Below are 116231 nucleotides of genomic sequence, written 5' to 3'. Positions count from 1 at the left end.
GCGTCGCCGCACCACTTTTTGGGCAAGCTCCATACCAGAAACCGGAGACTTTTTGTGGGGGGGGGGGGCCTTAAGGGAAAAGCCCAATTTTGAATTTACATCACCTGACATTAAAAAGTGAAGATGCTATTTATACGTACACTTAAACATTCATAATAACTTCCATATTTTTTGAAGTTCTATTCACGTCATAATTAACAAGTATCCTCTCTGAATAAGTACCGGTACGTTGCACATTGCTACTGCGGTGACGTCATCAAACCGGAAATAAGGTAATCATGTAAATAAAATGTATACTGAAATTTATCCAAACCCCAAAAGGTGCATTGTATTTCCAAATTCAAAGAATGATTCAACTGCAAAGGCTGAATATCATATAGTTCTCTTTCTGTTCTGACATTAAAATAAAATAAAATAAAACTTAACTGGACAACCTCACATGAATAATTGAGAACACGATCACCCTGTGTTTGTAATTCAACAAACGCGAATGTCTAGTTTTTTTTTTTTTATTCACCCTAAGGTTTCTTATTTTATAATTTGCTTCAAAGAATAGAAGTTCTTGCTCTGTTTTCTAATAGTTAAACAACATTGACTTTTAGGACAAGGTTTTACATTTTTTATCATCCCATTTTTTTTTATTACAAATAAACCTGTACTTCTTGCATAAAAGCGAAATACTGTTGAAAATTTGTCGTATAAAAATACTGCCGAGGCCAAATTCAGAAAACAAATTGACATGAGTTAGGATTAAATAAGTAGTACTTTCTAGCTTCATTATCCCCCCCCCCCCCAAAAAAATGAAAGGAGTCACCGCCACCTGGAGATAAATTTTGTCCATAATTGTGTTTCATCATGTAATTCTAATTTCAAATGTTTTATCTGCTACAAAAAAAGTTTTGATAACTGACTCTTCTTGACCATTTAAGTAAGTCAACCGACTAAACTGATAATACTATTAGGAGGCTCCTGTACAGCGCGTGCCAGTACGCTTGCTTGCGCTAACTGATTTGGCCGATGTGGACAAAATAAGGGTACGGAATACTAAAATGTTGGAGCAACCCAGAAGTTGACCGTCCGCGAGATAAACTTGATGACAAGTCGTTACATAGTCGTATTTACAAGTTGTCCGTGAACTTCAGTCGAACTCCATCGGGGCGGCTGGTATAAGACTTGTACGTAATCGGCCGGGTTGCGACTATCTAAACGACTTGACGATTACGTTCTCGCACCGTATGCAGTGCATTTTTTCGTTGCATTCAGTCGCGCACCGCTATGCAAATGAGGACTCATTCATTCCGTTACATGGGGAGATCTTCTCAAAACGTCAGGGACATGTTTGCAGTTCTGGCGACGTATTTAACGACCAATAGTCTCAGATTGGTCAACTGTCTATAGAAATAAAATGCATCATTGTGATTTAAGGCCCTAAGTTGATTCATTTGAGTCGTGTATGACCCATAATGAAATTTGTAATGTTACAACACAAAGTACAAACCCTTGAAGTAATGAGAATGATCTCGCATGGCGGCCAAGAATGCACTATGGAATCTGAACCAATCAGAGTGCTGGCATAGAATTCGCTAGCGATTCAAAATACTCCCATATGCTGTGTGCAAAATTGAAAACGCAAGTCGCTAATTGAACTTCAATGGTTAGCATCATTTGGTCTGGGAACTAGACTACGCCCATATTGCAGCGATATTTTGCGTGCGTGTGGAGCCAGCAACCGGTAGGTACCGTGCGCAAAACAATTACCGACTTTTCACCAAGTCTACGACATTCAAGTTGACAGGGATATTTTAGGGGAAGTACCAGGGGCTTTGAGGTAGTTGTTGTGCTGTCGCATAGCAATAGTCCCGGTGGGAGGCCTAATTAAAATAACCATATAGCCCATTATGTTTGCGGCAGTCGTGAAAGCTGGTTCATTGTGGGCAGTGAAAAACTCTCTAGCTTTTGAAAATTTAAAAGAAACGAAGTTTGTGAAAAGGATAGGTCACACAACTATCAGCCAAATACATTTCTGAACCCGGTGTTAGTAACTTTCTTTTTGGACTTGCGCCATTTTAAGTTGCTGCCTCTTTTCATTAAGGCCGGTTCTGACTATAACAGGATTTTTTTTTAGTCTTTGGATCAGCTGCACCATGTCCGAAACCGAATCACTCGGAGAGGCCATCTGCCGCTGTTTGAAGAGTAAGCCACTCATAGGGAGCTTCTGCTGTCTGGAGGACACGCAGAGCGAAGCTCGTGCTGCAGCTGTGTTCACTATGGTGAGTCAAAAAATGTGCTTGGGAGTTGCAAAATAAGTCCGAAATGGAATTTATAATAACCATTTAGACAATATTTTTGTTGTGTCGATTTCAACTAGTCTTTTGCATTGATTTCAAGCACACCGTCAACAACCATGGTTCAATATCATTCAGCTATATTACAAAAAGAGTGCTAAGCACCAAAAGTACGTTTAATATCAGGCCATATAATGTTTATTGTGACTGGTTCAGTCGCAGTTAGCACTGAGCACTTTGAATACCGCTACATAGACACAAGGGCGGATCCAGGGGGGGGGGGGGGGGGGGGCCAAAGGGGGCCATGCCCCCCCCCCAAAAAAACGAAACCAATTTTTTTTTTTATGTGACACCGCAATAAAGGTAGGCAATGAGTACACCACCATCTTTTTCTCAAAAAAACATTGGTTAAAGTGGTCAGAAATTGCCTCAGATCCCACCACAGAGCATCTAGAATCCAAAAAAAAATTTCGGGGCCCTTAAGCGGGCCCCGAACCCCACGCCGTAATTTTGTTGACCCACTTTTTGGGGGGACCAAACATTTTTTTGACCCCACCCAAAATTGTGTTCTGGATCCGCCCTTGCATAGACAGAAGGTTCGATGGCAACCTCGTCCCCAGGGTGTCGAGCAGTACCGCCCACCACTACCTGCTCTCTCACCCTTGTTGTGTTGGATCATTTGCATATGTGCAAGATTTTTGAGCACGTATGTAAATGAGGAGTAGTCTGGTGCCTGCATGGGCGTTACATTAGCGTTTGTTTTTGTATGCGGTGTCTGGGGTAAAAACAGCATCAATTCGTCGTGCCGTGAGTTATGAAAGCACGATTTTGTTTTAAGTTGAAATGTTACAATCTGGCCCGCCAATATGCAGTATCACATTTCATATTAATATGAGCAAACCGGAAAGGAAAGGAGTATTTTTGAGAAGGTGTGGACGTTATAATTACCATGATCGTGAAAACACGTAATGCACGTTGGAAATAACAACACCAACTACACCATGTAAATCCATTACTAGAAAATTGCGGTATCGAATCCTGAGGATACAGGACGAAAGTTTCCTATCCAGGGCTTACTTTTGGAAACGAGGTTGGAAATAAAGTAAGCACTGGGGACGAGGTTGGTTCGATGGTGATTGTCCCAATAACCCTCTGTACTAATTGCGTCACGCAATGTTTACCTCACGCAATGTCAACTCGGTCCCAGGTCAAGTCGGTCCCAAATTAACTTGATCGGGAGAAAATGCTCTAGCAAGGCATTATATTGGCAAAAATCAAATTGTGCCATGTTATGGGGCCGTGCCATGTTAGGGTACATCAACAATACGTGTTAAGTGTTACGTCATACACCGCTGATATCACGCCTTGCTGAGGTCACGCGTTCCACATTTCGTCATTTCGTGGGCACCGCTACATAATAAAGCAAGGTTTGTGTGGAATGCGTAACCTCGGCAAGGCGTGGCCTCAACGGTGTATGACGTAACACTTTAACGCGTTTTGTTGATTTACCTATATGGAGCTATAACATGGCACGGCCCTATAAGGCCCAAAAAAAAATATTCGGTCTCTGGTCAAACCAAAGTTCCAGAATTGACGCGGCCACGCGGCTTTTTTTTTTTTTTCTTTTGCCTTTTTTTTTTCTTCAAGCTTGGATTGTACAGACAAGGTGGGGTACTATTTTGCTTTTTTGGTGTCCTCATGTACATTGGTGTCCTCCATAATTTGCCTTGGTGCTTTCGATCATTTGCCTTGGTGCAATTTCCCATTCCTTGGTGCTCTTTGGTAAAAAAAATTGAGGAGGTGCGGAAATAGAGGGCGCAGTTGGAGCTACCGCGGAACATTTTGGAAAAAAAAAAGATCGACGCGCATGATTAAAATCGACGCGCGCGCTGACCAGAGACCGACTTATTGGTTTTTTTGGGGCCTAACATGACGCAGTTTGATTTTCGCTCCAGGGCCTTGCTAGAGCATTATTCCCAAGCAAGTTGATGTGGGACCGAGTTGACTTGGGACCGAGTAGACCTGAGACCGAGTTAATTAATCTGGTACCGAGTTGACTTATTAATGATTGACTCGAACTGACTTGGATTGGGACCAAGTTGACTCGAAACTAACTCAGTCGGGGTCAACTCGCGTTGCGGCAACCCCCACTCAATCCCACAATGCACTGCGGTAAACATTGCGTGACGTAATTAGTACCGTGAGTCTGAGGGTTATATTTGATAGTCCGAATGTTCGATATACACCAAAGGTTAAATAGTCTGTCCCGTACTTACAACAGCTACTTGTGGGGTACATTCACACAAAGGAAAATTGATGGAACAATGCTACCCCACTATTCACCCTTAGAAAAACGACATCCCAGAATTGGGATAAAAAGCAAAAGGCCTTTTCACACTATCTCCGTTTCGAACCGTGTTGAAACCTACCCGGATCCAACCCGGTTCAGCCCGAGTATTTTTCGACACGGATCGGAGAGACGCGACGTTCACACTGTCCTTTACGGGAACGGCCGCTACGTGAACCGTGTAACGTTCAATCCGGCTACGGCCCCTGTGAATTCACACTACAAATTCTCGACACGGATCGCATTCGGCACAGGGCGCTGCGATGATTTTCTCAATCCCATAATGCATTGCGACGCACGCGGCTGCTGCGCGCACAAGGCTTACGGACAGGCCGGTGTTCAGCGTGAATTTACTTCTCTGTGAAATACGGACTCATTGGTAGTATTGCGCATGCCTATTAGGAGAAGGACCTGTCACGTGAAAGGGTTTGGCCAATAATAAGAGAGTAAAGGAATCCGATTTGGGAGTCCGATTTTTGTACGACACCAGCGCAGCTGTGTGCAATATTTCCAAAATGGCTCCGGTCATTTCGTTAGACGATTCGTTCTATTTAACATTAGAATTTTAGAAATGTACTTTTTTGGGGGTACATTTTGCAGACCTAATACAAGCCCAGACTCGGTAAAGGATGCTCCATACACCGATACATTATTGGATGATAATTAGGGAGCAATTGTTTCGTGATCGGTGTTGTGACGGCGATAGTGGTGGAGGGAAATTTTATGCACGGCGTGTCGGATTTTCGGTAAAATGTCGGCCTCAACTCAACACGGATCGGCCGTGAGTGACTCAACCCGGGCGGTTCACACTATCATTTTCGACACGGTTCAGGCCGAAAAATTTCGATCCGGGTTGAGATTTTCAACCCTGGTCCCTCCCAGGGGTACAAAACGTTGACTTGAACCCATACCGCGAGGGATATGCCGAGGATCCCTCGCGGTACATGACTTTACCTATTGAGCTAACGAACTGCTAAAAAAATCCTAAAAATTCATGGTATATTAATATTCCTACGTACGTATCTTAAAGGTATATTGCAGAGGGCGCTCAACATCCACCACGTAATGCAGATGTTGTTGGGAGAAAAAAAAGTCGCGGCACCGGCAACTTATGAAGGGGCACTAAGGGCGGACCCAACAAAATTTTCAGGCCACCACAAGGGCTGAAAAATCAGAAGGGGGTGGCCTTGGCTACGCCACTGCTTATGAACCCCGGGTATAAATGTGTGTGTTCGGGCTATCGAACTTTGCTATCGAGATGACTAGATTCAGGCACTTGTACTTGTGGTCAGCATTTCCGAGAAAATTGGCCCGGCTAATTTTAGTTGTTGATACCAAAAATTTGCAGAAGCGACTTCAAAAGAGTCTTGCGTGTTGATTTTTTTTTATTTATATACATCAACAGATTTACACTGTGATGTCCCATGTGATGATGTTCAGTTTGGTCAGCCCAATTGACAGTAAGTACAAAAATACAAGATTCCTTTCAATATACTTTTAAGCGTTAATTTATTTATTTCGCCAGCAAGGACGCACTTCACGTCATTTATTTTTTAGAGATGTGTGATGGAAACGCAAGACCGATTTTTTTATGATAGAAACACACATTGCAAATATACTTTTTGAATTATGAAAATTTGTGTAAAAAAGGAGAAAGACTGCAAACTGCAAAGACTAAACAATTAATGAATTGGAGAAGTGCTGGCTATATGCGCTAATACATGTATTTTGATGGTCCTTCTGAGGGAAAATTATTTAATATACCAAGTGTTGCAGTTTGCTCCGAGTGCTGCACTTTTCTCTATATCGATTGTGATTAAAAGTATTCACACGTGTTCGTTTTAAGTGTGTTTTCTGTTGTTTTAATATAAAATAATAATTATGTTACAGTTGTGTCAGTCAAACTTGATATTATTGCCGAAATCAATGTAAATAAAATTGTCTCTTTAATTAGGCCTATATCTCGGGACAAGGCTTTCCATTGAATTTGTGTTTTCGTGATTTTCATTGTAATTGCAGGGAGTCAAAAAGGGAAGTCAGTTGCATTTTCTCCTTTTTTTTTGGGGGGGGGGATGAAGTTTATAGTTAACATGTAAATTCAGTATTAAGTGTTTGGTCATCCGGGGTACATCCGTATCGAAGATTGGGGGTGATATGACCCCAAATCCTCCACTTGTGGAAATTCGGGGGCGAAAGGGGGGAGACTGGACACACCAGATGACGTTAGGGGACTCTGTTCATGGTATATATAGATTTTCCCAGCCAATTTCCTAAAATGTTCATTCACTTCCGAAAATCGGTCATTCATTTTCGTCTGAATTTGAGAATCGCTCTGAACACGCGATTTTCAAATTTTCGCTATCAGAGCATTCGATTTCATTTCCATTCAATCAATTAAGTGATTGAGCAGCACATTTCGTTTATGCTCATTCAGATTCGTTTACAAGACTTCCTTTTCGCTTTTAGAGGGCGATTTCAAAAATTAGTCATTTTATTTCACTTTTAGTTTAACGTTATGTGATGCAATCTGCTCAGTTTGAATGAGAAAAACGTACTTTATATTGCACATTCACGAAATTGTATTCCAGAACTCTGCGCGAAAAGGTATGCTCGCGTAAATGAATGCACAGGTAACATAATTGGCCGTCTGTTTCTCAAAACCGAATGCACGGACAATGAAAACGATTAAACTTTCGTTGAATTGAAATGGGATTAAAGACGTGCATTCAAATTCAGACGAAAATGAATGACCGATCGATTTTCAGAAGTGAATGAACATTTTAGGAAATTGGCCGGGAAACCTATTATGGAGGATTACAAATTTTCCTTTCCTTTTATTTAGTGTTTGCTATTTTGTTTCACAGGTGTTCCTGCCAATGATGTGTTCATCTTACAGATTATTGACTATTGGGTCATGTTCTTGTCTTCAATTTTTGTTCTTGCCGCAACTGATCATAAGGTAACGTAACTATAGCAACATATTGATAAGATTTCTTTTTGACCGTCGACTGAGGGTAAACTAGTTTATTATGTAATAGTGGCGAACGCAATGGTTTATTACGCGTGAACATATTTGCTGATTGATAAGGCAAGACCCCGCCTCTTGACCTCTATAGATTTTGCTCAATCCCTGACAGTCAGTTGCCGTGTCACGCGTAGCTGCTCTATTTTCTCGTCCATGCACACAATAGACAGCAACGCGAGGCCAGCGTACGATGGCCGTAAAAGGGCTTCATAAAATTCGCAATTTTCATGACAAATTTAACCACAACCGATCCAAGCAAGTAAAGTTGGTTTAGGTAGTTAAAGTACTACTTCATACATCCATCATGGCCGCTTTTTCTCAACAAAAAAGAAGAAAAGGATTTTGAAAAGATGCATTTTGACGATATTATTTTACGGACAAATCGACTAAAAATTAGGTCATGAAATTTCCAGGTTTTTGTTTCGAGAACCACGAAAGTCTCCCAAATGTTGCGGTAATCAAAGGAAAGAGTGAACCTTCATCTACAAAAAATCTCGTGAACGTTATGTCGTTAATATTTTAAGAATTCCATGTACACCTTATGTTTCAAACACTCCATTTTTCAAAACGCGAAAAGATTGTCGCCATTGTAAAGCATATAGCGACTAGGAACCCAAACACGGTGTGACCTTGTGACCCATACGCCCACTGATTGGTCGAGCTCGAGTATGGCCTGCTTAATATTCATAAGTCATTCATTGCACGTTAGCGCGTGCTATACAAATGTTTTCAGGCCAACGTAGGCCTAGTACGTCGGCGTACTTAAGTTCGTTTACACGCGTACATGTGATTGCAAGTCATGAAATCTCACAAAAGTCTTCATTTTTCAACCGGCGATTTGGACCAAACATTAAGAGTCTCCTGCACGTATTTCACATGAAAATGAAGCGTATACTTTCCTCTAGCTACTGAGCCTTGCCTTTTCTTTTGGCCATCTTGGCCAAACAGTTCATGTGTTCAGGCACTTTTCGTGTTTTCTCTATAGTCTCGAATAAATCTCGTAAAATCTCGCGTGCGCTTTTGGGCCATGCGTGCTTGACTTCGGGACAAGAATCTGAGGTCAAACAGGGCTGTGTGCGTGACACCATACACGACCAATGACTAACGGGAACTTTCTGCATCAGATCTTCGGTCATTCACCCGTTGCGCGTCATAGACATCGATACAAAAAAACGGTGTCACGGCGCTTTGTATCATGTTTCGCGAATGCGCGCCTGGCTGTTGTTATATTACAAGAAACTGCATTGGAATTGACCAATCACAGTTTTAGTCCTGATTTGGGAATGAAATGACGTCACGATTTAGTAAAGTCGACTTCGATTGGCTGGCGCGCGGTTTACATAAATTTGCATGTCTGGAGATATCAGACTTTATGTAGGATTTGCCTCCGTGGATAACGGGTGATACTCAGACTAGGGCTTAATTGGGCGGTACGACTGAATGCACTTAATAAAAATTGCTATACTGTTGAACGTTAACAGACAACTGTACATACAATATTCAATTGTATCCCTTTCCAGTGTAAATACCAGGGTTTTAGACTTGCACTTGTATAACGCTGATAAATAGTCGTATGTTGGAGATAATGTTGGAATCTGTCTTATAACCACATTTAAAAGACATTTAAAATGTCATGTCAGGTGCTCAATCGTTAACACTGTGTTTTTCACATTTAATAACAATGAATGCACCAAACAGTTTTCCCATGCCGCAGTATCCAAGCGATACTAAACAATTGCCTCATAATTCCATTGCCAGCCAGATTGTCAAGCGCTTTAAAAAAAAAAAACACCCACTTTTTCTGCCATTTTTTTAAAAAGGAAAATCGATCAACACATTTGTAAATTAGGAGGGGGATAAGGAACGGCGAGAGTGCTAAAGTTTTTTTCACTGCGCGGCAGCCCATAATATTATGTTTTGGGTATAAAAAGATGCACAAGACTCAAGGATAAAAAAAGTCAGGAAAGCTCAGGTTGAGTAAAATTTAGTTTTAAAGGCTATCGGGGAAAAATGGGGGGGGGGGGGGATTCCACCCCGGCCCTTTTAAGGTTAAAACATTGACCTAAGAGTACAGATTTAGAGCATGAAGCTGAAACGGGAGACAACACAATTTTGGGAGGGAAAGACAATAGAGCAATGGAGCAAGTTTTAGTCTGGTGCCTCATCAATACAAACCTGGGGACAGTTTATTGTACACCAGATGTTCCGGCCGGTACATCATATTGTGGAACAACTTGATGGCCCGATAGATGTCGGTGACTTGGTCCGCTGGAACGCGCATCATGTGGGGCGCCCTCATAGGATTGTTGTAGTTGATCTTTCGCACCTCGCCATTTTTGTTACACCTATATGAAACAAGACAAGGCAAGGCTATAGTGAAGCTGGTCTCTGCAACTAGAACACACACAATTTTAGTCAATTGATTCAGAATGGCTATTCAATGGAAGTCTCTTCATGTAAAGTTGAGTCTCGTTAAAACTCGTTCGGACCTGGCCAAATTGTTTGTTATATCAGAATTTTGTATTAAGAGGAACATCAGTCCCATTCATTGTGCACATATTAAATGCACAGTCGGGACTAATATTTAGGGCTTTATGTTTGTTATAACCAGAATTTTGTATTAACAGAGTTTGTACTAACGAGATTCGACTGTACATGTACATCTGGTCTACACCATGGGTCACATGCCGCCCATCCATTTGCAGGAAAGAATGTAGTATCCAGACGCCACTTCGTGGTTGTTGTGTATAAAGTCTATTGAGAGTCAAGAATATTTTCAAAGAGTTTTATAACAAAATTGGAAACGCTTCTCAGTCCCAGACTCCTGTCTTTTCAACATTTTTGCAATGAATGACCTTCAATGAGAGAACATATAAAAAGTGGCATCAGCTATAGGATGCAACACTCTTTCCCATTTGCGTTATGGGTAATCATATACGACAGCACTGCCTGGCCACATGTGACAGTCAGATTATGCCAGGCTTGCCCTCTTAGACCACCAAAAACCGGTCAGGTACGTGACCATAGTTCGGTCAAGGGTGGGCGGGACTTAATATTGTGTAAAAAGAAGTGGTTTTCTAAATGAGAAAATAGCAAGGAAGAACCGGTTTTGTGTAAGCAAACTTCAGGGAATAATCCATTGAAGTTAATATCTTGTTGGAAAATTCCAAAATCATTCAAAGAAAGTAATTACCGCCGTGAATCAGAGTTTATGAAGGGACGGAAAGTGGGATTTGCTATCAACAATGCCATTCGTCATTCTTTACTTTATGGGATGTGAATCAAATTGGAGGACGAGAGACTCTGGGAGCTGATGTACTTTTTTAGAAAGAGAAAAAAAACTTAACAAATACGCTCGGCAGTTCAATCATGTACATACACCGGTATCCATACCGATGAATTAAGTCTTAAATAAACGGAAATCTTCCCTGCAAGCTGGTGGCAAAAAAGAAATGTTTTTCTAAAAAATACATCAGCCCGCAGAGCCTCTCGTCCTCCAATTTGATTCACATCTCATAAAAGGTAAAGAATGATGAACGGCCCTGTTGATGCTGATAGCAAATCCCACCGTTCCGTCCCTTCATAAACTCTGATTCACGGCGGCAACTTTCTTGAATTGATTTTGGAATTTTCCAACAAGATATTAGCATCAACGGATTATTCCCTGAATTTTGCTTGCACAAAACCGGTTCTTCTTGCTATTTTCTCAGCTAGAAAACCACTTCTTTTTAAGAAAACACGAGTACAAGTCTGAGGAAAACTAAAATTCATGGTTAAATTCCATTTAACTTAACATGTAGTGCATGGCGACATGTATGATTACGCCCTCAAGTTCCCTATAAACACAATCATGGATCAAGCTAAAGAGCACAAATCTAGAAAGAGAGTCAAGCTACAGTTTTGATGTGATGCTTGTGGTGTAATTTATCAACTTTGATGACCCACCCACGAAAACATGAATGCATTTCATTCAAAAAGACAGGAGAAAGTGGCCAGGAAATGCCTCAGATGCACTACAGAGCATCTAGATCCAAATAAGTTTTGCGATAAGCAAACGTCCAAAACTTTTCACTACGATAGGACGGAACATTTTCCTCAAGGCAGTGAGTTCCTTTTAACTCACTGACCCATACCTACGGATTCTTTTGAATCCAGCGGCTGATGAGTCCCAGAAGGGACGAATATGCATTCTGCTATTGCCCTCAGGTAAAACCTAACCCACCCCACTGCCTGGGTAAACTTGGCTACGGTCAAAACTTCCATTGATTTCTCCTTCTTATTTCTACCCAATTTTTGAGACCCCTTTCATGTGTCTCAATATTGAAGAACATAAACCACACAATATGTCACACCATCGAATAACTCAATGTGTTGTTCTTACGCATATTGTTTATTCACAAGCCAAGAGGAGAGGCGTCTCTGAATGGGATAGAGCCATCATTTCTCTCATCTGTGTCTCGAGCACCTCATCAGAGAGTTTGTATTTTTCCTAAGTTTCTAGAATTGGGAGCATTTATTATCTGGGGTCTTTGGCAGTTTATTTGGTCTGCACCCCTAGCCTTCACCTTTTTCATACTACATGGGGCGAAGTGGGGATGGGACGAAGTGGGGATGGGGCGAAGCGGGGATGGGGCGAAGTGGGATGGGGCGAAGCGGAGATGGGGCGATGTGGGGATGGGGCGAAGTGGGGATGGGGCGCAGTGGTTAGGGGCGAAGTGACATGGGGCGACGTGGAAATGGGGCGAAGCGCCGACACCCTCAATAATGATAGGCCCATCTAATTCCGCTGTTCCTTGGCCCTCAGACACAGCCTGTAATTTCCCTGGTTCTGTGGCCGGTTAATTTGTTGTCCGTGTCAACTTCTCGTGTCTCTGTCCCTTGATTCTCTTTGGTCTCTTCTGACCCCAACTGTGGACAGTTTTCCACCAAAACCACAACAGGTTACCCGAACTCCTTCGACGGTAGCACTTAATTCCGAGTTGCTTGAGATCTGAGGACCGCCGTTCATTCTCGCGGCTTTGTAGAGCCTGGAGTTCCAAAGCCGCTGCAACGGCTTAATCGTAGTTGTGCGCATTTGGATAATCCTTGTCCATATAAGGTTTCCGTCACGGAGAGTATTCAAAAAGTCGGGTATTATCACAATTGACCTTGTCTACAGCTGCCGAACCTCCTCGGCCAATTCCACAGGGTTTTCCGATGGTTCCTGCCGACGATTCCTTATTTGGGCTCGATGAAGTTCCTTCCTCCCGAGAGGGTATATCGAACCGGGACTCTATAAGACTTGACCAGTCGCTTATAATCTTTTGCCTCGATCGGCCACCAAACTACTCATACCGAGCACCCACACCACGGCTCCATACAATTTATGTCACGGCCACCGTGCATGGGGTGGGATGGGGCCCGGGGTAATTAATGCACCATGAAGACTATATATAATTCTTTGTATTCATTTTCATGGACATTCACACCCTTTATGCTGTGTTCTGCAACTTCCTGCCATAAACTGAGTATTAGTGAATCAATTATAGCTAGAAAGTAACCTGGCGGTTCCTGTCGGCACAGCATGCACCACAGGCACAGCACAAACTGTTGAACTAAACTCGCGCCAGCCTGCGACAGTCACAGTGCCTTTTTGCCTAGAAATATGACGTCATAAGAGGGGAATGTAGTTGACGACTGTTTTATAAAGATTATAAGTCGAAACAAAAGAAGATTTTCTGCATACTTTCTAGTTGTTAGTTACTCTACGATTTATATATGGAAGATACTTTAAAGGGAAGTAAAATTATGTAATAAGATGGTAAGAAGGTTTATTTGAGAGCATCTTTTGAAGAACGTTTCAAATTCAATGTATTTTGTGGCTGCGTCAAATCGTATACGCAACATGTAACAGCCACTGACATATTTGGCGATCGTGCATAGAGGGGAAGACTGTCCGCTGAAAAAAAATGAAACAAGAAGTACTTGCACAGAGCATACAGAGGTCACAATGGGAAGGGCGCCTCGCACGATAGGTAGGTAAAAAGCAGATTTGCTCCATTCACGCAACGTGCCTACTTGTGCAAAGCCAATACATTATTATTTTTATGTATTTTTCTTTTAGTGTACAGCGTTTTTAATGTAATGTAAAGTGTGGGTTTTTAACAAAATAAAATGATTGTTAAACTGGCCAAAAAATTGAAGGGAATCAATCATATAAGCATTCTATTCATGTTATGAGCAGTGGTTATACAATAGAAAATTATTTATTTATAATACATACAAAGAATCAAATGCTGACTTTTTTTTCAAGGTAAAAAAAATGATACTGGTTTCCATGTTTGAACTCTACATTTAATAGGAAAGTTGTAGTCTTTTGAGTAATCGCCGCTAACTTGTATTCTCTGATACATGTATATAAAAATAAATTAATGATAAGCATTGCTAATTAATACTAGACATGCTACTTTTTTCACTGACAGGTCTAGTTTTATCCCCCTTTTATTGATTTATTCGTTCGTTTATTTATTCCTTTACTTTTTAATTCATTTCTTAGAGTATTCGCCTTTTTAAGTTTTTTTTTTCTTCCACAAAGAAAATCCCACTCGCATTTTGCCTTATACAATAATGCACAATGTAGCAGCGGGCGCGTTTACCTTCCAACCGTAAGCGGCGCCCTTCTCCAAAGTCCAATTTGATGACGTCGTCGTGTTTCACAGGTCACCGTACAAATAGGTACCCAGTGTCCTATCTTCCCTTCTATTGATATCGAATGAATGGTGACCGTTTTAGCCAAATTTCGGCTAAGTTTGGCAGAATTTTTTGTACAAAAACAAGTTTAACAGAAATTTGACAGAATGGATTTTTTGGGCAGATTTCTGACAGAATCTTCAAAAATGGTTATTTTCACAGAAATACATAGCAAAATTTTTGTAAAAAAATGGTACATTTGTTTAAAAAAACTTCAATCTTTTCAAACAAACACTTGCATAATGGGACAGGTTGGCTGGTCTATAGTACCGGTAGCTCTTAGAACTGGGACTAATTCGTCGTGACACAATTAACCGCGTTTTATTCAATTTCATGACATATTTATGTGACTATAAATTGTTTATAGTGTAATTTGAACCCTTAATTAAGACAAAACTACGACATCTGCATGTGATTTTAAGTGTCTATAGTGTATTTCGAGTGATTCTGGGGAATTTGGCCAATTTTTGATAAATCTGACAGATTTTTGAAGCGCATTTAGCAGAATTTGGGCATGACCTTAGGGTCACCGTGATCGAATGACAAAATCTAAAATGGCCGAAACTGGTCATTGAATAGGGAAAATAATCGCTATGTTTCCCCGACGAAGTACACCAACTTCGTGTGGTGTTTGTCAACGTTAAACTAATAGAAACCTTCGTAAAAACATTGGTTGTTTAGATCCATGGATGTGTTGGACGAAAATGAAGCACTTAAAAGATTTTTTGGTGAGTATGTTTTGTGTGTTGGAATATTTTTTTTTTTTTTTTAGCGCCAGGAACATAGCCTACACCGTTTGGCAATCGTGTAGTGTAGCTAGGGCCCCTTGTTTGTTTTGATCAAATTAGAGTCAAAAATGTTATTTATTGCTCATAAATCACCTTTACAATCAACAGCAGACTTTTCTTAATTCTAAGGGTCATCCTTGCCTTTAGGACCCCGTTCCTATAATAAGGTTAAAGACTGGCGATCGTGAAGTCATGAATGATGAAGACTAAGTGTAGGGCCCCCTGTCATGCCTGTCATGCCTGTTTTGTTTTGATCAAATTAGACTTAGTTTTAGAGTCAAAAATATTTTTTATTGCTCAAAAATCACCTTAACAATCAAAAGCAGACTTTTCTCAATTCTAATGACATCCGTTTTGCAATTTTGAACAGATTCTTGGGGTAGAAATCATGATTTTCCTGCGCGGTTTGTGCCTTGTGATTCAGCGCGCCGTGCGTGCTCACGGTATAGTCGGATTCCCTATTATCGCGACATCCCTATTATCGCGGCATAGGAAATTTCTCTTTTTGCGTTGCCAAAACTCCTTCAAGTGGCGATTTTTATCCAGTTCACCAGTCATCGAGGATTTTTTGCCAAGATGTATAAAAAGGACGATTAAAAAATGTTGTGTCTTTCGGGACTTTTAGCGATTTTTAATAAATATTAACGTTTTCCAAAACTTGCAAATTTTCCCTCACCGTGTCTGCTAAAAGGTACCGTTTATATTTTAACATTAATCTTTAATTGTACTCTGTCCATGAAAGTTCCATTGTCTGGCTTCCATTCTTCAGCTGCAAATGTAAAATGAAGTCGAACGACGATATTTGCAGCGCGAAATCGTAACAACTTTTACGGGATCCAAATAAGCACCGCGCGTTTGCAAAAATAAAACAGCACACCGTGTAAAGTGAATGGCGCCCTCAATCGCCTATCAGTAGACTTGCCTCAGGAATTTGCTTTCTCCTTTCGGGGGAAGGGCAGGGTCTTAAGAAATCATCCTGCAGAAATATAGTCTGTAATCAACTTGAACGTTACAGGGAAAATATCAGACTTTATTCAGGGGATGTTTTGGTCAAACATTAAATATGAATAAAAAAGTTCGGATCATTATAAAACCCACTTCCTTTACTTTACTTTATTCCACCTCATGGTACAATGCAAAAATATAAAAAGGATTCTTCAAAATAAATTAGGTATGTCAAAACAAATAAGATAAGAAATAATGTACTAGTAATTAATACCAAGAGGTGCAGGGGACCCACAAAAAGCAAGCTTGTCGAGTGCGAGTCCCCTGACCGCAAGAGTCCCGTATACCACAAGAAACTGTTCAAAATTGCAAAACAGTATTAGAATTGAGAAAAGTACAACTGCTACATAAAGTCGCGGGCAAAGATCGATAGTCGCGGCGCAACCGCTAGTCGCGACATAATGACTAGTCGACTATTTAGAAATTGATAGTTGTGACAACCGATGCTTTTTAGCATTGTCGACTAGTGGGACTAGTCGTACACGCCTAGCGTGGCACTAGAGGAAAAAAATCAATTAGGGGCCACACCACATTAGGAGTCGTCACTCGTCAACAATAATTCATCGTCATTTTGTCATTTTCCCATTTTCCCACAGCCATTGAGTCTCCCGAGGAGCTCAACTTCGAGCAGCTAGAGCAGTTCATTACAGAAGACGAGCAGGACTTGTAAGTAGATGGGCAAATAAGTGGGGGGGGGGGGGGGGGGGGGTGTGAGCAACGTTACACCTCAACTAGACTAGTGGTGGGTATTTATGGATAGTTAAAACACGGGTATCTAGATACCCGTAAAAGACAGTCTTATCAAAACTGAAGGTGTCTGAAGGTCTTTATAAATTGCAACTTTCGTGAGCGTCATCTGTCGCGCATTAAAATGCACGGAAAAATGTCCATATACGAAGTTCACTCAACACCCTGTGTACAAACCCTATGAGATTGGACTGAAAAATTCTAAGTGTTTTCTAAGAAAATGCTTGTATTTTCTCACTGCTCAAATTGACTTTGATGACATGAATTTGCTATCTGGGGGATTGTTAGTCAATACAGAGGAAAATTAGTGAACTTCGTATATATATGGAAATCTTTCCAAATGCACATCAACATGAAGTCTGTTTTTGGATTTCCATGTACATGTAGACTGGTTGTCATTTTGAAAATCCCCACAAATGGCAATGTTCCAAACTTTTTATGATCCCATAATCTGGAACCCTTTCCTGACATCAGCGGTCGGATACTCGGGTACCCGGTGCCGATGCACAGCTCTAAACTACATGTAGTCCATTTGTCCAAACTTACATGTAAGTTGGGGAGGTCCCTTTAAATTGTGTTAAAGTTTTAATTTTTAAATTAAATTTTTTTTGGGGGGGGGGGTGGGGGTGTTGGTACATAATGTACAATGTACGTGTATTTGTATTTGTGTCTTCTAGGAACACATTTTTTGTCCCCCCTCCCCACCCTTGGGGTTGGGATCATGATGCTTGCAGCATACAAATACAGCATGGTGGTTTGAGAGGTACATGTACATGTAGTGTACATGTGTATACATGTATGTAGTGCAAAATTCGCAGCTAGGGAGGTTCTCAAGACGTAACACTCTTAAAGGGAATGTACAACATTTGCTTTTGCTTCAATTTTCAGAAACAAATGGATTTGGAGGATTAGTATGTTATAGCAAATATTGTTAAAATGACTTGTTTCACGTTTTGGGCTTGTAGATGCTGGAAAACCAAGAAAATCATTCATTTTCTTGTACATGTAGTCTGGTTCCCTGACCCCACTTAAGATGAAACGGAGAATTTATAGACTTTGGGGGAATTGTAAGTTCAGAGAATCAGTCTAGCAGGCTTGTACCCCTTCACAGGTGTGTAATCAATTGCAAATAGTTTTTGCAGCAAAGAGTTTGCAAGCAGTTTTTGAAAAAAGCCAGTTTTCTCCAACGCTGGTCGGCCGACCAGCGTTGGAAAAATACCATTTTTCTTGAAAATGTTGGCACACCAGGAGCCACGATTTTACAGGATGCTTTTAGACTGTCATTCCCTAACAATCCAGTAAGGTATTTTGTGATAATTTGATCATTTCGTTTTGAGATGTTTGCAAATGTTGTACATGTATCTTCCCTTTAAAGCAACATAGCCTATCAAAACTGGCACACTTCATACCTATACATAGTATACATACATGTTCATATTATTTACCATGACGAAGAACATGTAAACAGTAAGAATGTGACTTTGCGTTTAATTGTGTAAACGTTTAGCAAATATTTTAAGAACTGTTTAAACGTTTAGCCATTCACAAAGGTTGATGCACGCTCATCATGTCTGCAGACAGGCGTCATGGACATGATAAATCAGCAGTGACAGTCATTGAAAAAGTAAAAACTTAACTCTATGTGCCCCGAATGTAATCAAAAGTACAGTATTAAAGTGCTTCAAAGGCTTTGTAATAAGGTTTGAAAATATCGTTATGTATTTGTGCTATGTACATGTAGCTCAGTCCTTCTGATTTGAGGCGTGCGATCACACCCCCACGCCATTGCACGCCTAAAAGCTTCCCGAGAAGTGTGAATAATTGCACGCCTGAATTTCCCTGGACCACAGAATCACACACCTAGAAAACCACACGCCTGGAAAAACCACACACCTAGAAAAATCCAGGTGTGCGTTTTTCCACACGCCTGTGATTTTCAAATCATCAGGACAGATGTAGGTTTAACTCAAAGAAAGACTGCATGAACATACATATACGTGTATACGATCTGTTTTTTATAATTCAGGTATCAGGTTTCATTTAAACATTTTTGGAAAATGTGTCAATGAATTTAAAGTTATTTTCTTTTAAACGTTTAAACATGTAGGCCTAAATGTCACATCCTCAGTAAACAGTACAAAAAATGTAATATGGACACGGCCCAAAACTCAAAAGTACAGTGAAATCTCGATAAGTCAAACTCTGATTAACTCAAAACAACTTTTAAGTCAAATAAAGAATTCATTCCCTTCAGTAGTATAGCAATGTACAACCTTGCTTAACTGAAAACTCTGCTGAAGTCAAATTTTGAACCTGCTCCCTTGAGGTTTGACTTGTCCAGATTTCACTGTACTGGTATGTACAATGTATGTTAATGTACATGAACATGCATTTCTGGCAACTTCGGACTGTAAACAAACCGGTATGGGTAGTTGGGCATACATGTACATGTACATGTGTGTATACTCAACAGTACTGTCGAAGTACATGTACAATGTACCGTACATGTACATGTACAGTCGACTCTCGTTAGTACAAACTCTGTTAATACAAAATTCTGGTTATAACAAACATAAAGCCTTGGTCCCAACTGTGCATTTATGTGCACAATGAATGGGACTGATGTTCCTCTTAATCCAAAATTCTGATATAACAAACAATTTGGCTAGGTCCGAACGAGTTTGTATTAACGAGACTCGACTGTAGCCTACTAATTGTAAGCATACATGTTCAAATGTTCATGTAATGTACATGTGCAGTGCTTTGCTATGGCACCGGTACAATGAGCATGGATTTGTACTTGTACATTTCCAATTGTATGGTAACAATGGCATTGCACAACAAGACGTACAATTGTGCGTTTAACTCAACCATTTTTACAAATAAAGGGGTTCAAACAACCAAGGGGTGGGACTCCATTGTGTGACATGTTTAGAGGGATGAAGGTCACAGAATTGAGTGAGGGTTTAGGTACGTCGTCATCGAGTGAGAAGTTTATTTTGTTGAGTATCTGTACACATGCACTTCGATCTCTGTAGTGTATGGTCAGTTTTGCCCGGAATTTTCCCATTGTTACATGTATACATGTACATTTTGTACTATTATGCACACATTACATGGCATGCATGTGTGGTACATTGTGTGAACATGTACCAGGTTGCGCCTGGTAGTACGAAATGTACATGTACATGTATACTGTACACTTTTACAGGGTCCTACATGTACATGTACATAAATACATGTAATGTACATGTACATGTACCGGTACATAAAGTCCTATACACAAGAAATGAAGAATGTTGCGTTTTTTTTGTAAATTGTGAGCGTATGTGTACCTGGTACATGTACATGTACGTGTGAGCACGTGTGGTTCATGTACATTTGTACAATGTAATGTACATACAGGTACATGTACAAATGTACATGTTCTGCATATTACTTGCACTGTGCTTCCACATACATACATGTATACACATGTACGTACCGGTACATGTACACATACTACTGTACATTTTCAGCCTCAGTGTTGTTACCAAGTTATTTTTCACAAGTCAAGTCATGTCACATGTCAGTTTTTCCCAAGTCAAGTCACAAGTCTCAAGTCAGAAGCTACATGTACTAGTCTAATGTATGTGTGCGTCGTGTCATGCATACTGTAGGGAGAATTTAAAAATAAAATTTGGAATTTTAAAATTTGCTCTCTCCAACACCTTAATTGCATTTAGAAATAAGTCTGAAAATGTGATTAAATATCTGCAGACTCAATTAAGTGTTAAATATTTTGAAGGATGTTTGCCAAGCATTTTGTGGAATAGGAAGAATTCCTGCTATGCTTCAATTCTATATCGCAGAATGACATATTAGAAGTTGTTTCCCAGTCGTTTTAAGATGATGTCGCTTCCTCAATGCTTCGATACACTGATCAGTAATGTGCAGCATGGCAATGTGGTGCCTTGTTACATAACTGTAATAGCACTGATCTAATTAGCCCTAACCCTGCTATATGCCACAGAATGCACCAGTTGTAAAAAGTTGTTTCTACAGTACACTGTAGTTGTTGCATTTAGCAGTGTCCTGAGCTGCATACATTCCATGCCTGCATTGCGTTGCATTTGGCAGGGTAGGTAAAAATGGTACCAAGGCTGGCACTGCATTCTGTTGCATTTGGCAGGGTGCCTAGAGAATACCCCATGGGGGTAAGGGTTAATTATAGCATTAAACAGGCATGCACACCCTGGTCTCATACCTCGACGATACATGTACAGTGTATACATGTACATGCAGGACGCCTAGCATTGTACTTTGCATTCTTTTCAACTTTTGAGTGCGCCTGAAACTTTGTGTTCATTTAATAAAAGTGTTAATGTCAGCAAGTCAAATTTATTCAAGTCGAGTCAGGTCACAAGTCATGTATGTTTCCAAGTCAAGTCACAAGTCATTTTTTTCCAATTCAAGTCAAGCCCCAAGTAAAAAAAACCCAGCAACTCGAGTAAGACTTGAGTCCGAGTCAGTGACTCAAGTCAATTAACAACACTGGACAGCCAATATTTGTACCTACTGTAGTGTAGTCATTAACATGTGCAAGCGTCTTTAGGCTTTAAATTATCAATAGCATCATTTTGCTTTGCTGCCTCTCTAGGCTAGTTCAGTCTGCATATTTACTAGCCCACATCTGCGTACCGGTACATGTAATTTGTAAACATGTGTGTACCTGTACATGTACATGTAGTTCTACCAAAAATGTAAATTAAAGTTTTTCATAAGAAATCACACTTCCATACATTGTACATGTACATACATGTGTGTATGTATGCATTCACAAGTTTCACAAGCCCATGAAGCAGTTACTGATTTTACAAAGTTCTACCGGTACAATGTACATGTACGTGTAGGTTGCTCAAAAATTGAGGTGCGTACAAATGTGTACATGTAATCGTATAAATGCGTTTAATGTATGTCACGCGTTGTACGATTCTTACTTGCAGTGCCCTGCAAGGGCACCAGGATGGTGTCCCAGCGGGGCAAGGCTTGGTTCCGGGCGTGACCCAGGGCGTGGCCCAGGCCCAGGCCCCGCCCGCCAACCAACCCCAGCCAGCCACCCTCAGCACTGCCAACCAACCCGTGACCGCTAGCCGGCCCATCGTGGCAAAGAGCGCCCACGCTCCCCTGACACATACCCAGATTATCTACGATGACCGACAGTACAGCGCACATCTCCCCCTTGGGTAAGTCTCCATTGACCTTGTTCTTGACTGATTGGGGGCGCTGTAATGACGGCCACTTTAGGAGTATAGTTTTACATTTTTGCTACCGGTTCTATTAAAAAAACATTTTACTTTAATTTTTAGATTTGTGCAGAGGTACTAATTAACCCTAACGATCCCCAATCAGCCAAACTCCAACGCCAGGGGTTGTTGGAATCTGTTAGGATGAGTACTGGACTAAACTGACTGCTTCATGTAGCATTAGGCATACCACAGATAAACAGAGTCTAAAAGATGGAATTTTTGCGTCGGGGTGATATAAATCACATTATAGGTTTTGCCCTTCACCGACGTTTAAACACTGTATACTCAGTGTGTTACCTCCCGAGTGAAGGTTGGAAAAAATCACTCGGGTGGGACTCGAACCCACGACCTCCTGCTCTCTAGTGCAGATGTCTTACCACTCGACCACCGAGCTAACAGGATTGGTTGGCTGGTTCGAATCTGATGTACATAGCAGCGGGTACGGCATAAACCAGTCCAACTGTTTATGTGCACAGTTTACCATATGGTGTTGGGATTTGCAAGGATGAGGAAGGTTCCTAGTACATCACCCTAGGGAGTGAGAGTTAATCGTGTCAAACAGCAGACCACGTCCACACATTTTGGAGATGAATTTTGTTTTGATTTTGTTGCAGCAGTTTGCCAGATTCACCACCTGATTCGGGTTCAGAGCCTTATTCCCCTCCCGAGGCTAAGCCCCAAGCTTTAATGGGTTCCCCAGGGGTTACCAGCCCGATTCTGAACCGGTCCCCAGTCCAGCCGTATCCCCAGCCCCAGCCCCAGCCCCAACAGGCCCAGGGAGTTCTCGGGGACTTGGGTCAAGCCGCCGTGGGCTTAGACCAGGTGGACCTCCAAGACCAAATGGCTCAACTCAGCGACTACCTCAACAGCAGCGCCGCCATGCTGGACCTGGGCAGCATCCCCTCCATGGAGGCGCAACAAGGGGTGACTCAAGGGGTCATACAAGGAGACAGCGACATCATCGGGATGCTGGCGGGCGAGGTACCCCAGGAGGGCCTGGTGGGCATGGGTGGGGCCGTAGAGGGGGGTCTGTTACCTGCCCCCGCGGTGCCCACCGACCATCAGGCCGGGATGCAAATGGGGAGCCTCCCGCAGACGGACTTGCAGAGGCGAGAAAGGTTAGCCGTAGCCGTGTCAAAATTACTGGCTACATCTTGCTATTACACATGAGACTATGCAAGTGGCTGAATCCACTTCCCATAGACACATGTGCTATTGCAAACCATAGGCGAGTAATTTGTTCACAGCCGTAGCTCTCTTTTCTTTAATCATGTTAAACCCTGGTGGTTTTTTGTAGAACATTGTCAGGAGTATACAGCTATACAAGCTTACTTCGGTTGGTCATGAACAAAAAACTGCTCTGAAACTTACATTGTTGTAGGGAAAACTTACTAAAACTGATATCAAATTAAAATGGGAGCCTGACATGCTTTTTTTCTCTAATAGTTACATGAAAATGAATAAGTAAATAAGGAAATGAAAAGTGTCCATCAGACTCACTTTGTGGGAATTAGCCACATATTTGTCCCTGCTACATTTTCCTGCATGTTAAAACTTTTATTATGATTGTTTTTTTTTCGTTGCAGTATACTGACACATCAGGCCAAGAAGCGGAAACACTCGCTAACTCCAGAGAACAGCATCAGGAGAAATTCAGAGTCGCCTTTAGAGATACAGATCAAACAGGAACCTGGTGAGTAGCAGTGGTGTGACATATCATGCCGAAGCCCTGTGAGTGCCAATGCCGTTAACATACGTGTATCTGAAATCTGGCCAATTCCTAATCGGACAAGTTCTCAATTGGGTACGTTTCCCAATCAGGCATTTTTTTCTTTACGACTACAAGTCGAGCAAGAGCCTGAAGTGTATCAATGGTGTAACGGATCTGAAATTGGGTTAATTCCTTATTGGGCTCGTTTCAAGTTGGTCATGTTCCCAGTTGGGCAGTACTGTCTACGATGGAGGATTTTTGAGGACTGAAGATTGGTAAACAATGGCTAATATTTAATTTTTATTACATTTCTTTTCATTAGGCACTGAGCCCTGTGACGTAGAACTAGGAGTGGATAATGGTATGTATTTGTGTTTTCATTTTCTTAATTAACCTTTAGTCTCTAGGCCTTTTTTGCTGGGACGTAGCCTTAATCCTGCAATATCCTCCAATTGACCTCATGAGAAAATATCACCTCAATCCTGCAAATTCCTCCATTATTTCTTCAATATGGTCTGTGAAGGGGTGACCACTGCCTGAATCCTGCAAAATCCTGCGGCAGTGACTGTCAATATGTTGAGGCTTGGCCAGTGACATCCTGGAGCAGTACGAAGGATTTCAAGCATAATACAGGCCTATTTATGCATGGCTGAGCAAAAACAACACATGGTCCGGCCCAAGGCCTTGACAAAGTGCATCCTACAAAATCAGTAACGCACTTTTGCCATGTAACCTCAATTCTCCACTTTGGCAAAGAGGATTTTGAAGGATTCAGGGCGGTTAGGGTTAATTAATTAATGTTCAATCATCAAACATTTTTATCAGGCTACTCTTCCACATAGTTCAACTTAGGAGCTGTGACCATAGTTATTTTCTTTCCAGAATATGGTATAATTTTTAGACCACAATATCAATCTCTGTGTTGTAATTTGCATATTATCGTTAAATAGTCGATAGTTTTCATTATTGTTCAAATGACTTGCCTTGTTAAAGTAACATGTAACATATGCATGTAATGTGCATTGCGATTTGAATATTGCTCATGTCATGAATATTCATTTTCTTCTATACAACCATTTTCATTGACCAAGTAGTAGTTGTATGCAGTAATAATACCAGGCATTGCAATTTAAATATTGCTCATGAATATTCATTTTCTGTTATGCAGCCATGTTCATTGACCAAGAGTATGAATATGCAGCAGGGGATGGCATGGCCTACACAGACACACCCTACCAATTCATCAAGTGGCTTCCCTATCAGAACAACAAGTGGCACCCCCTTGTGGATGCCGCTGGCCAAGAATTGTAAGTTTCTGTTTCGAGGGCCTCATTTTTATATACAAAGCTGCTCGATGGTTTATTATTTTATGCTTGGAGAAAATGTGTTTAGAACATTCTGCACACTGCATGCGCACGCACCTGATGGCGTTGAACACGCAGTTGTAATTGTCGTACGAAGATGGCGTCCTATGAGAGAGATCTACATGTACTTAACTGTGAGGCGCTTTGAGACATATATAAGCATTATGTTATTATTTTATTGCTCATCATGTGTTATAATTTTATTGCTCATCAGACCACTTGTCACATATCGCGTGGAGGCCGACAAAGGATTCAACTTCTCCGTCGTTGACGACGCTTTCGTGTGCCAGAAAAAGAACCATTTCCAGGTCAGTTTTCCAGCCCAAATACAGTCGTATTGCAGGCATGCAACGTCCGCTGATTTCCTTGTTTTTTTTACTTCTCATGAATGCCGTTACAAATTGAAAAGTACTGTACAAATTCTTGTATGGTTTGGAATTTCCTCGTTTTTTCTAAATTCCCAGTTGCATGCCTGGTATTGGTTCTGTAAGGTAATGTTTTTGTGCAGCAAACACCGCCCCCTGTAGTTCATGCATTGACAGGATACATGTGTAACCATTTGCTACCATTCACGAGAGCCCCAGTCAATTTCATTGGGTTAAACCCATAGAGCTATACGATATTGCTGTGAGAGATAACTCACCATACACAATGCAGCCTGCTGGGTGCATCCATGTTAGTGTGCTAACCTATGGCAAGTTCGTACGGCTTTTAAAAGACTATCTGCAAATCTGTGTTTGTACTTGAAACTGATGTCTAACTGAAGCTGATACGCCTAAAACTAAAACGCACAATGAGTGCATAAGCATACCATTTTGCTCTGGGCAAATAACGCACATGTGCACAAATGCGCTTCCAATGATTACATGTATGTCATCATACTTAAGAAACAGAGCTCACCGGTGAAATTTTATTCAGTCTGATTGCAATATGTTCTGCGATTATGCACATTCGTTCATAATATGTTTGAAAGTATTCTAGTTTTAATAACCCTAACCCCCTAGGCCCTTTTTGCTAGGTACCATCCTCAGTCCTCCAAAATCCTGCACTTTACTTCAAATGTGTTCAAATGAAAGATACCCACTGCCTCAATCCTTCAAAATCCTCCTCTTCTTCAAACACCATTCAGCCTCAATCCTTCAAAATCAACTGATAATGAATGTCCATGTGCCCCTAATCCTCCAAAATTGTATATTGCATTCAGCCTCAATCCTCCAAAATCCTCCAAAACCGCCTGGAGGACTTTGGAGGATTGAGGAGGGTGAGGGTTAAGGGAAAGAGGAGTAATGGGTTAACTTAGTTGGTTAAAAAGAACCTTGTCACTTCCCCCTTGTGGCTTATTCAGTGACCTTATATTTTGTTTTTGTTTTTTTCGCACTCCATAGGTAACCTGCCATGTCGGCATCAATGGCCCGGCTAAGTATGTCAAGACAGAGAATGGGCTGAAGGCAGTGGACAGCTACCAGATCCACCTGCACGGCATCAAGGTGGAAGCGCTCAACTCCTACATCCGAGTTGAGCAGTCCCAGGCCAACAGGAGCAAGAGACCCTTCCAACCGGTCAAGTGAGAAGCAAACAGATTTTGCTTTTAAGCTTCCTATCAATTTATAGCAGACATCGTTCCACTGACCTTGGCCCAATTTCACCGCGCTGCTAAGCACAAAAACTTGCTAAGCACAAGTCTGGCTTATAAAAGCAGGTTATCAGCCAAAACTCCATGTGATTTTCGTGCTCAGCAAACAACAGCCGAATACTAATCACGAGCAATATACATCACATGGAGTTTTGGCTGGTAACCTGTTTTATAAGCCAGACTTTTTGTACTAAAGCAAATGTTTACACTTAGCAGCGCCATGAAATTGGCCCCTGTTCAATGGTTTGTGTCCATTATGCTGTGAACCCCTACCCCCCCCCAAATCTCAAGTCAATTTCTGTGTTCAAGTTTAAAACAAGTTAAAAAATATAATTCTTTTTAATGGTCCCTTTTTTTTAGGATCGACGTCCGCTCAGACCAGATCACCAAAGTCACCATCGGCAGACTGCACTACAGCGAGACGACATCCAACAACATGCGCAAGAAGGGCAAGCCCAACCCAGACCAGCGCTTCTTCATGCTGGTGGTGGCCGTACACGCACACTGCGGGGACCAGAACTACACACTGGCAGCGCACGTCTCGGAGAGAATCATCGTCAGAGTGAGTTTGCTGGACTGAGTTTCTTCTAAGAGCTGCTATATCAGCTGGGAACCGGTCCGAATTCAATATGCATTGTATAACATTTTTTAGCTGGTAACCGGTTCAGTGTCCAATTTCGTAGATCACATTAGGGGGCTGTGGTCCAATGGTTACGGTGTTCGACTAGCGTGCCGCTGTACGCGGGTTCGAATTCTGACGGGGAACATGGTGCTTGTGCTCTTGAGCAAGGCACCTTACCATTATTGCTCCGTCCTTCAGGTGGGACGTAAAGCCGTAGGTCCCATGTGTTGTGTAATGCACGTTAAAGAACCCAGTAACACTTATTGCTAAGATTAAGGGGTTTGCCCCGGTGTTTCTGGCAGTGGCTGCAATATGTGCTATAGCACCTTGTATACCCTTTATAAAAGGTGCTACATCATGGGTCTCATATTTCTCTTAAACTTCATTTACCTGTCTTCCAAAAATAGACATATTTACCAGCGCCTTGAGTACCTAATTGTTGGTAGATATGTGGGCTATATAACATGTATAAGACTCCGGTATTATTATATTATTATTAAGCACATGCTCTCCGTGCTTTCATGATTATTTGCGAAAGGATAACTTTGACTCAAAGAGTTTTTGAATCTCTCCCCAGGCCTCCAATCCTGGTCAGTTTGAGAACGACGTGGACGTCATGTGGCAGAAAGGACAGACACAAGACTCAATATATCATGCGGTAAAACAATATTCCCCCACCTCTACTGTAATCCTTACCAGTCAATATATGAATATTGAATTTTTGGTCACTTAATAGTAAGTTTATGAAGGCATGCACTAATACACTCTTTCCAGTCAATATAAGAATATTAAATTCATTGGTTATTTCAAGGATGATTATATTTGTGTAGGCATGCACTAGTGCCCCCACAGCCAGGCAGTATATGAATATTGATTTTGGTGGTCATGAATAGTTAAGCTCATGAAGGCATGTAATAGTGCCCCCTTTGCCAGTCAATATATGAATATTGAATTTGTTGGTCACTTACTTGCAAGTTCATGTATGCATGTACTAGTGCCCCCATTGCCAGTCAATATATATGAATATTTAATTTGTTGGTCACTTGTACGTTCATGAATATATGTACTAGTGCCCCCATTTCCCAGTCAATATATATGAATATTGAATTTGTTGATCACTGTAAGTTCTTGAATACATGTACTAGTGCCCCCATTGCCAGTCGGTATGTGAATATTGAATTTGTTGGTAACTGAATTGTAAATTCATGAAAGAAAGTACTATTTCCACCATTTGTAGTCAATATTGTATTTGTTGGTCACTTAATTGTTAGTTAATTCACATAGGCTGCACTAGTGCCCCCTTTGCAGGCAGCATATGAATGCTTAGTAGTTTGCTTTAATAATATAGGCATGTAATATTTCCCCCAATGCAGGCAATATAAATATTGAATTTCTTTGGTAAACTACCAGTAATTCATATATGGATGTACTAGTGCCCTCATTGCCAGTCAATACATGACTATTAATTTTTCGACTTTTATATATGACCATTTCATTAATTTCAGTCAATTGTTCACCTCAAAAAACAAAAGTGCCCTCATTGCAGTCAATATGAGAATGTTTTTCATTTTGGTCACAAGTCTTTGCACCATTTCTTTTCTAATTGTCTCTTTCTCCTTTGCGCACTGTTTAGGGTCGCATTGGCATTAACACGGACAGACCAGACGAGGCTCTGGTTGTCCACGGCAACGTACGCATCACAGGTCACTTGATGCAACCCTCCGATGCCAGGGCCAAGGAGAACATTGAGGAGGTGAATAAGTCTGAAACTGAGCCATCGTTTTTTTCTTTTAAGGCTCTGGCTTTGACCATCGCCAATGACACACTACACCGTTTTTTCATAGCCGCACAGGAAATCACCTGTTCCTGATGTAGGCGTAGGCTTTGAAGTAGGTGTTCCATTGAAATTCAGGCGTGTATTTAAAGCAGGTTCTAATTTCATGGAACAGCTCAGCGGAAAATTTTGCTCAGAAAATATTCAAATGCTATTAACCCTAACCCTCCAGGGTATTTTGGTTAGAAACCTTGCCAAAGGCAGCAACATGCAAGTGACAAGCCTGCTCAGTGCAGCAAGATCCATCAGGTTAAAAGTCTCAAGGCCAAACTGCCTCAGAGTCTGTGGTGCCCTGAACGCAGCAGGATACAACTGCGGCATTGTTCAATGGGACTAGCTCTCATTGTCTCAGAAGTGGTCATCTATGCATTAACCCTAACCCACCTCACTCCTCCAAAATCATCCTGGCGTTTTTGGAGGATTCTAGAGGATTGAGGATGAATGGTGATTGAATCAAATGAGGATTCTGGAGGATTGAGGATGAAGGGTGATTGAAGCACATGAGGATTTTGGAGGATTGAGGATGAATGGTGAATGAAGCACAAGAGGATTTTGGAGGATTGAGGATGAATGCATTTTGAGGCAGGACTGTCTGATGATTTTGAAGGATTTGGCGTTGGTTATCCTTCATTTAAACACGAGTGCAAAGTTTTGGGATGAGGAGGATTTTGGAGGATTGAGGATGAATGCATTTTGAGGCAGGACTGTCTGACAATTTTGAAAAATGTAGGCGGAGTTGAAAAATTTTGGAGGATTTTGGAGGATTGAGGATGGTTGTAAGCAACAAGGGCCTAGGGGGTTAGGGTTAAAGTGCACCAGACTTATCCACCTGATGCACTGTGTTGCCTCTGGCTAGGTTTAAGCTAAATGTTAACATGTTGCGTGAAAGCCAGCTGAAAAACTTTATTCTTAGAAGTGGTCACAAAATGGATGCCTCCTGCGGTCTCTGAAATTGCATATGGTAACGCTGTTCCCCAAAAAAGGGACTCAAAATGGATACAGCTTCTAATTCTGGTCGCCGGATTCCACTACATGTACATGTGCTTAGCGAAGATCAGCTGAGTACCAGTCATGAACAGTGTAAATTGCATGACATTTTAGCTGGTAACTTGTCTTTGCTCAGCATATATTTTCTGTGCTGAGCAGATTTTTGAATTATTATCCTTTGATTTGCACTCTAGGTTGACCCTAAGGAGCAACTGAAGAACATTGGCAAAGTGCGCATCGTGCGATACAACTACATCCCGGAGTTTGCTGAGCAGGCGGGCCTACCAGAATGCGACCAGATTGAGACTGGCGTCATAGCCCAGGAAGTGCAGGACGTCATTCCTGATGCAGTCAACGAGACAGGTAACCTGACTTCAAAATTATGGACTCTGCACACAAGTAACCCCTCAATTATTAGTATTAAGAGACTCTTGATCACATTGCCGCCACGCCTGATGCTCATGCAGACGCTACGGGTTGGCGCACATGCACATTGTGTATTAAATGTATTCTTTGCGCTATACGTACGCACGCATGCAAACGTGTGTTCACCGTCGATCGTGGACGTCCTATTGTCCCTCTTTTGTTTGTACTCTAACTTTTTAGGAAGACTCCCATTGGTTTTGTACATGACCCCAATCGTGGACGTATGTTAGGAATCATGGAGGATATTGTTCTCTTTTGTTCTCTGGTATTTTTCATCCACGGTTTGAAAAGATGAACATGTACGATCCAGTTTGTTAATGCAGTGCGTCCCTCCTTCTGGAACTCTGGGGAGTGGTGACAAAGCATCATCTGCTGTTCATGCATGGAGTCCACAGAGCTGAAAACAAGGAAAATCAAAATCGTTTCAATATTTGACTCAGACATTTTATCAAGATTTTATCTTGTCCTACTTTCATGATTCGTTTGTATTTGTTCCTGTATTTAGGCGACGTCCAACTACCCAACGGCAGCAGCATCGACAACTTCTTGACAGTCAACAAGGACCGCATCTACATGGAGAACGTGGGCGCAGTCAAGGAGCTGTGCCGACTGACGGACAACCTGGAGACTCGCATCGATGAGTTGGAGAAGATGAACCGCAGGCTGGCCAAGCTGAAGCGGCTGGACAGCTTCAAGTCCACGTCGAGCAGTGGGACATTCAGGTAGGAGAGTTTGGATAAGGATCTGAGATCTCTTAAAGTCTTACAGGGAATCTAACAAGGCCTTGTCATACAGGGGTGGGCTGGGTAAGGCCGGACAGGTGTTTTGGGATCGGTGAATTTACCAGATTGACAGTAACTGCTGGCCAACGCCAATTTGGCATCTAGCTGGGGGACATTAAGGTACAAGTCGGAAACTTTGGATTAGGGTCTAGGATCTCCCAGAGTGTGGCAAGGAATCTAGCAAGGCCTTGTCATACAGGGTTGGGACGTTTTTTGGGGGATTGGGGAATTTACCAGACTGACGGTAACTGCTGACCAACGTCAAAGTGGCATCTAGCTGTGAGACATCTAGGTACAAGACTTTGGAGACTTTGGATTAGGGTCTACAATGTAGGGTCTCCCAGAGTGTGGCAAGGAATCTAACAAGGCCTCATCATGCAGGGGTGGGGTGGGTGTGGCGGGTCAGGTGTTTTGGGATTGGAGAATCTGCCAGATTGAAGGTAACTGCTGGCCAACATCAAAGTGGCATCTAGCTGTGAGACGTCTAGGTACAAGACTTTGGAGACTTTGGATTAGGGTCTACAATGTAGGGTCTCCCAGAGTGTGGCAAGGAATCTAACAAGGCCTCATCATGCAGGGGTGGGGTAGGTGTGGCGGGTCAGGTGTTTTGGGATTGGAGAATCTGCCAGATTGAAGGTAACTGCTGGCCAGTTTCAACGTGAAAACTGGCTTCGGGACATTCAGGTTCACGACTTTGGAAACTTTGGATTAGGCCCCCCAAAAAAGTCTCCGGTTTCTGGTATGCGCGCGCGTCGCCGTAGCCATGCGCGTCGGCAAAATGAAAAAGTTTTTTTTTCAATACAAGATGATGTTTCAAAACCGCCAAACTCACTGGTTTGACTGGAATTCTGCTGCTGCACAATTTTAACGTGTTTTTAGATGGGGTTATGATCGAGAATAAGATTTATGTGGCCTCTCTGGACTCCCATATATTTGCACTAAGTTTAGTCGGGCACCATTTGCAGTCATCAGCCGACATTTGAAGGAAAAAAAAAAAAAAAACAGGTAAAAAAAAAAAAAAAGCCGCGTCGCCGCACCACTTTTGGGGCAAGCTCCATACCAGAAACCGGAGACTTTTTTTTTTTGGCCTTAGGGTCCAACGGTTCAGGCCCTACAAGGGTTGCGTGGGTAAAGTCATGCTTTGCCATAAGAAGCAATGTAGAAACTTAACCCATAAATCGGCTTGGTTTAGATTTGAACCCAGGCCAGAAAATTGGAAGATGGGGGAAACGAACTTAGTACATGTACCCTGCCTGTTGCTCCTTATACTGTCCCCAACTGCCCCAGCATTCTATGGTATTATGTATCAAGAAGTAAATACAGTGTAATACAATGTAATACAAGTGCTGACGAGTCAATATTGTTGTTGTTTATTCTGCTCTTCCTAGTCGTTCTGGCAGCAATCGCTCGGGCGTGGGCTACAGTAAAGGCCACAGGAAGAACAGCGGAGGGGATAGCTGTAAGCGCAAAGCCCAGGAAGAGGACGCGTGTCTGACGCAGCGAGCCATGCGCATCATTATCATCATCCTAGTCTTCATTATGCTCTTCTGGTAAGAAAGAATAAAATTGTGTGTCAAATGAAGAGAGAAAAAAACTGCGCCCAATGGGACATTCCAAGTTTGGCCCAACATTGTAAGCGCCGCCCACTTTTGGTCTGTATACGTTTCTTGCAACGCTTGTGACCGAGTTTGACGGAGCTAGTGTGGTCACCTGACCAAAAGTCATGATCTAATTGGTCCATTTCATGCAGCTGCTAACTGTGGTATTCCACGTTTATGTCCACGAAATACTGAGCTAACCCTGTAGTTACAGAATCCTAGCTCGATGTATTAACTGACACTTTCATTATCATTTTGCTTACGCAGTATTGGATCAATGGTGGCACTGTATCTACTTCAGTTGAGGGAAACTGGCAGGTGAGTTGAACTGGTTTAGCTGATTTTAGTTGTGGTGGGTCTAGTATAGTCTAGTTTATGCTGGCCTAGTCTAGTCTACTCTATGTTGGTTATAATACGCTGCTTTATGTTGAGCCTGGTCTAGCCAAGTTTCATGCTGTAACCGGGTAGGTCCAGGTATGACTGGTTATGTTGGGTCTGGTCTAGTCTGCTCGGTGCTGGTTAGGTCTAACTAAGTTGATTTGAGATAAGTTAGGTTTGCTGTAGTCTGGTCTAGTTAAATAGTGTAACCTGGTTGTATTGGTTATGTCCACTTGTGGCTGGTGACACTGATTTTTAAGTGTGTTAGTCTGGTCTGACCTGGTCTGCAGTGGACTAGTTATAACGCCGGTTATAACTGGTTGGACTCAGCTTAGACTGGTTTATAACGAACTTGAGTTATACCTGCATGTATGTTTGGTGTGCCTAGTCAACATTTATTTGCTAGTTATAGCTGGTTATATCAAGCTATCAGCAATGTATACTGAGTTCAGTCAAGTTGTTGGTTTATGCATGTGGGTACGTGTTCTACATAACCCCTGAGGACAGACACACAAAGGGAGAACAACAGATCCTTTCAGTCATCGGGAGTTGGGTCTTTTGTTCAAAACGGTCCTCTGTAGTAGGTTTGTGTGCTTCAATGGAAGAGTGTTATATGGACAAGGGGAAACACAATGCATTGTCCTCGGGAGTATAGTAAAACAAGAGTGTGTGTATTTCAATGAGTGAGTTTGAATTTATTTTTCATACAGTGCGCAATCAACCAATCCGTCATTCTCAGAGGGGATTCCGGGTGGACAGAATGGAACAGCAGGGGGCAGCTTTTTCCCGGGAGACTCCACAACTTCAGATTCCTCAGAAACGGGCCGTAAGTACACCAGAGTCAAGTCTGGAAGTTAGTCAGCCCCAAGGCATGATGGGAACTGAGTCCATTCAACGATTCAATATTCCGATATTTGAATGTCCATTTGAGTGAATATTTGACGATATGGAAAGTAAATGATACAATATTCACCTGGGTCTGCTTGAAAGCCTGAATACTGTACAAAAAAATGCATATTTATGAGTTCAATGGTGAGAATATTTTCATGAGTTGAAAGATTGAACGTTCCATTCAACGAGGCGAAGCCGAGTTGAATGAAACATTCCATCTTTCAACTCAAGAAAATATTCTCACCATTGCACGAACGTAAAACGTTCATTATTTGTTTTACATAACGTCCAAGTAGATCTTTGTCATTCAATTGGAGGATAAAACTTTAAGAACAAACAAAACTCACAAAATTGTATCATATCAACTACTTTTTCTCAGGCTAACAATCAAGGTTTAAAAGTCAAATCATTGACAATAATGAAAATTAACATTGTTAGTTCTTAAAACAATGCAAAAAATCATGCTGTAACGCATGCTTTGGTCTAAATAGCGCAAAGATTGTGTAGCCCCAGGCCGCTTCTTGGCGTGCAATCAATCAAAAGTGATGGGACGAAAATGCAGGGTTATGACGTGGGTCATGCAATGGTTCGATTAATGAATGCCGCGTGACCTACAATCCTCCAATCAAATGACAAGGATTTACTTGGGTGTTATATAAATGTATATATTGCATGCAAGTGGTTCTTACCCAAAATGCTAATCTAACACGTTTGGTATTAAAGCAATTTTGTTCTGCCCAGCAGCTCCATGAAAAAGGGCCCAGTTAAAAAGTTTTTGTTTCCTGTAAAATAAGTTGATGAATTTGCTCTTTCTCTTGTTTTCTCCTCGGCAGGTGAAGACATGCCGTTTGAGTCAGTCACTATTGACGATGATTGCAGTGCCCCAGACTGCCACCCAATGTTTTGCTGTAATTTCCCCGGACCTCCTGATCCTGAATCAGTTAAGACGGATCGTTCATCTGAATACGGTGAGTGACGACCCCTCCCGAATCCGAATCGTGAAATTCAAACCAAATTTTAAAAAAAAATCTGAATTCGGGCGATTCACAATGCAGTGCGCCACCAAGAGTTTGCCGCGGAGAGTCAATTTTTAAGTTTACGGTCGACAAAACATGGCCCATTTAAATGAGTGTCAGTAGACAACTTGAGCTAATGTGTTATGGATGGGGCATAGCGTTCTGCCGCCTTACAAAAAACACCATATGATAAAATGAAAAGAAACGGGGCAAACAGATATTCGAATCATACGCTTACGAAACAATAATTTGACCGGAAAAACGAACAATTTCAAATGTCCCGTGCTGCGAATTTGTCGACCATCTCCCACAATGCACGGGGAAAAATGAACTCTGCGTGGCAAACTCTTGCTGGCGCACTGCATTGTGAATCGCCCGAATTGATATCCCACCACCAACCTCATGCCCCGTGGGTACGATCTTGCAGCGCCATGTTGTTTCCCATCATGCCTTGCGCGATCCTAACCCCTGCATTTGTGTAATTTAAATGTACCAAAATACGGTACATTATAATTAGGGTTGCAGTTTATCCGTTTTACGTGCCGACGCCATCTTTAAAATGTTAAAAGTTGTGATTTTGAAGAATCACTCCTTTCAAACACAACGTTTGGACGTTGTGTTAATTAGCAAAGATTTGTATTAAATGTACGTACCCCTTTCGTGCCTTTACAACCACAGATACAGGGTTTTTTTTAGCGAAAAACGCGGCTGACATAATCCATATCGTACAGGCATCGCGACTTTTGAATCATAACTTTTTTTTTCGTACGTGACGTTACGTGCAAAGCTAAACACGCGAGCGCATTATGGGCGCGCTCCGCGTGCAATCTTCGAATGCCCGCGCAGTACGCTGTGAATAGCCATTCAGCGTCATTTACGTCATCATCAAAGCCAGGGGTTAGTGTTAGGAACGAGCACGCGCCCCTGGAGTCGAGGCTGTCCCACCAGTAGACAATTCGGGTGATTCGCAGTGCAGTGTGCTACCAAGAGTCTGCCACTGAGAGTGCATTGTGGGAGATGGTTGACAAATTCGCAGCGCGGAACATTTGAAATTGTTCGTTTTTCCTGTCAGTAGTTTCGTATAAGCGTATGATTTGAGTATCTGTTTGCCCTTTTCTTTTTCTTCTTATGGTGTTATTTGTAAGGCGGCAGACCGCTGTGCCCCAATCTATAACAAATTAGCTCAAGTTGTCTACCGACACCCGTTCAAAAGGGCCATGTTTTGTCGACCGTACACTTGAAAAATGGACTCTCCACGGCAAACTTTGTAGCACACTACATTGTGAAACAACCCAAATTCCTCTCCATTTAAAAAAAAAAACAAGTTTTGCTGATTGTTTACCAAATTAAAGTTGGATATCCATACTTTAATCCCAGACCCATCCAGCAATACCGAGTCCTCCATTCAGGACGTGGGAGAGAGCAGCACTAGTGAGGAGACTACAGTCTCCGAGCGATCTGAATTGCTGGAGCACATGAAGAGACGGGATACCAGATACAAACGGGACAACCTCATGGCCAACCAAGTCACAAACAGTGAGTCATTTCAGAATTGTTTCTTAGCATGTTTAGCAAATTGCTAAGATTAGCTACAAAAAAAATGTAAATCACATGACTCTTAGTCTGTTGTTTTGGTACAAACTAGACTTTGGTACCGGAAACGAACCTACAGATTCAATGAGAAACATGAAAATCCTCTTTTAACAGAACACCCGAGATGGCTGGTTATATTCAGGTTTTTGATCAAGACTGAACCAGGCTTACTGATCTCTCTTATCTCAAGATTTAACTTATCGCAGTTTAACACTTGATGAATGCCTACCACCAGCAGGGAACAATTAGTACCGCTTGACTGAACGACTTGTTAGGCATGCCTGATTCATTCCTCAGAGTCCTAAACGCACATACATTTTTCATAAATTTAAAGGCTATCGAGAGTCGATTGCATTTTCAAAGTATTTTCTAACAAAATTGGAAATGTTTCTCAGTCCCAGCTTCATGTCTTTCCTACATTTTTGTAAAGACTGACCTTCATTGAGACAATATATGGTGAAAAAAGTGCCATCAGGATACAACATTTTTTCCACGAACACTATTATTTTGCAAAGCAACCTGGAGAGTGGTTCATGTGCTGAACATTCTTTAGCATTGCTTTAATGGTACTTTTGTAAAATAAACATCAGAATTATGTTTTTAAAAAATATTTGTAGCTGCGGGTAGCAGCTCAACAAATCATTGTGTCACTTTAGTCCGTTATAGTTAGTAACAAACATTGACATTGTCTATTTCTCCTACATAATTCGACTGATTTCAACCAAACTTTGTCAAAAGTATCAGTAGCCCAGCCCCAACATGTTACAAAACCAAACTGGGGTCAAAGGTCATTATGGGTCAATGGGGTCAAAAACCTGATTTTTTTTTTACACAAAAACACTACTTTTAGAAATTACATGGCACAATCATGTGACTCATGCATGAACATTGGCCCGCAGCTTCCGAGATCCAATGCTTTTTTGGGGGGGTACAGAAAGTATGTGACTCGCGAGTCATGAGTCATTAGTGTCAAGTTGGAGCCACAATGGTCAAGTCTGAGTCCGAGTCTTTTTGCGGATGTAACCCGAGTCGGAGTCTGAGTCACGAAGTTACGACTCCAGACGAGTTCTGGAGTCCGGTACGAGTCCTACAAGTATTGGCTATTGATTTTGTTTTGTTTTCCTACCCGTAGCCTTTCCTGTATCCAGTTTGATGGTGGACAAACTGAACATCATGAACACCACAGTTTGTGTTGAGCCATGTGGGTAAGTGCCTCATGAGAAATTGTCTCTCCTTGTTTGTACTTATACAATTAAGCTGTTGGAGACAGAGTTTTTATTGAGTCAATCACAAGTCAAATCACGAGTCAATCGCAAGTCAAATATTAGTCATCACAAGTCAATCACAAGTCAATCATTAGTCAATCACAAGTCAATCATTAGTCAATTACAAGTCAATCATTAGTCAATCATTAGTCAATTACAAGTTAATCATTAGTCAATCACAAGTTAATCATTAGTCAATCGCAAGTCAAATCACAAGTCAATCACAAGTCAGGTCACAAGTCAATCATTAGTCAAATCACAAGTCAATCATTAGTCAATCATTAGTCAATCACAAGTCGGTCATTAGTCAATCGCAAGTCAATCATTAGTAAATCACAAGTCAATCATTAGTCAAATCACAAGTCAATCATTAGTCAATCATTAGTCAATCACAAGTCAGTCGTTAGTCAGTCCCAAGTCAATCACAAGTCAGGTCACAAGTTATGAATTAAGACTTGTGATCACATCTCACTGCTGGTGATACTTCAAATTAACTTTTTCCTGAGTTTGTCTGTTATTTCCAAATGAAAAATAGAATAAAAAAAGTGAAGCAGTGGATGCCCAAAGTTTAACAGATGCCTTTCCAAACTGTTTCTGAATCAACACTCTCTTAATAATATTGAATTTTTTTTTCCCGTAGGCAAGACGGCAAATACAGCTATCACATATCAGTCCCAGCGTATGTTCCATTCCAGAGCTTCACACTTGAGATCAAGTAAGTCACATGTTGCAAGTAATACAAAATGTACCAGTGCTAAACCCTCCTGCTGTCTGAAAAGTCAGTCAAAATATCCATCCTCTTCCCCTGCCGTGCCTGCTAGTCATGAACAGTCAGATCATATTTCAAGCAAGCACTGTGACTAGTCAAATTCTGTCAACAGGCGAAAGCAAGTAACTGTAGGCACCGCTGGCTTATCAGTCTGGTGTGTGTGGTCTTTCAGCAAAACGAAAACAATTCGCATGCATCCCAATGAGAATTGTTTTTGTTTTGCTGAAAGAAGACTAACTTTTTTTGTGATCTGTGGACGGAACATTAAAACGGTGTTTGTGTTCAAAATTTTGTAACTTGAAAAGTACATGAGTGATTTGAATGTTCTTGTAATAAAAGAAAGCTTATGAATTCGGCTTTCATATCCTAGATTTTGAAAGTGCTGCATGTAGAACTTCACTAAAAACAATGGTCCCGACATTTGGGTTTTGTTTGTTTTTACTCACCCTGTACTGTTCTGTTCATTCACATAATATATCTGATCACATTGTTCTTTTTTAATCGTAGCACAACGGACTCGACCCGAATTTGGCTCTGCATCCCCGACGTCAAAATGCTGTGTCCAGATGCGGAGAATCTCCCCCCTGAAGGACAAAGTCTCCGCGAGGTACGGCTTTTCAAAAAACAAAAATAAAAGACTTTTAAATGTTTACGATATATGTCTCACATAGAAGCACAAGTAGTAGAGACTCATGCCGTGAATCCTCTTATAAGGCCAAAAAAAAAAGTCTCCGGTTTCTGGTATGGAGCTTGCCCAAAAAGTGGTGCGGCGACGCGTTTTTTTTTTTTTTTTACCTGACTTTTTTGCTTCAAATGTCGGCTGATGACTGCAAATGGTGCCCGACTAAATTTAGTGCAAATATATGGGGGTCCAGAGAGGCCACATAAAGCTTATTCTCGATCATAACCCAATCTAAAAACACGTTAAAATTGTGCAGCAGCAGGATTCCAGTCAAACCTGGAAGTTTGGCGGTTTTCAGACATCATCTTTCATTGAAAAAAAAACTTTTTCATTTTGCCGACGCGCATGGCTACGGCGACGCGCGCGCATACCAGAAACAGGAGACTTTTTTTTTTTGGCCTAACAGAAAACCTGAGTTTATTCGGCCATTCGGGTTTTTCCCCGAGCCCCTACCAGGATTTCAACCCTCTCTTATCTCAAGCTGTAATCCCCTCAGGGGAGTTTTACCGGATGAATACCCAACACCAGCAGGGAACAATGAGTATTGCTTGAATGAACGACTTGTGGGCATGCTTATATCTTTCTAAACACATGCGGATTTTTAAAATTTAATAGCCGATGTAACATTTGTTTTTGTCAAGAAATGAAACCATCTTTTATATTTTTGAATCGCTGAAAAAGGGGCATGAACAACGGAAAGCCTGAATAAGCCATTTGCGAGTAACCTACAACCTTTGGGATTTACATTTGAAAACTTCTGGTGCACTGACTTGCTCAGAATGCTTGGCACATTTTAACTTTGAGTTCTCCAGACCAAAGACGCTGTTGCTAATCACATGACTCAGGGCATAGTTACGTAAGAGACGTTCAGCACCGATACATTGTTGACAATGGGTGAGAATGGCACAAAGGCACCAGACCATGTCGGAGCTGGGGGTTGCTAGCATAAGGCTTGCCCGAATCACGTGATATGGTAACAGTCCCTTTGGTCGGGAAAACCCAAATTTAAAATGTGCAAAGCATTGAAGTCAGTGTTACAGATTGTATTCAAATTTAACTCGCAAGTGGATTATTGTGGAATTGTATCTAGATCTATGTCCATACTTGCAGTGTGTATACATAGTGTATGTGTGTCTGTGTGGACTGGTAACCTGTGGCTTGGCCAATTGCCTGAATGGATTAAACAGATAATGTTACAGTGGGGTGGGTAAAAGATAAACAACAACATCTAGGAATTGAAAAGACCCGGTATCTTAATGGCAAAATCACCTAGTGTGAAGCCATATAGGGAAGACAGTGTTAGGTGTTCTAGAAAGGACAACCTGTTGTCGTACATGTTGATCTGTTTTCAAACTTCACAGTTTGATATATTGTACAAGCATTACATTTACTGTGTGGACTTCCGAACAAAAGATGTCCACATAAACCAGGTAGCAGCGACGTTGTGTGGACTTGCCCACGTCCACACAATGTTTCCCCCTCTCTGGAAAACAGGTTTAGAGGCATTTTGGGGTTGGGTTTATCGGTGGCAAAATGAAGAGAAACATGAAGGGAATCATAGAAAAAATTTGGGTTGAAAGAGTTTTCACTGTGCAAGTAAAATGGATTTTTTCATAGGTTTTTCTTAACTACACGAAAACAAAAGAATGTCCACACCAGGTATATAACGTAAGCATGGGTGCTTATGCACTTTACTTCAGATTTTGTGCAATTTTGTTACTTCAGACGGAGAACACTAATGCATAAAAAGCAAATGATCCGATTTGCCTTCAAAACACTGCTTTATCTATTTGTGATTGCAGGGTATAACTCACCGGTGGAGCATTCCGGTTGGCTATTATGTTACTTCCTCCTACACATTCCGAATCACATCCTTGCAAAGCGTAAGTACTAACTTAAAAAAAAAAAATCCAGAAAAAAAACTTTCTTTGTTTAGCCACTAAATGTTGAATTATTGAAATACTGATATCAATTTAGCCAGCCCATGATGTTTTTGGCTAGCGTATGCAATACAATTGTATCTCTCGCGGTTGATTTTCAGCATTTTTTTTTAAGGTTTAAAAGTCTTTTCATTGTAACTTCCGGTCTTGTAATGTCATTAATCTTTCTCCCTCTCAACTTGTTCTTGGCATTAAGCTGATTATATACATCAATTATAAATTGAAACCAGCAATCTTCGCCACATGCAGCGGTAACATTTTTGTAAAGTACAACCTAGCCAGAGACTGGCATCTTTAAAAGCAAGTTCATATGTTTTTCCACTTTCAAATTATAAGGCACTTCCGATTTCAACTGGAAGGAAGGGTCAAATGATTTTGCATGTAATATCACCAATGAAGACCCTGGATTATTCTATCAATTCCCGTAAAAAACACAATCAGATCTTTCACAGTTGGTTATATATTGATTTTTAACAATTAAATCTAGAAATCTTTGGTTGCTTGTAATTTGATACTTGATGACATCATTGTGACGTCATTACCGGAGAGCTCAAGAGCTATGTTAACTGTGCTATTTGAAGCAAAATCTGGATTATATCTGTTGTGGTTGAATTTTTTAGAATTTTTTTAAGGTTTAAAGGTCTTTTCATCGTGACTTCCCGTCTGATGACGTCATCAATTTTGTTTTCGCACACAGGTCTTGTCTTCGTAAAGGTCATCATATAGTTTAATTTTAAAGTGAATATCGGAAATTTCGCCAGACACATCAACTGAAAATTTATTTTTCACATTTTTCAACCTGCCACTAGAGGGCCCTCTACCATTTTATGACATCACTGGTATATTTTTTGGAAAGTTTAACCTAGCCAGAGACTAACATCCATGAAAGCAAGTTAACATCTTTTTCCACTTTTAAATCATAAAGCACTTCTGGTTTGGACCGGACGGAAGGGTCACATGATTTAGCACGCACGAGATTCAATGACGGTGCTGGATTATGCTATCGATTCCAGCAAAAGTAAATTGTGGGTCTCTCACGGTTGATTTCATATTGATTTTTAAGATTTAATCTAGAAATCTTTAATTGCTTGTAATTTGATACATGATAACGTCATAATGACGTCATAATGACGTCACTACATTTTTAATTCATCTTCATTAGGTTGTGCATTTATATATTCAAATTGAAGTTGATATCAGTTTCCATGGTGACAAACAGTTCTGGAGAAAATTTTTCAAGAAAAATAACAAAAACAAGATGAAATGTAAATTCTTAGAGAAACAATAGGTGTTCCACTCATGGCCCAACACCTGATAACAAGCATTGGCAGCCATTTTTACAATTTTTAAAATTGCTTTTTATTCTACCCATATTTTTCCAAAGGACAAGTCTGCGATGGCCCTATGCCCAGATATTTTCTTAAGACACACTCTGACTGTTTGCCAAATGCCATGCTTTTATCATCAAAGTGAGAAATCCCCCGAGTACTGTATTTCCCCTGTCTGCCCCACTTCATGGCCTATTGCAGAACGGCCCATTATAAGTGACAATTTCTGCGATGTTGCATTTTCCGCAGGATTTCAATTGTGACTCCAGAGTGGATGGCATGGGCACGGATTTCGTTGAGTACAGCTTCCATTTTGCCCGGAACCTCACCATGTGTACACAGGGATAGGGGTCAAGAGGTTATGAGGTGAAAGTTCAAAGGTCATTACGTATTGCTATGGTTCAGGAGGCTACCACTGTAATGTTTTATAACCTGACTGCCAAAACCTCTGAAACAAGTTGGGATGTATTTTGAGCACCAGTGAAGGTCGGTACCCATTTCCACTGGTTCCCCACAATATTGACTACTGTGGTGGTGCATTTTGAGCACCAGTGAAGTTCGGTACCAGTTTCCACTGGTTCCCCGCAATAAACTATGCACTAATGCACCCAGCAGGGTGCCAACACCAGTCAGCACCGGTTGCCATTCACTGCCAGGAGTCTTTGCCCTGTTAGAGTTTAACGAATACCGGTGAAAATTTAATAGTGGTGCACTCATGAATACTGACAGTTTGCGTGCCTTGTCTTAATTCAAACTTTTTTTCATTGTAAATATGTATTAATAGACGATAGACTTAAAAAGATGTTGAGAAAACGTTAACCGATATTTTTAATTGATTTTAGAGTAGTGGAAGATGCCCGACAAAATTTCAACAATGGCTAATTTCTTTATCTCTAGAAAGCCCTTTTTTGAATGTGTGTGTGTATTTGTTTGTCAGTAAATTGCGGTGTTTATTCATTGAGCTGGTAAAACATTTCTATCTTGTGTTATGTTAGACTTCCAAAAGAAAAAAAATCACTGTACAGTTATTGTCTGTTGAGGATCTTTTTATTATATTAACAAAATCTCTCTGAAATAATTCTTCACTGTTTTCACGAAGGGATGGGCATGTAAAAAAATGACATTTTTTTCAGAATTGATTTTGTTTGGCTTTAAATTTGCTATAAAAGTAGTGCTTATTCGTAAAAGTGGAATCAATGAGATTTTTATTGTCACGTGGGAACAGGCTCCCTTGTTTTAATTTTCAGATGCGCAAGTACACATGCATGCCCTCTCCTCCCCCCCCCCCCCATGGCAAAACACATTGCACAGAAGAGTGTTAAAAGTAGATTAACAGGATTTTGGCTATAACTGATTATTATTTGGTTCACTAGAAAGGTAAGCTCTCAAAAAATCATGTGGGATTTTTTTTTTTTACTGCGTAGAGTAGATGCATTGTGGAACATTTGGCACTTTTAAAAGGAACTTTTATTGCGCTATATCGAAGGGTGCTTTTCTTTAGACTCGGATGCCCATCACTTCGTGAAACCAGTCACAAATTCTGGAGAACGCACTTTAATCAGGAATATGATTAAGTCATCCCTAATTGGGTTTTTTTTCTGGTTCTTTTGACGTTATTCTGAGAAGCAAATATCAGTGTGTGAAATAAGACTATTTTTAATGTCTCCATGTGAACTAGGTGCAAAGATTTCCCATTCACTTTGGATTGCATGACGAAACACAATTGTAAAGGGTAAAAGAAAGATGGCTGCAAAATTTGTCACAAACGAATTTCATATCCACACTTTTATTTTCTCTTTGTATTCGTAAGGATTGACAAAAAAAACAAAGGGAGCATATACAATTTTATTACTCACATATACATCAGGAATAATAATTTTGGTATTAGAAAAGAATATTTTTTTGATAAAAAATAAAACAATGGTTAAGGATTATCCTTTGTATATAAAGATGGATTTTTTTATTAGAAATGTTAGATGAGGTTATAAAACATTTTTATAGTGTGGTATTTCTATATCTTACATACTTTGCGTAATGGATCACAAAAAATATTTTGTAATATAATTGTAAAATTTGGTAATTGTCAGAGGGATGAGATGACTGGAATAGAACAGCCAACGTAGGAATTCCCAATTGGTATACCCGGCCCAGTTAGTCAGTCCCAACCAGTCCTCAGGACCATTTAGGAATCCTCAACTGGGCTTTTCTTTTGTGTGACCATGTAGGAGTTCAAGGTCGGTATACCAGGCCATTTAGTAATTCCCAGTCCTCGGGACCCATTTAGGAGTCCCCAATTGGGTTTTTCTTTTGTGTGACCATTTAGGAGTTCACGGCTGGTATACCAGGCTATTTAGTAATTCCCAACCAGTCCTCGGGACCATTTAGGAATCCTCAATTGGTCTTATCTTTTGTGTGACACTGTAGGAGTTCAAGGCTGGTAAACAAGGCCCATGAAGTAATTCCCAATCAGTCCTCGGCAGCCATTTGGGAATCCAGCCGTTAAATTCGGGCTATCAATGATACTTTTGAAGAGTGGATTCATTTAATTATATTCTTCCAAGTATCTCATCACTAGTGTAGAAAAACAGCTCTGTATCCCATGAGTTTTCCACATCCATCCCTCTGTCATTTGTAATACAAATATATCTACTTTATTTTTAATGATAAATAGATTTTTCATATTTTAAAGAAAAAAGCATGTAAATAGCAGCATATATATCTACTTCAGAATTGATGACATGAAATACTTTCTTTTACGAAATTCAAAACTTTGAAGTTAGGACTTGATCTGCGCTAATGAGCAATAAAGGAAGATTTTAATATATGAAGTGATAAATGAATCTTACATTTAGTAGTACAGAAAAAAGAGAATATAATATTCTTGATGCTAATTGTACGTATCCATTAAATTCATTTTTCTATTTACTTGTTGGTACTGGGCGGTAACTGTCGCCTCGAGACAATATTCCAGCTACTGACCGGGACTAAAATTCTACCAAAAAAAGAAAGAAAAGAATATTAACAATTGTATCACTGCAAACTGTCCAGATATATTCGTCACAATGCAAAGCCCCAAAATCCTACGTACATGTACTTTCCTAGCTTTGCATATTTATAGCTATTAAATCTTGACCCAAAATAAAATCAGCAACAGCTGCAGTCATGAAGCATAAGTATGGGAAGCAGAAACTGTCAACACGCATTTGTTCATAGTTAACAAAAATTATGCAAGGTATATAATAATTGATAGAATTATACATGTACATGTATTTCTTTTACATCAGATTCCGGGCCAGTTGTCCTTTTAGACTAGCCCTAATGGTTTAAATGGCTCTCTTTTGACATGGGTCTTATGATTGTGTAATGGCGACAATAATAAGACCCATGATTGAAAGAGAGCCATTTACAGCCCTGTTTGTAGGCTACTTTTAGTCAATCCGGGCACACGATCACTTCTATCACGAAGGCCCCCTTCAATGATGGTATAGCATTATACTAGCTATTGTTCAGGAGCAGTAGCTCTTTTACACAAGCTAGCACAATGCTTTCGCCATTGAGAAAGGGGCCTCGTGACGTGAATGAATCAGGTGCCTGGACACGAACAGCGTCATGCCTGTCCCTTTAGGGGCTCCGTAGGCCTGCATGATGTGTTATTACATTGAACATCCTTATTTTCCAAAGCGTTTGCTTTAATTCTCCTTTATATTATCAATAAACCACGGGTGTACATAAACTGTGTCCATCTTGTACATGTCTTTTTTTTCTTTTTTTTGTGCACCGGCCTGCTCTTGATGAATGGCGGTGACCTGAGATTTGTGCCAATGGACCACCGTGTTGCGCAAGACAATTGGACCACGTTGATCAGGGCCCAATCTCACGGCGCTGCTTAACAGTTAGCAGAAAAGTTGTGCTTAGCATAGCAGAAAAATTTGCTAACCTTTTAAGCACTATTTCACGGCGTAGATGTGCTAACGGTCGCGCTGCACAGAGATTTATATTGTTACGTCACTGAGTTCAGCAAATGTTTCCTCTGGAGTAAGCGTGCCTTTTGCTGTGCTTATGCTTACGAATACGGTCTCCATGAAATAGACGGGGCCGTATCATAAGTCCGACGCCTCATAGGTCCGACGCCTCATAAGTCCGAAATTATGAGGCGTCGGACTTATGAGGCATAAAATTTATTTATTCCGCCTCATTGGTCCGACGCCTCATAAGTCGGACAACGGAAAAACGAGGCATTTAATTTGTCGGACTTACGAAGCGTCGGAGCTATGAGGCGTCGGAGCTATGAGGCGTCGGACCTATGAGGCGTCGGACTTATGAGCCTTTATTTGGTTAGGGGATGCGATTCTGTCGGACCTATGAGGCGTCGGACCTATGAGGCGTCGGACTTATGAGTGGACCCCAAATAGACGGAGGCTCAGTTAGCAGAAAATCATGTGCTTAGCAGCGCCGTGAAATTGGGCCCAGATGTGTGGAATAATTCCACCGTGCCTACTATATTATGAGGCGCTGTTGAAAGCAGACGATCTTGTATGTGATGGGACAATAGGTGGCGGTCTTCCTTGCAGCATTTTAGCGACAGACGCACAATTTTGTAGCTGGTTTTTGGCCTTTTAATAAACTGATTTGAAGCAGCTTTAAGTATATCTAGATCTCCCTTTTGATATTCGTGCGGTGACTGTAATGTGGACAATTAAGTCACACTTTGAACCTTCTCCGCCGGTGGTAGGCTAATGCGCCTTTTGAGTGTTCCTATGTCTAGACCCCCGATTTGATAGTTCTCTCGATGAATGTAATGTGATCACTAAGTATTTGCACGTACTCCGCAAGTGGTAGGCCTGCCGCTCATGAGCTCTACTTGAACAATGTCTAGATGCCCCTTTTGATATTTTATTTTAACATGAACATGTAAAGTTGCTACGTGTATCCCGTACATTTTCAAGTTTTATTTTCTGGCAAACGAATATTCAAAGAACATGACATCCATGCTCGAATAAATTGTTCATTTTTTTTTAGCAGTCATAGGCATGTGATTCCCTTTTAAAAGGAGCTTTGTTTGTTGCGCTTGTTTCACCCTCGAGCTGCATTTAGATCTGACCCGGCGGGTCGGGCGTTGTGTTTGGTCTGTGCAGCATGCCTACATAATGCACAGACATGTTTACGTTTCATACCTAGTGTGGACATTATTTTGTTTCCGTGTGGTTAAGAAAAACCTGAGAATTACTCACGAAAACTCTTTCAACCCATTTTTCCCTATGAATTCCCTTAGTGTTTCTCTTCATTTTGCTATAACCAAAAAAATGCCTCTAAACCTGCTTTCCCGAGAGATGGAAAACATTGTGTGGACGTGGGCAAGTCCACACAACGTCGCTGCTACCTGGTTTATGTGGATCGACCTCTTTTGTTCGGAAGTCCACACAGTGAATGTTATGCTTGTGCACACATACTGAAATATTTATCGTTGTGGAGACATTTCTTTGTTCTCATGTAGTAAAGTTTTCGAGTTTGAAAGAGAAGTTTGAAAATGCTCTTATTTTAACCAGAATTAATTTCCTTGGCTGAAATTTGGACTTAATATCCCTTTTCTAAAACTCTTCCATTTGCGACGGATCAAACCCCCCCCCCTTGGAAATTCCTAGTTTTTGAGTAAAATCCATTTATCTATTTCGTGAAAATCATTCATCTATAGAAATTGCCCTGTAGAGACGTATCTTTTGTTCCCTATTGTGTGCACGTCTCCAGATGGCACGGTGTATCATATCACACACATTATCATGGCTCCCTGTGCTCCCTCTGCTGTGTATACTTTGACTGTTATAGGAAGAATTCCCGTATGTTTTAGACACACACACATCAAAAGTGGACCTTCGGCCAACCGTGGACCCTATTGTCCTCTATTGTTCAAGGTCAAGATTTGAATGTGTATGTACAAACCCACAAAGTCGGTCGTGTTATCCTATACTTACGACGACCTCCAATTGTTCCCTTGATCTTTCGTTCCTGTATCCTTTGTATATACTTTATTTTTTTCCCCTCAACATCTCCTATAAGGGTAACTGTATACGAAATCGCAAATCCCCCATTGTCCCAAGTCCTCAGTCCTAATGGATAACAATATCAGGCACTTGGGCCCCAAAGTTGGTGATATAATTCAGGGCTAGGTTGTGCATGGCACTGAGTACGTGTGTGTTGTGGAAATCGATTTAAGTCCGACTTGAGTCAAGACTAAGATGAATTAGAAGCGTCCCGCTCAATTCAAATGTTGAATTGAAAAACAAATGATATTAGCATTGACCGATTATTTTCGTTCAATGTCTCATTGGAAAGTTCATTCACGTTTGTAGTGCTAACAAAAAGTTCATTTTAATTTTTTTAGGGTGTCACACTCCAAAAGAACAGATATCCTTCCTTTAAGTCACACTTTGAACCTACTCCGCTGGTGATATAGGCCACTCGTGTTTGTTGTCTAGATCTGTGTTTGTTGTCTAGATCTCCCGTTTGATGTTCAACCGGTATTCCAAAAGAACAGATATCCTCCCTTTTAAGGCACACTTTGAACCTTCTCCGCTGGTGATATAGGCCACTCGCCGTGTTTGCTGTCTAGATCTCTCGTTTGGATAAATCAATAATGTGTTGCTTTTGATTAGATGTAATTTCAAATTCAAGTTTGCATTGCCTCGACACAGCATTCACTTCAGATAAGTTGGGGACCTTTAACACCCATTTATAATAACGTTACTCCGGGTTATGACCAAGGCTGTCAGCTTGTTTCCCATACGAGCTTAATTGTTCCCATCCCGCTATTTAATTCGTTATTACGGATTATTTAATTCGTTATTACGGATTATTAATTCGTTATTACGAATTACTCATACGTTCTGAGTCATTACTCGGCAAGTATGGCACAGGAGTGCAAACGTTGTATGCAAAGATAGCGCCGCCTAGCGGCGTTATATACATAGGCCCCTGGTCACGTGCTCTCCATGTGTGAGAACATCAGACTTAATTCGTAATAACGAATTAATAATCCGTAATAACGAATTAAATAATCCGTAATAACGAATTAATAATCCGTAATAACGAATTAATAATCCGTAATAACGAATTAATAATCCGTAATAACGAATTAAATAATCCGTAATAACGAATTAATAATCCGTAATAACGAATTAAATAATCCGTAATAACGAATTAGTAATCCGTAATAACGAATTAATAATCCGTAATAACGAATTAGTAATCCGTTATAACGAATTAATAGTCCGTAATAACGAATTAGTAATCCGTTATAACGAATTAATAATCCGTAATAACGAATTAAATAATCCGTAATAACGTATTAATCATCCGTAATAACGAATTACATAATCTGTAACATATATACTTGCAGTGGCGCTAATGGGCTTTCGTAGTGTGCGGTAGTACGTAGCGGGAACAAGTTCGTACGGGGAAAAGCTTGACAGCCTTGGTCATGGCTAGGTTATGGGAAGAACACACTGATAATTATTATTCACTTACAGGCAGTGGACACCATTTTGGAAAAAAAAATATTTTTGCCGATTCAGGGAACAACAATACAATAAACTTGAAGCAGGTTGTAAAAAAACCTAACATGTAAGAAATTTCAGCTTACAGTAGATATCAAACTGTGAAAATGCATCTTCATTTTGTTTTCTCTCGGATATGTCACCAATTGCAAACTACGCTAAATTCGGTCAATTTAGGAAGTATTTTGAAAAAAGTATTATTTTCGCGAAGGTTTGTCCAAACTATCGCGAGGAAAATGATTCTAATTTCCCTTTTTTTCTCAAAAATGACATCATTCTAGGCGTATTGATTTCACGGCATGCTCGAGTCCATTACTTTTAATCAAGTACGACATATTTCATATTTTGTTTTGATTTTGATTTTTGAATGGTGTAGGCCTACTGTATTGTTTTCAGAAGCCTAGGTTAGCCTAGGTTTTAATCGTCCCCTGTGTAGACAGAAATTGCCAAAGCGTCACGTACGTTGAACATGGGCACTGTGCGGTAAAATCGCTCGGTCTGGTACCTGGGGTCGTTCTCCACGTATTCGAGGTAGTCAGGGGCACCAGGCCACAGCGTGTCGTCAGCCATGATAATGGTTCCCTTGCGTAGCAACCGCTCTTTCTCCAGTAGCTTAAGGTCGGGTAGGTACTGCCACTTGCAATGATCGACGAAGACGAAATCCAGCTTGTCCACGTGGTACTCGCTGCGGAGGACTTTAATGGTGTCTTCTGCCGTTCCTGTGACCACAGTTATAACCTGACGGAAGGATTAATATACTTTTTTTGAACTGTTTAATTTGACAGGTGGTACTTCGATACCCTAACGAACTGATTAGCACTGAAATGTTGTCCTATTTCTGACGTATTTAGTACCAACTGACCCTGATTTTTTTTTTTTTTTTATGAAAGCAGATTAACTGTTTAATACTTTGATACAAAACGAGCAAGAAACAACAAACAAAATGCAAATAAGGCGATGCAATTCAGGCCTTGGTTTGTGTGAAGGTGAAATGAAGGAATTTGTGTAAAGGGTAACAACGAATGAGCCCTTTCATCAGCTAGAAACACCTTAACTCGAAAATGTGTAGATTTATTCTAATATAGCTTATACCTGATCAAGACCAGCAAAGTGGACTAGTTCCCTCGCCACATCGGCTGTTTTTGGTACATACTCCACAGTGATCAGGCGACCACCCGGCGGAATCTGACTAGCCACGGTAATGGCTGACAAGCCCACGTAGCAACCCATCTCGAAGCAGATTTTCGGGGCCGCCTTCTTGACAACTTCTTCCGTCTTTTGTTCTAAAGACAAGATTATTATGGCTTTTATAGTCTACCCGTGGTATAAACTTGCACGGTATTTCAATTGTTAAGGACTGTTCATGTGACGTATTTGAAAATTTACTGTACGGCAACATTATAGTCCTATACAGGGTGAATGAAAAACAAAAGGAAACCCAGATGTAAATGTAAATAATAATAAAATATCTAATAAATATTTTTAAATAAATTAAAGATCACGTGAAACCGCCGATGTGTCCTCTTTCCAATGATTTGCGTCACTGTGGCAACGGATGACTGAGCATTCGTTGTCATTCAAAATAGGGATGCTTACATATTAGCTACTAGAAAAAAAAAAATTAACAGTAAACAAACGTGCTCTGAGGGCTGTATTATGTAATTGGTCACAATTACAAACGCTATACATGTCTGCCAAAAGGCAGTGATGTAGTAGAGTCCTTTTATCCAAGTACAAAGTATACTGCGGAGTACCAAGCTATACTGCTCGCATCCTAGTATTTTGACCCTTGTTAACGGGTAAACATGTACCAGAGTTCAAGCAAGTAGATCTTTGAGTGAAGGTTCAGGCGCGGATGCAGTTGGTCAAACCTCCCCCCCCCCGGCCTGTTTCGTACGGTAGGCCCTATATATAGGCACCACTGAGTGCTCCGGACGTAGGCCATACTCCACCCTATAGCATAGGCACCAAAGTCATGTTGATGCATTTGAAGTACACAGAATTTACAAATCAAGCCAGGCCAAACTGGTATAGGACCTAGCTCTAAAAGCCTGTTGGCACCAACGACGTCAATCGCTTCTCAGTGGGGGGGGGGGGGGGGGGGGGGACATTGGTCAGAGTGCGAAGCCTAAGGGTGCAACCCTGCTAAAAAAAACTCATAGACACCAGTGTTAAATGCGCATACTTCAAAATTCTTTTAAAAATACTCAGCTGCACAGAAAAATGATGATCAATGTGTCATCTTGTATTTTATTTTCATTTTTTGGGTGGGTTGACCATTGACTTTTCGAGATATTCTCACACAAAGGAGACAACCCCTTTTTTTCCCCACTAGCGGAAAAAGTTGCCATCTGGAAAAACGATCCCTCCACAATGTCAAAATAGCGCCACTTTCGAGCCCAATAGCATCCAAAATAAATGCTCAGAATTGGAAGCCCCAAGTCCGGGCCAGAGGTTCATTACCATATCTCTTCAATTCCCAAATTGTATGGCTCTCAAATCTCTCTGATATAGAATATTTTGAGGGTATAACTTTTATTCATGAGCTTGGCGGACGGATTTTTGGCCTATTTACAGGCGTGCACCCCTAAACGGCGTAGGCTTTGGGGCCCGCTTAAGAGCCCCGAACAATTCTAGACGTTCTGTGGTGCGATTTAGCAAATGATCATCAGTTAAACATCATTTTCGAATTTGGAGTCATTGAATCAGCTATTCTGAGCTATAGAATCAAATGAATGTAGGCTACATTTTTTTTACAACTTTGGGGACGAAAATAGGGTGGGTTTTTTTTTTGGGGGGGGGGGGACGACATGTTCCCCAGGCCCCCACCGATCGACGCCCATGCATGGTTGTTACCGTGCCTCAGAACGACATACTTCACATGAAATTTGTATAGGGCTTACATGTATGCCTGAATGCTGTACAGCGTCAGTAATTTAAAATGTTGAGAGAGATCCTAAAACTTTTAAAACACTTTTCTCTGCGTGTGGGTGTGTGGATAGGCCTATCTCTGTGTTTTATGGCACACTGCGGTATTTTCGTAGGGCCCCGATTTTTCCGTAGGCCCCGAATTTTTCGTAGGCCCTAGGCACTGCAGTGCCTATTGTGCCTATTGGATAATCCGGGCCTGCCCCCCCCCCCCCCCGCCAACTCTATTAATTTTTGTTCATAGAAATTCATTAAAATAATGCGACCCCCCCCCGGTCCCTCCCTGCTCTGACTGACTGACACCCCAAAACAAGGTAATAATGTCCGCCTGTGAAAAAATTACGCACAGAGCCAGCTTGGTTAGAACGTATTTGTACACTTTTCTGTAATATACTCGTCGGGTTGGAACATTGAAAGTATGGTACGAGCCCCCCACCCCACCCCCTCACCTATTGATTTTACGGAGGCCAAGTGTCCGAACACAAAAAACCTGTCTACAATTCAATAATGATTTGCTGACACCCCCCCCCCCCCCCCGCAAAAAAATCCTGGATCCGCCAGGGCCCGGTATTAAGCAAGTATCGTTAAAACGGAGAACGCGCGTCTCCAAGTCGAGACATATTTTATTGAGTTCAAACCTAAAATCACTCGATTCCCCCGATCATTATAATCGAGTGTTAGTACTTAGATGATAGAGTTACGACATCGAATAGTTCAGTCCAAGAACTTTGCTTTTTCGAGTACGAGTACCGAGTATTTGAGCCTACAATCCCGGCCAAAATGGTTGGGACACTTTGAAATAACCTTACCCTCCCACGGTCACCCACTCCCTCGCTCCCCCGGTCAGTGTTGTTCTCTCCATGGAGCACACACCGCGCAATGAGAGACAACATTGAACGGGGGCCGGGGGTTGGGGCCCAGCGAGATTTGGCCAGGATTGTACAGGTATTTTGATGTTCGAGTACAAGTGCGAGTATGTACTAGTATTCTAAAAAGAACTCATAGCTAAAAATATCAGCCAACGATTATCGAAACTTACTTTGCGCGGATTTTATCGCAATCGTCCACTCGTAATTCTGAATGTATTTCTCAAAGGCTGCAAGGACGCTAGCCGGGTCGCCCTCTACGGCCGTCTTTTTGACGTAAGCCAGGAGTCGGTCTTCCAAGGTGTTCCAGTACCACAAGTTGCGCCAAAAAGTCGCCAAAATGATGCGGGTAAAGACTAAGTAAAAAACCTTGACCGACGCAACGTTCTTGAGCATGGACCACATGGCTTTCAAATCGGTCAGAAGCGCCTGGGAAAAAAAAAGAGGTTATAAGACCAAAAAAAAAAAAAAAAGTCGGTCTCTGGTCAGCGCGCGTCGATTTTAATCATGCGCGTCAATCTTTTTTTCCCAAATTTTCCGCGGTAGCTACAACAGCGATCTGTATTGCCGCACCTCCTCAACTTTGTGTACCAAAGAGCGGCAAGGAATTGGGAAATTGCACAAAGGCAAGTGATGGAGGGCACCAAGGCAAATGATGGAGGACACCAATGTATATGAGGACACAACAAAAGCAAAATAGTATACACACCTTGTCTGTACAATCCAAACTTGAAAAAAAAGCCGACCAAAAAAACCAAAAAAACAAAACGCCGCATCAATTCCGGAACTTAGGTCTGACCAGAGACCGACCATATTTTTGTTTGCCCAATTATACAAGGACGTCAAATAACGAGGGACCATCATGAATGGTATGCGAACGAGAAAGTTGCTTGTTGGATAACCACAGTTAACAAATAACCACAGATTGGTTGTTATTTCATCTGGCACATTGTTTATAGTATTAAACGAAGTTTACATCTTAATATTACTAAGCGAGCTTACCATTATTTTCGATTAATGTATTATTTAGTCCAAAATAGCTGCGAATAAAAACAACAACTGCAATTCAGAAGCTGCACTGCGGGAATAGAGACATGCATGTAGCCCTCAATGATAATTGTACTGTTCAAAAAGTGCACGTCGAAAATGACCGGGTGTAATGTTCACTTAGCTTATGTTTCGATAATTGATTCCGTGCATGGAATTCGTCACCAATCTCGCTCCCAGGGTCTACATTCAACCTCGAGACAATTATAGTAGACCCTGGTAGGGAAGCTTGGGTTTCTGCATTCTGATTCGATACCGCAATAGCAAGTAATGAATTTGTAATCGTGTACGTGGTGATTATATATAGGCATATTTCCAATGTAACTTGTTAAACGTTCACTGTAAACTATTACATACAATCCTCAAAAGCAACCCTCTTAAATATTTCCATAAGGCCCAAAGGGTTTCGCACCGATCTTGATCCAGATTCGGGATCCTGATCTGGATCACGGATCTGAGGGATCCTTCCAGAGAGACGGATCGATTACCGATCGCAAGATTAGAAGGGACGAGTGCGGGTCCTCGGTTGTTTAGAGGCTACTCAGTATAAGAAAGGAACAGCTACGGGTCCTCAATAGTATAAAAGAACAAATTACAGGTCCTCAGTTGAACAGTAAAACGCGTTGTATATGTACTGAACCATTATTGTCCCTTTACCATTCAAACTTCATTTTGCAGTTCGAGCGATTCACAATGCAGTGCGCCACCAAGAGTTTGCCATGGAGAGTTGATTTTTCCCAGTGCATTGTGGGAGATGGTCGACAAATTTGCAGCGCGGGACATTTGAAATTGTAAGTTTTTCCGGTCAGTTGTTTCGTAAGCGTATGATTCGAGGACCTGTTTGCCCTTTTCTTTTTATCAATATGGTGTTTTTTTTTGTAAGGCGGCAGGAACGCTATGCCCCAATCTATAACATATTAGCTCAAGTTGTCTACTGACACTCATTCAAATGGGCCATGTTTTGTCGATTGTAAACGTATTTGTAAGTGTTGTAAAGGTTGGTATTCTGTATTCTCTTTTTTGTTGTTTTGGTTTAGTGAGAAAAACCTTGCTCAAAGTGAAGACAAGATAGGTACTAATTATCAGCTGTGAAAATAATCCACCTGATATGGTATCATTCGGAAGAACACAATAATTGAAGGTGGTCTTTAACCCTCCTATGGAAACATGCATTGTCAGCCTGGTTATTACTTGGGTCAATATTGGTCAAGACCCCCATTGGTTTGTACACTATAGGCCAGGAGGTGAGGAAGAACATTTTGACCATTGGTGACTTCTTAAAAGAGTGCCCGCAGCACCCATTACATGCATGAGCCCCCCCCCCCCAAAAAAAAAAATTGTGTGTTATGTTTTTTTCTGTTGTCTCAAGATGTATAGTACAGAGTTCAAAAGTTTATATAGTTGTTGTACACTCATACTTCAGATTTTGAGAAATTGCACAAAAGCAAATGAACCGCCGATTTGTTTTCAAAAGACTGCTTTATTTATTTGTGATTGCAGGGTATAACTCACAACAGGAATAACTCGGCTATATATATTTCTACTTCAGAATTGCTGACATGAAATACTTTCTTTTACAAAATTAAAGACTTTTTATGAAGTTAGAACTTGATCTGCGCTTAAGGAAGATTTTAATAAAATGAAGTAATAAATTAATCTGACCTTTATTTTCTTTTAAAGGGAAAAAAGAAGAGAATATAATATTCTTGATGCTAATTGTACTTATCTATTGAAATTCAGTTTTCTATTTACTTGTTTGTATGGGGTAACTGTTGCTTCGAGACAATATTCCAGCTGCTGACCGGGACTAAAATTCTACCTGAAATAACCGGCTCCTAACTTCACAAGGCCTAATTTAATTCTGACCATTGTCTCTTTTTGTAAAGATTACCCTTTTTTGCGACAAGATGGTGGTTCTATAGGAAGAAGCGATGGTGAAACACTCGACGTTTCAGGCAGTAAACTCTGACCATCTTCAGGTGAAAATATTTATCGAAAATGTTAGATATTTTGTTATTTATACCTGCTTCTCATCTTCTTGTTACCCAAAAAGAGAATCATCAATGGTATCACTGCAAACTGTCCAGATAGTATTCGTCGCAATGCAAAGCCCAAAAATCCTACGTACTTTCCTAGCTTTGTTTATTTTAGCTTGATTTATTACTCATCGCAAATTGATATGCTATTAACAATTTTACAAGGGCCTTTTTTTCGGGGGTGATTTCCTTAAAAAATCAATGTGCCAAAAGTAATTGCAAAATCTTGAATGTTTGCACGTTAATTGTTTTAGTCCAAAAGCAGCTGCTACCGGGGTGAACTGTCGGGCTCTATTACAAATTAAAGAATAGGTGTCGCAATTATAAGCTAACTAAGAATGCATTCAGCCTGCCAAAGCTTGGCACTCCAACCTCTCGTTTACCCACCCCATACCCAATATATCTTTTTTCAGTAGTCTAGGTTTGACTTTTAATCTTCCCCTTGGTAAACAGAAATTGCCATAGCGACGGGTACGTTTAGCAAGATCGCTTTGCAGTTAAATCGCTCGGTCTGGTACTTGGGGTCATTTTCCACGTATTCGAGGTAGTCAGGGGCACCAGGCCACAGCATATCGTCGGCCATGATAATGGTTCCCTTGCGTAGCAACCGCTCTTTCTCCAGTAGCTTGAGGTCGGGTAGGTACTGCCACTTGCAATGATCGACGAAGACGAAATCCAGCTTGTCCACGTGGTACTCGCTGCGGAGGACTTTAATGGCGTCTTCTGCCGTTCCCGTGATCACTGTTATAACCTGTCCAGGCAGAATAAAGAATTGATATTCTTTGAAATGTTTATTTCGACAGGTGGTACTTCGCTTCTCGCGCAGGTTGCAAGCGCGCACTCTCAGTGCTCCTTTGAGCCATAGATATCAGAAGAATAATGCGCGCGTGCCTCAACTTACTAACGCGCCTGACATGCGCGAGAGTGTGCTTTCACTTAAACACTTTTCCAGTGCCACATGAAATTTGGACTCCTATGAAATCCAGTACCTTTTACCGTTTGATTGATTGAACGTTCACAATCCTCACGTAGGCATGCGCAATACTACCCGTGAGTCAGTATTCCATATAATAGTCTTAAATTCACACTACACCGGCACAGTTGCGTTCTGTGCCACATCGCGCAATATGCATATAAGGAGTTGTTTACGACTACTCGCGAGAGGGACATACCATAACATTGCAAGAGAGGTGTTTCGAAAAACATGAAGTAACATCGTTGAACGAAATCTTTGGAAATTTATAATTTTTGACTTGTTTTGAATTTTGTACCGAAAAGTTGTGATCTAAACCAAAAAGGTATTTATGAATGGGTATAAATATGCTTAGCCTATATTAAACACTATTATGTTTAAGACCGGTTTGGAATCTGGAAGTTAATAATGACCCTCGGCTCGGGTCATTATCAGCTTCCAGACTCCAAACCGGTCTTAAACTAGTGTTTAAAAACGGCCAAGCACACAATTATTCTCTTATTAATTTGTATAAAGGGGATATGGCAATAGACCTTTCTCAGGGTACGCCATCTTAAAATTCAAAGTGAGGCAAATAAAGCTGCTTGGCCACTGTTTTAAGCTTAATATTCTAAGATCCTTCTTATATATATTACCTAACTAGCAGTGTTGTAGTAGAGGACTTTTTCCGAGTACCGAGTACTGCCGAGTACTTAGGTTACCGAGTACTTGTATTTTTACTTCTGAGTACAAGTACAGGTCTCCGAGTACGAGTACTTGTACTTCCGAGTACGAGTCCGAGTACGAGTACTTGCATTTCCGAGTACGAGTACGAGTACTTGTATTCCGAGTACGAGTACGAGTACTTCTATTTCCGAATACGGCCATACGGCAAATGGTTCATTGTGCGTAATTGGCCCAGGCCCAGTAAGACCGATATACAGACCCACTCATGGCTAGCTGTTAAATGTGTTTGTCCGGGCGTGCACAGAGGAGAATCAGGAAACTTCGATTTCTCCGAAAGCCACTCAACCATTTCAAACTGAAGGTATCGATAAAATAAGGCTGTACTTTGCTGCCCGAGTACGAGTATCGTCATTTCGAGTACGAGTACTTTGACATTCGAGTACGAGTATATACGAGTACGAGTACGAATACGAGCTTTTACTCTAAAAAAAAAAGTACTCGAGTATGAGTACCAAATACGAGTACTACAACACTGCTATATACCAAGAATACGGATTGATTTTTCGAGAGAATTTTAGCTATCTTTCCATTTATAAGACTGTCCATCTGCTATAACTTTGCGAGAGTCACTCGTTTATCGCACACACTATTTACGCCGCCGTGTTTGTTAACTTGTTTGCCTCGCTATGATTTTCAAGATGGCGTAGGCCTACCCTGAGAAAGGTCTATTTCAAAGGTAACAATGAATACGAAATAGTCATCTTATCAACTAGAAACGCCGAAACTCGAAAACTTAGTATGGTCATTCTAATATACCTGATCAAGACCAGCAAAGTGGACTAGTTCCCTTGCCACATCGGCGATTTTTGGTACATACTCCACAGTGATCAGACGACCTCCGGGCGGGATCTGACTAGCCACGGTAATTGCTGACAAGCCCACGTAGCAACCCATCTCGAAGCAGATTTCCGGAGTCGCCTTCCGGACAACTTCGTCCGTCTTCAATTCTATAGATAGCAGTATTATTGGTTTTATACAATGGTATCAAATGTGACATTTCATTGGTGGAGGGTCTGTGGTGGCTGACCCAAGTTTGACGTCAGAGCTATAAATCGAACGGTACGGGGCTAACCCGAGTCAACCCGGGTGAGCTAATCGAACGCACCCAGAATTTTTAAAGACTGGACACGTGGCCGTTCTATACCAGTAACATTACAATATCCAAAACAGAATATATAACATATAGACATTGTACCTACCTATCAACAGCAAGGGAATGCATGTTGAAACTTACTTTTCTCAGGGTGGAGAGCCATCGTCCACTCATAATCATTATATTTCCTAATAGCTGCAAGTACGCTAGCCGGGTCGCCCTCAACGGCCGTCTTCTTGACGTAAGCCAGGAGTCGGTCTTCGGTGGTGTTCCAGTACCACAAAGTGCGCCAAAGCTTCGACAAAATGATGCGGGTAATTACGTAAAACAATTTGACAGACCCAATGTCCATGAGCATGGACCACATGCCTTTCAAATCGGTCAGGAGCCCCTGAAAAAGAAACAGAAAAAGAAAAGGAGAGAAGGTTAATGAACAAGGGCATGCCAAATGAGGAACCATTAGGAAAGGGATACGTATGCGGCTCATACAAAAAGCCGCTTGTTATAATATAACCCATAGAGACATTACATTACTAGAGTGCTAACTCCTCATTCCCCCGCGGAGATACTTTGAAGCTGTCCTGAGCAGTCCATCCAAAAAGTAACTGACGTAATTATTGTTGAAAAACATACTTGGTTGGAAGATAGTAAGAGGACTAAACTTCCTGTGAAATTATTCTTTCTGGCAAGCTTTTATTTTGAAGAAATCAACGAAAGAAGGCCTTTCCAACGGTACGTCTTATGACGCACCATTGGAAATTTCCGTTAGTAGTTCGTTTTTTATTAGGCGAAGTGCGCGCAAGCGTTGACACGACGCACACGCACGTGCGGTTGCTATTATTCGTCGGATCGGTGCGCGACATCGTGCAGCTGCAATCGGCTCAGTGAAAATGTGTCGCGGACGCTGAATTGAGGCCCAATTCAAAACATTATTCAGCAACTTTTGATTTGAAATCGTGATCATAGAATGTTTTTTTCTCTCTAAATAAACAGCTGAAGCTGAGCTGAAACTTCATCAGGTTAGTTGTTCAGCACCCTTCTTTAGATTTTGAGCACTTTTGTCGCTTCAAACGAACAAAATGCACATATTACAAAAATGATGGACTAAGTATACCTTTAATGAAATTAGACGAAATGAATTTCGAATAAATGTAGGCCTACTTTAAATACGACGCACAAGTACAGCATGTACGCAAAAAAAAACGTTAAGTGCGTTTTCTACGAGTACGACCCATATGATGTAGAATAAATGGTAAGACCGTAGCATCAGATTTGCGCTTGCGTTGTTTGCGCAGAGCAAAATGAAACGCTCATTATTGTACTGATGGTGCGTTTCAGTTTTGGGCGTATGGGCTTTGATAACGCACCTGTATTAGAATACAAACGGAGATATGCAAACAGCCGTACTAACGCCCTTCTAAATTTTGAGTTTTCCACTAGGTTTGTGTACAAACATACACTGATGGAAACGCCCAGCAGGCTTCACTTTGAACAGCGAGTTAGCGCTCTAGTAATTGAATATAGCTCCATGTTGTAACCATACTTTGCGTGGTTATTTCATCTGGCACACTGTTAGCAATGCGCATTTTGCGTCAAAATCTTAATATGTATAAAATGGTGATACAACCAACTATTCTTTTTCGGAGCCGCATTAGTATCCCGTTCCCTCATCATTATTTTCTAACAGGTTAATAACTCCTCTGACGCTACGCAAACCTTGCTCGGTAAAATAACGAAGTTTAATATATATTACTCAAAGAGCTTACCATTATTTTCGATTTATGTATTTCTTAGTCTCCGAAATAGCTCCAACAACAAAAAACCGCTGCAATTCAGAAGCTGTACAGCAAGAATATAGAGGCATACATGCCCTAAATGATAATTGTACTGTTCAAAGAGTGCGCGTCGAAAATTAACGGGTGCAATGTTCACTTAGCCTTTGTTTCGATACTTGATTCCGTGCATGGACTTCGTCACCAATCTCGCTCCCAGGGTCTACATTCAACCTCGAGACAATCATAGTAGTCCCTGGTACGGAAGCTTGGTTTCTGTAATTCGATACCGCAATAGCAAGTAATGGATTTGTAATCGTGTACGTGGTGATTATATATAGGCCTATTTCCAATATAACGTTTTAAACGTTCACTGTAAATTATTACATACAACTCTGAAAAATCAACCCTCTTAAACATTTCGTCATTGTCAATATTTAGTGTAATACTGCACGTTTGATGCGAGTCATGTGTTTTCCGATCTCAGAAAACGACGAATTGATTCCGTCTGTACCCTGAACACTGTATAAAAACAAACAAGCATGCATTTACGGCGGGCTACCAGACTATCGCGTAAGATAATGCGCAATTTACCACGAGAGATAAGCCTACAATTTGGGAGTATACAAAAATATAACCTGGTTTGAAAGTGCATAGCTCAAATTGTATAGCTCCAATAAGTAGTTCTGGAATTAAGTTGACAAACTAGCAAAGCTCTGGAGGATTTTTGTAATGAAAAGTGAAGTCCTAACACCATTCATTTACCTACTGACGCATGCGCATTACGGGCATAGACTATACTTGGTTGTAGAAAAAGTAATTGCGTCACGTCCACCTGGGCTCTCGGAAGTGGTTAAAAAGGCGCCCTCTCTTGCTCGCGCAGAGGGCCCAAATGGTTTCCCACCGATCTTGATCCAGATCCGGGATTCGTTCGTTTGTTTTGCTCGGATCTTGATCTGGAGTCAGTCCTAGGCAATGGTTTCCTTTGTATGTTGTGCTTGTTTCACCCTCGAGCAGCAGTTAGATCTGACCCGGGTCGGGCGTTGTGTTGGTCTGTGCAGTATGCCTACACAAAAACACCCACATATCAATCAAATCTTTAATTTTCCCAACGCATACAAGTACATAATAATATTACTTAACATTTGAATTATTCAAAACTCTTGTTTTACTATACTCTTTTCTTTTTTTTTGCCTTTTAATTAACTAATTTGAAGCAGTTCTAAGTCTAGGTTTTAAGTCTCCCTTTTGTTATTCGTGCGGTGATTGTAATATTGACATTAAGATACACTTTGAACTTATTTCGCCGTTGGTATGCTAATGAGCTATTTAAGTGGTACTATTTCTAGACTCCCCGTTTACGATACTTCTCAGATCATTGTAATGCGATCGTTCAGTTATATTTGAACGTACTCCGCAAGTGGTATGCCTACCGCTAATGAGCTATACTTGAACAATGTCCAGATGCCCCTTTTGATATCTTACTGGTGGTTATTTTTAATACGAACTTTTAAAGTTGCTACATTATGTATCCCGTAATTTTCAAGTTTTATTTTCTGGCGAACGAATATTCATAAAATATGACATCTTTGCTCGAATAAATTGTTCATTTCTGTAGCAGTCATATAGGCAATGGTTCCCTTTGTATGTCTCACTTGTTTCACCCTCGAGCTGAATTTAGATCTGACCCGGGTCGGGCGTTGTGTTGGTCTGTGCAGTATGCCTACATAATATTATACACCCACATACTCTTGTTTTACCATACTCTCAAGGACAATGCTTTGTGTTTCCTTTGTCTCTGTAATATAACACTCTCCAATAGACTAAGCACACAAACCTACTACAGAGGACCGTTTTGAACAAAAGACCCAACTCCCGAGGACTGAAAGGATCTGTTGTTCTCCCTTTGTGTGTCTGTCCTCGGGTTATGTAGAACAAGAACACACACACACACCCACCCAGTGTATAAACCCATTCATTCGTTGAACCGCTATTGTCCTCCTATATGATTTGTACACGATTGTCAATTGTGGACCTTTGGGAATTGTGGACCCTATTGTCCTCTAAACGGCCCCTTTTGACGAAGTCCATGCGCGGAATCAATTATCGAAACATAGACTAAGTGAACATTACCCCCGTCATTTTTCGACGTGCACTTTTTGAACAGTACAATTATCATTTAGGGCTACATGCGTGCCTCTATTCACGCAGTGCAGCTTCTCAATTGCAGTTGGTTTTTTTATTCGCAGCTATTTTGGACTAAATAATACATTAATCGAAAATAATGGTAAGCTCGCTGAGTAATATTAAGCTGTAAACTTCGTTATTTTACCGAGCAAGGTTTGCGTAGCGTCAGAGGAGTTATTAAGGCCCGTTAGAAATGATGAGGGTACGGGATACTAATGCGGCTCGGAAAAAGAATAGTTGGTTGTATCACCATCTTATATATCTTAAGATTTTGATGCAAAATGCGCATTGTTAACAGTGCGCCAGATCAAATATTAACGCAAAGTATGGTTATACAACAAGCAACTTGCTTATGAACCAAATACGTGCCATACATGGTGGTCCCTCGTAATTCGGCATGTCCTCGTACAATTAACCTCTCTCTTTTTTTTCCAGTGGCACCTGACCGATTTGAAAGCCATGTGGTCCATGCTCAGGAACATCGGGTCGCTCCAGTTTTTTTACACGATCATTTTCCGCCTCATTTTGTCGATGTTTTGGCGGACCTTGTGGTACTGGAACTTCTTGGAAGACCGACTCCTGACTTACGTCAAGAAGACGGCCGTTGAGGGCGACCCGGCTAGCGTACTTGCAGCTATTAGGAAATATAATGATTATGAGTGGACGATGGCTCTCCAACTGGAGAAAAGTAAGTTTCGATAATCGTTGGTTGACTTTTGGCTATTATGAGTTCTTTTAAGCATACTCGTACTCGTACTCGAACATCAACATACCTGGACTCAAATATACACAGTACTCGTGCTCGACAGTTCTTGGACTCAATATCGTACTCTATAGTCAAAGTACTAACACTCGATTATAATGACTTGGGAAATATCGAGTGATTTTAAGTTTGAAAAAAAAAGTCCTAACTTGGAGACGCACGTGTTCCGTTGAACCATACTTGCTTATTATTACCGGGCCGTGGAGAGGCGATTGTATTCGCTTGAGTACGGTACTCTATAAAGAACTCGTATACTCAGCTTCTCAAAACCTCAGGGGCGGATCCAGGAATTTGTGAGGCTGCGTCAGCAAATCATTATTGAAATGCAGGCAGGTCTGTTTTTGTTCGGACACTGGCCTCCATAAAATCAACAGGTGGGGGGAGGTGGGGGGGGGGGGGCTCGTACCATACAATTGGTGCGCTGTTCAAACCCGAAGAGTATTAACACTACATAGCGTACTAATACGCCCTAACCAAGCTGGCTCTGTCTTTAATTTTTTTTCACAGGCGGACATTATTACCAGTACACTTGGGGGGTATTTTAATGAATAAAAAAAAATTGACAGAGCCGGGGGGTTAAAGGTTTGACCCCCCCCCCCCCCCCCGATCCGCGCCTGAACCTATACTCAAAGGTCTACTTGCTTGAACTCTGGTACATGTATACCTCTTAACAAGGATCACAATTCTCGGATGCGAGCGGTATAGCTTGGTACTCCGCGGTTTACTTTGTACTTGGATAAAAGTACTCGACTACATCACTGCATTTTGGCAGACAGGTATAGCGTTTATGAATGTGTCCGCTTTATTATTATGGGGCGCTGTGGTCCAATCATCGGGCGCTGAAGTCCAATGGGTACGGTGTTCCTGACCGTGGGAACATGGTGCTTTTGCTCTTGAGCAAGGCACTTTACCATTATTGCTTCGTCCCTCGGATGGGACGTAAAGCCGTAGGTCCCGTGTGTTGTGTAATGCACGTTAAAGAACCCAGTAGAGAAGGGGTTTGCTCCGGTGTTTCTGGCAGTGGCAGCAATATGCGCCACAGCACCTAGCAAAAAGGTGCCATATAATGGGTCTCATAATATGTTCACATACTTCATTTACCTGTCTTTGGTTGCATTCTCCCCCAGCGCTTTGTATCCTCTGGACAAAAGCGCCATATAAATACAGTTATTATTATTATTCACATAAGGGGTGCAGGCCAGTTACTTAAGTGCCATATTTACCCCATCGAGAAACAACACCACCTCCAGAAACAAATATTCACAATTCTCCAAGGTGTTTGAGAAACACATCAAATTAAAGCTTATTTCATCATTTTTCATTTTCTGTTCAAAGTTTAAGGTAATCCGATGACTTTTGGGAGACATTTCCATTCAATGATCATCACCCTGGCCTGAAGCCCATCGCAATTTTGAAGAAAAAAAAGATGCCTCGCTCATATAGCAATATAGGGTAATTTTAGGGCCCACTTTCATTCGAATTGCACAAAAATACAAGCTTGCAGGTCTGTTCACGGCTTCCACGAAAACCCTCAAGTTCATGACTCACAAAATGCTCTAATAGCAGAGAATTTGAGGGCATGCAACTTGTGATTTGGCGGGCGTATGATTTAGGGTATATTTATTACTGCCATGCAACCTTCAAATACCAGTACTTTAGCTATTTCCCCCCCCCCCCCGAAAAAAAACCCGTATACCTATTAGCATAAGTAGGATCCATTATATCTAAAACTGAGGATACAAAACCTCTAAGGTCAGTAACAGGCTTGAATGAGGACTATTATTTTCACCAGCTGGTATGCCTTGTCTGTTTGTGCGTTGCAGTTTGTTGATTTCCCCATTCCCACCCAAATTAGACAGCAATAGCTCATTTTCAACCCCACCGTCGCAGTATTGGTGGGCGTCACCATTTTGAAACTATAGTTGCAGACAAATCCAATAAACTGCCATGGTTCATTTCATGACTTAGTATTTAGTCATAATTACGACTTGTATCTCATAATTATGACTTAATATTAAGTCTTAAAATTAATGTGGCCTGACGTTGCGAACTTAGCAAGTTCTTCTTCAGAGGCTAAAACAGAAATGACAGAGGTACATACATTAACATGGGGGTGCACACAAACATGCAGGGCTGAAAGAAGAAACACAAAAGGAGGATTAGGTGTGAAAGGTGTGGAAAGATGCAGGGGAGGGTGGATGAGAGAACAAAGAAACAAAGGGAGATGGCAAATCACAAGGGGTCTTGTGTAAACAGGGGAGGGACCAGAAAGGGGAAGGATCAAAGGTCGCAGGGAGTGGGAACGGACAAAAGAGTGTGAGAGTGAAGGGATGATGTGGGGAGGGGGGAACAGTATTGAGGTGGTAAGGGATGAAAGATGGGGGAAGATGGGTAAACACAAACAAGGAAGACCAGATGGATTATCTGTAACAGGAGACAATGGAGGAAGAAAAGGATTAATCATTTCCAAGTTGGATGTTGAGACCATGTGGTTGAATAGTTCGAAGACGATTCATCCACACTTTCTCTCTGCTGAGGCGAACTGAGTCCTTGCGATGGCCAAGAGATTCAATGCCCTGCAAAATCATATCAGAAATCATATCAGAAGAGTGGCCAGAAAAGGAGTCAGACTCCTGGATATGAATCTGGCAGACAACACATCTGGAACTGCACTTGAAAGTACCATGCTGGGTGGGAGGGGATGAATCTAAGGAAGGGACTTCAGCTCGAACAATCAAGTCCCGTAGATTTCGAGGACGCCTGTAAGCCAATGTGGGGCCGTTGGGGATGGCGCGGGCAAGGCGATCTGAAGTATGGAGGATATGATGATTGTCATTAGTGATTTTGCGAAGGGGAGGGAGATTGGGGTGAAACGTGGTAACCAAGGGAATCAAGGGTTTGGCCATGGCATCAGGGGCCTTTCCCGTGAGAGCTAGATTTCTGGGGATAGCTTTAGCTCTGGCAATGGCACGATGAACTTGGCGAGAGCTGTGACCCCTGGCCACCAAGTTGTTCCTCAGTATCTGTGTATGGCGGGAGAAATCGGAATCATTAGAACAAATTCTTCTGAGTCTGAGTGCCTGGCTAAACGCTATGCCAGTTTTGCAGTGCCTGGGGTGACAGCTGGAGGAGTGGAGGTACTGGTGGGTGTCTGTGGGTTTGGAATACAGGTCAGTGGTTAGTGAGTTGCCTTGCTTGCGGACGGTGACATCCAGAAAGTGGGTTTGGTGAGCCGAGAACTCCGATGTGAATTTGATGGTTCTGTGGAAGGAATTGATGTGGTTAGTGAAGGTCAAGAGACTGTCTTCATCACTGGTCCAGATGAAAAAAACATCATCAATATATCTCCACCAGATCCAAGGGCGACATGGGGCCGAGGCAAGAATGCGTTCTTCGAGGTCACCCATGAAGAGGCAAGCCATCGACGGGGCCATGCGAGTGCCCATTGCAGTGCCGTGTACCTGTAGATAGTGTTCACCAAGGAAGGAAAAATTGTTCTTCGTTAGTATAATATTAAGTCATAATTACGACTTATATCTCATAATTATGACTTATGAGATATAAGTCACAATTCACTTAATAATAAGTCATTATGAGATATAAGTCATAATTATGACTTATTATTTTTTTATTTCTTTTCTAAGTTATGTCCCTTATTAAACGCTTCCGTAGACTATAATGTTGTCGTGCATGAAACTTTGAAATACGTCACATGAACAGTCCACAACCTCTGAAATACCGCAATGATATATATATATATATGTCATGGTATAAAAACTATACGGTAATTCTTGTCTTTAGAACTAAAGACGGAAGAAGTTGTCAAGAAGGCGGCCCCAAAAATCTGCTTCGAGATGGGTTGCTACGTGGGCTTGTCAGCCATAACCGTGGCTAGTCATATCCCGCCGGGAGGTCGCCTGATCACTGTGGAGTATTTACCAAGAATCGCCGATGTGGCTAGGGAACTAGTCCACTTTGCTGGTCTTGATCAGGTATAAGCTATATTAGAATAACCGTTTATACACATTTTCGAGTTAAGGTGATGTTTCTAGCTGACGAAAGGGCTTATTCGTTGTTACCCTTTACACAAATTCCTTCATTTGACCTTCACACAAATCAAGGCCTACAATTGCATCGCCTTATTTGCATGTTGTTTGTTGTTTCTTCCAACGGTTCGGGCTTGCTCGTTTTGTATCAAAGTATTAAACAGTTCATCTGCTTTCATCGAAAAAAAAACTCAGCGTCAGTTGGTACTAAATACGTCAGAGATAGACAAAATTTCAGTGCTAATCAGTTCGTTAGGGTATCGAAGTATCACCTGTCAAATTAAACAGTTAAAAAAAAGTATATTAATCCTTCTCGTCAGGTTATAACAGTGATCACGGGAACAGCAGAAGACGCCATTAAAGTCCTCCGCAGCGAATACCACGTGGACAAGCTGGATTTCGTCTTCGTCGATCATTGCAAGTGGCAGTACCTACCCGACCTCAAGCTACTGGAGAAAGAGCGGTTGCTACGCAAGGGAACGGTTGTCATGGCTGACGACATGCTGTGGCCTGGTGCCCCTGACTACCTCGAATACGTGGAGAACGACCCCAGGTACCAGACCGAGCGATTTAACTGCACAGTGCCCATGTTCAACGTACCTGACGCTTTGGCAATTTCTGTCTACACAGGGGACGATTAAAACCTAGGCTAACCTAGGCTTCTGAAAAACAATACTGGACACCATTCTAAAATCGAACTAACAAAAATATTGTACTTGATAGTAAATAATGGACTCGAACATGCCATGAATTCAATATGCCCAGAATGCTGTTATTTTTCTCTTTTTTTTAGAAAAAAATGGAATTTACCACCACCTATAGCGATGGTTTGGACATACCATTGCAAAAATATATTTTCCCCAAAATACTAAATTGACCGAATTTAGCGCAGTTTGCAATCGGTTACATATCCGAGAGTATAATTATTTTCCCCGAGTGGCAAGTTGGGGATCACACCACAAGAGGGTTCGAGTCAAAACGCAGTGATGAACATTTTTGAAAGGTATATGGCTTTCAACGAAACCTTGCTTTGCTTATAGAGAAAAATGATGATACATTTCATAGTTCGATATCTACTGTCAGCTGAAATTTCCAACAGGTTAGGGTTTAACAATCAGCTTCAGAATTATTGACTTGTTGTTCCTTGAATCGGCAAAAAAATACCCTTTTCCAGAATGGTGTCCATTATCTGTATATCAGTGTGTTCTTCCTATAACCCACGAGTATTGTTATAATTAATGGGTGTATACACTGTAAAAACGTTGGGTAAAATACTGTTGGGCAATGTAATTTACCCGACATTGGTATGAAATTACCCCATATTGGGTTGAATTGGGTAAAAACTATCAAACTTTTGGGAAGAATTTGCCCAAGAGAGTAGGCAGTTGATAATTCGACCAGCACCAATCCATTTTGCCGTTCTTTTTTACAGTGTAGGCCCCACCTAATCTGAAGTGAATGCTGTGTCGGGGCAGTGCGCACCGAAATCATATCTAGGCCTTGTGATCAGATTCTACACATCGTAATCTTAGAATAGGCAGAACGAGTTCAGAGTATCGTTCACTTATCGGTTAAATATCAAACGGGAGATCTAGACAACAAACATCAGTGGCCTACCACCTGCGGAGTCGGTTCAAAGTATGACTTATTAAAGGGAGGGTCCCGTTCTTTAGGAGTGTGGCACCCTAAAAATATATATATATTTTAAAATCGAATAAATCATTTGTTAGCATTGCTAACGTTATGCACTTTCCAATGAGACACTGGGGAAAAAATCGGTCAGTGCATCGCAAATATAACTTGTTTTCAATTCAGCTTTTGGATTAGGAGTGGGACGCTTCTATTCACCTTAGACATGACTCAAGTCGGACTTCAGTCGATATCCGCAACACACACGTAGTGCCATCACAATTCTATCACCAGCCTTGGGCCCAATTGCATCATGATATTGTTATCCTTTAGGGCTGAGGACTTGGAGCAATGGCGGGATTTGCGATTTCGTGTACAATTACCCTGATGGGAGATGTTGAGAAAAAGTTAGAGCACAAAGAATACAGGAACAAAAGAAGGGAACAACATGCGTTTGTTTATGGTGTTAATTGAGGACACACACGTGCAACATGGTCGGTGAATCGAGGACATGAACCAAATCGAGGACGACCTCGATTAGAAAACGTGTACAAAACCAATGAGAGCTGCTGCGAAAAAGTTAGAGTATTAACAAAGGAAAAGGGAACAGGAACAATAGAAAATCCTCGATTTACACCATTAACATACGTGTACAAAGGAAAACACAAAGCCGATCTTAGGAAGCATAGTTAAAAACGACTGCGTGGGTGGGTGTTTGTTTTTTTTTTTTTTGGGGGGGGGGGTGTTTCTTTTGAATAGCTTAGGACTTCACTCGTGACTGGGTGACTCGTCATCAACTTCTGATGCCGACTAGTAACTGACCCGGTTAAGACCCTGGTTAGGGCCTATTAAAGACCTATAATTGTTGACTGAGAATAACCCTCAAAACTAAATCAAACGGTATAGATGCGTAACCCAACGTTTTAAGCCCTTATAAAAAAAAATGACATAGTACAAAAAAATAGATTAACACGAATTAATTATTTACAGACTTTAACCCTAAAAGGGGAGGACGAAACCCAAACCCTTTTTTTGTCATTTGCCTTTTTTCGTGCCGAATTAGTTTCACGAAATTGACTATAAATTTGACGCAGTTTTGACACAAATTTCATGAAAATCGCATGCAGCGTTAGAGCAAAATGTCGAACGATTTGCGCGGAATAATAGATAGAGAAACAGGTTTGTTTTTAAACATTGATCGTGTGTATACTAACGCAATCCCTCAGGGACGGGAAGCGCGAGATTTTAATGACCATTAAACTACAGAACCCTTCACTCGATTCGACTGAAATTTTGTATTATGCTCTAAACATGAAAGCTGCTTGTATCAAACTTAATTTCAAAAGGATCACATTAATCGACGGGTCAAAAAAGTGAAATACTCAAGAAAAAAAACCTTTTAAACTTTCAGCAGTTGTAATCGTGTAAATAAAACAAACTATAATAAATAGTAAATTGGCAATGATCAGACAAAGATTTCTTTGGTGTTGTCCTTCACTGGTGTATTGGCTATTTATTGACGGATCCAGGCGGGGTAGGGTGGAGGTTGGGAAGGCTTAACAAAAGGCGAGGACAGGAGGATATGTACCCTTAATATATTTTTGCAATTCCCCCTCCCCAATAATTTATTCCAATGGGTATAGATTTAAACCAAATTTACCTCCATCTGCTCCGTATTTTCCCCCAGCCGTTATAAATGAGTCTTGGATATTGCTCCTCCGTTTCCTTATTTCTATAGTGTTTGTAAATCGTGGGGTTGTTTGAGTGCCCTCATTCGCCCATTGAGGTATATCCGCCCTCCGTCAAGTTGGTATAAAACCGCGGCTGTAGTCACGTCTATGTCAGGAATATCGAGTAATTTGTTGAATTACTTCGCCATTGTTAAATCATATTTTTTTCACAAGTTCCTCATGAAAACAAAGCTAGTCAAATATTAACGTTGTAAGAGTCCCTTTAGCCTCATTTAAAGTGTTGACCCTGAAGGTCTTAGCCAAATATCAGCCCCTCTGGGGCGGATCCAGGAATTTTTGCAGGGGGGGGGGGTTCATGGGCAAAAAAAATCTAAAATGTAGACACTTTTGTTTTCTCCGGACTTTTGGCCTCCGTAAAATCGTACCATGCCTTTAATGGGGGCGCTGTTCAAATCCGACGGTTATTAACACTATATCACGGTAACACTATATGTTCGCGGAATAATGTACATATAGGCCTACCCCCAACCAAGCTGGCTCTGTACGTATTTTGTCCAAGGCGGACATTATTTCGCTTGTACCCCCCCCCCCCCCCCCGCCCTGCAAACAGGACGCTGGGATACGCTGATGAATTCACGCTCTGATTGGTTGGATTTTGACCTGCGAGTCATCACAGTCATGACTCTGCAAGGTTTGAAACGGCCGTTAAGACTGATTCATTACTCTTTTATTCCAGTTTATAGATCGTGTTTTTTTTTTTCGTTAAAAAGCGTAATGGGGTAGGAAATTCTGTAAAACTTATCTGTGTTGTAAATTTACAATTCCCGTCACTTGCTCAGGCTCCGTTTCGAATCACGAACGGTCGGATTGCATTATGCGACGCTAAGAATTTTGTCCACATGGTTCGCAATGAAACAGAAATCACATCCGGTATGGAATGTGCGCATTTCTATGTGAGAGTTTTCGGATAGCATTTGCGCTTATGGCCTAACTGCGGTCTTAAACCGCTGCAGCCAGATGCTTTATATATGGGTCATATGCCACTTCCGTCACAAGATTCTGTGAAGCTCATCAGCGTATCCCAGCGACCTGTTTGCAGGGCGGGGGGGGGGGGGGTACGAATGAAGGACATTATTACTAACTTACAGAATGCAGGGGGGGGGGGTTCGCATATTTTTTTCATGAATTTATATGGAAAAAAATGACAGAGCTGGGGGTGACCCCCTCCTCCCCCTCTGGATCCACGCCTGTGACAACTACCATACGTTTGTGCAATGAAATCCCAGTGAGTGTTGCCGGCCTCATGGAAAGCAGGGCACGCATGCTTGTTTGACATGTTTCCATAACCCATGACCAGAATAAAACCCCAGATTGACACCAAACTAAATGATAGGGTGGCTGGGCCCCTATACAAACGTGTACCAAAAACTACACTACGACAGTCAAAACTGCATTGTGCAGCACAGGGATTAACCCTCCTGCTATTTAAACAGTCACAGAGAAATCAAAATGTCCATCACTTTTCCTGCTATACTTTAAACACAGGCTAGTCACCAGCAGTCAGATCATAATGTCAAGCAAGCCTTGTGACTAGTCAAACTGGGTCAACAGACTAAGCAAGCAAGTTGTCACAGCTGGCTTATCAATCACCCGGTGTCAAAAAATAGCTGTGTAAAGTAACTCAAACAGTCCCAGCCAGTAAATCCTGCTTTATTTAGGACTGTGAATTCATAACAGTTCAAAACAGTCACTTGTTTAATTTTGACAAAAAGGACTACTTGGCACAGAATGTATGTTTGCATAGGAGGGTGGTATTGAATTTAGATCATAGGTTATTTTCGATACACTTTGATCTTTCCATTAATAACTTCCTTATCGCAAAAACAATCCTTCCAAAGTTCAGAATGTCGGTTTTATAGGACATACTGGCAGCTACGAGTATCGTCGGATTTCAAAGAGCAGCTAAAGAGGCCTCCCGTAGTGGTTTTAACGATGGGACACTGTCGTCTAGAATGAGAATCTTTCTCTTACGAAAGATGATAGTTGTAGTAATTAAGATCGCTGAAATGTAGAAGATAAAATTCACTAAACTACACCCAAAATGGTAGGGTTTCTGTGTAATTATCAAGGAAATACACTACGGGCTCCACAAATTTTGTTCATAAGAAATCGAGCCTTTGGAGGTCGATTGTCATTCCAGTCACAACTTTGCATCCAAGGCGTGCGCTTAAGGATCTCCATGTGTTTAAGTCTGAGACAAGCGTGGAACTGACATCACAATATTGGCACTTACGTTACTGCGTATTTTATGTTAACACTATGCTGACAATTAGTGGAAAAAAATCAATGCCTTTTGAAGAAAGTACCTATACCTAGGTGTGGCAAATAAAGAATGTAAACAAATGTCCAAACACACACACTAAAAAACAAGGCAAGCCTTTCTATTCAATTAATTCAGCATGGCTATTCGCTGAAAGTCTTTTCATGCATGTGGACACTAATGGGCCACAATTTTATCCGGGGTAATCCTATACGATAGCACTGCCCGTCTCTCTTCAACAGTCTAAGTCACAAGTGCCATATGGATCATTCTATAAATTTGGGGTTCACTTTTTTCCCCGTCCCTGTTACATCTGACATCTATGATTGTATAATTCTGATGCACTCCTTAATGCAGTCATCCTCCAAGAGTGATTATGAATACCTACCCAACAAATAAACAATCATTTGAAGTCACTTTTAATGATGCTTGAATGGTATATTACAAAGTACCAAGGTAACAGGGACGGGAAAAATGTCACACTTTGGACCCCAAATTTATAGAATGACCCATATACCAGCCGGACAACCAGCCAGCCAGCCAGTCGCTTTACAGTCACTTCGCCCCATTTCCACTTCGCCCCTACCCACATCGCCCCATTGCCACTTCGCCCCATCCCAACCTCGCCCCACTTCCACTTCACCGCTGTCGCCACTTCGCCCCATCCCCACTTTGCCCCATTTCCACTTCGTCCCGGCCGTGCTTGATTGTGTCAAATACGTCAAAACAAGAAGCTTCTTCCGACCCCCCCCCCCCCCCCCACCTCCTTCCCATATTATACCAGCCATTAACAACATCATCCAATGAAAAGTTGGAACTCTGTGAAATGGAAAGATGAGGGATTTTTGTCGGGCCCGCCGCGGTAGGCAGCCGTGCGTGTTTGCCGGGTGTGCATGCGTCCACTTGCCGGCACGACAACGTGGCCGGTGTCATATGAAAATATGAAAATCGGACCCCTTTTCCCTATTATTGGTTAATCCCTCGCACGTGACAGGTCACTCTTCCGTATGTGATCCTAAAAATAGCACATTCTTGTACTTACGCATGCGCAATACTACCAATGAGTCCACATTTCATGGAGTCGGATATTCACGCTACACGGCTGTTTTTACAGATTGCTCTAACGAGATATGAACCTAAAACTGTTTCGTTTCATATAAAGATCAAAGAAAAGAAAGAGAAGATATAATTGTGTTCTATTTTTAATAAAATACCCCCTAAATCAGTATAAAGGGAATGTACAACATTTGCTTTTGCTGCAATTTTCAGAAATAAATGGATTTTGAGGATAAGTATGTTATAGCAAATCAGTACACTGACTTGTTTCACGTTTTGGGTTCGTAGATGCTGGAAAAAACCAAGAAAACCAATCATATTCTTGTAGTCTGGTTCCCTGACCCCACTTAAGATGCAACGGATAGAATTTTAGGGGAATTGTCAGATCAGAGAATCAGTCTAGCAGGCTTTTAGTCTTCACAGGTGTGTAATCATTCACCAATTGCAAAGAAAATGCAGACGAACTAAAAATTAAAAATTAGGAGCCCTTTTTGAAAAAAGGCCAGTTTTCTCCAACGCTTGTCGGCCGATCAGCGTTGGGAAAAAAATACAGTTTTTCTTGAAAATGTCAGCACACCAGGAGCCACAACTTTAAAGGATGCTTTTTAATAGGCTGTCATTCCCTAACAATCCAGTAAGATATTTCATGATAATTTGATCATTTTGTTTATGATGTTTGCAAATCTTGTATTTTAACTCTTTAACTCTTTAAGAATAGAAGCCGGACTCGGATTCGAATTAAATAATCAATTAGGAATTTCATATAAAGATCACAAAGAGCAATATATTGGAAGGTTTTTTTTACAGATTGCTCTAAACGTGATATGACCCCAAAAATGTTTCGTTTCATATAAAGATCACAGAGAGAAAATAAAGGAAGAGAAGAAATTATTATGAGCTATTTAATAAAAATACCATTAAATCTGTTTAAATCTTTAACTGGACTGATTCGAATTAATTCGTCAATTTCCTAATATTCAAAACTTGTCTAAATAATCAGTAAGTGCGTATTGGGGCGAAGTGGAAAATGGGCGAAGTGGGGATGGGGCAAATTGGGATGGGGCGAAGAGGTTAGGGGCGAAGTGACCGACACCCAGCCAGTCAGTCGGTTGGCCAGCCAACCAACCAGCGAGCCAGCCAAACAGCCAGATAGCTATACAGCCAGCAAGCCTTTAAAGGAGATATCAAAGGAGAGTACAAGTGATATTGAGTAAATTAAAATATTGTATGTTTTATAGTCCGGCAGTCATCAACAAAATAATTCAACTTGTGATCACGTTTGAATTCATCTTTGCAATGTCTTTGTCTTTTAAACCAGTTTATGTCACAAAGACAGTCAGTGAGTGAGTCCAACAGTCAGGAACAAAGATGACACTAAGGCCACAAAAAAAGGCTCCGGTTTCTGGTATGCGCGCGCGTCGCCGTAGCCATGCGCGTCGGCAAAATTAAAAAGTTTGTTTTTCAATGTAAGATGATGAGTCAAAAACCGCCAAACTCACTGGCTTGACTGGAATCCTGCTGCTGCACAATTGTGACGCGTTTTTAGATGGGGTTACGATCGAGTTTAAGCTTTATGTGGCCTCTCTAGGCTCCCATACATTTTGCACTAAATTTAGTCGGGCACCATTTGCAGTCAGCCGACATTTGAAGGGAAGAAAAAGTGGGGGAAAAAAGCCGCGTCGCCGCACCTCTTTTGGGGCAAGCTCCATACCAGAAACCGAAGACTTTTTTTGGCCTAAAGGCTTGTCCTGACAGGACAAGCAAAAACACAAGAAAAGCAAAAAGGTATTTAATTAATCAAACTAAAAATTAACACTTTTTAAATATACATCTGGCATCTAAAAAGAATTAAATAAAGAAATAAATTACATTAAATAAAGGATCGCGCTGGAGTTCATCACTATGTCTTGGACTTTAAATAAGGTCTGAAAGTTAATTTGAACAACATCAAGTTGCACCATAAACTTTAAAATGGAGAAGCAAAATAGAATTTAAAACAATGATTGTAAAATTTATATTTGATGATTAAAGTTAAACTGTCACTTTTCAAAGTGATTGAACAACCGAAAAAAATACAATCTCCATTTTCTCTCTTGATTCCCTGTGTATAATAAGGGGTTTGACATGCAAGTTTTATTGCCTGTGTATAATAATGGGTTTGACATTCAACTTTCATTGCCTGTTTATAATAATGTGTTTGACATTCCGGACTTGTTAAACTGCGTACAAGTACACAAGCAAGACAACAATCATCTAAATACTGTTTCTTTTGGAAATATTTTTGAAGCCAATCTTATTGTTGTTTTAATTTGGCTGGAGACTGCATACTTGTATGGCCATCGGTTGTGTGAGTTGGGTAGGGCTAGGTGGGGTTTGGGTTGGGTAGGGATGGTTTTGTTTGGTTTTGTTTGGTGGGGTTGGGTTGGGTTGGGTTGGGTTGGGTTGGGTTGGGTTGGGTTGGGTTGGGTTGGGTTGGGTTGGATTGGGTTGGGTTGGGTTGGGTTGGATTGGGTTGGGTTAGGTTCGGGTTGGTTGGGTCGGGTTGGCAAAGCCCTGCCATACAGGCAGGAACGGTCATGGCTTGGCCTGAATTGAGCCCTAGTCATCTTTGGTGTAGACAGAAACTGTCACAGCGTCCTGCACTTGGTAAAAGGGCTCCATGAAATGGAATCGTTCCGTTTTATATTTGTCACTATTCTCGACATGCTTCAAAAATCTGGGGCCCCAGGAATTAAAACATTATCGGCCATGACAACTGTTCCTTTCCGAAGGAAGTGGCTGTCTTCGAGCCTCTTTAGGTCGGGGTAGTACAGATCTTTATAATGGTCGATGAAGACTAAATCGAGCTTGTCAACCGAGTAGTCGCGGCGAAGAACTTGGATCAGATTTTCTGCCTTGAGGTTGCACAGAGTGATCACCTGAAAGTTTTGAATGGATAATTCACAAGTTCAGACAACGAATACTATTTTATGCCAATTCTATTTTGCCCATTACAACCTCGCCTACATTACATTTAAATGTATAGATCTTTCCCTACATGGGGGTGATTTGACTTTTGAAAACAGTCCCTCCTTTGCCAAAATTATACCATGTGCTTTCACAAAGGTTAAAACAATGAGGAGTCCTGATAAAAAATTTCGGTCAAAATGATTACACCTCTACATATTTCATCACAAAGTCTTCCTTTGAGGGCAGATTACGATGGAACCTGAAACGCTGCAGTTTCAGACATTTATTAAGGAACATAAAGTTGCAAAACGCAGAAAATATTTTTTCCAGACATTTCACAAATCCGTACCTGATCGAGACCAGCGAAGCTGATCAGCTGCCTGGCGATGTCTGCACGTCTTGGGTCAATCTCTGTCGTGATCAGGCGCCCTCCAGGGGGTAGCTGCGCTCCAATGGCCAGTGCCGAGCAGCCGATGTAACAGCCCATCTCCAGACATACCTTGGGCGAGGCTTCTCTCACCACCTCCTCCAGTTTGTTTGCTTTTTGTCACACAAAAAATTAAAATAAAACAAAAACGGACCATTTTGAACATTTGTGGGAAATTGTTGCCGCTGCGTGGCCGGGAGTCAATTAGCCTAAGGGGAGGGTATTTTCTCAGCACTACGTCCGTGGACTGGTACCGATGACCATAGTTTAACTGTTCCCTTTTAAACCAATGAGGACCCGAACATTCCCTTCTTTATTATCGATGACTCGTGCTATTTTTTTTTACATGTTCCTTTAGGTTTCACACGAAAAAAATTAAAGAGTCCTCAGATTTTATTTATCTCAGGTAACCCTCTATTCCAAGTCCTAAGTCATAAAGGCTCATCTGTACCAAGCTTGCACCACGTCGCACCCGTCCCTTCGCATTTTATACAAGGAGTAAACAACTTGTGTACGACCAAGGCCTATCAAAATGTGGGTTTTGTTGGAGGAGGGGGTTGAACCTCATTTTCATAGTTTCTTTGGCTTCTTCATTGGATGTAGATCATTTCCAAGTCTTTAATGTCCAAATCAAAAGTAAAACCGTTCACAGTTTTACACTGTGTAGTATTGGAGCAAAATAAACAAACAAACCCGCGATTTGGTAAACGCCTCAAATATAAACGGTTTCCATTATAGTCTCACCTTTATCCCGTTCCAGCATAATGGTCCACTCGTAATCTTGGTTGTATTTTTCCACGGCGGCAAGCACGCTGGCCGGGTCTCCCTCTGTTGCCGTCTTCAAGACGTAAGCAAGGAGCCGGTCTTCTACGGTATTCCAGTACCACAGGTAGCGCCATATTCTAGGGATGACCACTCGTGTGTAGGCGTTGAACAAAATCCAGGGGGTACGGTGAGTGTTGAAAGACATGTTCTTCTGCAAAGTGAGGAACAAACCTTATCAGGCACTTATTTCATGGAGCTACAAAATGTCGTGCAATAGACCTTTATCATGCTGCCGTCATTTCAGTCATGTTCCTTGTATCCAATAACAGGACTGAATGATAATGTTTTTGTGCAAAAAGGAGCCAGACTATTTTTCCTTCCAGCCTCGCTCTGGTTACGTTGATTTGAGTAGGAAAAAAATCAAGATGGTCGCAACATGATAATGGTCTATTGACATTGCATGTGACTGGTTCGAAGCTATTAGATGTTCGCTTGTCGGACAAAATTCGCTAAGCAACATTTCACCCCACACAGTTTGGGTAAAACACTGTGACCACAACCACACAAGCAAGTAGGTTCAAAGGGACATTTCACTTCATGACGATCTAAACAACACAGAGTTGGTGTCAATTGACAGTTTGGATCATTCAGGATTCAACAGCTCATATGTATCCAGTGGCGTAACCAGGAATTTTTCAGTGGGGGGCGCTGGGGGCTGAAACATTTCATGGGGGGCGTCATGTAGATCAATGATATTTTTTTTAGAAACTCAAAATCTCAGCGGGGGGGGGGGGGGGGGACAAGGTTTCGTGGGGGGCTGTCCCCCCCCCCCCACGCCCCCGTGGCTACGCCACTGTATGTTTCACCCTCCACATGTCCACCTGCCTTGATTCTTTTTTAACACAAAGTCTTCAGTGATCAGTGGCGCATATCTTCCATGGCCCATCTCACCATAATTATGCATTGCAGGTGGATCACATAAATTGTCCATCTCGTGTCAAAACCCCGAAGGTTGGGAAGTAGACTGCTGAGAACTTTTTTCTTTAAATACCCCTCCCCTCCCCCCCCCCCCAAAAAAAAAACAGTCACAAAGACTCTAATAATCATCTGTACTGATGACATCACACTTGTTTACGTGTATGCTTTCCCATGGTGCTCAGTGGACCGATGCCCCCCCCCCCCCGCTCCATAGGAAAGTGCACATGTAAACAAAGTGTGCACTCTTAAAACTGCGTTTAGCAATTAAACACAATTTTGCTATCACTTTGTAAATATGTTTAGATGCTAAACATTATGTGTTGAATTCCTAAACATCAATGTTCAATGGCAAAACACTATCCATCCTTTTTTTGCAGTGTGACGTCATCAGAACACAGGCTTATTGAGTGACAGGAGAGATCATTCCACAGCATGATTTAGTGAGATTACGGTGTCCCAAAAAGTCATGAAAGCGATTCCAATGTGGGCTATGGCACCGTCTTGTGACCGCCCGCGGATGAATGTTTGAAAATACATTTTATATACCATCATTGATGCTCGAAATGCAACTCGCGGTGTGGCACAAGATCCCAATTGATGGAAGTCCTGTTTTGTTCATGTTTCTTAAATATCCACTGAAGCTGCTTGTCTTATGCCTGGTTGTGTTCACCATATTTTACCCAAAGTGTCCCAAAAAGGTGTTTACATGCTACCTTACTGGCCATATAGTTGACGATAAACCACAACTATTATTGTGGTCATTAAAGCTACGGTCCATCACTTGCAGCTATCCAAAAAAGCAACTGACGTAATTATTGTTGAAACATATACTCGGTTGAGCTGAAACTTTGTCACGTTAGTTGTTCAGCACCCTCCTTTGGATTGTGAGCATGTTTGTTGCTTCAAACGAACAAAATGCACAAGTTGCACAAATTAAAAATGCTGGATTGTACCTTTAAGTTCATAGTTTGTTCATATTACCTCTTGGGATACCTTTTTTTTGGGAGGGGGGGGGTGGGCACCCTGTAAAATAGTCTGGTCAGTGTGGATAGTATCAAACTCACATCCCTGATGATAGGGTATTTTCATAGGTTTGCTGATTGTTTTACGTCTTACGTTGGATGAAGCAAGGTAACGAAAACAAATTGCGCAAAAAATGGCCTAAAACTTACCGTTTGTCTCAGATTCAAAGCTGGTAGTATTCGTGGAGTCTTAATAATAAAGACGATGCCTCGATCGTACACAAATTCGCTGTTTTTTTTTTTTTTTTTTTTTTTTGGCACGCTGTTGGTGGTCTCTCTACGGTCCAAGTGAAAAAAAATGAACCCCGCATATGAATTTGTGAGCCCTTTTGATATGGCGGTCACAATAGACAGATCTGTTTAAGCCCCGCCCTGTTTTTTGAGCAATCATGAATAATGTTTATCATTCATGCACATGATGCGCGTGACTGGAACAGTCAGTGAGGCATTGTAGAGGCGCATTCGTTGTTGCCCACGTGTGCTGTGGGCGGAGCCTAATGAATTGGTATAAATTAGACAGGCCTTTCTGTCGTTTGTTAATGAGAGCACTATTTTGTATGGGCTGCTACAGGGTGAGTCTAAAAAAGCGAAACCCAAATGTCGGGACTATTGTTTTAGTGAAGTTCTGCATGTACTTTAAAAATCTCGGATATGAAAGCCCAATTCATAAGCTTTCTTTTAGTACAAAAATCATTCAAATCACTCATGTACTTTTCCAGTTACGGAATTTTAAACACAACCACCGTTTTAACGTTCTGTCCACAGATCACACAAAAAAGTTTGCGTTCTTTTTCAGCAAAAAGAAACAATTCACACACATCCCCATGTGATTTGTATTCGTTTTGCTGAAAGAACACTAACCTTCTTGTGATCCGTGGACAGAACGTTAAAACGGGGGTTGTGTTTAAAATTCCGTAAGTTGAAAGGTACATAAGTGATTTGAATGATTCTTGAACAACCAAGAAAGCCTATGAATTGGGCTTTCATTTCCTAGATTTTAAAAGGGCTACATGCAGAACTTCACTAAAACAATGGTCCCGACATTTGGGTTTCGCTTTTTTTTACTCACCCTGTACAATTACGCCGTACCATACTTGGCACCAGATTTTCCCATCAAATTGCATGTAACCAAATTGCATAGAAACATTTATAACTATAGGCCTATTCTTTTTTTTGCAACGTTAACCTCCAGAGTGGTTGGCAAATATTCACGCTGCTTCAGCGTAAAAGTTAACAGATGTTGTTTGCTGGTCCCAAAAGGGGTAGCCCATGGTGTTGAATGTACCAGACTGACTGACGGGCTGACTGACTCAAATTCGAGATATCACGATTTCAGGACTGACTGACCGTCGCTCGTGACGTAAACTTGCACAAATCTCACCTTGCCCCTCCCCCCTCAAAAAATAAAAATAATGGGCTAAGTAAGATTTGAGGCTTTGCATGGTGGAGATACTAAATAATGAAAGGTTTGCGGAAACACCATGTGCGAATAATTTCTCAACTAAGAGAATGGTTCTGAAAAGAACCAGAGGTATAAACTCGACGTTCCTGTCAGTGTGCTCTGACCGTCTCTGACCTCTCCTGAAGACAGTCAGAGCACACTGACCGGAACGTCGAGTTTATACCTCTGGTTCTTTTCAGAACCATTCTCTTAGTTGAGAAATTATTCGCACATGGTGTTTCCGCAAACCTTTCATTATTTAATAATGGGCTAAGCCTGCCCCATTGTGTATTCCACATGCATGAAACCACTTCCACTGCATAGCCATTTTGAACAAATTGAATAGAATTTTGTGCGCTCTCTGACTAGCTTAACTAGGCTTGTTAAATAAAAAATTTAAAAAAAAGATTACACATAAATTTAAAGAGGGCGGTACATGTATATATGAATAACGGTTGGACTGGAACTTTGGAATATTAATCGAGTTCCAGAAACGTGCAGGCCAAAGTCTGTAGCTGTGGAGGCTTTTCAGGGAAGATTCAGGTTAATAATTATCCGATTACCGCGAGCAAACATGTCGATTGATTGTAGTGCACTGTACAACGCGTTCAGGAACGAAAGCCAGACTATATCTACTGGCAACGACAAGAAGAGTTAGGTCCTTATATGCAAATGTTTTCTGCGAGTCCTACGTGGCGTTAGGATCTAGTAACGTGATTTTTGTTTTATCCGAAACACTATATCCTACGGTGGCTGATGTAGAATGACTTATGCTAAATATTGTAATAGTGTCCTGCTCTTCTAGCCAAAAAACCAGGTCAGGTCACCAGTGACAGTCAATCAGTCAGTTAGTGAGTAACTGATATGAGTTAGTCACTACAAAGAAAACACTGGGCTGGCCCTGTGGGACCAGCAAAAATCACACAAGACTGGAATTCTTATTTATTAAATTTGAATAAAATCGAACACTTTTTTAATATCAATCTGGCATCCAGAAAAAAATGAACACAGTATCGAACATGAATTCGTCGCACGAACATTGTTCCAAAACCTGACTCAACTTGCATTGCAAACTTAAAAAAGGAACAAAACAGATTTGGCACAATCATTGTAACATTTATATTTGATGGTTACAGTTAAATCATTTCTATTTTTTGACCTACCATAAAAACACACAATACACTCGACATTTTCCTCTCTGGATTGCCTGTGTATAATTGTCTTTGGCATTTCATCCTTGCTAAAACTGCGTCTTATGCATCTCAAAAGGCTAGAAAATAATCATTTAAATGTTTGTTTCTTTTTGGAAATATTTTTGAAGCCAATCTTATTTTTGGAACTTAGCAGGAGCCTGCATACTTCGTATAGGCTATGAGCGGTATTTAACAGGTTTGGTTGCATTGGGTTGGGCTATAGGTTGGACCGGACAGAGCTGAGCTGGGCTGGGATGGATTGGCTTAGGTTTGGGTTGGGTTTGGTTGGGTTAAATTGGTTGGGTTAGGTTGGGTTGGGCTGGGCTGGGCTGGGCTGGGCTGGGCTAGGCTGGGCTGGGCTGGGCAGGGCTGGGCTGGGCTGGGCTGCCCCTGGGTTGGGCTGGGCTGGGCTGGGCTGGGCTGGGCAGCCGGGCTGGGCTGGGCTGGGTTGGGCTCGGTTGAGGTGGGTTTGGCTGGGTTTGGCTGGGTTTGGCTGGGCTGGGCAGGGCTGGGCAGGGCTGGGCTGGGCTGGGCTGGGCTGGGCAGGGCAGGGCTGGGCAGGGCTGGGCTGGGCTGGGCTGGGCTGGGCTGGGCTGGGCTGGGCTGGGCTGGGCTGGGCTGGGCTGGGCTGGGCTGGGCTGGGCTGGGCTGGGCTGGGCTGGGCTGGGCTGGGCTGGGCTGGGCTGGGTTTAATGGAGCCCTAGTAATCTTTGGTGTAGACAGAAACTGTCATAGCATCCAGCTCGTTAAAAACAGGCATCGTGAATTCAAACCTCTCAGTCTTATACTTGTCACTAGTCTCAACATACTCCAGGAAGTCCGGAGCGCCAGGCATTACAGTGTTATCGGCCATGACAACTGTTCCTTTCCGCAGAAGGTGGTTCGCTTCCAGCCTCTTAAGGTCGGGGTGGTACAGCTGCTTAAAATGGTCGAGGAAGACAAAATCGAGCTTGTCCACCGAATAGTCGCTGCGAAGAGCTTGGATGAGGTCTTCTGCCTTGACGGTACACACAGTAATCACCTGAAAAACAAAACAATTGATGACAGAATTCACGAGCTCATATACAACTAATGCTTGTTAATACACACATTCTGTTTTGTCCATTACACCCTTCCACTTTTTATTATTTAAATTTACAAATCTTTCATTCACAATAACGGTTTAACCCTAAAAGGGCTGGGTTATTTTGTCCATCTCTCAGCCGGGGGTGGGGGGGGGCGAATTCTGCCCCCCCCCCTAAGATCTCGGCCATCGAATGACGCAAAATTTTGAAACTCAGTGTATGCATTAAGCAACTCATCATGAACATACCCAAGAAATTTCATGAGTATAGGTCAAAGGGGTTTTGGAATTATGGCTAATTAATTATTCATATGTACGAATTGTAATTGAAGTTTGCGGTGTCATAATGGTGAAAACAGAGAAATTGGTCGATAACGGTTTTGGGTTATTCGGTACTCAACATGTTATTCCTTTTGAAATAACAGTCCTTATGTGTTGCAGGTTATACCGTGCACGATTTGAGAAAGAGGGGTACCTCCAGTCTTCCACTACCCTATATATAGACTATTGTTACCTTACACATCTCCCAAGATATCTCAATGTAATTCCTTAAATTCTGAAAACGCAATGAACAACAGAAGGGGGGGGGGGACCCGTCGCAAAGATTGCTTCAAATGTTGCGGGTACCTCACAGGTTTTTTTATTTTAATTCAGTAACAATGAATGCACCAAATGTTTCCTGTTGGCTATCCCTAACAAACATTACCATATTAACAATACACAGCAAATTTCAAAATAAAAACATAGTTTGGTTTTGAAGGAACACGTAAGAGTTCATCAATCCGTACCTGATCAAGACCAGCAAAGCTGATCAGCTGCCTGGCGATGTCTGCAATTCTCGGGTCAATCTCTGTCGTGATCAGGCGCCCTCCAGGGGGTAGCTGAGCTCCAATGGCCAGCGCCGAGCAGCCGATGTAACATCCCATCTCCAAACATACCTCTGGTGAGGCCTCTTTCACCACCTCCTCGAGTTTCTTTGCTTTGTTTGTAAATTTAAAATACAACAAAAGCTAATGATTTTGAAACTTTGTTGGGACGTCTTGCCTCTACCTGGCCGAGCATATTGATCGGCACTATTTACGAGGACCCACACTTTCCCCTCTATGCCACCAAGCTCTATACTTCCGAGCCTCAGAGGACCCGTACATTCTATTCATTACTACCAAGGACCATGCAGTAATGCGCCCTTCTATACTTCAGAGGACCCCCACATTTTCTTTGTTTCTATTGTTTGGTCTTAAAACGATTTGTACCCGAAAACTACTGAGGACCCGGGCTAATGTCCTCGGTTTGTTGATATGCAAGTTGACCTTTGTTCCAAGGTCTCACTCGTAAATGATGAAGTTTCAATCCTCACCAACGCCACTCACCATTTTATGCAGATGTTATGTTTAAACCAAAGTTTATCGAAATGTGAGCCATTTCTTTCTTTGGTATGCCGGGTTGGCTGACCTGAAAACGAGGAAGAGGCGTAATTGATGTACTTTAACTCCACGGAATCGTCAGGTTTTTTTGCCTTTTCTCTGGCTCGCGAATCGTTTCAAAGCATTCAATGTCCAAACTGATTGGAACTGCTTCTTCTTGACTTGATGTTCCTTTAAAAATGTAGAACTGTATTACGTCAGCGTTCTGAAGCATATGCCTGAGACAAAACCAAAGATTGGAAAACATCTCAAATAATAAAAGGATTCCCTTTTAAGTCTCACTTTTATCCGGTTCCAGCATGATAGTCCACTCATAGTCTCGGTTGTATTTTTCCACGGCGGCAAGCACGCTGGCAGGTTCCCCTTCTGTTGCCGTCTTCTTGACGTAAGTAAGGAGCCGGTCTTCTGTGGTGTTCCAGTACCACCAGTTGCGCCAAAATCTCGGGAATGCCACTTGGGTAATGGCGGTGTACACAACCTTGACACTTACGTAAGCCCTGAAAGACATGATCTTCTGCGAAGCAAAAAAAAAAACATTTGGAGGAGCATCGGTCCACGCATTATAACATTTGAGGATTGCAAGACAAAACTGATTCATTGTCATGTTGTCTTCGAACGATGATGGAGTTTCGAGAACGGTCCTCGCACAAACGTATGTGTGTTTTGTCATATAATACAGTATCGGAACGCAAGGATACACAATGCCTTGTCTTCGAACGTATTGGCAAAGTAAAACTAAGTGAACTGGAAGGGTTTAACGTTGGGTCCCCAGATTAACAAAGTTTATTAAACGGAGCTCAAATAAAGAAAGCATATATGTCTTCACCAGCACGGTGTGTAAGATCAGAGCGAATTCAGGTCTAACAATGCATGCATTCTTTATTCTTTACCTACACCATCTACTTGAAATAATTGCCGGCCGGTGGCATCTTTAACCTCCATCTTTATAATAATACGCAAGTCTCTGCTTGGATGTTTGAATGCTTGGATGTTTGTCCGGGCTTATTCTCCGAAGTGGCAGGTCGCAACGTGCTCAAACTCGGTGGTCGGATGAGGCTTGGTCCAACTTAGATTTTGTTTTCATTTGTTTTTGTTAAGCGATTGCGACCCCCAGGGGCCTCTCCAGGGGGTCCTCTCTTGCTCAATGCAAAACAAAGGTACGTACATACAGCATGTGTGCGTGCACACATGCGCGTTCACAACGTCGATCGTGGACGTCCTATTGTCCCACTTTTGTTTGTACTGTTTAGGAAGACTCCCTTATGTTCTGTACAAGACCCCGATCGCGGACGTACGCTGGGAATCGCGGACGATATTGTTCTCTTTTGTTCTCCGGCCTTTTTTGTCCCCCGGTGTGAATACCTAAACCATTCCACTTTCACGCGGGAAGTGAAGTTTATATTTTTATGCTAGTGTTATTTTTTTCAGGTTTTCATCGTCTTAAATCATGAGTGCTTTCTTTACTGTTTTTCTTTTTAGCTTTCAACAGGAAAAAAAATCTCCTGTTTGTATTAACTTACATGACTAATAACATATGAATCTGGAATTCTTAGAGTTTCTTAATGCCTTGCATGCAACGTCAGTGTGTTACCGATCTCTTTCAGCAGAACATCAATGTTCAATGGCAAAACACTATCCATCCTTTTTTTGCAGTGTGACGTCATCAGTACACAGGCTTATTGAGTGACAGGAGAGATCATTCCACAGCATGATTTAGTGAGATTACGGTGTCCCAAAAAGTCATGAAAGCGATTCCAATGTGGGCTATGGCACCGTCTTGTGACCGCCCGCGGATGAATGTTTGAAAATACATTTTATATACCATCATTGATGCTCGAAATGCAACTCGCGATGTGGCACAAGATACCCAATGGATGGAAGTCCTGTTTTGTTCATGTTTCTTAAATATCCACTGAAGCTACTTGTCTTTTGCCTGGTTGTGTTCACCGTATTTTACCCAAAGTGTCCCAAAAAGGTGTTAAGCCTACATGCTACCTTACTGGCCATATAGTTGACGATAAACCACAATTATTATTGTGGTCATTAAAGCTATAGTCCATCATTTGCAGCTATCCAAAAAAGCAACTGACGTAATTATTGTTGAAACATATACTCGGTTGAGCTGAAACTTTGTCAGGTTATTTGTTCAGCACCCTCCTTTGGATTGTGAGCATGTTTGTTGCTTCAAACGAACAATATGCACAAGTTACACAAATTACAAATGCTGGATTGTACCTTTAAGTTCATAGTTTGTTCGTATTACCTCTTGGGATACCTTTTTTTTTTGGGGGGGTGCACCCTGTAAAATAGTCTGGTCAGTGTGGATAGTATCAAACTCACATCCCTGATGATAGGGTTTTTCATAGGTTTGCTGATTGTTTTACGTCTTACGTTGGATGAAGCACGGTAACGAAAATAAATTGCGCAAACAAAATGGCCTAAAACTTACCGTTTTGTCTCAGATTCAAAGCTGGTAGTATTCGTGGAGTCTTAATAATAAAGACGATGCCTCGATCGTACACAACTTTGCTGGTGTTTTTTTTTTTTTGGCACGCAGTTGGTGGTCTCTCTACGGTCCACAGTGAAAAAAATGAACCCCGCATATGAAGTTGTGAGCCCTTTGGATATGGCGGTCACAATAGACAGATCTGTTACCGCCCTGTTTTTTAAGCAATCATGAATAATGTTTATCATTCATGCACATGATGCGCGTGACTGGAACAGTCAGTGAGGCATTGGAGAGGCGCATTCATTGTTGCCCACGTGTGCTGTGGGCGGAGCCTAATGAATTGGTATAAATTAGACAGGCTTTTCTGTCGTTTGTTAATGAGAGCACTATTTTGTATGAGCTGCTACAGGGTGAGTCTAAAAAAGCGAAACCCAAATGTCGGGACTATTGTTTTAGTGAAGTTCTGCATGTACTTTAAAAATCTCGGATATGAAAGCCCAATTCATAAGCTTTCTTTTAGTACAAAAATCATTCAAATCACTCATGTACTTTTCCAGTTACAGAATTTTAAACACAACCACCGTTTTAACGTTCTATCCACGGATCACAAAAAAAGTTTGCGTTCTTTTTCAGCAAAAAGAAACAATTCACACACATCCCCATGTGATTTGTATTCGTTTTGCTGAAAGAACGCTAACCTTCTTGTGATCCGTGGACAGAACCTTAAAACGGAGGTTGTGTTTAAAATTCTGTAAGTTGAAAGGTACATAAGTGATCTGAATGATTCTTGAACTAAAAAAAGCCTATGAATCGGGCTTTCGTTTAGTAGATTTTAATAGGGCTACATGCAGAACTTCACTAAAACAATGGTCCCGACATTTGGGTTTCGCTTTTTTTTTTACTCACCCTGTACAAGGGCATACAATTAAGCCGTACTATACTTGGCACCAGATTTTCCCATCCAATTGCATGTAACCAAATTGCATAGAAACATTTATAACTATAAGCCTATTCTTTATTTTTGCGACGTTGACCTTCCATAGTGGTTGGCAAATATTTACGCTGTTTCAGCGTAAAAGTTAACAGATGTTGTTTGCTGGTCCCAGAAGGGGTAGCCTATGGTCTTGAATGTACCAGACTGACTGACTGACTCCCCCAAATTCGAGTTTCACGATTTCAGGACTGACTGACCGTCGCTCGTGACGTAAACTTGCACAAATCTCACCTTGCCCCTCCCCCCTAAAAAAATAAAAATAATGGGCTAAGTAAGATTTGAGGCTTTGCATGGTGGAGATACTAAATAATGAAAGGTTTGCGGAAACACCATGTGCGAATAATTTCTCAACTAAGAGAATGGTTCTGAAAAGAACCAGAGGTATAAACTCGACGTTCCGGTCAGTGTGCTCTGACCGTCTCTGACCTCTCCTGAAGACGGTCAGAGCACACTGACCGGAACGTCGAGTTTATACCTCTGGTTCTTTTCAGAACCATTCTCTTAGTTGAGAAATTATTCGCACATGGTGTTTCCGCAAACCTTTCATTATTTAATAATGGGCTAAGCCTGCCCCATTGTGAATTCCACATGCATGAAACCACTTCCACTGAATAGCCATTTTGAACAAATTGAATAGAATTGTTTGCGCTCTCTGACTAGCTTTACTAGGCTTGTTAAATAAAAAAAAAAAAAAAAGATAACACATAAATTTAAAGAGGGCGGTACATGTATATATGAATAACGGTTGGACTGGAACTTTGGAATATTAATCGAGTTCCAGAAACGTGCAGGCCAAAGTCTGTAGTTGTGGAGGCTTTAAGGGAAGATTCAAGTTAATAATTATCCGATTACCGCGAGCAAACATGTCGATTGATTGTAGTGCACTGTACAACGCGTTCAGGAACGAGAAGCCAGACTATATCGACTGGCAACGACAAGAAGAGTTAGGTCCTTATATGCAAATGTTTTCTGCGAGTCCTACGTGGCGTTAGGATCTAGTAACGTGATTTTTGTTTTATCCGAAACACTATATCCTACGGTGGCTGATGTAAAATGACTCATGCTTAATATTGTAATAGTGTCCTGCTCTTCTAGCCAAAAATCAGGTTAGGTCACCAGTGACAGTCAATCGGTCAGTTAGTGAGTAAGTGAGTTAGTCAGTACAATTAAACCATTGCTATGACGTCACACTATTGTTAAAAGTGTGGATTCGGATCTACGAATCTCATACACTGGTCACATAGTGTGGATTCGGAACTACGAATCTTTAGTAAAGTGTGGATTCGGAATTACGAATCCACACTTTGAACGTCGGACAATTGTCTCCATAATGAGCATGAAAAGGACCGTCTGCGTGCAAATTTGCTTTCCGAAAATTACCAATGCATCTTCACAGTCAGATCTTTGCCGTCACTGCAAAAACTGCTTTAAGTCAGAAAGAAATCGTCGTCTGAACTTTCCATTTTGACGTAAGAAGCCTGTACACACAATGACTTGGTTGTACGGGTGTGTCGAAAAATGTTGCAACCTGACGCCACTTCCGCGCTTGTGTACAAAGTTATACAGAGTCATTTCAAGTATTTCCTAACAAAATTGGAAACATTTCTCAGTCCCAGATTCATGACTTATCATCATTTTTGCAACGAATGACCTTCATTAAGATGATGTATGAAGAAAAAAGTGGCGTCAGGTTGCCACATCCTTTCCAATACTTCTGTTGACGCAATGGTTCAAGTCGAAGAATACACTCGCAAGTGTGGATTCTTAATTTACGAATTCACTCGGCGCTTCGCGCCTCGTGAATTCTTAAATTACGAATCCACACTTTTTCGTGTATTCTACTTAACAGAAAACACTGAGCTGGCCCTGTGGGACCAGCAAAAATCAAACAAGACTGGAATTCTTATTTATTAAATTCGAATAAAATCAAAAATCTGGCATCCAGAAAAAAAATGAACACAAGTATCGAATATGAATTCGTCGCATGAACATTGTTCCAAAACCTGACTCAACTTGCATTGCAAACTTAAAAAAGGAACAAAACAGAATTGGCAAAATCATTGTAACATTTATATTTGATGGTTTCAGTTAAATCATTTCTATTTTTTGACCGACCATAAAAACACACAATACACTCGACATTTTCCTCTCCTGATTGCCTCTGTATAATTGTCTTTGGTATTTCGTCCTTGCTAAAACTGAGTCCTATGCATCTCAAAGGCTAGAAAATAATCATCTAAACGTTAGAAGCCATTTTATTTTTGAAACTTGAGCCTGCACACTTCGTATGGGCTATGAACGGTATTTAATAGGTTTGGTAGCATTGGGTTGGGCTATAGGTTGGACCGGACAGAACTGAGCTGAGCTGTGATGGATTGGCTTAGGTTTGGTAGGGTTTGGTTGGGTTAATTCGGTTGGGTTGAGTTTGTTTCTGCACTCAATAGGGGACGTTAAACAATAGATGACAATAGGGTTCCCATTTCCCGAGAGGTCCCCTATTTGGATTCGTGTACAATATATATGGGAGGTCTTTCTTTTAAAAAAGTTAGTACAAACAAAAGAGGGGCAATAGGGGGTGCCCGATTACATGCAAATACACAGTTGCATGGGTTTGGTTGGGTTAATCGGGTTGGGTTGGGTTGGGTTGGGCTGGACTGCGCTGGGCTGGGTTCGGCTGGGTTTAATGGAGCCCCTAGTAATCTTTGGTGTAGACAGAAACTGTCATAGCATCCAGCTCGTTAAAAACAGGCATCGTGAATTCAAACCTCTCAGTCTTATACTTGTCACTAGTCTCAACATACTCCAGAAAGTCCGGAGCGCCAGGCATTACAGTGTTATCGGCCATGACAACTGTTCCTTTCCGAAGAAGGTGGTTCGCTTCCAGCCTCTTAAGGTCGGGGTGGTACAGCTGTTTAAAATGGTCGAGGAAGACAAAATCGAGCTTGTCCACCGAATAGTCGCTTCGAAGAGCTTGGATGAGGTCTCCTGCCTTAACGTTACACACAGTAATCACCTGAAAAAAAAGTGGATGACAGAATTCATGAGCTCATTCAAAACTAATGCTTGTTATACACATAGTCTGTTTTGTCCATTACACCCTGCCACTTTTTATTATTTAAATTTACAGATCTTTCATTCACAATTACGGTTTAACCCTCAAAGGGCCAGGTTATTTTGACCATCTCTCAGCTGCGCGGAGGGGGGGGGGGGAGATGGGCGGGCGGATCCACCTAAGATCTCTGCCATATAGCATAGTTTGGTTTTGAGGGAACGCGTAACAGTTCATCAATCCGTACCTGATCGAGACCAGCAAAGCTGATCAGCTGCCTGGCGATGTCTGCAATTCTCGGGTCAATCTCTGTCGTGATCAGGCGCCCTCCAGGGGGTAGCTGAGCTCCAATGGCCAGCGCCGAGCAGCCGATGTAACATCCCATCTCCAAACATACCTCTGGTGAGGCCTCTTTCACCACCTCCTCGAGTTTCTTAGCTTTTTTGTAAATTTAAAATACAACAAAAGCTAATGATTTTGAAACTTTGTTGGGACGTCTTGCCTCTACCTGGCCGAGCGTATTTATCGGCATTATTTCCAAGGACCCACACTTTCCCCTCTATGCTATCAAGCTCTATACTTCCGAGCCACAGAGGACCCGTACATTCCATTCATTACTACCGAGGACCATGCAGTAATGTGCCCTTCTATACTTCCGAGGACCCCCACATTTTCTTTGTTTCTATTGTTTGGTCTTAAAACGATTTGTACGCGAAAACTACTGAGGACCCGGGCTAAGGTTCCCACATTTGTTGATATGGAAGTTGACCTTTGTTCCAAGGTCTCACTCGTAAAGGATGAGGTTTCAATCCTCAACACTCGCCATTCGCTACTCGTTCCCTATGCACTCGTTCCCCGTGCCATTTTATGCAGATGTTATGTTTAAACCAAAGTTTATCGAAATGTGAGCCTTTTCTTTCTTTGGTATGCCGGGTTGGCTGACCTGAAAACGAGGAAGAGGCGTAATTGATGTACTTTAACTCCACGGAATCGTCAGTTTTTTGCCTTTTCTCTGGCTTGCGAATCGTTTCAAGCATTCAATGTCCAAACTGATTAGAACTGCTTCTTCTTGACTTGATGTTCCTTTAAAAATAACTGTATTACGTCAGCGTTCTGAAGCATATGCCTGAGACAATCCGAAGATTGGAAAACATCTCAAATAATAAAACGGATTCCCTTTTAAGTCTCACTTTTATCAGGTTCCAGCATGATAGTCCACTCATAGTCTCGGTTGTATTTTTCCACGGCGGCAAGCACGCTGGCAGGGTCCCCTTCTGTTGCCGTCTTCTTGACGTAAGCAAGGAGCCGGTCTTCTGTGGTGTTCCAGTACCACCAGTCGCGCCATAATTTCGGGAAGGCTACTTGTGTAATGGCGGTGTACACAACCTTGATACTTAGGTACGCCCTGAAAGACATGATCTTCTGCGAAGCAAAAAAATACATTTGGAGGAGCATCGGTCCATGCATTATAACACTTGAGGATTGCAAGACAAAACTGATTCAGTGTCATGTTGTCTTCGAACGCTGATGGAGTTTCGAGAACGGTCCTCGCACAAACGTATGTGTGTTTTGTCATATAATCCTGTTTTATTTCTCCATGATATAATACAGTATCGGAACGCAAGGATACACAATGCCTTGTCTTCGAACGTATTGGCAAAGTAAAACTAAGTGAACTGGAAGGGTTTAACTTTGTGTCCCCAGATTTGAACAAAGCTTATTAAACGGAAGCTCAAATAAAGAAAGCATTTATGTCTTCACCAGCACGGTGTGTAAGATCAGAGCGAATTCAGGTCTGACAATGCATGCATTCTTTATTCTTTACCTACACCATCTACTTGAAATAATTGCCGGCCGGTGACATCTTTAACCTCCATCTTTATAATAATACGCAAGTCTCTGCTTGGATTTTTGAATGCTTGGATGTTTGTCCGGGCTTATTCTCCGAAGTGGCAGGTCGCAACGCGCTCAAACTCGGTCGTCGGGTGAGGCTTGGTCCAACTTAGATTTTGTTTTCGTTTATTTTTGTTAAGCGATTGCGACCCCCGGGGGCCTCTCCAGGGGGTCCTCTTCTGCTCAATGCAAAACAAAGGTACGTACATACAGCGTGTGTGCGTGCACACAGGCATGTTCACACCGTCGATCGTGGACGTCCTATTGTCCCACTTTTGTTTGTACTTAAACTTTTTAGGAAGACTCCCTTATTTTTTGTACACGACCCCAATCGCGGACGTACGCTGGGAATCGCGGACGATATTGTTCTCTTTTGTTCTCCGACATTTTTTGTCCACCGGTGTGAATACCTAAACCATTCCACTTTCACGCAGGAAGTGAAGTTTATATTTTTAAGCTAGTGTTATTTTTTTCAGGTTTTCATTGTCTTAAATCATGAGTGCTTTCTTTACTGTTTTTCTTTTTAGCTAATAACATATGAATCTGGAATTCTTGGAGTTTCTTAATGCCTCGCATGCAACGTCAGTGTGTTAACGATCTCTGTCAGCAGAGAAAAAAAAGGAACCCTCTTTGAGCCGTTAATCGTTTTGATAGGACAGTTATAAAAGACGAATTCAATTAAGTGCCACATTTTTCATGACTAGACCTATCACCTGAAAACTGGTACCAAGACACCCTGTCACAGTTCTATATAAATATCTTGTTACTTTTGATGATGCCACACTCACACTCACTGATTTGTTTGGATTGGTTGTCGATCGTTTTACGCCTTGTGTTGAATGAAGTACAGTAAAATAAAAAATCAGGGAACTGCTGCACAAAAGAGGTCCGAAAACTTACCGTTTTCCCAGATTCAAAGCTGGAATTCTTGGGGTTTCTTTCGCATTCAACGTCAGTGTGTAAACTAAATAGTTCAAATGCTGGTCACAGGCGAGCTAAAGTAAATAAATGCCCGACAAAGGTTGTCGAATCTTATCTGTCGTTCTTTATTCCAAGACTGTTTTAGCACGCTCTTGGTGGCCTATCTACGATCTCTGACAGATCAGCTGACAAACAAGGAACCCTCTTTGAACCGTTAGCCGTTTTGATAGGACAGTTATAAAAGACACATTCATTTAAATCCCACATTTTTTTTATGAACTGACCTATCACTGGACAACTGGTACCAAAACACCTTGTCACAGTTCTTTATAATTATCTTGTAACTTTTGATGATGCCACACTCACACTCACTGATTTGTTGGATAGGTTGTTGATCGTTTTACGCCTTGTGTTGATTGAAGTACAGTAAAGTAAAAATCAGGGAAAAACTGCCCAAAAGAGGTCCGAAACCTTACCGTTTCCCAGATTCAAAGCTGGAATTCTTGAATATCTTAATGCCGTCAGTGTTGACTAAATAGTTCCAATGCTGGTCACAGACGAGCTTAAGTAAATGAATGTCCAAAAAAAGGTTGTCGAATCTTATCTGTCATTCTTTATTCCAAGGTTTTTTTTTATTTTTAGCACGCTGTTGGTGGCCTATCTACCGTCTCTACTGGCCAGCAGAGATAACAAGGAACCCTCTGTGAACTGTTAGCCTTTTTGATAAGGCAGTTACAAAAGACAAATTCATTGAAGTGCCAGATTTTTTTTGCCAGTCTTATCTTTGCCCAAAAGCAGGATTACCCTGTTTAGCATTGCAAATTAAATAGCTAAATCCGGCCCATTCCGTAGGCCATATATATGAAAAGACTTCCAGTGAATAACCATTGTCAGGCTACACTCTTAAAACAGATTGGTTAACATATCCAATCATTGCTTGAAATAATTAACCAACAATTGTTTAAAATTGTGTCCAACCAATCGGATGGTTGGACACATATTAAACAATCGATGGTCATCCAATGATTAGTTATGTTAACCAATCTTGTATTATGCGTAAGAATATTAAGCATGTTAACAACTGACTAGCAATAAAATGGGACCATCGGAATATGCACACCGTTAAGTTTTTGTTTCGTTTATGTGTTTTTTTTTTTTTCCTGGTTAAAGAAGGCCAGCATAGAGTCCTAATTGTACCTTTCTCTCTGTCTGACTCACTGACTAACAGCCATGCACTTTTGAGCCTGGCAGTGCTATCGTATAGGGTACTTAACCCGAAATGCCAATGTAATCCGGCCCAAACTGTAGACCACTTCAGCTTCACTATAGCTTGTAAAATCAAAGACGCATATTGCATTTGAAGTCGAAAGAGGGCGGTATATACAAATTGCAGTTGAAGTGTAATACATAAATAATATATAGAATATTTAAAGCGCAGAGTACAATCGCAGAAAAATCCACCACAAAGCGCTATAACAAAGAATAAACATAAATAAATACCTCAGACAGTTTAGCTATTCCTATTGGTCGAGAGCCCGTCACGTGGCCGGTCTTAAACGGATGATAAAGACATGGCTAGCTGGTCTTAAACACTTTTCAAGTGTCACAATAAAATATGGACTCCTAAAAATCCAGTGCCTCTTACCGTTTCATTGCTTGAACGTTCACAATCCTCACGTAGGCAGGCGCAACACTACAAGCGAGTCAGAATTTTATAGTTCTAAATTCAAAACGCAACGCCCCAGGTGCGTTCTGCGCGACATCGCGCAGAACATGCTACGCGCGCGTCATCTCCATAAAGGGGCTGTTTACATCTTACTCGCCAGCTGAACACTACATTGTTTTGCTAGAGGGATGTTTCAAAAAGCATGAAGTGAACTTGTTGAACAAACCCGGGATTTTTGAACGAATTATTTGATATTTTTTTACGGATAAGGTATTTATGAATGGGAATAAATATGTGCTCGGTCGGTATTTATCACTCTGTTTAATACCGCTTAGAGTCTGGGTGCTGATAATTACCCTCGCCTCCGGCTCGGGTAATTATCAGCACCCAGACTCTAAGCGGTATTGAACAGAGTGATAAAAACCTCCGGAGCACACATGTATTCCCTTATTAAACAAATTACAATTTCAGTTTAATACAAAAACGTCCCTGACTATGTACGTAGATTTTCAATCCAATCGGACTTGTTGTTCTGTAGATATAGGACGTTCAAATGTACCTGAAAGGTTACGTTATTTGTCATGTGATGACTCATCATGATGTCACTTCCGTCTTTACCTAATACCTATATCATCTATATCTATATTCATACCAAGTTTCAACCCCGTCGGACTTTCAGTCCTCTAGATATAGGACTTTAAATATGCACATTTAAGATGACGTCACATAACCAATGATGACGTCATCATGCCTGTCACTTGTCTAAGGTTTAATGTGGAGTCGTTGTGCCTAGTTTTAAGTCGATCTGACTGCATATACATTTAAAATCTAACAGATTGACCACTGCAACTTCACGTTCACATTATTAAAAATCTTTCAAAACGATTTAGATAAACTCAAAACCTGTCGTGTTTGATAAATTATTAACCAATTACCGTCACTGATGTATTACATTCATCCTTCATAGTTTTCCAGATACAAAAGTTACATAACTCTTACTTTTAACAATCAAGTATGGCATGCTGTTATCAATCGTCGAGTTTTTGTATAACATAAACGGGTAGTATAAAACGGTAAAATCGATCATTTTCTGACTGACAGTACAGTAATGTTTAACTGTAATAATTATTAGATACCAAATCGTGATCCGTACGGTTTTGAGGGTTTTTTTTCGATCTTGCGAACAACGGTCCGAGTTTAATCGAAGCAATTTTCAATTAATACGAATTGACCACGAAAATGTTTAGATATCCGTCACTGATATATACTACTGGGTAAATTTATCCGTCATACTACTAATATACAAGCTAACCTTTTTCATTAATATTATTCTTACACAAGCCTATACGATCTGTTCCTCGCTTCAAATCATGCGACATTTTTCATAATTTTTTCGTTCGTGTCATTCTTACACGAAGCTACATATAAGCAAACTTTTGTAATACTCAACATACTCTACCAATTAAAATGTTGAAATAAAAATACACTCTAAATGTGTAAACAACCTTTGGCAATGAAGCAATGCATCTAATTATGAATAACAATACTAAGAACAAACTAGAGGTTCGCGTTTGTTGAGTAACAAACGCAGAGTGGTCGGGCTGGCATATGTTCTTGTGTTTACAGTGACTTAATCATAATTGAACTGAACATTACCCCTCCCATTACCCTGCATCCATTACCCTGCACCCATTACTCTTTGCTTTTCACAAAGAAAATCAAACAACCTGCAGTTGAACTTGTTGCTTTATCTCGACAAGACTTGAAGGTCCGTGGAAAGCGCACATGTGGTGCTGCATGGATGGCTACTCAAGCATACAACCAGTTGGGACTATTGGTAGACTTGCCAGATCCTCTAACGTCGTTGACGTTTATGAAACATATGCTAATCGTATCATAAAATGGCTTTGATGTTTTTTTTTCTTTTGCATGGGGATAATAAAATTCTGCCCTGACTTTACGACAGAAAAGGTGTGGTTACACGCTGTGGAAATATTAATTTTCAGCATTCAGATATGCGGGGATAACTAGCAGAATTTTAGGAAGCCCATGCATGCAAAAGACATAAGACATTTTATTTTTGATATTGAGATAATCAAATGTTGCATAAAAGCTCCAAACACGTCATAGAGGCTCCCTCAAGTCTACCGATTCCAATTCTGACCATGAATTCAATTCTAATATTCTCGTCCATTTTCTGATATTTTTCGCGATAACCGATTGAAATCGCGCTTCGCCAGTTTTTTTCTCATATCTGAATGCTGAAAATTAATATTTCTACAGCGTGTAGCCACAAACTTTTCTGTCGTAAATTCAGTGCAGAATTTAATTATGCCCATGCAAAAGAAAAAAATAACATAAAAGCCATTTTATGATAAAATTAGCATATGTTGCATAAACTCCAACGACGTTAGAGGCTCCGTCAAGTCTACCATTGTCATAAATTCAGTGCAGAATTTTATTATACCCATGCAAAAGACCAACAACAAAAAAACAATATAAAAGCCATTTTATCTTAAAATTAGCATAATTATGTTTCATAAACTTTCACGACGTGAGACGCTCTGTCAATTCTACCAATGTCGTAACCTTAGTGCAGAATTTTATTATGCCCATGCAAAAGACAAAAACAAAATAAAACAAAAAAGCCATTTTATTTTAAGATTAGCATAGTTCTGTTGCATAAACTCTAACGACGTTAGAGGCTTCGTTAACTCTACCAATAGTCCCAACTGGTTGTATGCTTGAGTAGCCATCCATGCAGCACCAGATGTTCGCTTCCTGATAGGCCTACAAGTCTTGTCAAGGTAAAGCAACAAGTTCAACTGTAGGTTGTGTGATTTTCTTTGTGAAAACACAGGGTAATGGTTGCAGAGTGATGGGAGGGGTATTGTGCAGTTCAATTATGATTAAGTCACTGTAAACACAAGAAAATATGCCAGCCCGACCACTCTGCGTTTGTAACTCAACAAACGCGAACCTCTAGTTTCTTGCTTGATGACGTCATTATTCACAAACGGGAAGTGATACTGATTTGTGGATAAATATCCATTGTGAAGTTAATTAACGCATGAAAATCTGGAAAATATAAGTGTAGTATTCATAACACCTTACTTCCGGTTTGATGACGACTCAGTATTTGGAAGCAAAAGGTGACCATTGTAAATTTGTAATGGATATCGTTATTTGGACTACGAAGATATACAACATGGATCAAATGATAGAATTTAATTGAAAATATGATCATTTTCAAATTCTCATAGAAACTTCCGGTCTGATTACGTCATGAATTTGAAACCTTGCCAAGTTTGCTGTGGTTAATCAGAGAATATCAAGGGGCATTTTGGTAAAATTTGAACGGATGGTTTTTAAAATAAAGAAAGCATACAATATTAAATGTGCCGCTAGGGGGCGTCCTTTTGAATGAAGACGTCATCACACTTTTTTGTGACTGGCATTTCTCACTAAACACTTTCATAATTTATATGTGTGTAGTAAAATGCTTCCGCTTTCATGTATTCTTGTGTCCAATCATAACTGGAGCCATTTTAAATGGTAAGCTGTTTTCAGCACGAACTCCCAATACCATTTGCCTGAAAAAAAACCCGAAATAATATTTACTATCCGAAGGTAAATTTATAAACAGAAACAAACATTTATATTTGCCAAATCGCCACTCAGAGTTCGTAAGAGGTGCCTATTCAGGACGCTCCACGAACATCCTAAGTGCACACATTCTACTTTCCGAATCACAGTGTGCATGCAGTGTACAAGCTTAACCCCGATTATGACACATTAACTGCGCATGCGCGCTTTTCTGTCTTGCCCTTTTTTCAAGACGAAGACGCGCGCAGCGATCTATTTTAGTCGTACACTCGTGACAACAGTACTTCTCCTCAGACTTTCTCAGAGTCTACGTACTAATAACTGGACATGTAAATGTACATGTACATGCACGCCCGCAAAAAGCAAACGAAAAACCAGGCCACGTTCAGCGGGCGTGTGCGCCCGGCCTATGCCGTGGCCGAACGGCGACGCGCTATGCTTTCATTGAATTTTTGAGCGACGGACTACTATAAGGGTATTTTTGTCGGCGGCGGGTCACGTGTGTGAACAATTAGACAAGTCACGAACCTGGAACAATTGACGCCAATGTTTAAGCTATCATTCAATAGAAAATTAACGATTATATCTCTCAGGATTGATTTATTTTTGAAGAATAGAAGGTCTTTTCGTTTTAACTTCCGGTCTGATGACGTCATCAACTTCAAACTTCACACGTGTTGTTTGCATGAAGGTCATTGTATATACCAGTTATCAGGCGATTACAAAACACTTCGCCACAGACATTTATTCAAAATGCATTTTGGACATTCTTAAGCCTGCCGCTAGAGGGCGGTCGAGAATTTCATGACGTCACCGGTAAGTTTTGAAGAAAATTGTCTGGCCAGAGACTAACACCGTTGAAAGCAAGTTCATATCTATTTCCGCTTTTAAATAATAAGCCAATAATAAGCCACTTCCGGTTTCGACCGGAAGCAAGGGTCATGTGATTTTACGTACACGTTCAAAAATAAAGACCTTAATTTACTCTATCACTTGCCGTCAACAGCAAGACGACAGATTTCATTATTGATTTTATATAGATTTTTAAAGATAAAAAATATCAAAGTCTAATTGCTTGTTACGTGACACCTGATAATGTCATCATGCCATCATTGTTCTGGCACAATCTTAGCATTCCAAGAAGACCAAGCGTCTTAAGCACAAGACTACGTGCCACGTGTTTGGCTCCGTTCCAACAAGCATGACGATGATGAAATAATGGATCTGCACTGAATGCATGTACATGTACAATGTCCTGTACATGCAGTGTACTCACGCACACCCAGCTCTACGCTTTCATTGAATTTTTGAGCGACGGACTACCGTTAGGGTATTTTTGTCGGCGGCGGGTCACGTGTGTGAACAATTTGACAAGCCATGCGCCTGGCACAATTGACGCCATTGTTTAATCTATCATTTAATGGACAATTTAAGATTATAGCTCTCACGATTGATTTTTTAGCGATTTTTGAAAAATAAAAAGTCTTTTCGTTGTAACTTCCGGTCTGATGACGTCATCGGCTTCAAACTTCACAAATGAGTTGTTTGCATGAAGGTCAGCATATATACCAATTTTTAAAAGATTACAGCAAACTTCGCCATATACATCTAATCAAAATGCATTTTGGACATTTTTCAACCTGCCGCTAGAGGGCGCTCTAATATTTTGTGACGTCATCGGTTACAGTTTCGAAAAGTACCTTCTTGCCGAAGACTAACATCGTTGAAAGCACGTTCATATCTTTTACCATTTTTAAATTACAAGGCACTTCCGGGTTCGACCGGTTTCGAGCGGAAGTAAGGGTCGTATGATTTGACACCCACGAAGTTAATTGAAGACCCAGTATTATTCTATTGACTGCCGTTAAAATCAAGCTCCGGTCTCTCACGGTTGATTTTATATCGATTTGTAATGATTAAAAAATAGAAACACTAAATTGCTTGTAATTTGATACCTGATACGTCATCATGACGTCAGAACAATATGCACTACTCGGGATCAGGGTCAATATGTGTTCGAAGTTACAAGTTTATATCTTGAACGGTTGAGGAGTAAACCCGCGGAGAAGTATTGTCCGGAAAAAGAAAGAAAGAAAGAAAGAAAGATTAATCGGAACAATTCCAGACAGTGGTCGGGTTGTGCCCGACCACTCAAAAACGGCCTCCCTTCTCCCCTTACAGCCGTCCATTCCACACCATTGTCTACAAAACTACAAAAAGGCAACTATTTATCGAAAAAGGCTGATAACTGATCAATCAATAATCATAACACATTAACAGCTCTTTTAATTTCAAAATTGGAACTTGATCTGTGGGTTTCTTTTATCAATTACTGATCAATTATGACACTCATTTCAATTGATTCTGTATCAATCCGTTATCAATCATCGATATCGTGACACTCCAAGCGATCGTCACCTGTTACAAACTGACCACTGTAATTTCACTTATATATTCTGCTTGAAAGAATCCCCGAGTTTTTTGCACCAGTCCGGCCTTTAAAACTACATGTATCATTAAAAAATATCATTTATTCCACGGTAAATCCATGTGACTGCAAAACCTGCATTTAACAGCAGTTGTTATCATTTTAAGAAATTATTTCAAATTTCATTAAGAAACTTTGGGCATTAATGAAGTTTCAACATAAATCAAAAGCCAAACGAGAAAGCAAAGCATAAAGTTTGTTTTTAAAACACAAAAGAACAAGTTTGTTGGTTTTCTTGCAGTAACTTAAAATAAAACACAGTCACAGACTGCCTGTATGTACATGTTAAGTTTTTTTATGATTTTTTTTAATGTAAATAAAAGGCAGAGTCACAGACTGCCTAGAATACACCAAACCACTTTTTACAAAATGGGGAGAAATTTGTAAGACTGTCCTCTAAATAACAATCTCAAGACACTGAAAATAAGATTGAACGGATTTAAGGAAAAACGTTGGTTATCGGCTAGCGACAGTCATTACATTGCAGGTTATGCTGTCAAAAGACAAGCCTTTTGAGAGGTATGGGGAAATGGCCCCTATTTTGCTTTATGTCATGGGATGACTTGATGACTGGAAGACTTGGTGATTGGATGACTTGGTGATTGGATGGCTGGATGGAAGGATGATTTGATGACTGGATGAATGGGTGATTTGATGATTTGATGACTGGAGGTTTGATGATTGGATGACTGGGTGACTGAATGATTGGATGGCTGGATGATTTGATGATTGGATGATTGATGATTCGATGATTGGATGATTGGATGACTGGGTGACTGGATGATTGAATGATTTGATGACTGGATGACTGGATGATTTATGACTGGATGACTGAATGATTGGATGGCTGGATGATTTGATAATTGGATGATTGATGATTCGATGACTGTATGATTTGATGATTGGATGATTGGATGACTGGGTGACTGGATGACTGGATGACTGCATGACTGGATGACTGGATAATTTATGACTGGGTGACTGGATGATTGGCTGATTGCGTTGACTGGATGATTGGGTGATTGGATGATTGGATGACTCGATGATTTGATGATTGGATGATTTGATGACTTGATGATTTGATGATTTGATGATTGATGATTGGATGATTGGATGACTGAATGACTGGTTGATTGGATGATTGGATGACTCGATGATTTGATGACTTGATGATTTAATGATTTGATGATTTGATGAATGGATGATTCGATACTCGATGACTCGATGAATGGATAATGTGGATGATTTGATGATTGGTTGATTGGATAACTGGATGACTGGATGATTTGATGATTTGATGATTTGATGATTTGATGATTTGATGATTTGATGATTTGATGATTTGATGACCGGATGATTCGATGATTGGATGATTGGATGCCTGGTTCAAGGTGCGGGTGACGAAGGAAAGTATAGAGAAAAGTTGCAGAAGAAACTATCTATCTATTCACATTACTTTAAAACAGGTACAGATTATACGTAGGTAAAGCACATGTTCAAGTAAAGGAGTTCCAAATTGCAGCAGGACGAGGAAAAAATTGAGAAGAATATCTGCCAGTAATTCGATGGCCTCTTGAACAGATACAGTGAAGGGATGAGACGAGGGGCAAAACGTGCCCTGCGAGTGAAGCTGAAAGCCATACTGAACATCACTTCGAAGATTGTGTCCCTTCAAATGATCAAGAAGACGATGGTTCATCAGCAATTCCAACACTTTACTCACGATGAACATAAGGCTAATCAGCTGATAGTAAGTGGGAATAGACTTTCCCCCGAGAATCCATGAACACAGGAACAACAGACGCCAACTTCCAAGTAGAAGGAAACAAAAAAAGTTGATAGACGTACATAGTAAAATGTTGATGATTTGATAATTTGATGATTAGATGATTGGATGATTGGATGATCATTGGAAAATAAATATCGCAACAGAAATCTGAGGTCAGCTCTTCGTCCTACTCTGGCCATGTCCTCTCCATTTGCTCATCTACCGTTCTCCCATACAGCCTTCAGCTTCCTCCTGTACTCATCTTAAGACAGAATCTTTGTGACCCATTGTTGCTTGGTCTGCCTGCGTACTTCATATGTAAAGCGATCAACTAGATTGTGGAGTCTTTTGGGCCGAGACGGAGTCCTGTACATTTTCATCTTCTTATGATAGTTCTAAGGTAATCAATTCTTTTCTTTTCTGACGAATGGCTTGAAACCACCCAATCCTGAGGAGTTAGCTGTTTCTGATGATGGTGTTCGTTGAGTGTCTTGGGCCTAGATTGAGCTAGTTATGCGACTCCTCAATCTTCTTGGGTAGTTATTAGCTGACCGATTATTCTGATGGAAATGGAGAATCTGGAGTGGTCAATATCCTGCTAACTTTCTGATAACTGGTTGGATCGGAGACAGCTGAGGGAGTGAATCTTAATTTAGTCCTGATGAGTTTGGTGTTTCTGAACCGGGATGACTTGTTGAAGGATGGAGATCAAGCTGTGTGAAGGACACATTATTAATGGACATTCCTGCAGTTGTTCGGGACGAAGTGCATTTTCTTTTTAAAAAGTGGTCTCTCCAAATTCCTTGACAATTCCGTCATCATGTGCCATGCGAGTGGTCGTAGATGCTTCGCTACCTGAGGCGGTGGTAATTATTGTGCTATAAATTTTGAATTAAAACTGCATTAAAAATGTTTAAACAAACCTTTGGCAATTAAGCATTGTACCTAACTACAAATAAATACATGGTAAGAATAAAACAAACGGCCTCCCTTCTCCCCTTACAGCCGTCCTTTCCACACCATATATTTATCAAATAAGTATCGCAACATTAATCTGAGGCCAGCTCTTCGTCTTACTCTGGCCATGTCATTTCCATTTGTTCATGTATTTTTCTCGCATGCAGCCTTCACCTTCCTCCTGTACTAATCTAAAGACAGAAACTTTAATAGTGACCCGTTGCTGCTTAGTCTGCCCGAGTACTTCATATGTAAGGCGATCACCTACATTGTGGAGTCTTTAGGGCCTAGATGGACGGAGGAAGTTCTGGTCATTTTCATCTTCTTGAGGTAGTTCTAAGATATTCTATTTTTTTTCTGATGGAGATGAAGGAGAAACAGGAGTGTTCAAAACACGCAGCTAGTGTCTGATGTAACTGGTTGGTTCGGGGACAGCTGCAAATGGTTTGATACTGTCGATCCTGAGGGGTTTAGCTGTTTCTGATGATGGTGTTTTGTCGAGTCTGTTGGGCCTGGATTGAGTTATTAATGTGACTCCTCAATCTTCTTGGTTTGTTATTAGCTGACCGATTATTCTGATGGAGATGGAGAATCTGGAGTGGTCAATATTCTGTTTAACTATCTGAAATAACTCGTTGGATCGGAGACAGTTGAGGGAGTGAATCTTAATTTAGTCCTGATAAGTTTTGGTGTTTCTGAACCGAGATGACTGGTTGAAGGATGGAGATCAAGTTGTGTGAAGTGCACAATATTGATGGACATTCCTGCAGTTGTTCGGGACGAAGAGCATTTTCTTTTTAAAAAGTGTTCTTTCCAACTCCTCCAATTCCATTTTTATGTTCCAGGATGAGATGAGGGTGCAAAACGTGCCCTGTAAGAGAATGCTAGAAGCCATACATCAGGAGTGAACATTTGTCCACTCCTGAACATTTTAAATATCCTGCTAACTATCTGATATAACTCGTTGGATCGAAGACATCTGAGGGAGTGAATCTTAATTTAGTCCTGATGAGTTTGGTGTTTCTGAACCGAGATGACTGGTTGAAGGATGGAGATCAAGTTTTAAGTGCACAATAATGATGGACATTCCTGCAGTTGTTCGGGACGAAGTGCATTTTCTTTTTAAAAGGTGGTCTTTCCAACTCCTTCAATTCCATTTATATGTGCCGGGATAAGATGAGGGTGCAAAACGTGCCCTGTAAGTGAATGCTAGAAGCCACACTGAACATCACCTCGACAATTGTGGTCCTCCAAATGATCAAGAAGACGTTGAAGAAGACACATGAAAACATTAGGCTAATAAGCCGATAGTAAGTGGGGTCAGACTTCTCCCGAGAGTCCTTGAACACAGAAACAACAAATGCCAACTTCCAAGTAGAAGGAAACACAGAAGTTGGTGGACGTAGATTTGTGACTGGGTGACTGGATAATGGGATGATTGGATGATTGGATGACTCAATGATTTAATGATTTGATGACTGCATGATTGGGTGATTGGGTGACTGGATGATTGGATGACTGAATGATTTGATGATTTGATGATTTGATATGATGATTTGATGATTTGTTGATTCGATGAGATGATTTGTTGATTCGATGACTTGATGACTGGATGATTGGGTGACTGGATGACTTGATGATTTGATGATTTGATGATTTGATGATTGATGATTTGATGATTTGATGATTTGGCGATTTGACGATTTGATGATTTGAATATCTGATGATTTGATGACCGTGACTGGATGACTGCATGATTAGATGACTGAATGATTTTATGATTTGATGATTGGATGACTAGATGATTGGCTGGTTGGATGATTGGTTTGACAATTTTATGGGAGACGCCCTTCACAAGGCCGGAAGGCCATTCAAGGTGCGGGCGACAACGGAAAGTATAGAGAAAAAGTTACAGAAGAAAATATTTATTCACATTAATTTCAAAACAGGTATAGATTTTACGTTGGTAAACAACAGGATTCAAGTAAAGGAGTTCCAAATTGCAGCAGTACGAGGAAAAAAGTGAGAAGAATATCTCCCAGTACTTGGATGGCCTCTTGAACAGATACAGTGAAGGGGTGAGATGAGGGTGCAAAACGTGCCATGCGAGTGAATGTTGGAAGCTATACTGAACATCACTTCGAAGATTGTGGTCCTCCAAATGATCAAGAAGACGCTGGTTGATCAACCATTCCAACATTTTTCTCATGATGAACATTTCGCTAATAAGCCGATAATAAGTGGGATCAGACTTCTCCCGAGAATCCTTGAACACAGAAACAAAAGATGCCAACTTCCAAGTATCAGGAAACACAGAAGTTGATAGACGTGACGTAGATTGTACAATTTTGAAGATTTGATGATTTGCTGACCAGATGACTTGATGACCTGATGAATTGAGGACTTGAGGACGTGAGAAATTGAGGAATCAAGGACGTGAGGACGCGATGATCTCATGACTTGATAATCTGGTGATCTATGAAATGTTATTCTTCGCTTTTCACGGAGTTAGAATCTGATGATCTGATGACTTCATGATTTGCTAACTAGATGACTTGATGACTTAATTGAGGTCTTGATGACTCGATGATTTGATGGTTTGAGGATTTGATGACTTGATGACCCGAAGACTTGCAAACTTGAGGACTTGATGATCTGATGTTTTAATGACCTGATGACCTAATAATCTATTGATTTATAATCTGATACCTTGATAATCTGATGATAATCTGATGATCTGATGACTTGATGATGTGATTACTTGAAGACTTGAAGGCTTGATAATCTGATGATCTGATAACTTGATGATCTGATGACTTGAAGACTTGAGGACTTTAGGATTTGATGACTTGATAATCTGATGATCGAATGACAAATGATCTAATGACCTGAGGACTTGATAATCTGATGACTCAATAATCTGAAGATTTGATAATCTGATGACTTGAAGACCTGATGACTTGATAATCTGATGACTTGATAATCTGAAGATTTGATGATTGATGACTTGAAGATCTGATGACTTGATAATCTGATGACTTGATAATCTGAAGATTTGATGATTGATGACTTGAAGACCTGATGACTTGATAATCTGATGACTTGAAGACTTGGGGACTTGGACTTTGGAATTGAGGACTTGAGGGCTTGAGGGCTTGAGGAATCAAGGACTTGAGGACGAGATGATCTGATAACTTGATAATCTGGTGACCTGATGTCCTGATGATTTGATGTCTTGATGACGTGAAAACGTGATGACTTGATGGATCGAGGACTTGAGAACTTGATGATCTGATAACTTGATAATCTGATGATCGAATGACTAATTATCTAATGACCTGATGACTTTATAATCTGATGACTTGATAATCTAAAGATTTGATGATCTGATGACTTGAAGACCTGATGACTTGATAATCTGATGACTTGAGGACTTGAGGTCTTGAGGGCTTGAGGACTTGAGGACTCGAGGACTTGCGGACGCGATGATCTGATAACTTGATAATCTGGTGATCTGATGTCCTGATGATTTGATGACTTGATCACGTGAAGACTTGATGACTTGATGATCGAGGACTTGAGAACTTGATGATCTGATAACTTGATAAACTGATGATCTGATGTCCTGATGATTTGATGACTTGATCACGTGAAGACTTGATGACTTGATCACGTGAAGACTTGATGACTTGATGGAACGAGGACTTGAGAACCTGCTGATCTGATAACTTGATAATCTGATGATCTGATGACCTGATGACTTGATGATTTGCTGACCAGATGACTTGACGACCTGATGAATTGAAGACTTGAGAAATTGAGGACGTGAGGAATTGAGGAATCGATGACGTGAGGACAAGATGATCTCATGACTTGATAATCTGGTGATCTATGAAATGTTATCCCTCGGTTTTCATGGAGTTAGAACTCACTATGGCAAATCATCCCCGCATTGACGGTTTCATGGGTTGTTTACAATTACATCGAAAAAGAACTGGCGTGGTGGTATAGCTGTGAGACGAAATTCCGGCTTCTCACTTCTCTTTTTTTTGGTGACTTCTTCAAGGTTTCTTGATGGACTGTGCACTTTTCATGACGACTGTATTATTGTGTATTTGCGTTTAAAATTGTTTTACTTGCTGACGATGAAGGCATGGATTTGTGTCATTCACAGTGGAAAATCCAGAAGATACATTCAGCTACTTTTGTGATACATGTGAAGGAGACATCTCTGAATGTGCTCTCGACGCCATAGTTGAAGCAGCTTTTCTTGAATACGGAGTACATTCCTTTTACAGAGTAAATACCTTTTACAGGGTAATCTGCCTTGCTGATGTTGACAACCTGCTCGTATTGACAGCCAGATGATGATTGAAGAAGGCTTCATCATTCAACGAACAAGACAGAGGCTGTTCTCTCAGATTTTAGTTTTATACACAAATATTCTGTTGATGAATTGTGCATCATTTTGAAGAAAGTCCATGTTTGGTCTTTAAACTTTCTAAAGCCTCTGTGAAGACTCTTGTTCTTGCATATTTAGCACAACGTTATCCCGTCTCCCGTTTGAACAGTCCCTTTCCACACTGTTAACAAAATTACAATACTGATATACTATCGATCAATTAACACACTTTCATAATAACAAAATTATCGAATCTGATATCAGGGATCAATAACTGGTAAGTGTACCCGCGCTAGTATTTCATGAACGATGATTAAATAAAAATCTGTTTTTCTCTTCTTATCATGTGACACTTTCCATTATCCACATGTTCTTGTCATTTGTTACGAATATTACGAATAAAAATGGCCTCCCTTCTCCCCTTACAGCCATCCTTTCCACACCATAAATATCATTACGAAAAGGCAACTGTTTATCGAAAGAATCTGATTACTTATTAATCGATAACAATAACACTTTTAAACATTTATTTTTAACTACTCAAAATCGACTCTTCATCCGTACTGGTTTTTGTTTAAACTTTAACTATTCACTGGAAATCATTGTGACTTACTTACTAAGTCGTGAATTTGTTTTCAATTATAAAATCAATTTCCAAGTAGTTGTGTCAAATCATTTTCAATCGTCGATATCTGGAACCTTAGACCGATCGATACAGAATGATCATGCACTGTAATTGTACACATAAATACGCGCTGCGTTTAAAACGATTAAGACATTAAATTTCGAATACGAGTCATATTGATCAATTACACCTTCAGAAATACCCGTCACTGATGTATTACATTCATCCCGGATATAATTATTACTGATACACAAGTTTCATAACGCAAACTTTATGACTTTATAATCTGATGACTTGGTAATCTGATGATAATCTGTTGATCTGATGACTTGATGACTTCTAGATTTGCAGACTTGAAGACTTGATTACTTGATTACTTGATGATCTAATAACCTGATGACTTGATAATCTGATGATCTGATGACTTGATGATCTGAGGACTTGAAGACTTGAGGACCTGATGACTTGCTGACTTGATAATCTGATGATCTAATGACCTGATGACTTGATAATCTGATGATCTAATGACGTGATGACTTGATAATCTGACGTCAAGTAATCGATACAGAATGACCATGCACTGTAATTGTACACATAAATACACGCTGCGTTTAAAACGATTAAGATATTAAATTACGAATACCAGTCATATTGATCAATTATACTTTCAGAAAAATCCGTCACTGATGTATTACATTCATCCCTCATATAATTATTACCGATATACAAGTTTCATAACGCCAACTACATGAATATTCATTCAAACTTGTAGCCTGTGTTACATGTGGCACGCAGCGCTAAACAAACATTAAAATAAAATCACAATCGACTATTGAAATATAACTATAAATTTGAAACGATTGAACGATTTGGCAATGAAGTATATTACGATAAAATGGCCTCCCTTCTCCCCTTACAGCCATCCTTTCCACACCATAAATAAAATGACAAAAAAAACACTTACTTATCGAAAAACAAGTCTGATTACTAATCAATCGATAATTATAACACTTTCAACTTTTGAACTATTCCAAATCGAACCAATATCTGATCGGATTTTATTCTTTTTTAAATGTAACATAGCTACTGCAAATCGATCAAGAATCGATCGTTAAACAAATGATTGACAGTACGGTTTTGACTATATTCGAAACCGAATCGTGATTCGTACTGTTTTCATTTTTGTTTCGATCATTCGTGCAACCCGAAAGCGATCTTCTTCTTAACCCTCCGACGCAGAAAGCCCGTTGACTAACACACTTACAGTAAGGGGTCCCTCCGGGGACCCAGATATTTAGCGCCTTGGTTTGAGGCTACACAACACTGTATCTATATGTATACAATCTCGACATGTCTGTAGACTATAAATAAGGAGGTCATTGACAGGAAACAGATGTTGTATACATAGTCTGTGGTCAAGTCGTGCACTGGCTACCCGCAAGTGACTTTGTTTTGTGCACGTGTATAATGGGCAGCCCAGGTTGTCAGGCTCAGATATGCCTGACCCGGGGTCACACACTAAAGATGACTGCATATATCCGTAGTGGGTGTCTCTGGCTAGGATTAGATGGAAGATCACCAGAATTGGTTTGAATTTTTTTTTTTATTAAGGTAATTAACCAAATTGGGTCCCCAAAAGGGCCAGTTTCTGCGTCGGAGGGTTAATAGACACATTTCAATAAATACAGACAAACCTTTAATTTATCCAGGAAAAAAATGGTAAAATGTATTTAGTTTTATAACATAAACAATGAATCATGATATAATAAAACAAGAATGATCGATAGGACCGTTAAAATATTTGCGACTGAATCTTACGGCCGAGGGATTTTTTCTCTTCGATTATGCGTTAAACTCAAAACGATACAGTATCACCGGCATTTTCCTGAACCATCTCATGAATATTCATTTAAACTTGCAGCCTGACAGACTGCCTTACATGTGGCAGGTAGCGTAAAACAACAGATTAAACTTTTCTCGTCACAATTGACTAAACCATTTAAATATTGAAATAATAATATATTTAAATGATTAAACAAATTAGCAATAAAGTATTGACAGAGGGACTTGCACCTAAATATTACGATGAAAAAATGGCCTCCCTTCTCCCCTTACAGCCATCCTTTCCACACCATAAGTAAAAGGACAAAAAAAACACTTACTTATCGAAAAACAAGTCTGATTACTAATCAATCGATAATTACAACACTTTTCAACTGTTTTAACTATTCCAAATCGAACCAACATCCGATCGGATTTAATTCTTTTTTAACTGTAACACAGCTACTGCAAATAATCGTGACTGACGTGCTAAGTCGTGATTTTATTTTCTATTATGACACCCATTTCCATGGATTTTTTATCAATCCAATTTCAATTGTCGATATCGTGTCACAAAAACCAATCGGCAAGTAATCGATACATACTGACCACTGTGATTTCTTGTTCACGTCAATACGCTTTGTGTTTAAATCGATTAAAGATATTTTATTACGAAAACCAGTCGTATGGATCAATTATACCTTAAGAGATACCCTATACAGTGGTGTATTATATTCATCCCTAATAATTATTACTGATACACAAGTTACATAAACCGTCCATTTTGTTAACATTCAAGTACGGCATACAATGATCAATTGTCGGTTGTGGGAAAAACAATACGGTAAAATCGATTACTTTTCAGCCGGTAAATAATCGATCGTTTAAAAAATGATTGACAATACGGTTTTGAATATATTCGAGACCGAATCGTGGTTAGTAGGCCCTACGGCTTTTATTTTTGTTTCGATCATTCGTGCAACCCAAAAGCGATCTTCATTTAATCGACACATTTCAATAAATACGGACACATTTTTAATTTAACCAGAAAAAAACATAACGGTAAAATATATTCGTGAAAGAAGCGATCGTAATTCAATCGATAATTATAAATTAATACGGAGTGACCAAAAAAACTGTACATTGTTACACTTTTGATTCAAATAATTTAAATACTAAATTACAAAACCCAGTTGTAACTGATAAGTGAACCCGGAAAAGACATCTGTCTACCAATGATATACTTATATAATCGTTTTCAATAATATTTCAGTAGGTCGTACATTCTCAACGGCATTTTAAAACAAATAAATCTAGAGAAGATCAAGCGGTAAAAAGAAGTTATTACTTTTCAGGACTCTACGGGCCTATCGCAAATACACAGATTAATTGTTAAAATTTCCGACTCATAAAATAAAAATCGACATTTTCTTGATCGGTTACATATTTGCGTATATTATAATGTACACCGTTTCTACGTTAGCAATTCAACGTTTCATTCTGAAGGTCTTAATACTCTATGTATTCTTTAAAACCTACTTTGGACGGGGTATTAATAACTTTTTACAGTTCACAAAGTTAATACCAGTCCTTTTAATAGCTCATTACGCGAAGGGGACCTTGCAACCGAAAACTGACAACATAATACACATGAACTCAGAAATTGGTTTTCTCCTAAACCAACTATATACAATTTCATATGAAACTGCAGCCTGACAGACTGTCTTACATGCGGCACGCAGCGCTAAACAAAGACAACAGGTTTTTTCCCCCAATTTTCGCAACTGATGCAGATTCATCTCTCTTCCACGACAAACTTCTGAAGTAACGCGGTCAAAATTTCTCGTCTATTTTCTTGTCATTTGCGTGCAACTATACTATTGCATCACGGGAGACGTTCATTGATGGGATACAGCTGAAATAGTTCTTGTAAATCTGCAGGGATGGGCTCCAATCGTTCCGCTGAGGAGATTCAAAAAAAGTTCGCTACTTCATTTTGCTGATTCCTTCTTCCTTATGAGATGACCGGTGGCCAAGATGTATGGATATTTTTTAACAATGCGATATGGAGAAACTCTCTGACATAAAAAGACGTCGGCGGTTTGGGTGATTTCTTTCTTGTTGATGTTGTAATCTTTCCATCGCAGTTTTTGGTGTCTTCCGACATAAATAATTGCTTTTTGTGGCATAAGTGCTATGGTCGACATTATCTTTTAAAGATTGACATACTGTAACATGATATCCGGTCTCCTTGGTTGTTATTCTTGATGGTGTCCATGGTGCAGTTTGTTTTTCTCAGTCTGGTTTAGATGGAAAAGCAAATCCATTGATGAAATTTTCTTGAATGTCCTCGAGGCTGTCCTTCAATACACTGAGAAATTTAATATGTGACTTCAGATGTTCCCATCAAATATTCCAGCGTTTGCAGATGTTTGATGGAGAAACTATATTCTTGTTTCCGACCTGGTAGAAGCTACCGTATGACTACTTCACTTTCATAACGTCAAACAATCTCCTCACCGTGAACAATATAAACTGAAAGACCAGGACATGCAGCCCACCCACTCACATCCACTTAAACAAAGTAAATTCCTTACACTTATATTGTGAATTG

General features: G+C 40.8%; 6 protein-coding genes and 1 pseudogene across 7 annotated transcripts; 2 read left to right on the top strand and 5 right to left on the bottom strand.

Moving 5' to 3' along the window:
* Positions 1 to 14915: 14915 nt before the first annotated feature.
* Positions 14916 to 46769, top strand: LOC119720920 (myelin regulatory factor-like protein). Of its 2 annotated transcripts, none has more exons than XM_038190880.1 (24): positions 14916 to 15114; positions 16776 to 16845; positions 21912 to 22151; positions 22832 to 23332; positions 23801 to 23907; positions 24248 to 24286; positions 25094 to 25232; positions 25504 to 25597; positions 26675 to 26853; positions 27283 to 27484; positions 28122 to 28202; positions 29178 to 29297; positions 30560 to 30728; positions 31297 to 31513; positions 32962 to 33123; positions 33439 to 33489; positions 34260 to 34375; positions 35274 to 35408; positions 36834 to 36992; positions 38182 to 38254; positions 38955 to 39029; positions 39591 to 39690; positions 41568 to 41648; positions 43283 to 46769. In XM_038190880.1, exons 1-24 carry the CDS (start codon positions 15072 to 15074, stop codon positions 43379 to 43381), a joined length of 3252 nt encoding a protein of 1083 aa, XP_038046808.1. In that variant the 5' UTR covers positions 14916 to 15071; the 3' UTR covers positions 43382 to 46769. The 2 variants fall into 2 exon arrangements, with proteins under 2 accessions (XP_038046808.1, XP_038046746.1); XM_038190818.1 differs by having other exon boundaries at positions 14917 to 15114; positions 22829 to 23332.
* A 4231-nt stretch (positions 46770 to 51000) lies between these two features.
* On the bottom strand, positions 51001 to 54793 carry LOC119726778 (catechol O-methyltransferase-like). The gene is made up of 3 exons (XM_038198959.1): positions 54551 to 54793; positions 51676 to 51866; positions 51001 to 51321 (listed from the first exon to the last, which is right to left on the bottom strand). Exons 1-3 carry the CDS (start codon positions 54780 to 54782, stop codon positions 51001 to 51003), a joined length of 744 nt encoding a protein of 247 aa, XP_038054887.1. The 5' UTR covers positions 54783 to 54793.
* Positions 54794 to 57186: 2393 nt separating this feature from the next.
* Positions 57187 to 62272, bottom strand: LOC119731881 (catechol O-methyltransferase-like). The gene is made up of 4 exons (XM_038205198.1): positions 62204 to 62272; positions 60394 to 60643; positions 59916 to 60106; positions 57187 to 58211 (listed from the first exon to the last, which is right to left on the bottom strand). The coding sequence occupies exons 1-4, from the start codon at positions 62270 to 62272 to the stop codon at positions 57891 to 57893; spliced, it is 831 nt and encodes a 276-aa protein (XP_038061126.1). The 3' UTR covers positions 57187 to 57890.
* Positions 62273 to 64404: 2132 nt separating this feature from the next.
* LOC119731784 (catechol O-methyltransferase-like) lies at positions 64405 to 70196 on the top strand. The gene is made up of 4 exons (XM_038205089.1): positions 64405 to 64413; positions 64647 to 64899; positions 68776 to 68966; positions 69341 to 70196. Exons 1-4 carry the CDS (start codon positions 64405 to 64407, stop codon positions 69659 to 69661), a joined length of 774 nt encoding a protein of 257 aa, XP_038061017.1. The 3' UTR covers positions 69662 to 70196.
* Positions 70197 to 78259: 8063 nt separating this feature from the next.
* On the bottom strand, positions 78260 to 89595 carry LOC119720828 (annotated as a pseudogene).
* Positions 85181 to 87838, bottom strand: LOC119720740 (catechol O-methyltransferase-like). The gene is made up of 3 exons (XM_038190605.1): positions 87261 to 87838; positions 86343 to 86533; positions 85181 to 85512 (listed from the first exon to the last, which is right to left on the bottom strand). Exons 1-3 carry the CDS (start codon positions 87646 to 87648, stop codon positions 85192 to 85194), a joined length of 900 nt encoding a protein of 299 aa, XP_038046533.1. The 5' UTR covers positions 87649 to 87838; the 3' UTR covers positions 85181 to 85191.
* Positions 89596 to 92342: 2747 nt separating the features above from the next.
* LOC119720658 (catechol O-methyltransferase-like) lies at positions 92343 to 97965 on the bottom strand. Its single transcript, XM_038190483.1, has 4 exons — positions 97930 to 97965; positions 94661 to 94892; positions 93718 to 93908; positions 92343 to 93434 (listed from the first exon to the last, which is right to left on the bottom strand). Exons 2-4 carry the CDS (start codon positions 94884 to 94886, stop codon positions 93114 to 93116), a joined length of 738 nt encoding a protein of 245 aa, XP_038046411.1. The 5' UTR covers positions 94887 to 94892; positions 97930 to 97965; the 3' UTR covers positions 92343 to 93113.
* Between the last annotated feature and the right edge of the window lie 18266 nt (positions 97966 to 116231).

Source organism: Patiria miniata, unplaced genomic scaffold (genome assembly GCF_015706575.1).
Source record: "Patiria miniata isolate m_02_andy unplaced genomic scaffold, ASM1570657v1 HiC_scaffold_1, whole genome shotgun sequence".
NCBI classification, from domain to species: domain Eukaryota; kingdom Metazoa; phylum Echinodermata; class Asteroidea; order Valvatida; family Asterinidae; genus Patiria; species Patiria miniata.
This window is presented reverse-complemented; position numbering and strand designations above follow the sequence as displayed.

What these genes read in the sequence shown, in the direction of transcription:
- LOC119731784 (XM_038205089.1), top strand. An exon ending in GGCTCTCCAACTGGAGAAAA is followed by an intron (nt 64,900 to 68,775) that starts GTAAGTTTCGAT and finishes TCTTGTCTTTAG; the next exon opens with AACTAAAGACGGAAGAAGTT. An exon ending in ACTTTGCTGGTCTTGATCAG is followed by an intron (nt 68,967 to 69,340) that starts GTATAAGCTATA and finishes CCTTCTCGTCAG; the next exon opens with GTTATAACAGTGATCACGGG.
- LOC119720658 (XM_038190483.1), bottom strand. Translation starts at nt 94,886, where the DNA reads ATGTCTTTCAGGGCGTACCTAAGTATCAAGGTTGTGTACACCGCCATT. An exon ending in CATGCTGGAACCTGATAAAA is followed by an intron (nt 93,909 to 94,660) that starts GTGAGACTTAAA and finishes TTTACAAAAAAG; the next exon opens with CTAAGAAACTCGAGGAGGTG. An exon ending in GCTTTGCTGGTCTCGATCAG is followed by an intron (nt 93,435 to 93,717) that starts GTACGGATTGAT and finishes CTTTTTTTTCAG; the next exon opens with GTGATTACTGTGTGTAACGT.
- LOC119731881 (XM_038205198.1), bottom strand. Translation starts at nt 62,272, where the DNA reads ATGATTGTCTCGAGGTTGAATGTAGACCCTGGGAGCGAGATTGGTGAC. An exon ending in AAGTCCATGCACGGAATCAA is followed by an intron (nt 60,644 to 62,203) that starts GTATCGAAACAA and finishes TTTCTTTTTCAG; the next exon opens with GGGCTCCTGACCGATTTGAA. An exon ending in ACTTTGCTGGTCTTGATCAG is followed by an intron (nt 58,212 to 59,915) that starts GTATATTAGAAT and finishes CTGCCTGGACAG; the next exon opens with GTTATAACAGTGATCACGGG.
- LOC119720740 (XM_038190605.1), bottom strand. Translation starts at nt 87,648, where the DNA reads ATGACAAAACACACATACGTTTGTGCGAGGACCGTTCTCGAAACTCCA. An exon ending in CATGCTGGAACCGGATAAAA is followed by an intron (nt 86,534 to 87,260) that starts GTGAGACTTAAA and finishes TTACAAACAAAG; the next exon opens with CAAAGAAACTCGAGGAGGTG. An exon ending in GCTTTGCTGGTCTTGATCAG is followed by an intron (nt 85,513 to 86,342) that starts GTACGGATTGAT and finishes TTTGTTTTTCAG; the next exon opens with GTGATTACTGTGTGTACCGT.
- LOC119726778 (XM_038198959.1), bottom strand. Translation starts at nt 54,782, where the DNA reads ATGTGGTCCATGCTCAAGAACGTTGCGTCGGTCAAGGTTTTTTACTTA. An exon ending in TGCGATAAAATCCGCGCAAA is followed by an intron (nt 51,867 to 54,550) that starts GTAAGTTTCGAT and finishes TCTTGTCTTTAG; the next exon opens with AACAAAAGACGGAAGAAGTT. An exon ending in ACTTTGCTGGTCTTGATCAG is followed by an intron (nt 51,322 to 51,675) that starts GTATAAGCTATA and finishes TCCTTCCGTCAG; the next exon opens with GTTATAACTGTGGTCACAGG.
- LOC119720920 (XM_038190818.1), top strand. Translation starts at nt 15,072, where the DNA reads ATGGATGTGTTGGACGAAAATGAAGCACTTAAAAGATTTTTTG. An exon ending in CAGTTGAGGGAAACTGGCAG is followed by an intron (nt 33,490 to 34,259) that starts GTGAGTTGAACT and finishes TTTTTCATACAG; the next exon opens with TGCGCAATCAACCAATCCGT. An exon ending in AGATTCCTCAGAAACGGGCC is followed by an intron (nt 34,376 to 35,273) that starts GTAAGTACACCA and finishes TCTCCTCGGCAG; the next exon opens with GTGAAGACATGCCGTTTGAG.